General features: G+C 44.5%; 13 protein-coding genes and 1 long non-coding RNA gene across 15 annotated transcripts; 5 read left to right on the top strand and 9 right to left on the bottom strand.

Moving 5' to 3' along the window:
* Nucleotides 1-2491: 2491 nt before the first annotated feature.
* Nucleotides 2492-47173, bottom strand: tyw1 (tRNA-yW synthesizing protein 1 homolog). The gene is made up of 16 exons (XM_079272243.1): nucleotides 46957-47173; nucleotides 46593-46720; nucleotides 46303-46413; nucleotides 45748-45849; nucleotides 44473-44667; nucleotides 43961-44242; nucleotides 41038-41160; nucleotides 34847-34979; nucleotides 31389-31441; nucleotides 31177-31295; nucleotides 29291-29400; nucleotides 25304-25481; nucleotides 22713-22848; nucleotides 18635-18745; nucleotides 8587-8754; nucleotides 2492-3948 (listed from the first exon to the last, which is right to left on the bottom strand). Exons 1-16 carry the CDS (start codon nucleotides 47018-47020, stop codon nucleotides 3727-3729), a joined length of 2235 nt encoding a protein of 744 aa, XP_079128369.1. The 5' UTR covers nucleotides 47021-47173; the 3' UTR covers nucleotides 2492-3726.
* A 780-nt stretch (nucleotides 47174-47953) lies between these two features.
* On the top strand, nucleotides 47954-50275 carry sbds (SBDS ribosome maturation factor). The gene is made up of 5 exons (XM_079271799.1): nucleotides 47954-48172; nucleotides 48337-48466; nucleotides 48571-48771; nucleotides 49489-49653; nucleotides 49738-50275. The coding sequence occupies exons 1-5, from the start codon at nucleotides 48045-48047 to the stop codon at nucleotides 49861-49863; spliced, it is 750 nt and encodes a 249-aa protein (XP_079127925.1). The 5' UTR covers nucleotides 47954-48044; the 3' UTR covers nucleotides 49864-50275.
* Nucleotides 50276-50690: 415 nt separating this feature from the next.
* Nucleotides 50691-52391, bottom strand: LOC306779958 (claudin-4-like). Its single transcript, XM_079272094.1, has one exon. It carries the CDS (start codon nucleotides 52216-52218, stop codon nucleotides 51559-51561), a length of 660 nt encoding a protein of 219 aa, XP_079128220.1. The 5' UTR covers nucleotides 52219-52391; the 3' UTR covers nucleotides 50691-51558.
* A 1706-nt stretch (nucleotides 52392-54097) lies between these two features.
* Nucleotides 54098-69552, bottom strand: LOC306779802 (claudin-4-like; the record flags this gene model as incomplete). 2 transcript variants are annotated; one of them, XM_079271813.1, is made up of 2 exons in its annotated part: nucleotides 69461-69552; nucleotides 54098-54760 (listed from the first exon to the last, which is right to left on the bottom strand). In XM_079271813.1, the coding sequence occupies exon 2, from the start codon at nucleotides 54731-54733 to the stop codon at nucleotides 54098-54100; it is 636 nt and encodes a 211-aa protein (XP_079127939.1). In that variant the 5' UTR covers nucleotides 54734-54760; nucleotides 69461-69552. The 2 variants fall into 2 exon arrangements, with proteins under 2 accessions (XP_079127939.1, XP_079127938.1); XM_079271812.1 differs by lacking the exon at nucleotides 69461-69552 and adding an exon at nucleotides 57283-57426 and having other exon boundaries at nucleotides 54098-54739.
* cldne (claudin e) lies at nucleotides 59941-61117 on the bottom strand. The gene has a single exon (XM_079271815.1). It carries the CDS (start codon nucleotides 61043-61045, stop codon nucleotides 60419-60421), a length of 627 nt encoding a protein of 208 aa, XP_079127941.1. The 5' UTR covers nucleotides 61046-61117; the 3' UTR covers nucleotides 59941-60418.
* Nucleotides 62038-63208, bottom strand: cldnf (claudin f). Its single transcript, XM_079271810.1, has one exon. The coding sequence runs from the start codon at nucleotides 63159-63161 to the stop codon at nucleotides 62406-62408; it is 756 nt and encodes a 251-aa protein (XP_079127936.1). The 5' UTR covers nucleotides 63162-63208; the 3' UTR covers nucleotides 62038-62405.
* On the bottom strand, nucleotides 64869-66214 carry LOC306779803 (claudin-4-like). The gene has a single exon (XM_079271814.1). The coding sequence runs from the start codon at nucleotides 66201-66203 to the stop codon at nucleotides 65568-65570; it is 636 nt and encodes a 211-aa protein (XP_079127940.1). The 5' UTR covers nucleotides 66204-66214; the 3' UTR covers nucleotides 64869-65567.
* Nucleotides 67270-68315, bottom strand: cldna (claudin a). The gene has a single exon (XM_079271816.1). The coding sequence runs from the start codon at nucleotides 68216-68218 to the stop codon at nucleotides 67595-67597; it is 624 nt and encodes a 207-aa protein (XP_079127942.1). The 5' UTR covers nucleotides 68219-68315; the 3' UTR covers nucleotides 67270-67594.
* A 14544-nt stretch (nucleotides 69553-84096) lies between the features above and the next one.
* LOC306780285 (claudin-4) lies at nucleotides 84097-84765 on the top strand (the record flags this gene model as incomplete). The annotated part of the gene is made up of 1 exon (XM_079272598.1): nucleotides 84097-84765. The coding sequence occupies one exon, from the start codon at nucleotides 84097-84099 to the stop codon at nucleotides 84763-84765; it is 669 nt and encodes a 222-aa protein (XP_079128724.1).
* A 2765-nt stretch (nucleotides 84766-87530) lies between these two features.
* LOC306779935 (claudin-3-like) lies at nucleotides 87531-88190 on the top strand (the record flags this gene model as incomplete). The annotated part of the gene is made up of 1 exon (XM_079272048.1): nucleotides 87531-88190. One exon carries the CDS (start codon nucleotides 87531-87533, stop codon nucleotides 88188-88190), a length of 660 nt encoding a protein of 219 aa, XP_079128174.1.
* A 2121-nt stretch (nucleotides 88191-90311) lies between these two features.
* Nucleotides 90312-91746, top strand: LOC306779937 (claudin-3-like). Its single transcript, XM_079272051.1, has one exon. It carries the CDS (start codon nucleotides 90383-90385, stop codon nucleotides 91028-91030), a length of 648 nt encoding a protein of 215 aa, XP_079128177.1. The 5' UTR covers nucleotides 90312-90382; the 3' UTR covers nucleotides 91031-91746.
* A 7373-nt stretch (nucleotides 91747-99119) lies between these two features.
* Nucleotides 99120-103039, bottom strand: LOC306780072 (THAP domain-containing protein 5-like). Its single transcript, XM_079272272.1, has 5 exons — nucleotides 102883-103039; nucleotides 101489-101672; nucleotides 99878-100599; nucleotides 99606-99792; nucleotides 99120-99435 (listed from the first exon to the last, which is right to left on the bottom strand). The coding sequence occupies exons 1-5, from the start codon at nucleotides 102954-102956 to the stop codon at nucleotides 99316-99318; spliced, it is 1287 nt and encodes a 428-aa protein (XP_079128398.1). The 5' UTR covers nucleotides 102957-103039; the 3' UTR covers nucleotides 99120-99315.
* A 938-nt stretch (nucleotides 103040-103977) lies between these two features.
* ppp5c (protein phosphatase 5, catalytic subunit) lies at nucleotides 103978-111601 on the bottom strand (the record flags this gene model as incomplete). Its single annotated transcript, XM_079272623.1, has 13 exons — nucleotides 103978-105156; nucleotides 105940-106021; nucleotides 106120-106298; nucleotides 106420-106460; nucleotides 106549-106636; nucleotides 106964-107106; nucleotides 107322-107427; nucleotides 107917-108015; nucleotides 108213-108278; nucleotides 108377-108498; nucleotides 108642-108789; nucleotides 109403-109644; nucleotides 111505-111601. 13 exons carry the CDS (start codon nucleotides 111599-111601, stop codon nucleotides 105094-105096), a joined length of 1476 nt encoding a protein of 491 aa, XP_079128749.1. The 3' UTR covers nucleotides 103978-105093.
* A 4049-nt stretch (nucleotides 111602-115650) lies between these two features.
* On the top strand, nucleotides 115651-118647 carry LOC306779358. The gene is made up of 5 exons (XR_013772109.1): nucleotides 115651-115696; nucleotides 116899-117115; nucleotides 117259-117413; nucleotides 117547-117639; nucleotides 117774-118647. It is a non-coding gene; the product is annotated as an uncharacterized lncRNA (long non-coding RNA).
* Nucleotides 118648-120294: the final 1647 nt, after the last annotated feature.

Raw genomic sequence — 120294 nt, 5'->3', positions numbered from 1 at the left:
TGTAAGTAAGCGCACCAAACACCGCAAACATTAAAGAGTGCAGATGTCGGAGTCATGAGACAGTGATCAAATAATAATAATAATTTCTGTTATGTTCCGTATGCCGTCAACACTTCACCTTTCCCTGAACACATTGGAGAAACTACAGCAGACAAATGGGCTTTTTTGTTGTTACATTTCCCAAAAGGGCCGATACTTGTCTTTTAGTTGTGTTGTGCTACTCGTCACGCAGCGGCTGAAGTTAAAGGGGCCACTTTCAAAACTCAAGAGCCAATCTATGATGGAGGGATTGCCTTTACACGGCTCTCAACATGGCGACGGCTGAGCTGGCGGCTAGCAGCTAGGCTGAGCTGGCGGCTAGCAGCTAGCAGCTAACGGTGCCGACATCGCAAACAGTGCCAACAACGGCAACAGTGCTGACAAAGCTAAAAGCGTTGGGAGTGTGCGCGCGAGGACTAACCGCCGTATGAGAGCAGAGCAGGTAACCAATGTGGGGCCCTCACATTGGGCCTTGTGTACTAAAAGGCACTTGTGATGTAAACAAAGCACAGAGAAGCTCTGATTACAACACACACACACACACACACACACACACACACACACACACACACACACACACACACACACACACACACACACACACACACACACACACACACACACACACACACACACACACACACAGAGGGAGAGCGACTTCATTCTCTGCTCAGGTGGACATTACTCCACTATATCTTTACATAGAAAATACTTGTTTGATGCTATAATAATACACCTTTAAGAGTTATGAAAATGTATCTGTAGTTTTTTAATTAGAAGCCACAAGGTGCTGTGGAAAAGTTTGGAAAGATCGACACATTACTCAAAACGTTCACATGTTGAGAAAGCGGTACACACTTTGACACCAAATGTACACACACTGGAATAATCAATGTCTTTATGTCTAAATTGTGGTACCCAAAACCTGAAGTAGGCACTTCTGGAGGTTGGCTCCATAGAATCGTAGTCGTATATATACACAAACACACACATATATATATATTATATATATATATATGAGTGACTGTCCACTGACATGACAACCACTTTCGGTGACTGCTAGAAGACACTGTGGCATAGATTGCTCTGCAACCTGTTTCCCAGTGTTCCTCCAGGCACTAGAGCAATTACCCATCATCCCCCGGGGCATCTTACACCATCTCCATGCAGGTTGTCTCTCCAGAAACGTGCAACCTGCTGCTGCCATTTATCTCACCACACAAGCCGGGGCATCATGGAAACACCTGCATGTAAACTCGCAGTCAATTTGAATCTTTAACCTTTATTTATTCAAGGAGGGTTTGCATGCTTGTTGTTGTTTTTTTGACACAGCAGTGTTTTACTTATCAACTTGTCCCACCTTGTTTGCAGCTGTTCAGCTGTGCTTTGTGCGACCTCACATACTAATCAATTCAATTCCAATGAGGGCCAGTTTGTATTTGCAGTGCATCCACAATGAGGTTTTACAGTTTATTACTTCTGTTTGATCGCTGGTAACATTTTGTCTAACAGCCTTTTACACAACAGCCTTCACCAACATCACCTTCCTCAGAGTGGAACATGACGGTTCTGCTTTCCTTACAAAAACTGGATCAAAGCACATATTTAATGCCAGCAAGTTTTGCGTGCATTTAAAAACATGTGAGCTGTTCAGAATGTGTCAGTCAAATGGAGCAGCTCTGGTCCGGCTCTGACTTTGTGAAGCAAAGGTGGAACATACGAAGGTTTCCAGGGAAAGCAAGGAACTCAGCTACATTATGGACAAAGAGAAAACTGCAGAGAGAAAGAAGACTGGGGATTTGAGAACAACATTTCTTATATTTGTACTCACAGTATGAGAGTAGAAAAGAGCACTCAGTGGAGCGCAGATCTCCCTCTCACAAACCAAGAAGAGTTGAATCTCACAGCTGTCCCTGCCGGCTCTCTTACAGTCAAGATGGCTCTGTCTGTAATAATAATACGTTTATGTGCCTTACCCTGTAATCATGTTATTGATAAATAACATTCATACACGTCCTCTCTAAATTGTGTCAACTATTCTATACTGTAAAGACAAATACTGTTAACTTACTGCCGATTCTCATTTCTAAACTGCAACAGGAGCAACAAATGACATCCAAGTAAACATTGACTAAACAATGGGAGCAGCTGTACAGTTGCATCTCTTTTGAGCTTCACCTCATGTCTCCATCCTTGTTCAGCTGCAGCCGAGAAAGCTTTCGCCACAATTATTATAGTCTGTGTCAACTTCACACTTTGTTGCTGGTAAAAAAAAAAAATGGAGAAGGAAAAATAATGACACTACAAAGACTTCCTGAAATACAGCATGACGGTGTCGTCATACACCGGTGTGTGTGTGTGTGTGTGTGTGTGTGCTGCATATGAAATTCACAAATGACAAAGCAGATTGATCCACATACATTTATTACAGTGATGGATCAAAACAGACCCAAACGTTCACAGATTAAAAAGAAGTTAAATGATTTTTACATCTGGATTTACTAAAACATCAGTAAAGGCTTTATTCTGGCATGCAGCATGAAGCTACACCTCCCCCCATGGTGCTCTTCTTCCTACTCGTACCTGATCCTGTCCATCAGACGGCAGTACGTTGACTTTATGCATACTTGTGCCCAGGAGCTGGGAGATGATACGAGACTTAACATTACCTGAGAATACGGTGATCTCAATTTTGTGTTCGGAGATGAATTTTGATTCATTCTTTCTCAAACTGCAATAAAAAAACTGGAATAAATTACGATCCCTTTTAGTGGCTTTACCTACTTTCTTATATTAAATTACGTTTTTTTTTTTTTAAATGTCATCCGTCGGTAGTGTAGCTGAAATACATCCAAACCGGTAACAGTCGTATCCAAAATGTTCTCATAGTTTACGATATCAAGTTATTAAAAAAAACCATATGATGATTATTCTTTTTTTTAAAAACATTGTCCACGTATCTACAGCAAACGTGTCAGAAGGACAGAACTAGCTGTAAAAAGCTGCGATATAGTCCACCATCCCGGCTCAGAGCGCTGAAACCAAGCAGCAGCGACCCTGCTGGGAATGTGCAACAGTGCAAAACATAAACAATTAAAATAGCACAAAGAGAGCGATAAGAAGCCGGACCCTCCCAGCGGAAGCCTTGAAGCTTCTTAAATACAACCTACTGAGCAGCAGGACGGCTGTGTGAGGGAGCGGGGGAGAGCTACTCCTGATATGCCAATCGTACAGCTGCCGGACACAAACCTAGATTATTAAGAAACTATTTCAGGAATGATGATGATGATGGAAACCACTCCCAGGTTCAATAAAACAGTGTACAGTGCTGCCATACAGCTCTACGGATCAGAGCCGTTGACATTTCTAATAATAACTCCTTCAAAGAGAAAGAGGAGTATCACAGATCTATGAGCCTATAGGAAGCGAGAGAATGTGAAGGGGAATGTCTGAAACATGTTTAAAACAATTGACAGTTTTTGGCTGATCAAGCCAATAAAACGACAGATCCAAATGAAAGAAAGAATGAAAAGAAGGACAAAGAGTGTGAGTGAGAATGAGGGCAGCTAAGGGCAGTAAAGAGAAACAGGAAACTCAACGAGGATAAGCATTGAAGCCTACTTTGTAAATGTGTTGTTTTTTGCTTTCGAGATTAGTCCCCGTTCTGTTCATCCTCTCTCTCATCACTCAGCATCCTGAAATGTCTTTGGTTTTGTGGCGGCGTTGGAAGCGTGTGTCGACGGGGTCGAAGCCTTGCTCGCTGGCTCCAAACTGAGCCCAGCCGGGAGTCTTGGCCATGTAGTCCAGGGCCGAGAAGCCCCGCTGTCCCCCGCTCTCCCCTTGAACCTGGACCAGCTCCTGGAAGCGCTCGTAGTCGATCCACGTCCACCACTCGCCATCCACCTTGAACTGAAAGCGCACACAAAGAAGGGGGGGGGACAAACAAGGCGGTGGAAGATGAGCGAGCAGCGGCCATCTGGGAAGTGTTTGTGGATCTGTACCTGGAAACCTGCAACCTTTTTACAGAATTGAGAGTTTGTAATGATAACAGATCTTTCCTTTAAAAACACACAATGTGCCAGTAAGGGAACACAGAGTAACAGAATGCTGCTTCTGTTCTTCAATTAGTTCATCCGTCTTTAAATTCCACATCCTCGCTTCTCCTCAGATCTCTATCAATCACTGCTACACCTTCACCCGACTCACCCGAAACAGTTTGTTTAAATCATTTGTGACTGGGTGCAAAATGGTGCCGTGTCGTCTCTCAGGGACGACTGTTGTGCTTTTAGCTCTCAGCGTTTAGCATTTTAAGGGTTCGTGGCCCCGGACCCCCGTGTGCGCACCGCGGCTTCCTTAAAAACCTCAGACTCACGCCCAACTGTAATTCACACGACGGGAGGGGAACGGAGCGCCAGTGTTACATCACTGATGTTCTCAGAAGAGCAGCAGCTCAAAAATGACACAAAAAGCAGCCATGAAGGACTCGCATTTATTTGCAGAGCGAAAGACGGAGATGGCGGCCCGCTGAGGGAGTCGAGGCGTTGAGCGTTTTGAGCGCGAGCCATTTTGCGGCCGTTAAGAGAGCAGCGACCCACTGCATTGCTGATGAGGCCTGGGAAAGAGAGGGGGGGGGGGGGGGGGTAATGATTCCAGTAATGAGAAAGGAAGATATTTGTTTGGCCGGCATCTTGGCAAACACGTTCGGTCTCTAGGCAACAAAGCGAAGCTGTGCCGTCTGCGACGAGAACACGGCGGCCTGTTGTTTTCACTCGCGGAGCCGATCACGGCTTCTCCTCCGAGCGGCGCCCTCGTGTTCTGTATGAGCAGAGGTCAATGAGCTGTGCAGCACTCTCACACATTCACAGGGAACTAATGGAAGACCATCACGTCTCATCTCAGTCTGCTACACTGCGGAGCTTTGCTCTGTAAATTACATTTCCCATGCTGTCATTGGAGAAACAAACAAATAGGGAGAAACACTTTGATTGAAATATGTAATTTTTTTTGTGATAGCCGACCCCGTCTGTGCCGCATGTTGTCGGCATAAAAGAGATTCTTTATTTCTTTTTTTGCATACATCCTTCAGATAATTTCAGACTGAGACCCAACATTTAGTTTCAAAGCCAATGTCGTCTTCTCGTCTATAAGCAGAGACACAAACATCCACCCAGGAGCTAAATGATGCCTTCCTGCCATGTTGTACAGACCAGCGGCAAGTGTGGAACAGCCTTTCATGCCATCAGGTTGTTATTACGAGTCAGGGGAGAATTTCTCCCATGTGGTGATAAATACTACAGACCTGTCAGCAAAGTGGTGACGAACCAACTGATTCAACCAACTGAGAAAGATCTCTAGAGACACACTGTATCTGGTGTCACTTGTCAACAAACCACCTTACTGTATATAACTTGATGAGAACAGCAACTGTCGGTTTGATTTCTATTTCCCGGGCAAGTACGCAGGGAACGATGGCAATTAGCTTGACGATTAGTCGACTAATTGATTTGTCAATTTTCAGAAATGAAAACAATCACCAGCTTTTTTGACAATCGATTTGTATTCAAATTGTTCGTGCTAAATGGCAGAACATGCGGGTTTCAGCCCCTCAGGTATGGATCTCTCCTGCTTTTCATCGTCGTCAACCGAATATCTTTTGCTTTTGGAGAGTTGAAACAAGATGTTGAAAGACATTCCTTTGGACTTTGATGGACATTTTTCACTATTTTCTGTCATTTTATTGATCAAACGATAAAAAAGAATCGCTCATGAAAATATTCAGTGAGTTGCAGCTCATGTTAGAAACTTGCTGTCATGGTCTGTCAGCTAGATTTCTGATGCATATTTGAAGACATTTTTGTCCCTTACAGGAACAAGAAACACGAATAAATCGAACAGGACGCTTGACTGCAAAAAGGGAGACCATCACTTGCACTTTGAAACACAAGAGGTCGACTGATTTGAGAGTCAACAGGGTAGAGACGGAAGGAAGAGGACGGAGAATAAGGACGATGGAAGGAGAGACGAAGGAAGGGAAGATGAAAGAGAGAAAAGGCTGGAAGAGAAAGTAGAACGAGGGGCGAGAGAGGTAGAGAAATGCCCATCAACGGGAAGCTCCTAATGATGATGATGTGTCAGTGCAGGGAGGATCTATGGCTCTACACACACACACACACACACACACACACACACACACACACACACACACACACACACACACACACACACACACACACACACACACACACACACACACACACACACACACACACACACACACACACACACACACACACACACACACACACACACGAAACCAGTGTGCTTTCCTGTGATGCATTATAAACTCTGCTGTTATGTAAGTTAACTAGGAGGACTTCATATTCTGGGTTGTCTTCCTGATGAGACTTTGTTTTGCACGAAGAGACATTCAGGACGCCGAAGACACGCACCAGAAAAACATCAGACAGAAGGAAGCTAAAAACGCCTCTCGTTCCCAAACTGCTGATGACCGGCCAAAAATGAAGAGTAAGTGAGTCAACGTAAGTTGTCAAAAAAAAAGATAGATGCTGCTTCAGAGCAGCGAACACTAACACTGCGATCTGCGTGACTGAAAGCAGGAAGCGGAGCGATGTGATGAGAGCGTAGATTAAGAAACGGCGACAGTTGTAGGCGAGAAGGTGCAAATGAATTGAGCGGCTGCACAAATGGTCCCCGTTGTGTTGGTGTTGGGTGAGAGGATGATAGAGGGATGAAAGAGAGGAAAGAAGAGAGGGGTGAAAAGAGGAAGGTGGAATCAATTCTGTGAAATATCGATCGAGTGTCCTTGCTGGTGTGTGAGGAATAAAGTGAACAACTGGATGTTTAACACCTCTTTTGTCTCAGGCAAGTGTGTGTGTGTGTGTTTTCAAGAAGGTAATGAGAGTGACGATGATGATAGTGACGATGATGATAGTGACGATGATGATTGTGACGATGATGACGATGATGATGTTTGCGTTAATCTCATTTTAAGAAGGTAATTAGCAATTACAGAACCGTCCTAATTTAGGTGTTTCCCTAGTTAGGAATCCTAAATTAGGACGGCATAAACCATGTCCTAAATGCTAATTATTTTTAAAATGTCAGCAGCACTGTAGGTAGGTCTGTCAATGACTATGAAGAAAGGAAACAACATTAACGCAGAAATATAACGATTGAAAGGCTACTCAAACTGTACAGTGACGCTTCAAATTCCCCGGAACGTGTATTAATGGGTTTATATATATATATATATATATATATCCACAATGAGTAGCCTACCGGTAAGACACAGGCAGTCTCGTGTCCATTGTAAACATAGATGCAGGACAAGTGTAGAGAAGACCAATTCTTTATAACTTGGATTTTTACATTGTTTTGATCTCACAGACGTTCAACAGTTGAGTCCAGTTCGGGGAATATTGCTGTTTGACAAAACTTCAGACGGCACCAAATCCATAAAGATCTGTTATAAGACATTTAATCGTTTCTGATTGGGACTCTTCACACTATTGCGTCTCTGACCTCAAATCACACACATTTAGGCTCCTCTATGCGATCTTCTTTAGATAACTAATGGAACAACTAATGTGTTCTTTCTTTACTTCCATTCACTGAGCGTCCCCTGAAACCACTTGGAGCTGTTTTTTTCTTGTGATTTTTTGCTTCTCAGAAAAGTAACTCTTGCAGCATTTTACACGAAAACATAAAATAAGCTCCGACACCGTTTGATAGAAAACGAAACAACAAACAGTATGTGGCTTCTTTCTCTCTGCTGTTATCCCTCCAGCCACTGGAGCACCCGGAGGGAGAGGAAGAGCCCACAGAGGTAAATAAACCTGGAAGAAGTCCCACGAAAACAAAGGATTAGGAGTACACTAAACTGTGATTTCACATCAAGCACGATGTTCATGTGTGTGTGTGTGTGTGTGTGTGTGTGAGAGAGGTGCGGCTGTCAGAGAGCGCCAACATGGCAACTAATCATCATTCATTAATTATTGATCGTCCTGGCAGAACCCACCACTGACTGACTGTCGGAATAAACCGCTCCGACAGTTGCATATTTCTAAAGGAAAGCAGAGGGGAGACTGAACTAGATGAATAATAAAACACGACTTTAGAACCACTAGGAACCTGCAGTGCGTTTCTGAGCTGTCTGGAAAGCCTCTCTGAAAGAGAATGGAGACGGAGGATGTATGTGAAAAGGAGCTGCCGCAGAATATAAACCCCGATGCAAAGCGGATCACCACTTTATTCATTGTTATGTGTGAAGGGACGCTCATGCGGTATCCACAGTCTGAGTCCATGGACAACGTTGATAACTTAAAAATGTGCACAAACAGTGAGCTGCACCAAATACTGTCAGCTCTCAGAGTAAAAACAGGATAAACTCGTCTCATACGCTCTGTTTTTACCAGCCAGTCCTGCTGTGTTTAGCTCAAGCCTTCGGGCTCACTGTGTTCGATTGGTTCAGAGTGCAGATGTGGTGCGCTGGGTCATGTACGACCCTCCGACGGCGAGCTCTCTTACCTTGGTGTGCGCGATGAGCAAACAGTTGGAGTGCTCGTGTTCGCAGGCGATCTCGTACTGGGGCAGCATGTCGGCCAGCTGCTGGACGAAGGCGACCACTTCCTGGTGCCAGGGCACGTTGGCCATGGTCAGACTGCTGGCGGCGCTTTCCCCGCAGTACGTCACTCCCTGCACACACACACATGAGCACGGGGTCAGGGACAGAAAGCAGCACAGAAGAGACCAAAGGGGGCTTTGCAATTCACTCAGCCGTGGGAAAGAGAAACTCTGCAAGTAACAGGCCCGACCTGCACTGGACCGTTGGGCCTGATGAGGATATATAGAATACATCTATAACATATAGAATATCACTTCTACGTGAGGGATCATTTAAAGGTTCACTTTTAGTATCAAAGACAACGGTAACCTTAATAGTGCATTTGAAACATCAAACCTAATAACATACCGATACATTACAAACAAACTCATGAACTAATGAAGATATAATAAGATGCAACTTCTTTGTGCTTCTATTATTATATATATCTATATATATATATACATATCTATATATAGTCTTGGGTGTATGACTGACTAAAAGGCTTCGCAGCAGCAGCAGCTTGAGAGTTGACAGACATCGTCCCATTGAGCGGGTGTGAGAAACGGTGCAGGAAGCGGTAAACCATCTGGCCTCGGCCATGAAAATCAATCAGGCTGGACGCTGAGCGCTTTCTGATCAATAGCGGCTGTGCTGTGCTTACAGGCCATGAGGACGGAGAGCGGCACTGAGGAGGAGAACAGCAGCTCCCCATGGCAGAGACAAACTATTGACGAGTTGTGGGCGGAGAGCAGAAAGGTGTGGGGGGGGGGGGGGGGGGGGTCTTTGATGCCCGCTTCGTATGACCCGAAGGACTCTGCAGGAGGCTCCACACCAGTACCCTCTGATATGCAAGGATCATTTATTGTCGTTATGCAGGATGCATGACGGTATTCAGCCGTAGCCCATTTGGTAACACAACAAACTCTGGACTAACAGCAGCACATTCCTGTAGCGCCTTTTATTGTCTTTGCATCATGAGGAATGTAAACAGCAGCAACACAAACTATTATCTGGGCGGATGATGTGGCCAACATCTTCACATAAAAAATTCATACACGAGGAAAACATTGTCCATCAGCTTTAACTGTGTTTGAGCCCCAAGCATCATGATGTAAACACAGAGTCCACCAGAGTCCTGATCTCTGTCCCGCTGTCCGCCCGTCAGGTGCAGCGTGATCCTGGACCACGACGGATCCAGGTCTCTGTGAAGACGTGGGCTCAACAGTCACCGACCTCCCGCTGCTTTCAGCCATCGTATTTTTCTTCGACCGGCCATCAGCAGCATTGCTCATGACTGTTTTTCAAAATCTGGGCTATGATATCAATTTAGGTCCCTGAAAAAAAAAAATCATATTTAACCCGGCCGGACCTTTAATTGCACACCAACAATATTGGTCGCAGCCTTTATCTTTACACACAGACACACACACACACACACACACAGTGTCAGCGTGCTGTAATGGAGCCAAGGCAGCAGCTGCTACTTCACTACTGCAATTCTCTGAAGTGTTGACCAGAAAACCCCGTCTGATCCTCACCCAGTAGACTCATGGAAGAAAACAAGAGTGAGGGAGTGAGTGAGAGAGAGAGTGTGTGCGTGTTTCAGGAAAAGAATGTTTGTGAGCATGTTAGCGATGAAGCATTTAGCTTCTCCATTCTGTCTTTCTGTTACTGCATCATCTCTAAAAAGAACAACGGCAAACAAATGCCTTCATGCAGTGGATGTAGAGAAACCTACACAAGCCCATTGCTCCAGTGTGCTTTCATAACCAACCTCTGCTGCACAGCTTTACGCCCCACGTACTGGATCATATTCCAGTCTTGCTTTGAAATAATCTTTGGTGAAAACCAATGAAAGACCGGAGGTTATAAGCCCCATTAGCCAGAATTGTACAGAGATACAGTCACAACTGGATAGTTACTGTTACTGAGAGCAGTTTGTATTTTTAATGAAGTGGTGCTAAAATATGAAAAACCACACACAAAGAAACATTAAGTTCTGCTTTATTACGTCCTTGTCATTGCATATGTCATTTATTTACATGCATCTTTTTCTGAGATCGTTAAAACTGTTTTACAAGGCTGTGAAGAAAGACCCTGTGGATCTTCCCACTTCATCCTGCAGCACTATTCTGGCAAATAATCTCTATTCAGCTTCTGGGAAGTTGATTCTGTTCTGAACACTGAAAAAATGCAACGACCAGGGAAGATGAAAAACCAGATGTTTCACCAGATATCAAAACTCCAACAATCTGATTGCTGAGGCCGGTGTCCGAAATCAAATAATGGACTTTATACCCATGAAGGAAGTGGTTTGCCTGAGGAAACAAGAAAGACTCATTCCTCCTTTTGCCTCCTTACTCGCTTTCCTCTGTGGCAGATCACACACACAAAACAAAAAAAACATTCTTACAACCGTCTTCCATTGGCCCGGCTCCTTCACATCTATGTGACCCGTCCACTCGGTGGCCTGAGGGGATCTCTGCATCCAGTCGTGAACTGCAGCCGTTTGGTCAGTAAGCTTCACCACATACCTCTCTGCAGGAGCTGCTTGCGAATTCACCGCGCGGTGAAACTCAACACGAGCAGAAAGTGAACCGTATCTTTAAGGGTTTGAGACTCAAGAGAGAAAAAGGGCGCTGGACAGAAATGATGAGGGACCTTGGTGTTATCTCGCCCCGGAGGCCCCGCTGAATAAAAGATGAACTATCCGGGACTCGGTATATATCACCAGGAATGGGCCAGTCGTGGGGAGCGAGCGAGAGGAAGAGATCTCGGTGGGAATGAATGAACTGTATCGTTGAGGACGTTGTGAGAGGGCACACACAACCTACGTGTTTCTCCTTTAATGGACGTTATAAAGGCTGATCGTCAAGGCCCCCTCTCACTGTGCACAGAACAAAGACGTGTGCGTTTGACCTAATTTATCTCTGTACATTTACAACTTTACCCAACACCGTCGCCCTCTCCTCCTTTCGGTGATCCATTTCCTTGTTGGGCGAGTGAGGGGCCGTTGGCAGCGGAGTGGTATCGACGAGACACCGACACGATTAAGCACACATTGGACAACAACTGGACGGGGGACAGTAAATTGCACAGGATGAATGTGTTCCACCGTGTAAGATGACGGACTAATAATTAAAGGGTCAATAACAAAAGGTTACTGCTGCTGGTGACGGGGGACGAACACATCCCCAAGCTATACATCATATTTACAGACCAACACTTCATCTTAAAGAATACATGCACAACTCATGTCAATCTAATGTATAGATAGAGATATTGTGGTATATATAGATTTATAGATAATATATATATTGCACGCAACAGCGTGGCTAATAACTGTCCCGTACGGGGGAACGGGGGACTCGGTTGCCTGTTTGGCTCATACATTGCAGCTGGCAATAAATGATGGATTCAACCCGTTTGTTTATCGGTTATCATTGAAACCGGGCAGCTTGTGAGGCACTTCAACCCAAGCATGCACACTAACACTGCCGGTTAACAGTTGATGATCGGTTGTCGATGAGAAAAAACAACGAAATTAGCATCCCTAATATAAATAGAGAGCGATTAGTAGAGATGGATAGGTAGATAGTAGAGATTGTCTGAACACTAAACCAACATGAAACCGGGTCAGATAGGACATGAATTCCACTCGTCTGCTTGCCACAAAACCAGCTGTTCCCTGTGACTACGAGGGTTTAGCCCACATTCTCTAGAGTTAGATATAGTCTGTAGATAGATGCAACACTTGGTTTGTCCTTTTATTTGTTACCCATCTGTCTGTATAGAGTTAGGAGAAACCCACTCAACATTGTGAAAAAATGGTTCCAATAAGAGTAAACAAATAACAATTCAGGCAATTGCCGAAAATCGACAATGTCATTTGTTTCCTTTTCAGATGCTTTTATTTTCACACCAAATTATCATTTAAAATTCCTTGCTTTATGGCAGTGGGTATTAAATCTGACTTCATCTCCAGCTATATTAAAACACAGCAGATGAGCGTTCAACTACTCAAACAAAGGAGACCTCATATCCTGTATTTTAGCTTTGATGGGATTTACCAATTGTTTTTAAAAATATTTGTCCCAATAACTTAGTTTCTGTCTCTAATATTCAAACTGTGATCGCTCACAAAAATATTTTCTCCCTCGAGTCCCGAGAGTTAGACTTCAGACCAGCGATGTCAGTGAATTTGCATCTGGAATAATCTGTCTAAATTTCGACCTACCTTGAGATTCATTTTTGTAACAGTCTTTCAAAGTCATGTCAGATAACAGTTTCCATTACGTTACCCTCATTATATTGCATAGCTTACTTTATTATAGCTATCCAAGCCATACCACAGCGCTGACACTAATGCCCTGGTCTCCCATCAGTCAGGGCTAATTTGAGCGAGAGCGACTCGCTCCATCACGCTGCCACCAGTCCATCCGGGGACGCACTAATCACCGAGCTCGTGATGCTGCGGTCGATAGCTTGCCCGAAGCTCGGCAGCCGGAGCGGCTCGTCTGCTCAGTAAAGAACGATGCGCTGCTCATAGGCGGCAGGAAGGGAAGAGGAGGGGCCAGAGACATAAGAGGCATTTAGAGACGAAAGGCTAGAGAGCGATGAGAAAGAGAGGGAGTGCTCAGCCTGACAGCGACCTTTCATCTGTTGCCAGTGAGACTGATTAAGAAATTGATTGTCAGGATTAGAGGAAGATTTGACTCTGATTTTCACCGTCCTGAAGATCAGACTTTGAGGAAATTAAACTCTAAACACAATTTATGAAGACGGGGAGATTAATCTTTACCAACTGTAGACCTGGGTTTTGGACAAATGCCAGGCCAAAGGTGGGTGTTAAATATGAAATTAAACACATCGCTGCACCATCGCCAAAATGATCATTTGCGAGAGAGTAGCACTAAAACGCCATTCATCTCTTCATTTATTTTTCCACTAAAAAGGCCTATTAAATGTCAGAAAATGGTTAAAACAGGTTAATGGGCGGGTCCATTAATTCTTACATTTTATATAATTATGTAGCTTCCCAGTGCTGTTCATGTGTTAAAATCAGAACATTCAAGTTTTGGTGGACGTTCATATGTTTTAGCGTTAGGATGCTGTTGTCCCCAAAGTGCTTCTAAAAACATTTTCCCACGTGACCTGACGTAGGCTTCTGCATGACGATACAAACATACATCCACAGTCATGTAATACCCGCAGCAATTAAGATGGCGGTAGGCACGTTCACAGTTTAATGAAGTAGACAGAAGTCCTGGCACGGAAGCTAAGCAATTTACTGCTGTGGACACCTCGTTAGTTTGGATCCAAATGTCAAACAATAAACGAACCGACCGATCGATCGAGGCAGCGGCAGACCTCTGTTCTGTGAGGTAAAATGACTGTTTTGGTTCATGGAGTCTTGTGGTTGTAAAGACAGCTATACAACAGCTAAATTCTTCAAAATATAGTCCACACTCAACAGCTGTTCACCTTGCCCTCAGACGGGGAACTGAAGCGTTTATATTGCTCTCTTTAAAGCCACCAGACTCCATTGACAACTGGAATTTTACCTTGCAGCACATGGAAGTAGATCTACAACGTCCTTTGAGTTATATCCAAACTTAGCCGCTAATGTCGACTCAGCTAGTGCGAGCGTTCACATTAAAACATAACCTTATTAATTAGCTTACCGTGGCAACCTACCTCACTGCCTTTCGTTATCTGCTGAGTGGGCGTGTCCATTTACAAAGCAGGTTGACCTGCTCCAAGTTCTCAAATGACTTTTGTGTAAACTCAGAGATATCAACATCACGATGATGTAAAAACAGGGAAGCAGCAAATCTTTACATTGGAGAAGATGGAACCAGAGAATGCTCAGCACTGACAAATGACTTGCAATTAGTTGATTGTCATAATTATTGAATCTATTGACGGGAAACAGAGGTGTCTTTTGTGTCGTTCATAGAGGGGGTTTCTTTGTGCATGACTTTATGCTGATTGGTATCCATCTTCATATCCTCCAGGACATAAGAAAAATGTCAAGGATTGATTTGTGCCGCTCTTGTTCTCTTTGTGTAAAAAAAAACAAAAAACAGAAGCAGTGCATGAACAAAAGGGGAAAATGTGAGTGCAGCCGAATAATAACGTCTCAGTTCCTGTGTGCGCTCCCCGCACAGATGCATGTGATGGGTATCTCTGTCTGCCTGTCCAATCCAATGCTCCTGCTGTCTTGTTAGTGCTGCGCTCTCTCTGATGTAAAGAAATGCCATGTGGATCAATACACACTCCTACGAGAAATCTTTAATAGAAACGCCAGCGAAGCCTCAGGGGACAACTTAGATTCAGAAGTGTGCATGTGTGTTTTTGCCATCCCATGAACATCACATCATAAACCCCGTCATCAAACCAAGACTTTCTTTGAGCAAGTTGTTGATTATTGAAGTAGCATGTAAGTAGGAAAGATTAGCTTGATGTAGAGGAAAGAAGGCGATGGGGATCCTTTAATTGCCACACAGCAGGTCGAAATCATTTCTGCGCAGATAGCAAAAAAATTTGCTTTGACATTTACAACACATGGCAAACTTGAGTTCAAGAGCAGATTTAAACACAGTGAAGAGGATCAAAAGAAGCAGAGAGAAGGATAGGGGGAAGTAAATGAACCGAACATGGGTGCATCACTACACCACAGACATGTGAGGCAGACTTAAAGATGCTAGACACCAGATTCTCTGCTCATGTGGACATCAGTCCACTGTGTCTTTACCATCAGGCGGCAACCTCCGGTTTTGCAGAGTGAAGCCAATGCGGAAGTATCTTAAAACATGTATTCTCTCTACTGACCAGCAGGGGGAGACTCCTCTGGTTGCAAAAAGAAGTCAGATTGTATAGAAGTCTATGGGACTACTTCTCTCTTGATTTATTCCCTCAGTAAACATTGTAAACATGAGTTTATGGTCTCAATCTCGAGTTTCAAGTCTTCTTCAATACAGCATGATGTTCATTTAGTAAATTGTGTTAGAGTACGCCTCATGGCGGGCTTACTGTGATTGACAGGTCTCTGCCAGACGTATACGGCGTCACCACGGCACTCCTCCGCATTCCAAATATGGTCACTCCCGTTCATCGGTTGCAGGAAAAAAACCATCATGGTGCCGGCTGTAATGCAAGATGGTGATCTCGAGGATTCATAACGGCAAATCACAAAACAATGGGTGACGCCACGATGACTACTTCAACTGTTTTGTATACAGTCTGTGGTGTTTACATAGCAAATAGTTGTTTGCTGTTATAGTAATGCTCTGAATATTATATGCGGCTCATGGGGTAGAGAGGGTCGCCCGGTGTCCGCAGGGTTGGCGGTTCGATCCTTGGCTACTAAGAGTACCTGTGCCGAAGTGTCCCTGAGCAAGACACTGAAACCCCAACCAACTAAAAGTGCTTGTTTCTGCCCGACAGAAATTGTTATTATATGTGAGCTGATTTCACCTTGAGACAGACACAATAACAAACAGACCGGATCAGGCCGTCTGCAGCCTGATCACTCAATACCAGTCCAATTTCAAAAATGGTTGTCCCCATTAGTTCCTTAGACACAAAAACATGGGAAGAAATGTACATTAATAAGAAACTCTCTCAGAGAAACTCTTTGGAGGGAGTGAACTGGATGTACTTGAGGACCAGCGAGGACGTATTCCTCCATCTGCTGAATGTGTGAATCTGAAGTCTTACATACTGGACAATTAGCAAAGCTTTGTACACTTGTCTCCAGAGTGACAATGCAGAGAGCCTGGCTGCATCCTGCTGTCCCCGAGCAGTGCTGTAAATGAGTGACTACAGTTTAAGAAGCGGCTCACACAGCGCGAAGACGGAGGTTGAATTCGCGTGTCGGACAGACAACCTCAAGAACCACCAAAAAAACAATCAGGCATGCTTTTAAAGTTTTATCTAAATTGACGTTTGCAGGTGTCCCCCGGAAGCATATTTGCAGCTTGAACTGTCACACAGCGCTTCCCATTTTGTGTGTGGGTCATGAATGAAAACCTGTTTACTGCTGCAGTTTTCTGACAGTCTGATACTTTTTTGTAAATATAGCGTAAAACTCATTTGGACAAGCTATTCAGTTAAGCTTCGTCGATACTCGAGCGAGATGCCGCTGGGCGAGCCTCGGCAGACGGCGTGCGAGCTGCGAGCACACACACACACACACACAAAGGCCTTCATGCTCTACGCGCCGGTCGTTGCGTTATTATCCGAGACGCCAGAGGTCGCACAGCAAAATGTACTGCGCGTAACCGGCAAAACGCCATAAACCAACCTCCACAATGCCGAGGAGGGATTGTAATTAACTATAAACTCATATTCATGGACTACTTTATTGCCTTTATACAAACCCTGTCAGGAAATAAGTCATTACTACATGCATTATAAAGAAACAAAGGTTTACAATTTGATTTCTAAAGCGCCTAATAAACTATTTAGCCTTCGTTGTGTAATCCCTAGAGTAGACGCGTAAATATGGCTTTCAACAGTAAACTATTTGTGACATCACGTCTGAACAACCTCTGGTACGCCACGGTACAAAAATTCAGAGTCGCACAAGCGAGCGCCACGATCACTTGCCGAACCTTCACGCTTGACGCGCAGACCGTGATTACATCATCATCTGGTGCCAAGCCTCGAGCCGGATTCTCTACGGCGAACATGAACTGTGCTTTAGTCACCAGTCGGGCTCTGAAACGCTCAGAAAGCCACGATCAGCTGATCACCATCACGCTGGCTAATAAGGGGTTATAGGTCTTTCATATATAATTAGCGGTCTGCCTATTTAAAGCCTTGAAGGCCAACAAAACAATTTTTAAATCTATGCAAAAGGGAACCGGCAGTGAATGCAGGGAGGCTGGAACTGGAGTTAAATGATCTTGTTTCCTTGAACTGGTGAGAATTCTAGCGGCAGCATTTTGGACCGATTGAAGGCGATGGAGGCAAAATCTGGGTAATACCTGAATACATGATGTTACAGTAATCAAGTCCAGCATGGATGCCGTCATTACAGCAGCGTTGGTGTTTACTGGCGCAGAATAACTGTAGATGGCGTTCTGAGATCAGTGGCTTCTTATCTGCCAGTACATTTTCGCCGCTGAATATTCATGATGGACCTTTTTTAGTGGCCGTAAAAGCAACAAGTCATCAAGTTAGTTCTGTCACGAATCTAAAACTAAATCCCTCACCAACAAAGACGACCAGAAACTTACTCTCACTCACAGCATTTACTGGCAACATCAATGACTCATACAGTTAGACAAACATAAAATTTGCTCACACGCAGAAGTTTAAAAAATAAAAAGCTTCAGCTAACGAACAAAAGTCTTTCTGGCTCTTGGTGAGAGTACTCGGATGTTTGAAAGGATCCTTTGAGGCCCTTTCATTTTTGGATAAAACTAAAATTAGAAATGATGGATGACCTGAAGAAAGTTGAGTCTTCAGTTTGAACATCAGTTTCCCTCGATGTACAAATTGGTGGAGTGCCAGAGAGACGAGCGAGGAAGATGCTGACTCACTTCTATTTGAAATACTTCGGTTTGTTCATTGGCTGAACTAATTCAAAACAAAAAGTTCTCATTCAATTCTACTTGTTTCCTTCCAGTTGGGAACATATCAACACTTTATCTCCCTCACATCATCGTCATAGCTTGGTTGATTTGAGTGTATGTGCGGTGGGAGATGCTGCCGGCTCATTTGTTTTATGAAAACTCATTAATGAGGAGCGACAGTGGAAGGCTTTGCTCTTCGGAGGGTTTACTCCAGACACACATCAAAGCTCACTGAAGACACGTGAAAACAGAGAGAGCAGAGAAAAGTAAAGCCGGCCGGGATGAAGACGATGATGATGTGAAAATGACTGATAAATAAGACATCAAATGAGGGAGTGGAATAGAAAACACGATGGGATAGAAAGTCTGCGCCGCTGAACCCTACCTTGACCTCAATGAAGTCCGGCTGGCCCAAAGCAATGAGCTCCGAGTACGACTGCATCTCCTCCACATTCCAGGCCTTCACCAGCGTCAGTCTGTACACCGTCCGCTGTCTCTGGATGGTTTTAAAAGGAGTAGAAAAGTGGAGAAATAAACATGAGATTGTTGTATTAACAGTGTGTTGCATATTTAATGTATTCTAGGTTTAAAGACGGGTCTCAAACAACCACATCCAACAGATTGAGAGCCAGCAACACGTTTGTGCAGCACTTCCGAATAGAAAAGCTGAATGATTTTTAGAGCTGAACTCACAAAAGGTTTTGGACACTGTTATAAAAACCAGATGAAGTGTTAAAACAGTGAGTGCAGCCATAAGCTAGGAGTTCTGGACGAGGTGTTTAATAATCATCTTAACTGCAACAATTCAACGAACGCAGCAAAGAAATAAAACTTCATAACACGCATACTGTAGTTCAAAAGTCGTCGGCCGTTCAAATTGGGGAAAACAAGCTTGCGTTGCCATCGGTGAGCAATGATGTATCACTAGCAACATCTGTCCTCCACAGGCAACACAGCAGCTCACAGATGTCCTCTCAACCTGCTTTCTGTCTTCTGTCTGTTGCTAATGCGCTAACAACTGCTGCGCTGCACAGGTTAAGGATTTCACCTGCTGATCTAAAGTATGAAGATCGGGGCCAATCCAGGCATTTTCATTTTAAATAGTATCTACCATGTGACACCTTTTCCAGTGGCATCTCCAATGATTTGTTTAATCCACGTACAATAGCTGTCAGCAATGTCCCGACCCTCCATAGCATCGACAGCGAGCGAGCAGGGAAGGAAGAGAGTTATGTGAGCGGAACCACATCAAGTTTAAACACTTTGCAGGTGCACCACGTCGCTGACGTCTGTTTTTGAGCTTCAGGATTTTGTTCATTCTGAGGTGAAGAGAGGATTTATTCCAGCCTTGCTCCCACAAAAACATTGTTGGAACCCAGGCTAGATTTTCTTAACATTATTTAAATCAAATGTAGGGTTTCAAATTTGAAAATAGGCTTACTTTATGTTGTTGTTAAAAAAAAGAATTAACCTAAATACACGTAGAAAAATATATCAAAGGTCCCTTGTTACTGGCAAATATATAGAGATTTGAATTGATGGCAAGGCAGAGCAAACCTGATGCGGTGCTCAGTTAACTCTCTCTGGGTAAATAAAGCACTGACAAAAAATCCCTGCTCACAGCTCAATGGTGTCCACTCAGGCTGCTGTTGTTATACAGCAGGAGAAAGAGGATTATTGAGAACGTGAGGAAACACAGAGAGAGAGCTCTTTGGCTCGTTTCCTCACGCTCTCAGCAGAAGGTTATCTGTAACACTCGGTCCTTTCAGCCCAGTAAGGGGGGGGGGGGGGATAATTGGGCAGTGGAAGCAGGGAGGCGAGGTATTTCAGGCACCGAGGCACAACTCCATCAAATCCCCCGGGGAGGCCAGGTGGAGGAGAACAGAGAGGGATGAGCGCTAAGGAAAGGATGGAGACAGAGCCCACCATGAAATAGAGACTTAGGACACAGAGATACGGGGAAGTTGCACACAGGGAAATCATGTTGTCAGACTGACTCGTACAACCCTGAGGCAAATTATGATCAGATTCAAAATGCTAAATAACCACATCCGCCTGAGTTAGTGTTTTTTAAAGTGTCAATTAAAAACGTTTGTCTATAAAACTCGAATGACTCGAGGGTTTGTTCAGCACACATTTAACATTTAAAGCATTGCTCTCCGTCTATACCTGAACATGCTGAGGGTCAAACCGTGTCCTACCACCTTTAAATGAACCATGACTCTGCTGACTCATGTCCATCCAACAACCATGAAGCTCCATTAGTGACATCAATAGGAAGAGCTCACAACAAAGCATCAAAAGCCAAAACTACTCAAATCACCACTCTTTAAAGGCATCACACTAAACGAATACATGACATTATCTCATATCCTCATTATAATAATTGTCTGAATGCACCTGCATAATGCTCCCGTAGTAGATGACTGAGATCCGTGCTTATGAGTTTGTAACTTTGGCGTCATCCTCCTCGGTACATGTGGTATGCGACAGCATTTTAACGTTAAATACTTTTTATTCTACTTTTAATTCTCTCAGGATCAATTACAGAGTGATTCAGCCCTCTGGTGTGAATCTCTGGCATACATTAATATTGACCAGCCTCCATTTATTCATTTCTTGCCCCTGCATTGAGTTTTTCATTCTCCATCTCTTTCTCCATCTCTCGCCCCCGAGGCGAGTTGGGTGGATACAGAGGGGATTATACACTCTGTAAAGTGAAAGGAACAGGTTGAGACAATGAAAAGGAAGAACGCTGTGAAAGTTTGTCATAAAATCGGGTGAAATATGGGAGAATTCTGACCTCGGGGAGGAAACCGGGAGAGTAAAAAAAAAGAAGCAAAACGTTAAAGTTAACGACAAATTAGACATTTGTTTGTTTGACAGCAATTATAAAAGCAATTCTTGAGATTGACGGCTCCTTGAACTGTCAGCACTGGAAATAATGAGATTCCAGTGAGTGCAGTGAATGTGCCAGCGGGCAGAAGTGTCAGTCCCCGGTCCAGGAGGACTTTGCTGTCACTGGTCTGCCCTCGCCTGGATGAACCTCGAGGGTTCAAGTTACGCCAACGTACCCACAATCACCAACATCCTACATTAGACACGTCTGATGTTAACGGGTTGTTTGAATGGAGGCTTAAATATGGTCCGATAGGGAAGTTGAGAAACACTGTAAGATGCTTGCTCCGAATTTATTTAGCATTGAATGTAATTTACACGAGGAGGCTGTATGCAAACTGTTTAGGCTCTGATGACTGGATGCTTTACATCTTAACGTCATAACGGTAGAATTCATCACAACGCCATTGATTCCTTTAACTATAAGGTGGTTACTTGGCTCCCCCACATTGATGTTTGCTCGTTGGTCGAGTGGTGAAAACGATGATTTTGATGCAATCGAGAGTGCAGCGATCCAGCGCCAGGCGGTTCGCCTTCGAGCCGCGCCGCCTCTCTCCGACACCTCAAGCCGAGCGGTGATGAATTCGTCCATCGTGTGCTAAAGCGTGCAAGAAGAGGAAGCCGCCCATTACTGAAAGGTGTAACACGGGTTCCCGTCTGAGGAACTCCTCAGTCCACGTCTTTCTCAAGGTCAATTTGCCGGTGCACCCAAGCACTCTTTTTTTCCTCACTTTTGTAGGAAACCCACTAACAGAGAGAATGGATTTACACAGGGGGTCAGGTGGTTAGATTCAGGCTGAGATACTGGACTTTCCCTCTGCTCATGAATGATGGCAATGATCGCAAGGTTATTGGATGCATTTCTTCACACTTAAAAGAGATTTACACCTCTGGATGTTTCCATTCGTTCAGTGGTGGCAGTGTCCCCGCAGTATAAAGCCAAACTGTGAAAAGAATCCCTAAGAAGCCACTCTTCCACCGTTGTCTAAAGCGTTAAAGGTTTGATCTGCTCTGCCATTCACTGCCATCGCAGAGACATTTGGTAAATGTAGAGGACATCTCAATCTGTGCCTTCTGGGAGGACTCAATCGGCCTTTTCATCAGCTGCTCTGATTCACTCGAAACTAAAAAAAGACGAGTCCACACAGGAGGTAAGAATCTGTCACTTCCAACAGTCTGACAGCGGGTTGGAGATAAGAGGCCACTTTTGTTCAAAATTACAGCAAATGCATATTTTCATTCACAGCTTACCAAGAAATGAACTTGCGTTGTCAAGATCTTCTGTTGCGGTAAAGCTTCAGTACGTTTTCAAGTTTATTGTATTAAATCACATAAAAACATCACCAAACCTAGAGCGGTTTGGTTGGAGTTGAGTTGATCAGAACTAACTATCTCTGGTGGTGAGCAGCATCCGTCCTCTGCTTACCAACGACCAGACACAGACTCAAATAAAGCCAGTGACTCATTCATGTCAAACTCTGTGCCACTGAAAGGTCACTAACATGCTGTTTAACCCTCTCGTTCACAAGCTCATCTCTTTCTCATTAGCTCGGTGAGCAGCTCACCTTCTCTCCCAGGGCCCGGAGGCTGCCCAGGAAGCGGGGCCAGAAGTCCTTGAAGAGCGGTCGGTCGATCTTCTTCAGACTGTCTTTGGTGCTGGCGTCCACGCTGACATACAACTGGGTAACCGGAACCAGGCTCCTGGAAATGAGAGAGAACACAGAACAGAGATGAGGGTTCTCCCAGTATATATCTATCGAGAGAGAGAGAGAAGAGAACCTGAGGAGAAAGGTAGTACGAAACCTCAGGAGCATTTGAAAAACACGAGAACAAAAAGGAAAACAAAAAGGAGTATTGTTCAAAATTCACCCTCAATGTCATCAATACCTCGCCACACTCTCAAAACACACGAGTGCATTGTCAGCTCTCTGACTTCTTGTTGTTGCATGTAAATTACCGAGACAACGGCATGCTTCAAACACTCATCTAGTCAAACACGAGTCTGAAAGAGCAGGAAGGACGCACCCGAGTAGAACCCGACTCACAGGACAAAGTAGAAGAGCACTGTCCTTTCATGCGTCTTTCGACGGGAGATACAAATTTGTGCTGTGCAAGAGGCAATTATGGAAAGATACAAACAAAACCAATTAGCCAAATGAGCAGGGAGACAGAAAGTATGGGAATGCAGCTCTTCCTACTTCTGGTGAATCTCAGTTTCCCCTCGACGAAGCAGCGCTGGAATAGAGACTCAATGAACTGCAACAGCTCATCTCCAACCAGGTCAGGTGGCTCTGACAGACAGGAAAAGATGGCCGACGGCTGCCATCCTCAACCTGCTGCGAGTGTACCATAAGTCAGCCTAATTCATATTTATAGTATAAAAGGAGTTCTCGCGGCTTCTAAAGAAAATACAATTGGAAAGTGATAAATGTCAAAAGTTCCTTTTGAAGTAAACAACTGGTTCAATAAAATGAAAGCACATAAAATGTGAGTGTGTAACTACTGATGTGCTCATAATAAACATCCACCGATCAACTATCTTCTGCTTATCCGGAGCCGCTCCGAGAGGACAGCGGGCTCAGCAGGGTATTCCAGACCTCTCCTCAGGAACGTTTCTCAAGTCCTCCCAGGAAACTCTGGGGCAGTCTCAGGCCAGAGTGTCTCAGGCCATGTTCTGGGTCTAGCCTGGGTTCTCTTACCAGTTGGACATGCCCAGGAAAACCTCTATAGGCAGACACCTTACAAAGGAAGCTCATTTTGGCCACTGGTATCCACCATTTCATATTTCGGTCACCACCCAAAGCTCATGAGCATCGGCGAGGGTCAGAACGTAGATGGATCGGTGAATTGAGAGCTTTTCGTTTTACCTCTTCACCACAGCGGTCCGGTGCAACGCCGGCTTGTCTATCTCACGCTCCATTTTTTACCCTCACTCGTGAACCGAAAGATACTTGAGCTCCCTCGCTTGGGGCAGTGACTCACTCCCAACCAGGAGGGTCCAATCCATCGTTTTCCAGCGGAGAATCTTGGCCTCAGATATACAGGTACAGACTCTCATACAGACCGCCGCAAACCGCCCAAATGCGAGCTAAAGTTCATGGCCTGATGGAGAAAATAGAACCACATCATCTGCAAAGTCAGAGATGCAGTTCTGAGGTCCCCAAACAGCAGACTAAGTTCTTCTTACACTTCCCACTCTATACTGCACATGTGATGGGAAACAAAGGGACGTCAGAGGGGCATACAGCCACAGCGGTGTGCTGACACAGAGTGCTGAGTCGAAGCCGTAGTGCAGGCAAAGATCACACTCGGGTCACTTCAGTACGTTTCCTCCTCAGACACAAAACTTTTCCTGTTGATGCTCAACAGCATCTAAAAGCACAAAGTAAAGAAATGTGTGTGTGTGTGTGTGTTGCGTGAGTCATGGCCACAAAGCCATCTGAGGTGGTATTGCCTTTCATGAATTTTTCATACGGTTACAGTCGGGGCATCATGTACATGCCTCTAGGAACCGTGCCTGTGTGGTGAACTCTTGTCAAAGAAAGACCTGGACTCCGGTCGCTGGGTTCTGATTTAAAGTGCAGCATCTCAGAAGTTATACTCTGCACCGTTTAACTCACAGACGACATCGACTACAGGTTAACTGTGAACACCCTCACTTCTAGTGGAAAAGCATTTATAAAAAGCGAAAGAAGTTCAATTTACCAATCCCGTTAGTGCTGTAAGAGCAGCGAGTGAACAGTCATTAATGACGCTTTAAAGTTCACCACATTACAAAAGAACAACGTCTCACTTAGGGGCAGATGAGGTGATGCAGACAGTTTGATGTACATACGTTTTGACATGTTCTGAAACCTTTGGAAGTGGAATTTGACAATGTATTGCTATTTATCACTTGTACCCTCCTTGTTAAAAGGACAGAGCATCACAATTGTGGAGACTGAACCTTTGATCCTTGCTGCTGCGACACACTCTTACTCCATACTCTCCAAATACCACCCCCCTCCCCCGACTTCAAAGAAAAGAGCTTGCGAAGGCATAATACGCGACAGACACGTAAATGAGCCAGAACAGATTGGCTGGAATGTGTATTTCGAGAGAAGAAACAGAAACGGCGACACAAACAAGTTGTGTGTGTGTCCGCTTGTGCCCCTACCTGATTTCCTGAGGGAACTGTGCGTTGGTGACCAGGAAGCTGGAGATGCGGTGGGAGTGGAGGAGGCGGATGAAGACGTTGATTTCGGGGTACATGATGGGCTCACCCACCAGGGAGAGGGCACAGTGCTTGACGGCCAGGCCCTCCTCGTACCGCTCGGGTTTCACTCCGGGGACGCCTGGAGGCGGAGAGAGGTCAGCGGCTTAACACATTATAGTTTTAATGTCCACCTTTGACCTAATCAATGATCTCCAAACAACAAGGAGGAGCCTTTAAATGTGGAAGAATAAATCAAAAACGAGGAAATGTCGGCATGAGGTCGGGCTCTGAAGTGAGGCCAAACTAAGTCATTACAGGAGAGACGTGTGGTGCTCATGAAAAATGAGAGAGGGAGAGGAGCAACTGTGAAAGTCTGTGAGCCTTGGGAGTCGGGCTCGGAGCCCAGTCTTTTACTCCCTCTCTCCTTCTTTCCACTGGGTGGTCTTGGACCCGATGTTCAGCGTATCTATCTACCAGCACAGACCACAGGGTGCTGTGAAGATGTGCTCAGCAGAAAATCCTGTATTAGGGATGAATGTCATACATTTTATAACTATTGCTGTTGAACTTTAAGATGACTGAATGATGGTAATTAACAAAATAATGACCCCCTTCCTACCCCCCCCCTTACCTCTGGCGCCCTTGCTCGTACCACACCCAACTTCCAAACTTTCATTTTTATCTCAGCTGCACACCTGTAAAGTTTTGTGACTGCATCTTCACGCGTTGCGACGCCATCGCGTTGACACAATCTGTCCACAGACAGACAAAATGAACACCTGGCAAAGTGCTCAAAACTGCCTCCGCGGTACCACCAGGACCACATTCTGCCTCAGCGACTAACACCGGCTCACAGGATGGAAATAATGCAAAGCCACACACTGTCGCCACAAGCAAAATGAGATTAATGAACACAACCAGCTGGGACATGAAGAAGAGCCCAAGAGATGCTGCGAGTCTTTATTTGAATGTTGAGATAGAACCGGGAAAAAATACAAATAGTGAAAGTTTTGCGCGCTGTCATGGGAACTTAATGTGATATTGCTCTCGCTCCAGCAGATGCCGTTTCATTTAAGAGTGCATGCAGTGAATCTTAATGAAGTGAAACTTTGGACTGATGCCTAAAGTTGAAATGCTTTATAAGACTCTATGAATTATGGATAAGTTTGCAGCATTTTGTGCGTCTGTCAGCGTGGCCTTTCAAGGACAAATCACATCTTGCAATAGCTGCGAAGACAAAGACGAACCGTCCCCGAAGACAAATCCCCCTGAACTCTGTTCACAACTACCAGCTGAGAAGATGCTGCGTGTGAGTCAAGTGAGTGGGACCTCATGCAATGTATACATCTCATGTTCGTCATGTCAAATCCCATTCCATCTCACAGTTACCTCCCTTGTTCGAGGGCTTTGGGCCGTTGTGTCATTACGGTGACTGCTGTGAAGCCGGAGCATTGAATCAAAGGAAGAACTATTACCAAAGACCTGCCATGTCCTCCGGACTCGGCCTTCGTCGTCTTGTTGTTCGACATCACAGACGACGATTAAGACGTCATAATCCCCTTTTTTGAAGAGTTCTCATCCTTGTTTGAATTTGTTCATGGTGTGCGAGTTAAGAGACACGTCTTTTTAAAAATGATAAGTGCTGGGTTGTTGTAGCCAAGAGACTCAGAACAAACTATTTCATTCATAAGTCGACTTTGCGGCGAAAGTTAGAACATCGACAAAGCTTCTTCCTGTAAATGTGCCGGCATTAAAGGAAGCTCTTGTGGATTTCATGGCATTGTCAAGAGCACACGCTCTAGACTAGAGCATGTGCTGTATCATACCCGAACTATTGATGGATGTAAAATGCACCATCAAATAAACTACCGGTCAAAACGCTTTACAGTTTAACATACAGAGGAGCAGGAGCGCCCTGGACACTTGTTGAAGTTGAGGAAAAATAAACTCATTGAGTCATTGGTGTTGTCACCGATTGCCCAATCGGATGGATTGAAAAGGCTTTCTGTGGCGGATACCCGGAGCTAAATGACTTCATCAGCCGTATTTCGTTACCGTGCTCTGAACAGAAAACAGCAGGCCAGGAGTAAAGATAATATGCTACTTGAGACTTCCGGCGCGTTGTTTTCATTCATTTAAACTGTCCCTATCAGGCTGTCAGCACACCAACCTGTTTCACCACACTGTGGGCCTTCAGAGGCATTGTCTGGACTGTTCGTTGCGCTCGACATTTAAAAAACGCATCACTGTAAATGGAGTTGAAGGCTGCCTAATGTGATTTTCTGGAGCAACTGGAAAGATACATTCTGGGTGATAATGACTATACGGGGCTGCACTTTGCTCTCGTACACTTCTAATTAGACTTGCAAAGCGCTGCTTCGTAAAAGCATCTGAAAATGTGCTTTTCTTTATTTCCTCAGCCTGTCTCAGCTGTAATCCCTTTTGTGCCTTTGTCTATTTTTTACTTTAAGTGAACTAAAAACCAGCTTACTGTCAACATGAGCTTATGTGCACTATTGTTCCATTATAATAACATCAGGAAAGGACATTTTCCATGAAGACGTTCATTATATTACATCATGAATAACTGCTCTGAGAAGGATATCATCTATGAAGTAGCCCTTTGAAGAAGATACGCCTCAGCTTTCAGCATTGGGCATCTGTATTATTTCCCGAGTAGAATTGCTTCTCTGTGTTACGATGGGTTCGGCAGTGACGTTGAGGTTAGAGAGGCAGCCTTCTGACAGCAAGGTCGCAGGATCAAGCCGGGCCTTAAGAATACTTCTGCTGGGAGGTAGAGTCACACATGCCCAACACCTTTGATGTCAACCTACTGTCGAGTTTGTATGCCTTGTTGAATTTAAGGTTGTCCGTTACAGGTGGAATCTTTAAAGTAGGCCGCAGTGCTTCTATGTGAGTTACACCAAAAACACAAAAGAAATCAACAAAGAGCTGTGGCTCAGTGGATAGCAGGGCCGTCTTTCAATCAGAGGGTCTGCGGTTCAATCCCCGGCTCCACTAGTCGCATGTCGATGTGTCCTTGAGCAAGACACTTAACCCCAAAATTGCTACCGTAGTTGTGCCTACGGTGTAGAAATGTGATAGACTCTGAATTGTAAGTTGCTTTGGATAAAAGCGTCTGCTAAATGTAATGTAATGAACTGGAACGAGGAGAGTTCGGCACTGTGGCAGCGCTAGAGCTCACTGCGGCGCTGCTGATTTCAAGTGAAAGAAGCTCTAAATACAACACTGCTGAGCAGGTTGAATCTACTCAGGCCGTTGGTGTGTGTCTGGTCTTTTAAGATATCAGTAACCCTTTGTGCAGGTCACAATCAGACAAATAAATGCTAAATGTTAGCTCCGTCAGTCGCCACAGTTTGCTGCGAGCCGCCGGTTTGCTGTCGTCATATTAAAAGGGCAATACAATTGCTTCCAATCTTGTGTAGAGCACCTTTAATTGCTTTATTAAAAAAAACGTATCATTGGATTAATCTCTAAGAACTATAAACATTAGCTGCAGTGAAGATCTCATTGAAAAGCTTTAAACCATTCTGGGATGAAAAAATATTGTTCAATCAGTAATTGCTTGCTTTAATAAAAGTCGAATTACTGTGTTACCACCATGTTTTGACAACGTTTCCTAAAACCTCTGAAAGAAAACCTGCTCAGGGAACACTCACAGGATGATCACTAAATCTGTTTTGACTGAGCTTTGGGCGTCCAGCCGGCCGTCCTCAGCCAAAGCTGGTAGCAGCCAGAGAAAAGAAGTCACAACGGCCAACAGTGTGAGTGCACGTGAGTACTCATGGAGCCCAGGAATGTGTGTCAACAGTGCCACTGATAGACGGATAGACGGATAAACGGACGGCTAGAGAAACAGAGTTACACCGAGAGGTGGAGCGGGAGGGAGCGCTCGTGTTTGCACGTGTGACCTTCTAAAAGACGAACCTCTGAACTGTCGAATCATGCCCTGGTGCTTCTCCATGGCTTCCTGCAGGATCTTCTCGGCGGGGTCCATTTTCCAGCGCCACTCTGTGCCCACGGGGTTGGTGTGATGTCTGTTGGTGGGGCGTGCAGGTAAACGGGTAAAGCACAACAGCAGACACACTGTAAACCAATGCTACTTCACCAGTTGTTCGTTGTCTGCTGGGGCACGACGGTCGTGGTTACGCTTGTCTTTTTAACGCCACTTTTGTGACCGGATGCACCAGATTGTAACTCAGCTGAGTCCACATATGCGCGTGTTCCTCTGATTTAGAGCGATGAGCGTCTCTCCAACGAGGTGATAATTCTATTCAATTTCTAAACGTATAAAAACATGAAAAAATGCATCATACTGTAAAACAACGGCACCTCCGTTGGGTGTGAATAACACCTCCTGAAGGCATCGTGTCTGTTGCATGCACACGCATGCCGGCCTCTCACATCAAATCTAATTCCACCTGTTGCTACAAAGAGGTGGCTGGTGAGGGCAGCGGCGAGATTACATCTGTGCCCTGAAATTGCCTCACTTCCTGTCACGCCACATAGTCGTCTGAAAGGAGACTGGCGGATCTGTGGTGACAGGGAGGCAGGTCGCCGAGGCACGCTCTCGCGGCGACCTTTCGGTGCTCGATGTTTCAACAGAAAGGGAACTCAAGGGAGAGAAAGGCCTCGGTCTCTCGCCGCTGTCACGATGAATCAGTGTCCACCTTTAGGCCTCGCGGTTATGCCGGCCAGTCGTAAATCATTAACCGGTTCGGGTTTGGCTTTCCCTCAGTATTTCCAGCGCCTCGAGCTACCCAATCATTGGTCTGACGGAGCTCCGGATGCTGGCAGCACGGGGACAGGAGCACACTCTGCTCGGCTGCCATTAAACGGAGCTGATTGAAACTGTGAAATGTCACTTTAAAGTCCCCGTGAAACGGATGTTAGGGTGTCTCGAGCGTCTGTTACGGTTTCCTCATGCTTGATGGCTCATCCTGCACTCACAGGTGTTTACAAAAACAAAAAAAGGTCCAATCAAATGAGACTTTGAGGGACTAGCTAGCCACACTGGTCATACAAAACCAAACTTTGGAGATAATGTAATATGGAGAAATAGGGAGAGACGTGTGTTTGGATATCATAATAAATATATATAAAATCAATCATTTTCACTGTGAGTGAGGGAGGTGTGTGTAGCTCCTCTGTAGCTTCCTATCGCCCTTAAGCCCGCCCACCTTGCAATCAAATGTGAAGGATTTTAATTAAATCCCTCTTGAAAACTGTACACCGCCGACATATTCTGTGAAATACGTCGCGGTGCAGAAGCTAAAGACGCTTTCACTTCTGCGTCGCTGGGACACCTGGGGTCAGTTAGATACATGTATTACAGACTGGTCTGCAGTCTTATTTTACCCAGAATTCAAAGCAAATTTGTCTTACTTGATGGTCATGAACCAGACAGCTTTGTGCAACAGATGAATTGAGACTATCTGAAGTCTGACTGTTAGTTTGATCTGAGCCAGGTCTCCAATGGGGGTACGAGTCCCCCTAGGGCTACTGTGGAGTACTGCAGGGCTTATGGCAGATATTCTTTAGAAACTGAAATGTCCACTTCAGTATCAACTTACATACACCAAACTCTCCTGTTTCATTCCCGTCTATATTCTGAAGGGATAACACAGATGGGTTTGTTCATGCATCATTCTTAGCCTGATTTATACGACATTGTATTACTAAAAACATGGTGAAAAATGAAAGTGTTCTTCATGGCTGACAGTATTTTCTGATTCATGGAGTGACACAAAGACTTATCCAAAATGCCCCTCTGTAATTAAAAGAAACTGGCCCTCTGCAGTGGCTTCACATACCTCCAGCAGAACACACACTTGTTGGCACAGGCGAGGCTGGGCGTGGTCTCCATGCAGCGGTGGGACTCGATGCCATAGAACGTGTGCTTGTAGCAGCCTCCTCTCCCTCGCAACATGGACTGATCAACAGAAAACAGCACCTTTCATGTCATTCAGGCATTTGGTAAAGAAAGGAAGCAAAACGCTTTATGGAGGAGTCAACCCCCAGTTACCTTGGTCCATCGGCAAAGCTTCACCCCCGAATGACTTCCAATGAGTTTGTACCCTGTGGGAGAGAAAAAGAAAGAACACGTGAGAAGAGCAGTAAACACCTCTTTGACCCAGAGCAGAGGAAAGTTGGGGATCCCATTCATCAGCAGAGCCCTGCTAAACATTGACAAAGTCACACTCGGTCACAGTCCTCGGAGGCTGCTGAACATCTCCAGTAAAGCACGTCAGCAGAAAGAAGGAGGCGCCGGCGTTTCAAACTCTCCGTCAGCACAAAGGGAGGGTTAAAGTACTTCACAGGTCTGCCGCTCTATCCTCTGATACCACGGGCTATGAATGGCTACGCTTGGTGGTCTTTGCAGGCTTGTGGTTTTTTTCATTTTACTCATCCTCCTCTGTGATGTCTATCAAAAGGAATAGCTTCATCTGTATCCCTTAATCTGCTCAAGAAATACCGGAACATGATATTGGGACGGCTTCCAGGGGAATCAAGAAGGGCTTACTTTTTAAAAGACCCGACGCTCAAAAGACACTTTCCAGTTAAGCCGAGCAGCGACGGAACAGGATTGATGTGGAATTCAGGTGGGAGCTCTTCACTTTCAAACCTTTTTTACCGTTAAATCTTTGTAGCGGCAATATCCAATCAAACACACAGCCGGATATTTGTGTCAGTTTGATGCTAGATGAGTCGACTATAAACGTTATTCATCGAGGCGGAGCGGTGATACACCAGCTGAATGAAACTTTGATCGAAGACGTTCTTTAGAGAAGTAGAACGAGCTTACACACAGAGTGCTTCCGTTTTAGTTCGTCGTGTATTTCTTCTTTGGGGCAAAAATAAGTTGGCTGTCCAGCACCAAGTTGCCACCTGAAAAACACGACCTCCACTAACCTTGCTCCCAGCGACTGAAAGACACATTAAAAAATATACACTCCCAGGCCAACACGAGTGTGGAAACCACGGTAAGGCCCTGGACCCGCTGGCAGTTTATTTAAGCATTCATGATCAGCAACGTTTCCCTCTCCTGTGTTTGTTCGGGGAAATCGGTTTTCAATGAGTCGGGGGAGAGGCTCGGGCCAAGGGGAGGGGGAGATACAGGTCTTACTATCTCCCCCTTCACTGTCGTCTGAGAGATTGTGCCAGGCATCAATATCAATATCAAGGCATCATAACAAAAAGCAAGTGCACGGGTATTTAAGTGCATGCATGTGTGTGCGCTCAGTAGTTAATTATATCAATTAGCCACTAAAAGGTAAGTTGCTGCTGAATAGAAACGAGTTCTTACCCACCAGCTTTCGATCCGTATCGAACAAAAACACAATACAGATCCACTCCAACTGTGGACTTAAATAACTTGAAATAAAAGACATTATTGGCAATTCTGCAAACAATTTATACTTTGAGCTCCACTCTGAGCTGCCTGAGGGAAGTGAAACTAGTTTGGAGAGGTCGGCAGCTTCTTCTTTTCTCAGGATCTCACAGGAAAAAGAGATCAAAAAGAAGACATCATGTGTTTTTAATGTTTCAACGATACTTTTGTCTGTGAGAGTAGGCCTGTCGCGATTATTATGTTATTGGCTTTTACGATATATGGACGTGACCGCAATCATTTCTGCTGACCTCGACATGCCAGAATAAACAGCAGGGTTTTCCCCTAACATTTAAAGGAGCTGGACACTGCGCAGACAATGTTAACGGAGACAGTTTTATTTTGTCTTCTGGTTGTGTGGAATTGGAATATAAAGACATTTAAAATGAATAAAACCAAAGTCTGAATAGTCTTAAAATGTAAAATGTAACTTAATGTTTCGTGGCATCATTGTCTTGTTAAAACGTGCAGCAGATGTGCCAGTTTTTACATCATTAAAATAATAAACAGCGTTCACCATTGATTATAGTTGAAGAGATACATGAGCTCTAACCCGTTACCATGACTATTTCAAATGGACGCCCGTCCACTCTTCATCATCACAAATACTAATTCAAACAAACGGATTCTATGTACAGTCTCCTGAGTCTCAGCAAACGGTTTTCTTAAATGTGCGGCATCATTGTTGGAGATTACAGTCTCGATGACGTCTGCATCCATGTCATGCCAGGAAGAGGCTACACAGGGAACACAGACCCAACATCGTTGAAACAATGCCAACACTTTCATCCTTCATTCTTTCATCGCACATGAAACAAACCGTCGAACCGGGACTGACCGGTGCCAACATGAAGCAGGTCAACATTCGGTCCAATGAAGTCTTGCTCACAGAGTCCTATTTATAGAGAGTTGTGTGAGCCAACAGTGGGGGTTAACTGGCTGGCCTGTGTTGTACCGGAGAACAGACTAACTAGAGAGGAGATAGTGAAATGTTTCAGACAGAACGAAAGAGGCTTTACGGGAGGAGAACGCCGACACGGAGAACATACGGATAAACTGCATGAGGCTTCACTTACCAAAACACAAAGGCAATATCATAAATGCTGAGCCACACTTAACACTTCACATTTGAAGACAATGCATCCCAACTTTCACAGGCAACACTATTTCCACCACATTATCTCACATATACTTAATCCAATTTAAACCGAACATCTACTTTTGGAAATACTGGGTTGACAGTGATATTGCCGGTACGTTCGGGTCATCCTGTTTGGGTTTGGGAGGAGAGAGAGAGAGAGAGAGAGAGAGAGAGAGAGACTCTTGGAATGTTGTAATTTTATTACGTCGGTCTATTCTGTCCACGCATCTCTCCTCCGTTGCTCTCCCTGAGGTTTCTTCCGTTTATTTGGAATGGAAGGGATTTAAAAAGGGATTTTTTTTGTGGAGTGTTTCTTTATCCGAAGCGAGCGTCAAAGGATACGAGCGTGTCGTATAGATTGAAAAGCTCCCCGAAGGTAAGTTTGTGATATCGGGCTGTATAAATAAAATGAACTCAACTTGACAGTCATCATCAGGTGCTAGAACATTGGCCATTATTAACACTGGAACACAGGGATGCCATTTCATCAGCCAATTCATTTAAACATAATCCGAGCAGTCACTTCTGCGTGGTGTGCCGGACTAATTAGCATCTGAGACCAGTGGAGCGACTCGGTAGCAGAATGGTGCAACTGCAACATCCCTGGTTTGATTACAGCCTCGGGCCCTTTGGCCAAGTTTACACTGCAAGCCATAGAGCTCAGTTCTGATCCATTAGCCAGATGCATTTATTTTTTTTATGTGGCCAATATCAGGACACGCAGCACGCTGTCGTACAGAAGTAAGCATGGAGGGCCACTGAAATCAGCGTTTAAGGATTAAACTTAAACGCTGCATCCTAACCCGCCTCAGCAAACGGTTTTCTTAAATGTGCAGCATCATTGTTGGAGATTACAGTCTCGATGACGTCTGCATCCATGTCATGCCAGGAAGAGGCTACACAGGGAACACAGACCCAACGTAAACTGCATCCTAACCTCCACTTTCCTCACCTTGTTTGGTCAGTGCTTTTCTCAGGGCAGGGGTGATCATCTCCCTTCTTTCCCCCTCATCTTCAACCTTCTTCACTCCGTTCACCTTGGATAGCTTCACCAACTGGCCGTCTCCTCGACCCTCCTCTTTGCTCTGTGGAAGACGCACGACTCAGAGTCACGTATGCTTTACAACCGCGACGGCATCTCGGAAAAATAATCTGCCGGTTTTGCTCACGTTACAACCGGCATCTGTCACAACTATAGAATAATAAACCGTGATCTTTCAAATTGTAAATACAAAAGACCAATAGTGTTGTCTGAAGATGCATATTTAAACATGCAAATGAGGCATTATCTTCACTTCAAAGTCCTGAAATGCTGATGAAACCGCTGCAGGATCTAAGATGGGAGTTCAGAAACATCACAGCAACAGCAACAGAGAGGGTCAATGGAATAAAGAGGTTAACAGAAGTACAACGATCGTTTTTAACTCCAACAGTAGAAAACAGCGACCTTAAAAAGCCAGCTGGAATACATGGCGTCTTGCTTGCTTCATGATTTGATGCTCACCACTTTAGAGTTAAAAGCAGCTCCTTTCAAAGTGATTGATGTTGGATATGACTGAAGATCAAGGGTGGAGATTCTGCATAACCACATAACCACTGCATAACACAAGTCTTTTTGAATAAAAAGGGACATCATGGTGTCGGGACCGGGCGGGGTTATCTGGGTTTAAGGCCCTTCAGGGGTCCAGGGAAACGCAACAAAATGTCTCCGGCATAACAAGAAGACGATTGTTGGACTTTATACCACAAGCTGCTACAGCCCAACGACTTCCTTCAGGTCAGGATTGCACTATTGCTGTGTGACGCATTTGTATGTAAATAGCACTTCCTGAGGCAGCTGAAGAAGTTCAACCTGCCAAAGACAATGATGGTGCACTTCTTCACTGTTCATCCTCTGCTCCTCCATCAGCGGCTGGTACGCTGCAGCGCATCAGTCGCTCTGCTGAGAAGGGGATCGGCTGCAGGACAGTTTCTTACCGTCTGCAGTTGGATTCTGCAAATAAAACCTTTCCTGAATCAAATTCTAAAAATCTAAATTTCTAATGCGTTCCAGACACAACAGAAGATTAAGTCCTGCTTCAAAAGTCGGCCAGTGCATGTGAACGGGTATTAGTTGTCAAGAGAGGCGTGGTGCCTTTGAGGAGAACAATGCTCCATCCAATTACGGTGCTGCTGTAATCGAGCCGAGACAGTCTGATCACCACTCGGTCAGTGATCTCCTGAGAATACAGAGCTTCTGTTACTAAGAACTCATTTGAAGGCCCGTTTTGTTTCCACTTAATCAATGAAAATCCCATATTTTGTGTGTTTTTAGCTCCGTTTTGGTCTTTACTGGTCTTGCAAGGCCAGACCTTCCTCCACAGCCCCGTCAGTGCTTAAGAAAGGTCTGACCCCACTTCATCTGCTTCTGGCAACTCTCAAACTTTGAAAGAATTTATAAATAATACGGTTGTTTTTTAAATGACAAACATCTGATAAAAGAGAAGCAACGTAAGACCTCCGGTGTTCAGAGCCCATCTGTATCTGACAAAACCTGACAATGCATCTAGAACGTGAGCCCATGCAGCAGCTCCATGTGAGGCCATGTGTGGCCGCGTTTAACCGGCCTCTGCCCAAACATTCCATAACAGCAGCAGCGCTCAGCCCTTTGGCTGAACAGACACGCTGTGAATAAGTAAGCCATCAAAGTGAGAGAACCACTCGCTCAAAAGGAAGCCATAAACCGTGCTCCATCCCAGTTATCAGTGCAGGTGCTCTGGGAAAGCATCAGCCACCCGGAGGTACCATCAGCAGGAGGATTGTGGTGGAAAAAACTATTCAATAGCACCGAGTGGGTCACTGAAATAGAGAAAAACAAAAACCTTTCAGGTATTTATTCTCTGCGCAGAGAAGACTCAATCATCACAGGGGGGGAAGGTGAGTTTCTCATCTACACATTTTACAATAGTACCTTCAATGAAACATTGACTACAGATCCTAATCTGTACATCCTGTGGTTTACTACCTCGAAGCTAAACACTGTTATTACCATCTGCACTCCTTACATCAAAGATCTACAACTGATCTATTCTAAACAACACTCACGACAGTTTAGATTCATAACTAATCTAAACATGCTGGCAGCACTCTCTTCCAGATTCTTCCTTTCAAGGGAGCGGTGGCCGACATACAGTACTGCAGTAAGTAAAACATAGAATAAAGCATATAACCAAGTCACAGTACAACATTATACAGCACAATGACATGTTCTATCACAGGCTGTGGCTCAAACAGCAGATATCTAAACTCCACATCCGTGACATGCACGATTCTGACAGCAGACGCAACGTGGAGCCAACGGTGCCACAATCTGTCCCCGTGGTGTTCGCGTGCAAACCCCCCACATCCGTCTGGCCGCCGCCTCTGGTTCCCGCTGCTCGGCTTTCGCCCCGTCGCTCGAGGGCTCACAGACGTCCAGTCATGGCCCGAGCCTGTCTGGACCAACAGAACTGGGACATCTCACAGCCCCGCGTTGTGCTCTGGCACCGTGAGCCTACATGGCCGGACGGTGCAGCGATAGCACGCGGAGCAAGCAGGTGATGACGGGACAGACATGATGTGGACGTGTGAGGGAGAGTACAGAAGAGGGCGCCGGGTAGAACGAGAAGACCGAGATAAATTAGGGCTAATCTGTTGTTTTTAGTCGACGAGGATTTCTTTTGTTGTTTTTAATGGGTTTTTCATGCTGAATTTCCAAGAAACTTACACGCACATGTCTGCCAAACACAATATTTAAAATGGTGCTTTTGGGTGATTCTTTGTGGAGAAACTCAATCTTGCAGATCTGTCAATTAAATGAATGAATCAACACATTTGTTGGGGTCTAGGAAAGCCCTAAAATCAATAAAGCCTCAAACACCAAGATCCTACTTTGTTAAACATACTGGAAAAAGGAAAATGCCAAGTGTTATCTAATTCAGCCCTAACCCAGACCTGCCACCGAATCAAAGCTGCCACGTAAACATAAAAAACAGGTCGGCGAGTTACTAACTGTATTAATTATGTGATTCAATTGATTGAAATAATCTAAAAGGCAGATTTATAGATTCTGGGTTTTTCCAATAAGAGATAATAAAACGTATTTATGTGACTTAAAACATGTCTGAAGGGTGGAACTATGCATCAGGTCCCTCATTGCAGATATGTTGTCAGTATGCAACCTGACTGAAAACCTCCCTTAATTGTCACATATTTAGAATACAAAAGACGGGCTCGAAGACTCCAATCATTTTACACTCGATGAGGCAACGCAGCGGCTCTTCAGTCAGAGTAGTTCATCTCTGCTTTCTCCCTCTGGACACGGAGCTGAAAACAACCCAGCCCAGGAAATCTGTGTGGCCGCTCGGGTTAATGATCCGTTCCACACTAACGCCCATCTGGCAGCAGCCCGGCATGAAACGGACCGCTCTGGCAGAAACAGACACCTGCTGTGACAAAGTTTCGATGGCGATGCAACAAACATTTGTGCAAAATCATTGAGAGGAACGATGGAAATGAAGCTGGTTGGCACTCGGCAGAACACGAGTAGAACTGTAGCCAAAGGCTGGTATGGACTAGTTGGGCAATATGAACTGTGATAAACAAACATATGCATCATCAAGTTCAGCAGTAACCCAGTCCCCCTCATTCCTGATCAAATTGTTTTTTTATATGTAAGAAATGTTCTGACTGACATACATACATACATACACATACATACATAAAATCTGAGTTCACTACAATTACAGTCAAGCTGCAGTTTATCCACATCTGTCCAAAAACTCATCACTTCATCATTTTAGCCTATCGTTTGTGCAAAATAGTCATAAAAAGCATCAACTAGAGTTTTGGCCCAAAATGTGTTCTAATCAGTTCAACCTCGAGTCCACGTCAAATCAACACTAAATCACAAAACACAATATCGTGATACTCGCGTGGATCGATATTTACTTAGACCTAAAATCACCTCGACATAATCCTGGTCAAGTCACTTAAAAACACTCAGCAAGCCCGATGGGAAGCACTTGAACACAGACTCGGATGAAGAGTCAGCTGATAGAGCTCATGCAGGTATAGCTTTGGGAGTGAACCGTCAGTGTGGTGTTGAAGTGAGACGTGAGCTGCCTGCAACAGAGAGCCTCTGCCATCACCTAGTGGTCACACACAAACAAAGTCAGCTCCCACTGCAGCTCTAGAAGAACACTGCGACACATCATACTCAGCCTTCAATAGGTGGAAAAAAACATATTCAGCTCATTAACCGCAAAACAGATGTGCTGCCACGCTGTAAATGAGCCAACTAACATATTGGAGCCGGGGGAATTTCCTTGTTCGCACTTAATTTGCAGCTCGGCTAAATACTTGTCGTCTCTCGGCAAACGTTTAACCTACAAACTAATTACATCTCGCGCCGCCTGCTCTGTGTGACCAAATTATGCAGAAAAACCAACATCAATGTGTCACCACGGAGAGACAAATGGCAGAATCGCCGTCCTGACATCAGAGCGTGACGACACGAGCCATCGCAGCAGACGATTGTACTTAAAACGCTGCGAGGCGAGGTAGCCCATCAGAGCACACGTGCACCAGGTGACATGGAAGCGTGCGTTTGGCCATTAAGAGAATAAATGGGAGAATCCTCAGGGGGAAGGGAATGACACGCGGCTTCCTCGTAACAAAACTAAATGAAGCAAACGCCTCGTGAATGTTGAAAAATGGAGATCTGGCTCCGTCTGAGAAGTACCGAGCGTCTCGGGCCCCTGGAGCCATTAAATGACATCTCTTCCTCACACATTCATACACAGACGGGCCTGTCCAACCCTCGCAGAGCTCACACACAGGATGCTGCAATATTCATGTCACAGGAGCAAGAACAAGCCTGCTGCTGAAGTCACTCCCACTGCAGACGCAGCACCGTGAGCACGTTAACAGACTTGTGTTTTCATGAGAGCAGAAGACATGAGGAATAACCCAGAGCCTCGAAAATCATTTTATACACAGTTACGTTGGCAGACTCTCTCTCCACCTCCATACACTCACACTAAGGCACAATAAACAAAGTTAAGATGAATTTGACTGAACTTTATTTATTCTTATTACTTCCCAATTTATCAGCTTTTTTCTGGCTTTGTGCTGCAACAACCTGACCAATAAAGACGCATCTCATCTTATCTAATCATTTCCAGTTGAGACAGGAGTTCGAGCTGGACACAATGCAGGCAGATATCCTTTTAAAGTGGACAGCGGCTAAAAGTAAACGGAACATTAATCACATCTCAGATGAAGAGGGATATTTGTTCATTCTCACTGTTTTTGCTCCAACTCCTTTTTCATACAAAGGATTACTGGAAAGAGCAGGAACTCGAACGTAATGAACTATAAGAACATAAAACAGTATTTTGGCATTGTTGTTAAACAGGTGCATTAAGAAGAAAGTCTTTAATTACATTAATGTAAGTATGATGTCGTAAAAGGCTCCCTCTCTAAAAGGCCTTTATGGCAATCACGGGTGTTTCCTTGAAATCGTTGGATTGATCGTTTGATGAAACTCGTTTTCACTCTGATTTTACGAACAAGGACTCTTCCCACAACGATCTGCCGCTCAAAGAGCACATAGAACCTACATGTCTTCTCCTTCCCCTCATTCTCGTAGCCCTAGTCTTCTTTCACGTTTTTTTTTAGTGTTTTCTCTTGAGTCACTCGTTCCTCACAAGTCTGTGAGGTGGGCGTCGTCGCTCTTACGCAAGCCTGCGCTTGGCGCCTGCCGGGGGCCTGGTGTCTATCAGCCCATCTGCCACTACTCCCTCAGTGACACCACTTCCTCCTCGCTCGGATAGAGCCGAGGTGGTGGAAGCTCAGTGCCTCGTTGGTGCCCGGTCGCAGACCTCAACGCAGAAACGCTGAAAATAAACCTGCTGGATGACGACCGGAAGCTCCAGCTTCAAATGATTCAACAAGCTCCCTGTGATATCGTGAAGCCGGCAGCTAAAGTACTGCAAATCAAACTCAAATGTACAAGTAGGGTGTTCACTTCTGAGCGCTCACTTTCATCGTGTTATTTCTGTCTGAGGTGTTGCTGTAGGCTCATACATTACCAATAAATAAAGGTGGTGGACAGAGTCTGACCTTTGCTCTCTTGGCACTGCTCATGATGTTGCCCAGATCCTCCATGTCAACCACTGAGCCGGCGTTTTTCTCATCTTGCAGGCCAGAAGACTCCTCGTCACTGCTGGACTCCACCAGATCCTCCTGAAACGAGAAGGAGGAGACGAGAAAGCCCCAAATGTGTTGAATGAAAGACAGTTTTTAACACAGGTGGTTTCCATTGGATTTTGGATTATTGCAGAAGATATGCTCTGTGGCGAACACGAGTTTATGATACTTTCATGTTTTGTTCACCAAGAAAATCTTCCCAAATGAAGACCACCGTTATGACTTTTGAAACATGAATGACGAGTCTGCACGATGTCCTTTAGCTGCTTGCTAGCAACCGCCTTTTCAAAGACACTTTAAAGCTTCTAAATTCACCAGACAGGTATTTACTGACGAAGTTTACGTCGTAGAAAAAAAAACAACTGTAAAATCGATTCAGCTTGTGTTAAGCATAGAGCTTAGTTCAGTTTGTATGATCCGCAACGTTTGTATGATCCGCAACACGACTGACTACATGCAAACGCTCAGGTATTCAGGGAACACCTGAGCATGTTGACTGAGCATTTATTCATCACAATGCTGCTGCCCACATGTGTGTCAGCATGAAAGGCATGAGCGGTGCAGCGGGTAGATGCATCACGATGACGGTCCCCTCGCCACAGCTTTCGGCTACTCGCGGCTCCGGTTCAATGTCACCTCTGAGTGCAATCGGCGCTGCGGACAGAGAAAGGAAGGAGTCTCAGCTAGAGCTGGCTCCGAGGGGCCCACTGCCATGACAACCGGTCATCTGTGTGTGTGCCGTGATACATACGAAAGCTGTTGGCGGCAGGCTACCGCGCGAGGTGCTGCTACCATCGGGGAAGAAGTGTCTCGCCCGAGGACAACTTGGCCATGTGGACAGGAGGAGGTGGGGATCGAACCACCAACCTTGTGATCAGCGGACAACCGGCTCTTCTTGTGAAACGGATTTAAAAAGTGCTATTTTCATATTTTGACACGTTGAACGGCCTCGACGGCGATGACACATTTCATGTGCAGAACATTTATAACACCATGAAAATCAGCGCTGCTAAATAAGGAGCTGATGAACTGAGAGCAACACTCCGGATCAGACTTTAGATCACGCTGCAGGCGCGCAGCATGAGGCTGTTAGCCCCAGACAGCCAACTTCAGCCTCCCGTGATTGAGAGGCGCTTCGACATCTAAAGTGCCTTTGTGATGTCGGGCGGCCTCATCGTAAGCCAGAGGACATTTTTCCTAATAAGACATCTCCAACCCTTTTGGTCTCCGCCTCTTCTTATACTCACCAATTGTCTACACTTGCTTATTTGTGCGCCGTCTGTTGACATAGTTGTCTTGTGTTTAATTGCTACTTAAATTGGGTCACGCTCATCCGGTTCTTCAGGTAGCACAAGACGTACACACACACACACACACGGAGAGCAATTTTAGACTGGTTCTTTGTCCAAAAAGAACATGAACAAGATGAGTTTTACAAAGTTTCCGTCCACGTGACGTATACAAACAGAAGACTGTTTGAGGAAACTACACAAACTTTCACTGTGAGAGGAACATGGACCTTTTAGGAGAGATCCGGAGGACTTGCTCCCAGACGGCAACCTCCGCTTCTGAAGAGTGAAGCCGATGTGGAAGTGTCTTAAAACCTGAATTCTCTCCACTGGCTATCAGGGGAGACTCCTCTGGTTGCAAAAAGAAGTCTGGTTGTATAGAAGTCTATGAGAAAATGACTCTACTTCTCTCTTGATTTATTACCTCAGTAAACATTGTGAACATGAGTTTATGTCTCAATCTCTAGTTTCAAGTCTTCGTCAACACAGCATGATGTTCATTTCGTAGATTATGGTCCATTTAGAGTCAAATAGACCATAAAGCAGAGTATGCTTTAGGGCGGGGCTACCTTGTGATTGACAGGTTGTTGCCGCTACCAGAGACGTATAAGACATCACCGTCCAAATATGGTCACTCCCGTTCCCTGGTTGCAAAAAAGCCGGCGACCACCGTAATTAAAGATGGCGCGACGGACAAAAGGTTAAACTTGTGGCTTTAAAATGACAATTCCACGAGCCAAAGGGTGACGTCACGATGACTACGTCTACTTCTTAAAGCCTGTCTTTGCTTGCTCCCCAGGAAGAAAATGTGCATTTTACAGTTAAATGCATCTTTAAAGGAAAAGAGGCTAGATGTGTGATGTGTTATTAATCATTCCCCGGTTATGAAGAAATCACAATGCGCCATTAAAAACGCAGTAGAGAGGATAAGTCCCTCCCCTCCCAGTGTCCCCCACAGGACCTTATTTCAGAGAAAATATGTACGGTAGTCAAGATACAAATATTTTGATCCCGTTTGAATTGTTACACATTTAAAGTTCGTCAATTCAAAAGATAATTCTACACGTCAAGAAAGTCGCAGTTTGTTGTGTGTGAAACCTCTCAGTGGACTGAATCTCTCGTCTCGCACGATGCGAGACGCTCAGCTAACGGCCAACGATGGCCGTTAGCTGAGCTTGCTAGCTAGCTTTGTTACACACACTCATGTGCCATTGTCTTACCTGAGCGGCGACTCTTATTATTAGTGGGGGACAAGACCCATTGCTTGTGTGAGTCCATCCTGGTAGGAAAATCACAATCACCGTAGCTTCAGAGAAACACGCCACTTTAGCAACTTTTGGGTTTGTCGTCTTTCTAATTAAACATTTTCAATATGGTTGTATGACAAAATGTAACTTTCTTTGCATGCAAAATAATCTTTTAAATTTAAAATGTGTCTCTCGTCGTTAATTCATGAACATATTTATTTTGTAATAAGGTCCCATGGAGGACACCGGATGGGGCAGGGCTTTGCCGCTCTTCAGTGAAATCAACTTTTCTGCCGTTACCTCAGAGCTGTTGTCCTTCTCCTCTTCCTTCTCTTCTTCCTGTTCCTCTTCCTTCTGTTCGTTGTTCGTACAGGAGCCTCCGGTCCTACAGTTCCCGCTGCAGCTCTTCTTCTCCCCCTTGACCAGGGCCTGGAGGCGGAGCAGGAACTTGACCTTCCAGGCCAGGAAGTCTGCCTGAACGCTGCCGTTGCGGCTCTTCACCACATTACAGTCGCCCTCTGCCCTGGTCATGATTCGCACGCCGCTCAGCATCCAGAGCCACTTGTCCACGTTGGTACCCACCTGGTTAGGCATGAAGGAAAGTGGGTTAAATAGAGTTTAAAGAAATAAAGTCGGGCTGCTGCTGCTTTTGTGACATTTACTGAATGCTGACCAATGCGGTGGTGAGCTACACATTAAGTCAAGTTTGGACCTGGAACATACCGTCAACCTTGGTGCTGTGGGTATACTTTAAGTAACTGATAGTAAAGCATATTATTCTGACAATACGTACTGTGAAGAGCATTCCTTACCGTATTAAAGTGGCCGACATAAACAGAGTTGCCGAGACCGAACACCGCGTATCGGAGGCCTTTCAGGTAGGTCTTCCCGTACCTGAAGTCGGTGGACGCCTCCTCCAACCACTTGCAGAACCACTCGGCGTTCTCTGTGGGCTCTCCGTCAGTGTAGGTCGCCACGAGAAACACGCAGACGGACTTGTTGGTGCACTGAACGGAGAGGCGAACACAGCAGACACAGGGAAGAAACGGTGAAGTAAGAGCACTCCATTGCTCTTAAATCGCAAAATATGAGGAGACGAAAAATGGCAAACCATACTTTCAGTTAATAACATAATAGTTAATTTGAACATGAGGAACAAAATATGTAATTCTTCATTTCTGCCCACTATGGAGCAAAACGGGGACACAAAAAAGAAGAAAAAAAAGTGTGAATAAAAAAAACTCATCTACCGGTGGTAGTGATGGACAAACAGACAGATCTTGCAAAGCACGAGAGCACAATGAACAAGTGGCAAGATTACACACAATTCAATTCTGCCGACTCATCTCCAAGACTAACATCTCTTGTGGAGGACAGCAGGAAATCAATCTGGATTACATCTAAAGCAAACACCATCCCCTCGTGTAAATAAACTTCAGGGCTGAGTCTGTTGTCTCATGTCTTAGCTGTCGAACAGACAGCGCCTTCGCCACTGATGGTCAAGGATCAGTTGCATCTAGGGACTGGTGCCTGCGGTCATTTCTTCTATAGAGCTTTCCCGTCGCTTAAAAAACTGCATCACTGCCCTATTGAATAAAAAAAAGCTGTTTCCTCTCTTGCTGTTTGTAGCAGACCAGAAACCTCCTACTCTTCTCTCAACGCACTACACGGTGCCTAGGGCCACTAAATACATTAAAATAAAAAAGAGAACACGGATGAAAATATCCATCTTTCTTCAGCTGAGCAGGTTTTATGCATTTGTCCTCCGTGCCGGCCGTGTGAGGAATCAAATCAGTGCGGAAATAAAGGGAGGCAAAGCTGAGCGGGCAAAGCTGAGCGGGCACATTAGAGCGGTTGAGGCTTTTCTGCGCTGTTTGTTGTCAAGCTTTCAATGAAAAGTACACAGTACGATTCATTTCACGATAAATCCGTTACCAGGTCTTACACTATAGAGACTTGATTAACACACCAGAGCAACATACAGCATGCTACGACAATTAACAGATGCATTAATTAAACACTTGTCGGGTTACGTGTGGAGGGTGCAGCTCTGAAGTTCAGTGGTCTTCTCTTGGGACCGGGCTCACCTCATCGGCCAGCTGATCGTCTGGATCGTAGTCTTTGATGTCAATCACCTCTGCTGGTAGACCCATCGTCTTCACCTCCTCCGACAGCTCTTCTGCGAAGCCCTGAACAAATGAGAAGTCCCACCTGAAGCTTCTCACTCATAAATGTGTTACGCCCGCCTCTTGAGCCCAGAATTAAAAACTTATGTTCAGACTTTGTTGTTTCAAATATTGTCTACTGTAGCGCACTAATAAAAATAGTGAGTAATGGTAAAATAACTTTTACTTGGAAAGCACTTTTCTAGTCTTTCCGACCACTCAAAGCGCTTTCACACTACTTGTCATCATTCACACGCTGATGGTAGGGTCTAACTGAGACCTGCCTATCAGATTCTATCACATTCATACACCGTAGGCACAATTTGGGGAAATTTGAGAAGCAATTTAGTCTTGCTCAAGGACACATTGACATGCGACTAGCGGAGCTGGGGATCGAACCACCTGCTCTCCACTTCGCCACAGTCGCACAGTGATGGAGCCGGTGAGGATGTTCGCAGTAAACGTGTCCGACGGTACCTTTGCTGTTCCGGTTTGCGAGCCATAGAAGATTTTAACTGCAGACACGTGAGCCACAGTGTCTCCGTCAGAGCTGTCGTCGATCTTCACAGCTTTGGAGTCTTTGGATAACTTTTTCGAGAAAGCAATACAGACGGAGAAATAATAAAGACATAAGGATAATACATGACAGCAGGTCTTAGGATCTTCGTTTTCATGCAATGACAGACATCCAAACATGTTTGGAAACATGAGCAGTGTCTAACACACTGAGAACCAGCAGCCAGTGAAGAGACAGTTAGAAAAGTCACCTTGTTCAGAGCCACCTTCAGTGAGAACCAGATCCCAAAGACGAGCGCGGCAGCTGAATACAAGTACAGCCTGTTGTGCCACACCGACTTCAGATAGCTCTCACCGGGACTGAGGGCATCCTGTGAGACTGGAGGGAGAAAGGGTATTAGTTCCGTTTTCATGTTTATGAATAATAACAGTTGGCTGACCTCACTAGGTGCACAAATGCAACGCGGCACCTTTTGCTAATCCTAAAGCAGCGACCTTAGGTCACCTGTAGTAAATAAAAGGCGGGTGGCTAGCAATACATGCTAGCTAGCTATGTTACAAACAATGTGCTCAAACATAAGTTTCCTGTTTCGGTAACATTTGAAATAAGCTCACATTTAGTATCCGAGGCAGACACGCGACTTATGCAGAGCGTAATAACCACGAAGAAGCTCCGCATCGCTGCAAATGGTGTATCAAAATACACACAGTCCTGTGCAGCTGATGTTATGTGCAACCTGTCTCTGGCCGAAGAGCATGCTGGGAAGAGTAGTTCTCTGTGGAGTCGCTAGCAGTCAATAGGACTTTCCAAGTAGCGGTATGGTGGTAAAAATATATATCGATTTCTCGTCAAAACACACGTACCAAACATGAACTATAACGTGTTTCTTCCCATAATAGAGCAGTGTGGTGCAGGTATGACGTGTCTTTGTAGGCTAACCCCGGAAGTCGCACTAGTTCCCTCCGCAAAAAGGATTGGATTTCTATAAATGATTGCAGAAAATAAGATTTGTGGCAAACACAAGTTTATGATAATTCCAAGTTATATTCCTCAAAATTATCTTTACAAATGAACATCACTTGTATAATGTGTGAGGCGTGAATGTACTTGCAAGAAGCAAAAAGTTAACGTTAGGCTTTTAACGAACTACACCACGGTCGCATGACAGCGAGCATCCAACGTTACAACAAGGTTGTAAGAGCGGACTAGTCGGCGTGATGACGTCTCATATAGCAAATTTTAGCAACTGCGTTTTTAAGACACATAAAAGCTTGTTTGTACTGGCGTATTTACACTGTAGAACCAAACTTTCAAATTCCTTAAACTTGTGTTACAGAACCTTATTTTAGGCATCTAACCAAAAAGCAATTTAGAAAAAACGTTGACTTCGATACGAAGGAACCGGGAGTGCATTAGTACTAATTTCCGGGTTTTAGGACTCGTTCCTGATGCACTCGAGTAGTTATTCGTATTTCCTTTCATAAATTATTTCGATTCAGCTGTTTTTTTAAATGAACACACAAAAGTATTGAAATCAACTGATGGTACAAAACTGGTGCGGAACTGTTGTTCGACGTAGGTGTTTCACGGCGGACACTCCTTGGCGACGCACTCGTAGCGCATTGACGACGCAGTTCTCTGACTGCATTTTCTTGTCAACAGCAGCTTTTGGACAGAGCACTCTGCCTTAACAAACATAAATATGTCTATATTTACGCCAACAAACCAAATACGACTGACAAATGTGGCGGTGGTGCGGATGAAGAAGGGAGGGAAGCGGTTTGAAATCGCCTGCTACAAGAATAAAGTTGTGAATTGGAGAGCGGGAGCGTGAGTAACATTGCATGTCAACACCCACAATGTTGACCGAATAGTTACCCAAATGTCTCGTCAGTTATTTCTTAAAGTCAACGGTTATTTGTTGCCTTGATTTATAAATGGCATGCTCCATCTATGTGTCCATCTCTGAATGTCCACACATTGTTTTCTTCCAGAGAGAAAGACCTGGATGAGGTTCTTCAGACGCACTCCGTCTTCGTTAATGTGTCCAAAGGTCAGGTGGCTAAGAAGGATGACTTGACCAAATCTTTTGGGACAGATGATCTGACAGAAATCTGTCAACAGGTAAGAAGTATTTTCTTGCCCACATGTCACCCTCCAAGGCCTCTGCTGTATTCGCCTTCACTTCCACTTTCCCCCCCCCCCCCCCCCCCCCCCCCCCCGGACAGATCCTGGCCAAAGGAGAGCTCCAAGTGTCGGACAAGGAAAGGCATTCTCAGCTGGAGACGATGTTCAGGGACATCGCAACTATCGTGGCAGAGAAGTGTGTCAACCCTGAGACCAAGAGGCCGTATACAGTCAATCTCATTGAGGCGGCGATGAAGGACATCCACTACTCTGTCAAGGCCAACAAGAGCACTAAGCAGCAGGTGAGAAAACAGGAAGTGACTGAATGAATGCAATGTTTTCCACCAGGAACACTCTCTGCTTTGACCACTACAAATTCATTTTCAATCAGTTGGAGACATTGCAAAGAATGAATTCACTCTGACAGCTGACCCCTGGAGCCAATGCCCATACATTTTATTATTATTATTATTATTATTATTATTATAAAATATATGTTTCGTATTACCTGGATTGTGATCTTTCTAGACCTGCAGCGTTGAAGATATTGGCTGTGGCTTCCCCCAGCTAAGTGGATCACACTGGCATTTGTTTGTGTTGCTCAAACCACAACAGTATACCCACGTCTTTTCCCAAAAAGAATGACTTGTAATTGTTTAAATGTTTAAAACGGGGGGGGGGAAACAGATGGTATAACTGATTTCAACCTCTTCAGGAGAAAAGGACCAGTGCATTAAGAAACTTGCTGATCCGGGAATCTCCCCTCCATCCCCATAGTATCATCCTGCTAGGGTTTCTTTTCACCTAGCACCACCCTGGAGTGAACATGCTGTTGCAATTACAGTTGGCAGTGACTCATTTAACGCAACACTTTGGAGAAGGGTTTTAGTATTGTAGGGGCAGCCATCTTTAAGTTCTGTATGCGGGAGAAATCAATGCTTTTCCCTTCACTTTCATCTGGAACGACGACGCTTTTGCTCGACTTTTGACAAACTCGTCTGCCTGTGGTTCCCCTCAAGGCTCTGGAAGTGATCCGGCAGCTGAAGGAGTCCATGGAGATCCAGAGGGCCCACATGAGGCTGCGACTGGTGCTGCCAGCCAAGGAGGCCAAGAGGCTGAAGGAGAAGCTGAAACCGCTCCTGCAGGTTGTGGAGAGCGAAGACTTTGATGAGCAGCTGGAAATGGTGAGGGGGAGAATAATCTAAAATGCACACTTTTACCTTCTCTGCTTTCTATTTTTGTAACGTTCCCCTTCTCCTCATCCTCAGGTGTGTCTGGTGGATCCCGGCTGCTTCAGGGAGATCGATGAGCTGATCCGCTGTGAGACCAGAGGCCGAGGTTCTCTGGAGGTTCTCAGTCTGAAGGACGTGGAGGAGGGAGAGGAGAAATTCTAGAAACTCCGACCAGTCAGGACGCTGCACCTTATCCACACTAACTCATTTAAGAGTCTATATTTTGATGAGGTTCATGCTTATCTCACATTTCTGAGTCCCTCTATGATTAAAGGATTTTAAACGGGAAGGAAACATTTGCCAGATTTGAATGCTGGGTGGAATGTATTTTTGAAAGTTAGTTAGAGCAGGTCAGTAAATAGTTCTGGTTTGCATTCATCTATTTCTTTTCTTCAGTACCGCTACCATTAACAGAACTTGTTTGCCTTCCATCAGACTGTGTGCCATGTAGTCATGCTGAAATCCCAGTATTACGGATAATTACTTCAAACTAATAACTTATATTTTGTCATAATGAATAAGCTTGCTATGCAGCAAATAAATATATAACAAAATGTTTTTGTTTTTGTGTAAACTTTGATTTTCCCCAATGCACACAGTTAATTGGAAAACAAATTAAATCAGTTTTGCAGAACTCCAAATATGTTGCAGCTTTAACGACAGAAACGGAGCTCAATATAGAGCTAGAAAAGTGCACTGCCTTCTGTAACGGTATAAAATAGGTTAGAAAAAAACCAAATTCAGTGCAACCACGAGGGGTCTTTGAGCATACGTTCATAAATGAGCAGTGAAAATATCAGGCTGATGGGTACAGCAGCATGCAAGATTAGCTGTGGACAGACAACTGAACGCATGAGCTCCCTACAGGCTTATGCCTGGCGGAGATGATTATATACATATTCAGTGTTCAGAAAAGAATACAATACAGTGTTTGTAAATATTGCTTTAAATGAGTAACTATTACAAATGAAATGCAAAATCCACCCCCAAGAGTTTTCCCAGCACTACATCACACACCGTGAACTGGGATTAAAAAAAGATATTTAAAAGTGCACAGTAAAAGAGAGGGCCCTCTCACTTTGTCCTCTGAGTTTACAGGGGAATTCAAATATGAAAGCTTTCAAGATAACATCAGTTTTTCCACATCTTGCACTTTCCCTATTTTTTGCATTAAATGATTGCAGGCACAGTTTCTGTTTACTTTAAACTCAGAATTCCATACATTCCCGAATAACCCTGGAACCTTCTTAAAGCACGTTTCATATTACAATGTTTTTATTATGAAAAGTAACATACTGACGTCACACGACATACCCGCCAAACATGGGTGTAGATCTGCAAACAGAATTCTAATGAAGTCCTTTATTGTACACCCAACTGTGGATAGTCTGTAAATGTATCAACCCACTCTAAAAGACATTATCTGATTCTTTTCCATCACGTGTCCTTCTTTAAAGACAAACACCCCAAATTGATTACTACAGTATGTTTCAAAATGACCATCACATCAAGTGCTCTGTGGCATAATGAGTTAAAAACCAGTCCATTCAAATAACTCCCATAAACAAACACCTTTAAGTCATTTGCAATGCAAATTATTCCACGGTTTTTTTTGTGCAGAATAATTCACCTCAAAGGAAATTTCCTTGATTTTGTTTTAAGACTAATGTAAACTAAATGAAGTAAAAGCATCAGAATAACCAGAATTAGTATCAATAATTGCACAACAATAAAGCAAACAGACAGGAGTGTCTGTATTTACGGTCACATTGAAAGAGGTTAAATGTGCTTCTAATGCTTCTAATGCACAGGTCAGTGCATCGTTACTCCCCACGTGCAGCCAAAATGATCCCCCCTTCAGAGGGGCTCGGACCTGCACTCATACTGGCTGTGTGTGAATGTAGTCCTGTTGATCCGGCTCAGCGGGTGACTGTCGTCTCCCGGCCGCTCTGCCGGCCTCTCACCGGTGGGGCACCTGGTGGCGAGAAACGCCCCTCCGGCCACCATCAGGGCGAAGGAGATCCAGCCGAGGTACAGCGCAGGTCCCCAGTCCCTCCTCAGCAGCACGGCGCCCTCCAGCGGCTGGCCGGTGTGGTGGCACGTCCAGGCTGTGGGAACCAGCAGCAGGATCCCAGACAAAATAAAGAGGGCGCCAGAAAACACTTTGACCTGGCCGCGCGTGGGGAACCACACGGCCCCCGCCGCCCCGATAGCCGCGGCGAAGCCCCCGGCCCCGATAGCGGCCATGACGAGGGCCCTCCACGTCCGAAAGCTCCCAGAGAGAGACATGAGGGACCGGTAGAAGGAGCAGTGCAGGCTGCCGTCGTGCGCCAAATCCCAGTGATCCCATTCCAGCCACACCCCGTCCCAGTAGGCCGGCAGGGTGGCCGTGGTGTTGTCCACGGTGCCGCTCACCGTCCACAGGGCCAGGCAGCGCGTGAGGATGGCACACAGCCAGCCGGTGAGGGCCAGACCGAGGGCAGCGAGCTCCTGCTGCCACTGCATGACTCCCGGCATGCCTCGGTCCTCTCCGCTGCGGGCCTCACCAGAACCAGCTGGCGGTGGGGTTGTGGGTTCGGGTGTTGCGTTTTATAAACGTGTGTGTGCTGGTGCGAGGAGGCAGAGACCTTCTGTCTCGGTGTTTGCGTATTCGCTCTGTCTGTTTTGCATGTGTGTTCGGAGAGGAACCAGTTCTTTGGTGTTCGTGGAAAGAAAGAGGCAAGGCCTTGGGTGGAGGAGGGAAATCTCTGTTTATTCTGCCTTGGTTTCAAAACAATCCCTTTTCTCCCAGTTTTTGCGGAGAGGAGAGAGAGGGGGGAGGAAACAGAGCCTCCACTGTGCTCTGGTTGTTCAGCCATATTGTGTCGTGTTTCTGACGGGGAACTGGATTTAAAGAGCTCTGACAGATATTGAGATAATGGGTGGGTGGAGAAACAATGACACATAATAGAACCCGACTTACGACTTCAACTGGCACGTGTTCACTCCAGGCAGCAACCTCAGGTTCTGTGAAGCAGATGCGGAAGTGTCTTAAAACTTGTATTCTCTCTACTGACCAGCAGGGGGCGACTCCTCTGGTTGCAAAAAGAAGTCTGATTGTTTGGAAGTCTATGAGAAAATGACTCGACTTCTCTCTTGATTTATTCCCTCAGTAAACATTGTAATCACGAGTTTATGTCTCAATCTCTAGTTTCAAGTCTTCTTCAATACACATGATGTTCATTTAGTAAATTATGATCTATTTAGAGTCAAATAGATCATAAAGAGGAGAATATTTTAAGGCCAGTTTACTGTGATTGACACGGCGCTGCCGCTAGAGACGTATACATCGTATCTACGTCACACACTACGTATTCCGAATATGGGAACTTCTGTTCATCGTTTGCAAAAAAGAAACGACAACATGGCGATGGCCGTAATCAAAGATGGCGACGACAAAATCGCTGAACTCGAGGCTTCAAAACGGCAGATCACGAACCAATGGGTGACAATGACTACGTCCACTTCTTATGTACAGTCTGTGGTTGCAAATCACAAGCACGCAAGTTTTGAACATTGCAAAAATGTTCTCCGTTTATAGTTTCACCAAACATGATTGACGCCATTAGCGGCAGGTGCAGGGGTACAAATACACTCTCTGCCTTAAGTTGTGAAGGGAACTTGTAAGTCCGTCTTCATACGGACTTAATAAAGTATTTCTGGCTCTGACACGACCACGGAAATCCACATTATGATTCATTTTTTACAGATAATTGTGTTTCACTACAATAATTAGCAAAACACAGCGTGTGATGGAACTCTTTGCGAGCAGATTAGCTGGAGACTGAAGAAGCAGCGGGAGACTCTCGATGTCTTTAGCTGAAGGTTTATTGAAGCTTGAATTTGAGGAGAAGCCAGACAATACAAGTAAACAAAATATACAAGAGGGTGGTCAAGATGTATCGCCATCCTCAAGTCTAAAGGTGTTGTTGCTCTTCAAGGGGTGTCTAACCTGTGCTGGATGTACAGAAATAGGAAACACCAAATATGGTCCTTTTCCTGCCATGCTACACACGTGCCTCCGGGTGTGTGTGTGTGTGTGTGTGTGTGTGTGTGTTGGACTCCGTCTCCCTTCATGTCCCTTGATGCAGGATTCTATGAAGAGACAGCAGAGCTACGATCACTGGTCTGGGCCTTAAGGAAGGTCAAGACCTGGTCTTGATGACGATCAAATCTACACGTCTCACCCCGAAGAAAAAGGACAACATATTAGAATGAACTCCAAAGCATACCTTTAGAGTCCTTTCATGTCTTGAAACACGCTTTGTTTTTCACTATCTACATCTGGCCGATTGCATTACATCACACGGTTCAATACATTTATCCTTCAGCGGTGACGTGTTGGTGCTCTCAGCCCTCACACGTAGTTCTTGATGGCGTAGCTGCTGCGCGTGGGAGTCCTGGCCGGTGTGTACCCGCCGGAGGGGAACCCGGCCCTCTGTGGGGGGCAGCTCGTGCACAGGATGGCCCCCCCGCAGAACAGCAACCCGGACGCCACGAAGCCGATGTATATGGCCGCCCCGAGCTCCCTCTTCAGCACCTCTGGGACGCGCGGGTTGTGGAAGTCCCTGATGACGGAGTTGGCCGTCCAGGATACGGCGACCACGGTGGCGAGGGCCGCCAGGCAGAAGACGGCCCCGGAGCCCAGCACCAGCCGCGCCTTGAGCCTCGGGTGGCCCAGGCAGTTGGTGCAGCGCCCCCCCAGGAGGAAGACGAGGAAGCCCAGGCACCCCAGCACCAGGCCGATGCAGATGAGGCCGCGGGCCGCCTGCAGATCCGGCGACAGGTCCAGCAGGGCGTCGTAGAGCTTGCACTGCATCTGACCGGTGTACTCGCTGACGCAGGTCATCCACAGGCCCTCCCAGAACACCTGCATGACCACCAGGTGGGTGCCGATGAACGCCGTCACCTTCCACATGGGCAGGGCGCAGATTAGGATGGTCCCGGCGACGCCGATCATGGACAGGCTGATGCCCAGCTCCTGCACGGCCATGGGACAGCGTGGGGACCCTCTCACACCCTGGCGGGACACAGAGGGAGGAACAGAATCATGTTCATGTATGGCTTTTCATTTCAACCCACAACGAGGAATCATGTAAACAAAGGAAATATGAGGTATGATGGTACAAAGTGTCTTTGTGCAGGTAAACTGGGTTCATTATTATCAGATGTGATGGGAACAGCCATAGAGATACTTCTCTGTAAATCTCAGGTTGTGTTCTGTAACGGATGTCATTGGATGGAAATGTAGGAATTGTTTTCGAGCCATGGAGGCAAATGGCCACAAGGTTGCAGTATGTCACAATGACAAGGAGTCAGGTTGTGCATTGACTGGAGGCAACACATTCAAGGGAAGAATCTGGGTTTTTAATTTGAGAAGATATCTCAAAAATCAAGGTTTGCGATTTACAAAAAGAAGAAAGAAATGTATATCAAGTTTCTTTTTCTCTTACAGAATAGTTGCCCACGTGAAATTACAATATGCCATCAAAGCGATTTTGAATATTCAGTGTTAAATCAACGATCTTTATTGAATCACAATGTTTATGTGGTGTTGCAGAATTACCTAATATTTGCAGGAGAATTACAACACTTAGATTTTTTACAGATCTTTTAGATTTAAGAATATATTTTAGACAAAAAAAAAATCAACGTCAAAATGTTTCATGACCAAAAGCGAAAGGGACAGTAACGTCTGACAACAAGTAAAACGGCCTTTATCCGTTACATTTGTGCATTTATTGTAGGTCTCAATGTGCTTTTGAATAATTAATCTCATAAATGTCTTATTCGGGTCAAAACTTTGCATTGTGTATTTTATGTGATCGCAGTGAGTTGTTCAAGGAGGAAAAAGGAAAAGAAGTAAGTATTTCACTAACACCATGAAAGGGTTGGGATTAATGTCTGACATCCAAATCTAAGCCACACTGAACCAAACTACTGTGATGTAACATCAACGCCTGAGAGGTCGTGAACGATATATGTAATGGATGGTCTTCACAAGAAACAATCGCTTTTAACTTGTTCAGTGACCTCTAGTGAGTCCGGGGTAATCGATGTAGACCTCGTTGATACTCATCAACAACTATTTGTATTCCTTCGTTACGCTCAGAGCAGAAAGTCTCTGAGGAAGCAGGAACGCTCTTCTTCCTGAGACTTTGGACTCATTTGACCCTCCCCAACGTCTCTCTGATCTGCAGCCTGATCGCACGTGAGCTAACAACACCTCAAATCAAAGCCATCTTTCAGAAACTTTCAAACCCAAATATTTAAGATTCTCAAGAAAAATGTACAAGAACATGGAACATGAATTGTTTTACCTTTTGTGTTTTTAGATAACACCCTTTTAATTGTTTTAATCAATATCATTTATGTTATTTAGTTTAGGTTTACCAGTGTTTCTGTTGCAAACGTTGACTTTTGAAAGCAGGTCATGCTTTACTGAAGATCGGCCAACAGGATAGCAAGTCGCTGAGTCACCACCTTTCTCTGGTAAACCTGTCCAACAGGTTCTCTGCTGTTAAAGAACCACGGGTGCTGTTTATTGTTTTTTTTCCAAAGTTGCATAATCAAAAACCGTGAGAGAAGCAAAACTTACAATGGAGAGTCATTTATTGTGAAAAAATAGAATTGCAATGTTAAAAAGGACAAAAAGGTACAAAGTGCCAAGTGAACAATCCATTTTTCAAAGATATAAAACACAGTTTCTACAATTTAAACTACCACCGTATGAATGTTCATTACCAACAATATTCAAAGCCATGTCAGACAGAGAGCTTCTTCAAACATCCAAAGAGTGATACTCTTAATATCTTAATAAGTACAAAGTGCGTATTTCCTTCATTGTGGGTTGTCTGTGCGTGTGTCCCTTTTCTTTATGTTTCACAGCAACTGATTCAACTCCAGCGCTGATTTTACTTCTTGAAGACGACATCGTGAACCAGACTTCTCTTCGTCCCTTTAGAAATGTCAGATGTACGTCTTGTCCGGTATAAAAGATTGGATTGAATCCTCTTTGCCGTTTCCTCCAGGCTTCTTCAGGAGGTACTTCACAGAGGGGGTGTCATCCTCCTTGGGGGGACAGCTGGCACACAGAAGCGCTCCTCCCAAGACCAGCAGCCCCCCGGCCCCCCAGCCGATGTACAGAGAGGCCCCGAGCTCCCTTTTCTGGGCGTCCACCAGCAAGGGGTTGTAGAAGTCCCTTATGATACTGCTGGCTGTCCACGAAACGGGGACAAGGCAGAGGATTCCGCTGATGATCAGCACCACGCCTGCTGCCACCGAGGCCCTCGCCTTGGCCCTCTCCTCTGGAATGAAGTTGGTGCACTTCCCGCCGGCGAACGCCACCAAGATCCCCACGATGCCCGTGACGATGGAAACCACCGTCAGGGCCCGGGCCCCCTGCAGGTCGGTGCTCAGAGCCAGCATGGAGTCGTAGATCTTACACTGCATCTGGCCCGTGCTCTGGACCACGCAGGTCATCCAGAGGCCCTCCCACATGACCTGGGATGTCACTATGTTGCTGCCGATAAAGGCCGTGACCCGCCACATGGGCGCGCCGCAGATGATGATCACCCCGATCCAGCCCAGCAGGGCCATGGCGCACCCCGCCATCTGCATCCCCATGGAAGCCATCGTCTTCCCTCTCCAAGCCTGTCTCTGAGAGAGTATCTGGAGCCGACCGGGTGCTTACGTTCATCTGAGGCAGAATTAGAATGAAGAAAGGGAGGCGTGAAAGCCAAGCTATGAAGGACACGGCGGAAAGAATACCAGCCGTGCAGGATTCTTTGTGCGGCGGGACAATAAAAAGGTTGGGGCTTCACTTATTCTCCTGGACGGAGATGAGGATCGTGTTGCAAAAAGGCTTTGTTGGTACTCTCAACAAGGAAAAAGACATGTGTGGCACAGAATTCACTCACTTGTAGGCGGATTGAACGTGTGAAACAGAGCAAAGGGAGTGTTTGAGTCGTGTTGACATGAGGCTTTACTGAAAGGAAGTCTGGCAAGGGTTTAAGGTCAACAGGGACCATTCTCCACATACACACTGACAAGATGAAGTCAAAATAAATCACCTCTGGTTGTGAGTGAAACGTATCAAACTGAAATATCATTGGTCACAGAAGCAAGATGTTCGACTGTAAACTTCTGCTCTGCATTAGCAGCCACAGTATTTATGTGCATCTGTCTGTTGAAATAATAACACCTTTACGTGGTAAGTTGCTTTTAATTTAGCTCAGAGTCACTAATACACAGCTTGGATCATCAGGTGCAACATACTTAAAAAGGCATTTTACACTGAAGAAGAAATACTATTTTTAGCTTTCAGTTTTATTTTTTTTAAATGACAGAAACTCATTTTTGAATCACTGCTTATTTACAGTGATGCTTTTGTTCCATTGTCTAGTGGCATCACTGAGTTTTGCACACAGTCATTGCTCCAGAACAGGTTCAGTGAGATTCTCCCTCTGATGGCAGAGGGTAAGTCAGGAATGTGAAACCAGGTTTTTTTAAAAACAGGGTGTGTTCCAGTGAAACACAGAGTTAACTTCTACTCTCGGATGTGGTTCAGACACGATGATGGTAATTATGATTTAACGAAACCAACGAAGAATGAGAAATGAACGGCGGTGACCCGTGTTAAAGTCACCTGACGTCCTCATACACACCAGAGGGCTTCGTCACTTGAACATAAACACATTCACGTCATTGTTTTACAGGAAAGTCTCTATTGGACAATTATACATTTTCCGCTTAACTCATCAAAGCATTGTATTTGAAGTGACACAATGACTATGAGGTTGACATACTGATCGTACTTTGTGTAAGGGACCCATGCCTCTTTTAATACAGTAAAATGTTGAGTTTTTGTAGTTAAGGTCAATTTGTAAAGGTTTGTTTTTATTGTTCAGTATCAAACATTTTTTTACCGCATCCACTGTGATAAAAAACAGTGTAGATATTTGTAAAGAGTACAAATATTGTACAACACGGTAGAAAGTGACCCCTATCATTGCTACTCGTCACCAAATTTGGGTGTAAAAACGCTGAAATGAACAGGTGGGGCTCCTTTGAGACCGCTCTGTTGTTCTATGATGTCATTATTGTGACAATGTATTCATGCTATTTAAAAACATGGGATGTGTGCCCAAAGCTGATAAACCTTGAAGCCAGCTGGTTAGTTTTGTTGATTATCCTTTTTGGAAATTCCTTTTGTGTTTCCATCATTTCTTTACTACGATGAACATGCGCGCTGCAGATTTACTTCGAGTCAATCCCACATGCATGCTTTAAACACACAAAAGCACCAGATGGATAAATATTCACAAGCACAATTTATTCATGTTTGAGGAATATTTGCTAAAAACGACAGAGCCCAGCTTGTCAATTATTTCACTTTATTGTCAATTAAAAGTACACTGTACATTTGTGAAACATGTTCTAAGATTTACGTCATTAGAAGCCAGTGTGCTTGGGCCTGCAGTGCCATGAGGAGGGACGTAAGAGAGTATTAGGACATGTTTCCTTCAGGCCTTTTCTTAGGATTAGCAACAGCAAAAATGTGGAAACAACGGCAGCCTTATCCTCCTCAAACACCATTGTTGACTTTTAGTCCCAATGTGCTCATCAATCATGCATTTAGTCTTTTCTTGATGCAAATCGAAGCAAATGCGTATTAATTCAGATTGTTTGAATGCTGGTGCAGTATGGGTATGGCTCTTTATCCGCATTTAAACTGACACACTGCAGCCAACGATGTGACAAAGTTGTGACTGGCACTCAACACTGTACAACTGGTTGAACTAGTTAACCGTGTACGTGAAGATTTCGACTCCACCTTGGAATGTTTTTGAACACACTTTGTGGTCACACTCTCTCTCCTGCTTCATTCAACTCTTCATTTGTGACGTCTTTGAATTCTAAACCATGACTATTTTATTCCCCAGTAAACACTGCGTTTCTAAGAATACATGTGATCAGTCAGAAACATGCAGCTTCCTTTCTGTCAGCTGGCCAACATTTGTGAATGTTATGCTTACAATAACTCACTGCTTACTGACCCGAGTCAAGTCTCACAGCTCTATTTTTTTGCATTCATTTTAAGTTGCTCTAGACCGTCAACTTTAGAACCATAATTGTGAACGTAAACAGCAAAAAGAACTGGACAAAAGCTCAACAAATAGGCAGAGAAAAGAATGTCTGAAGCAAATGTTTTATAAAATAAAAACAGTCATTGCATTTGAACAAAGATATGTGTAAAATATTCTATACAGTAAATTCACAAAGCATCAAGGGTACTGTACAAGCTTCCTTCTATCATAGCTCTCGTTGACCATTAACATCGTTCTATCACAGCTTCAATTTGCATTTACAGACAAGAGATAGGTTTGATACAAGCTTTATATATAACGACTCTCATTCAGTCCAATCAGCATGCTGCTGGGAGATTCTCTTCTTCACACCACATTATTTGTGCTGGTTCTTGTTCAGCAAGAAACACGTTCTCTTGCCTCAGTGAAATCAGAATTTCTCCCAAAATCTGTTCTCAGTCTCTCAGTCACTTCAAGAAAAGAAAAGAAGTGAGACACAAGTTGTGGTGCTTTCAGAAAATCACAACGAAGGAGGATTACTCATCAAAACTAAGATAATTGGAAGTCTTTTTTTCAGGAGAACAGACCTCTCAGACATATTCTCGGCTGGTGGCTGCGGACTTGGCGTACTTGACCGGATACTCTGGGCTTTCTTTGCGTGGGCAGGAGCTGCAGAGGAGGGCACCACCCAGGATGAGAAGCCCAGCTGTGCCCCAGCCGATGTAGAGCGCGGCCCCCAGCTCCCTCCTCTGGGCGTTGGTCAGGAGGGGGTTGTAGAAATCCCTGATGATGGTGTTGGCGGACCAGCAGACGGGGACGAGCATAAGAACGCCGGCGCAAATGAAGACGATCCCAGCGGCAATGGCCACCTTGGCTTTGGAGTGTTCGTTGTCCACGAAGTTGGTGCACTTGCCTCCGATGACACCCAAGATGACCCCAAAAGCAGAGACGATGATGGCGATGACCACAAGGGCCCTGGCCGCCTGGAGGTCCGCGGGTAGAGCCAGCAGGGAGTCGTAGATCTTGCACTGCATCTGTCCTGTGCTCTGCGTCACGCAGTTCATCCATAAGCCCTCCCAGATGACCTGCGCCGTCACAATGTTGGCTCCGATGAAGGCTGTGACCTTCCACATGGGCAGGGCGCACACAATGATGGTCCCCAGGAAGCCAATGATGCCCAGGGCGAAGCCCAGCATCTGTCGTCCCATTGACACCATGATGAGGTCTAGTTTGAGTCACTCGAATGGCGGCAGAAGAGTTGAAGTTTTTCAGGAGCAGGTCAGCTCAGCTCGGGTTGTGAGGTTGAATAAAGACGGTTGAGCGTTTCCTTCGCTTATAAAGATGTCTTTGCAGCAGGCGGAGTCACAATGCTCTTTCCCCCTGACATGAAACCAGTCCGCTGAATGACTTACCTGCCCAACCAGATTCTTGACATGACCTGTAAGCTGACAGGCAGTAGTTTCGATGAGATGGGCAACCGCTTGAAACGACGATGTAAATGAAGCTCGTAAAGATGCACCGCATTGCTAATCGAAACAATGTTCAGCCAGTGGCCAGCCTTTGATTGGACACGTTACCAAAAGATCAGGTCCAGTCACTTGTACCAGGTTTAAAAAGAAGGCCCAACGTGGGAGGGAGTATCACCGGGAAGTCAGATGTCAACGGAAGGAGCCTCCATTTATGGGTTTACTCATTACCTCACCATATGCGACATACTATTCCAGTGATTGGTTTATTTGGGGGTTTTCCACATCAGAAGGACAGAACTCACGCTGATCAATAAAACAGTTGATTGGATCAAGACAATAATGTCTTTTTTGTATTTTGTCTTTATTTTCACAAGGTTTATTTATTTTGTTTCTTTGTGTATTTGAGGTTTGAATAAGCTCTTTACGGGTTACAGTGAAATTACAGTGATTAAACTTAAATATATATTTTTTTCTTTTGGAAAATTCTTTGTTATAATATTTTTAGATTTATAGAGGGACATTTAGATTGGCTTCTTTTAAATATAATTTCTCGCCTTCCACTCCCACAGACACACGAGGGTCATAACACACAGTGACAATATGTTGTGATAATGACTCCACAAACAGATATGTGAAAATACAACAAATATTTTAATGAAAATCTTTGAAAATAAAGATGCATTTACAGAAAACAAACATCACAAATCATCATTTTTACAAAATCCGCTCTGCGTGACACGAAAATAAATATATGGACAGTGACTTCCTGGAAACAGTGAAAAGCAATGCAACTTTCAGCGCACACAGCCATGTTGACATAATATTCATCTGACATCAAGACTTCATAAAGTGAGAAGATTTCTACTTTAGAGCACAGAATCAATCCAAAAGAGAAAACATTTCATGACAGATTGACAATATCCAAAAAGGTCACAGGGCTTGTTTGAGTGGCTTCATTATACATCCAAACAATGCATTGGAATACATACCATGCTCTAGAAATACAATGAGTATTTTGATGCAATTTTACTTAATAATGGCATAAGAATTTACTGAAGTCATCCTGGCAGAAATCTCAGTCTTTATCCTCCTCCTGTCCGGTCAGATTTTAGCGGTATTGTCTACCAGAGTATGCGGTTGGTGCTGCATAAGGTTTGCTAGGTAAATATGACCCACTTCCTGTGTACGGTTGGCTGGATACGGGCGCATACACAGGGCCGTACGCTGCCGGGTTTACCCCTGGGCCTGCGTAAGGGTACATCGGTGCTGGTGGGTACCCTGGGTATCCATACGTGGCCTTTTGAGGAGGGCAGGACGTGGTTAGGGTGATCCCACCGATCAGAAGAAGCGCAGCAGCGGCCCAGCCGATGTAGATTGAGGCTCCAATTTCCCTCCTCTGTGACCCAACGGTCAAGGGGTTCTGGAAGTCTGTGATGGTGATGGCTGCGGACCAGCAGACGGGGATCAGGACTAGGACGGCGGAAACAATGACGAGACAGCCGCCTATGATCACCACCTTGGCCTTTGAAGAATCCTTGTCCAGGCAGCCGGTGCACTTGGCCCCGACGAAGGTGAGCAGGATGCCGATGAAGCCGAAGATGAGGGAGATGATGACCAGGGCTCGGGCGGCTTGCAGGTCCCTGGTCAGACTCATAAGAGACTCGTTCAGCTTGCACTGCATCTGCCCGGTGCTCTGCATCACGCAGTTCATCCACAGGCCGTCCCAAATGACCTGGCCCGTCACGATGTTGGCTCCAATGAAGGAGGTCACTCTCCACATGGGGATCCCAGTGGTCACCGCCACCCCAATGAAGCCTATGAAGCTTATGATCTGACCTGCCACCTCCTTGCCAATCCTCCCCATGGTGAATAGGCTTTGTCTGCGGCAGGAGAGAAGAGAGTTTCAGCGCACGGGTCTGGTCCTCTTTCAGAGTGATGCAGCTGTCTCACTTGTTTGTTGGAGAAACGCACAGGAGGAGGGCTGTCGCGTCGTCAGGTGAGTTATTCTGGCCAAACCAGATTCCGTTTGCTCGAGCTAGAGGAGTGCCACCCATTTCTGTTCAACACTGCCGTGCTTTTGGTCTTTGAAAGTGCACTCTCGTATGCAGATTTGCCTGCAGTGAGGATGTGGTTATTGGATAGAGTTGCAGCCACTTAGGGACTTCAAAAGGTCCTGAAACCCGCTCAGGCTGTGAAAGATGGCAAACGATCAAATTACGTAGCTTCCCGGTGATTGTTCACAAACAGCCTCTTTCATGTGCTAATTTATAATCAGAGTCGCATCCTAAGGCAACTGCAACTGAGAAGAGTGAAAGATAAGATGATCTCTTTTCACTATGAAGGTCATGTTGTAATTTTAAGAGTTGGTTTCTATTGTTCAGAAAAGAAAATGTCAAATTGACACTGTTGTTTTTAAAAGGAAAGCCTCTTTATTCCCTCCGCAAAGTGGGATCATTGTGTCACTAAATGGTGTGGTTCCACTTCTTTAAAGATAAAATGTGTTGAGCCATTCTGTTGAATCACTGAACTTCAGCTGTCAACCACAGTAATGTAACATAATACAACCAGAGCAGACGCACTTGGTTTGTTAAGATCACTCAAATAAAAAGAAGGCTAAAATCATGATGCACAAAGCAAACAGCGATCGGACACAAGACACACAGAATGACCTGGTCTTTGTTGCAAGGACAGCAAGCAGACCTTAACATGGCCCCTGCAAAGATCAACATGAGACGCATTCCAGACTCAGCCCCGAGCAGAGGACATCGGTTTCAGTATTAACAACAATCACCGTGCTGCAGTGATGAGACACAGGACGCCAGTCAAGTCTCAGCAAACTAGATCCTGAAACAAATACCTGTGTCAGGTCAACAAACTGTTGACACCACCTTTCACACACCTTATCCAGTAATGTGATACTGCACAGGCAATCATTTCCAAACTACGATCCAGTGTTTCGTGAACTTATTACTTTGCCATAAACCAAACATTTAAAAGCGCTACAGGTTATACAACTCAAACGGTTCACTTTAGATTAAACTCCTCTCTGAATAAGGAAGTTATTCACCTGCTTTTGTAGAACGCCCTCAGCTTTTTTTTGAATGAATGCCAGTTTCCTTCTAGGCTTTAAAGAACAGGTGGCTGAAAACATGTTTTCCTAAGAGGAGACGGATCACAAGCCATAAACATGTCATGTCTCTGCTGAGCATCATCCGGATGCTCGCACGAGACAAAGCGACCCACAGACGCGATGGCAGTCTTGAACCTGTACCCCAAACTACTTAAAACTGTATTGTTTAAGGAGGTGATTTATCGTCCATCACTTTCTCCAGGGAGAACCACATCACAGCAGTAACTCCTGACACATTCGTGTTAATTCATGTCCGCTGCATTGGTGCATAGTCATCTCCTCAGCTTACCGCGTCATGTTGATTATTCTACCGCTTCCCTCTTTATTAATCTCTGTTACATGCTTCTCAGAGGTAAGTAAACAGTGATCATCCAGTTAGTATGGAGTTTATTTACAGTAACACAATATTAAAAGATCCAGAGACACAAGCTGTGTGAAAATGACAACAGATAGAAATATAGAAATATAGTAAAATATAGATATAACAGATTCTCCTTCACCTAAAATGTTGACATATTACTGACACCCCAGATGCTTGCATGAAGTATTTCTGCCTTTTTTTGTTTGTTGAGATGTTACCATCAGAACGACAACAAAGATAATTACACTGAGAAATCCTTACAACAATCTGACTAAATATTTACACAGATTCATTATGATCATGATTCAAATCTTAGTTACTCATCAACCAGGGGTACACAACGTGGATTCACATTTCCTTTAAAAAGGCTCTTCTATTTTGAAATGTCAGACTGAGGCATGAACAAAAGCTAACTTCCTGTTTTGGGTGTTGGACGGACTGTTTTCACAGCAAACATTTTCTCTCATTGCAGCAGGAGAAGATAGAGTTGACGATCCCGTCCATCGAGGTGCGACAGTAAACCCAGAGCTCGGCTGAACGGGATGCAGTCATTGTTTACGCTGTCAGCTACACTCGCTTGACTAAGACAAGATGTCCGCTGTGAGAAAGGTCACTTTGACACAACCCGCTAACAGCAACCAAAGCTCAGGTTTCAGCCTGTGGCAAGCGTGGGATTTCAAGCTACATTTACATTGCTGGTGAATATACGATTTTATTTTGAAGTCATTTCTGTCGGTTGCAATTCCCGCGGAAAGTCCATGTAGGAAGCGCTGCCCATCTTACACGTATTCTCTTGATGTGGAGACCGACTTCACGGGGATGAACTTGGGCGAGTAGCGGGGGTGCTCGTGTTTGGGCGGGCAGTTCCAACACATCAGCCCGCCTCCAATGAGCAGCAGTGCGCCGGCCGCCCAGCCGATGTACAGCGCCGCCCCCAGCTCGTACCGCTGGCTATCGATCAGCATCGGGTTGTAGAAGTTGCTGACGATGCTGTTGGCGGACCAGGAGACCGGAATGAGACAGAGCAGACCGGAGACGATGAACAAGACGCCAGCCAGGATGCAGGTCTTCGCCTTGGACCGCTCGTCCTCGATGCAGTTGGTGCATTTCCCGCCGGCGATGGACAAGATCACCCCGACGACCCCCGTCAGGATGGAGATGATGACCATGGCGCGGGCGGCCTGCAGGTCCCGGGGCAGCGCCAGCATGGAGTCGTACACCTTGCACTGCATCTGGCCCGTGCTCTGCACCACGCAGTTCATCCACATGCCCTGCCAGATGGTCTGCGCCGTGATGATGTTGGCCCCAATGTAAGCGCTGACCCTCCACATGGGCAGGGCGCACACCACCATGACCATGAACCAGCCGACCAAGGCCATCGATATGCCGATGATCTGAATCCCCTGAGAAACCATTATGCCTGGCTTTGTTCCTCGCTCTTTAAAAAGTCCAAGAAGGGAGACGGGTGGGACGAGGCGAGCTCGTATTTATAGGTTGTTGTCTGAGAAGAAGAGGACACAGGCATGAGGGTATGTGATACCACAGTCCTCAGCTCCTATTGGCTAAGAGGAGTTTACACACAAACAGAGACCCGTGACCTTTAGTAGCGCTGACCTGCCTGAATACAAAGCTTCAAGGGCAGACAAAAGAAAGATGTCCTCATCCACAAACCCTTTATTCTCGAATTGAGGAAGATTTCAAAGTACAAAGTTTAGCCATGATCACATACAGTTCAGGAATACTGAGAAATGAGGCTTCTTCTAATTTCACACATTCACAACAGTTTAATTACAGTAACACAACACGTGAGTAACCAAACCACTTGTTCCAAGAAATGGAGTCTGTGCTGTAAATATTGTATACACCCAACATGTTCAAGAGGAAAACTGGATCCAACCTCTGTGTTATGGAGTCACGTTTGTTCTATGTTTAAGAAATGTGCAGGTGCAAGTATTGTTACCCGTGTGTTTACACATGATCATGTGCGTGAAACTGCTCGAAGTGTTATTTACTTATTTTTACAGCAAGGGGCAGTGTTGGACTGGTAATGACTCAGACATTAGACACAAGTTTCCTGTAAAAAAAAAAAAATGAAAAAGTCAACCTGCATCTCATAATTCATGAGGACCGTACAGGAAGTCTGATCTGATTGATGTTGATGATGTCTAATACAGGGTTGTCCTAAATTAGAGTGTTTTGTTGATTTGTACATGAGGATGTTGTATTATAAAGTTGTCTCAATCAGGTTTAGTTGTTTTTTTACACGTCTTTGTCTACTTACACTACAGAAAGGGTAGTGTATCAGGTTTTTTTATTTTACTCTGTACTTAAGATGTATTTTAGGGACAACGTGATAATATGTAGAATTTTTGTATTACCTTTTTGAATTTCACAGTTTTTAGTCACTATACCGGAGTGCTGCGTCCTTTTGATTGAGCCGATTTAATGACATGTTGAAGAACAGAACAAAGCACGATCAAATTTTTGTTGGTAAAAAAAACAATCTTTATTTACAGTTTCAGACAGTCACATATAATACAGATTTTGAAATAAAATGGCAATCCAATAGATGCATACATGTTTTTCACTCCCACTGATTAAGCGTGCATCACTCAGTCCACATGGTTTGGGCGGGGTGCACATATCCTCTTGGCACTGATGAGACAAACCTTGAAGTGCTGTAAGTCAACATGAACGCAGCAAACTAAACTGAGCACAATAACATCCCTGTGAGATTGAAATGCAACATGAATCCATGGACTCAAGTCTTTTTTTTCTCTCCCCAGTCTCTTTGGCTCTTACTCCCTCAGACAAAGTCCTTGGGCGCGTTTGGACGGGCGGCAGAGTACTTGGCGCCGTAGTTATCCTTGGGAGGGCAGTTGGCACAGAGGAGCGCACCACCCAGGATGAGGATGGCTGAGGCCCCCCAGCCGATGAAGAGCGCAGCTCCGAGCTCCATCTTCTGAGCGCTCCCCAGCATCGGGTTGTAGAAGTCCCTAACGACGGTGTTTGCCGTCCAGCACACAGGGATGAGGCACATAATGCCGGTGAGGATGAAGAGCACACCGGACGCTATGCCGATCTTGGCTTTGGACGCCTCATCTTCCACACAGTTGGTGCACTTGCCCCCCGCGAGGGAGAGGAGCATGGCTACGACGCCGAGCATGATGGCGATGATGATGAGGGCGCGGGCGGCCTGGAGGTCCGAGGAGAGGTTCAGCATTGAATCGTAGACCTTGCACTGCATCTGGCCTGTGCTCTGGACCACGCAGGTCATCCAGATGCCCTCCCAGATGGTCTGCGCCGTCACAATGTTATTGCCGATGAACGCCGTCACCTTCCACATGGGGAGGACGCAGACGATGATCGCCCCGATCCAGCCGATAATGCACAGGGCGGTGCCCAGGATCTGAAAGCTGGCAGACACCATGTCTCCTCAGGAAGCTTCTTGCTAAGTCGTCCCAAACAAAAGAAGGGAAAAATGGTCCAAAAGTGTCTCTGGAAGTCAGTGAAGTCTTGCTCGAGAGATCCTCAAGAGTAAATGTCTGGGTGAGGCTGAGTGGGTCTTTTATACGTTTAAGTCGGGAGGGGCTTCAAACACACACATCATCGCATGGAGCTGTGACGTGACAACTACACCCCCCCCCCCCCCCCCCATGGGCATGTGTCATCATGTCAGTTTTCGTCTCATTCGGATAATCATTGCAGGTGGAACACAACACTGTGACTCACACCTATTGAAATCGGTTTAGTCCGAAAATACCAACAGCCGCACCCACAAAGACAGCATCAGGTTGCTTTTTCTTTCAAGTTCTCTGTTATGTACTGTGGTAACAGTGACTGTAAATACTACTTTCCCCGTTCAAGACTTTGCACTTTTGAGTTCCAATAGTCCCCAAATGTTTCCTAAAAATGTTACTTTTCGAGAGCAGGTGTTTGAGAACTTGAGACACAGCAAAGATGTTCTCAGACCTTCTGGCTTTTCATCAAACATTTGACCCTCTGATGTCAGTACTCTTGTTTAAGTGAAGTCGTACCCGGCCTTTGTGTATTCCACCTTTTGTCTCAAACTGATTGGAATACACAAACGACCTCAGTCGCCCAATCGCGCACACTGAAAATTGCACAAGTGAAAATGTATGTCAGAATAAGTATGCAACAGCATAACCCGTTATTTATTATTTCTTAGTCTTATGATTAAATATTTGGCATACAGCATTTAATAAAGTCCGCTGTTGTGAATATGACTAGATTAGTCTCTACTGCAGCTATTTTATTACCGCTGAACGTCACAGAAACGCAGCATATTGTACATTTTTGTCCATCATAAATAAGTGACTTTGATTTACTATGAACCACAAAATGCAGCTGGTCGGCGAAATGCTCCGATCATCCTCTTATTAATCAGTCCTAATTCCCCAAAAAACACATTCATTGTAGAAATGTATAAGAATCAAGTGCATGTTGGATCCTACACTGATTTAAACAGGCTCACTCGCACAGATGAGTAACAGAAGAGCATCGTTGGCCCATGACAATACTCTGGTAATGAGTAGAAAACAAAGACATGAGCATAATAATAATCCATTAAAAATGGAAAACAAAACAATTGTCCACGGTACGTGATATGAGCATGTGCAGTGGGTGAAAAAACCAAGACAATAAAGCCGACCTTGCAGTGATGTCAGTCCTTAAAGGCTGAAGGGTCGCAAGCCTCCTCCCGTCGGTGCGCTCTGCAGTCCCGGGGTCCCACTTGACTTATCGACAGCTTTGCCACAGCAGTGAGAGGATATCAGGAGGCAGATGTTTGGGGGGAAACGGCAGACACTACGCCAAGTGATTCCTGTTGACACACTGTTGCAAACGGAGGGACCGGTGAGAGGGGGCAAAGAGAGGTAGAGGGTGGGGAGAGAATCTGATTGTTTCAGAAATGAATGGAGGCAGTGTTTAAGGGCCAAAACTGCCGTTAGGACCATAATGCCTCTACTTTATCCGAGGTAGGGTCATTAAAGCTACTCGGGCCTGGCTATGGAGATTGGGTTCCACACACAAGGAGGCAGGGAGGAATTTCCACAATTAGGAATCTGAGGAGAGATGGTTTCGGGGTGAGATTATAGTCTCATGTCTTTGAAACGTTCGCACATCGTCAACATGCAGCAACTTCAGCACACCTACAAAGCAAGCTGCATCCGCTGAGGAATTAAAAGTCTTTTCAAATCAGACTGACAGTAAAATAAACTCATTCCACATGCAGCTGCTTATGCAAAATGAAGGGCGTGGATACGTGTTTGGTGCCAGAAAACGAATGAAAAAAGCGCTTGAGTTCCTCCATCGAGAGCAACTTTGCGCGGTGCAAAGTCTGCGGCAGCGGGTGAAAAGACTCCAGCAGCCGTGGGAAAATGCCAGAGGGAGCCAAAGTGACAAATGCCAGCAGGTCGTTCGGGGCAAGCCCAGACATAGCGGGTAACGGCTGGCTCAGCTGTCCAACCCTTCAGTCAAAACTGGCTGAGTCAGTCTGAAACATCAGCCTGCAGTTCAAACAAGTGTTCAGGTGTCTTCATTCATATTCATATTCATATTCATATTTAGCTTTTCTACACTTCAGCCATGTTTGTTTGGATGGAATGCTCTCTGTCATTTCTGCCACAGATCCCATCTGATGTTTGTCTGAATGAGAGTGTCAGATAAATGTGTGCGAGTCAGATCTGGGCTAATATCAGCCACACACACACAAGCCAAAACGGATGCCGTGCAAGTCAGACAGACTGTGGGTTTGTGTTCTGACCGTAGGAGACTCAGTTCCTCATTTGGCCGCTTCCGTTATTTCAACTATCCTGGTACAGTCTATAAAGGGCAGAGCTACGGCACAATGGAGGGGGAAAAAGTCAGATGAACAGACGCTTTAAAACAGAGCTTTGTTTTTGGTGAATCTTGTCGTGTGTTCTTAAGTCATTGGCAGATTGGCTGGACATTTAAAAGTGGACCTTCCCTTGCATTTGTTGTTTGGAGTTAACTGGATACTCTGTTATCTATGAGTTGAACTCGTCATCTTTGATATTTTGGGTCGGATAACAGAGACATTAGTTTAGTGTGGTGGATTCTTTGTGTAAAAGGGATAAATTGGCAATACTGCTGACAGAGTCAAATCTAAACAGACTCTGGACGGGACAGGACTTTTATATGTTAAACCAATACCAAAAAAATCATAAACTTATTAAAGTGAAGATGATGTCGGTGGTGTAAATACAACAGCGCTATAACCCAAGTGAATATATGTGCATATTTAGAGTTGATAGTGCATGCTAAGATGTGGTATTGTAAGCAGTACAGTATTTGAAGCTCATTGTAGTTACTACACCGTACCAAACATCAAACACGAGGAGGGGATTTAGTTGTATTTTGTGATGTAATGAAAGTTGTCCCTGGTTTCATTGTTTGGGTAAAAAAAAAAGGACATCGTTTCATGTGTCAGAGCAGGAAGAACGTGTGTGTGTGTGTGGGGGGGGGGGGGGGGGGTGGACCGTGTCCGTATTTGGCGTGTGATGTCATCACAGTGAGCCCCGAGGCCATTGTTGTCCAGGTACCAGTCACAGTTTCACTGGGTCTCTGAAGCACGGTGAGTGTGGATGTGGTATCCTCAGTGACTCATGCGGGTCTGGGCATGACACGTGATCACGTGACCGAAACACGAGCCTGAAGTCTTCAAGAGACGGCTGAAGAGACCAGAGATGTTGACGGAAATAAAATATCCATTCCACACTGTGAAAATACTCTATGATCAAAAGTCCTGCATTCAAAACCTGATTCAAAGTGTCGAAAGTAAAAGTATTCATTGATCTGTAAAATGTTCCCCGTCAGTGTTTTACTGTTATATGTGATGTTTGGGGATTAATATTACTGCTGGATTCATGTGTATGTTGGGCTCTGGCATATGGCTTAAACATGTGCTGTGGACAAAGACAATCGGGCCTTCGCTTTTTCAAGCAAAGGTCTCATCCTGACTTGTAGTTTGAGGAGAGCAAAGGGATTTCACACTCAGGTGTGAATCCCCCCCCCCCCAAAAAACCATGGTAACCACTGCAATCTCATTGGCCGAAGGCCAAGAGACCCCAGGACCCCTGTGGTTCAGCCGATGTTCTATAAAACTGTTTTTAGTTCACACTTCTAGGCTTTTTCCAACTCTCCCTCCGGGGTAACAGGAGGCACACAAGGCTCTTCGCTCGGACACCCCCGTCCAGGCCACAGAAGAACCAACTTTCCCCGCCAGCGCACCGCTGGCCACGAGGAAACAACGGCCCTCAAACCCTCAAACCCTGTCAGGTCACGAGCCGTTTTGCTGGACGAAACGACAGTGTTCCACTTTGAGTACGGCTCCACCAGCCCGCGAGACGAACCCGCATCAGCGATCCGTTCTCCGCTTTTCTTTTTATTTTGTGCACAAACCGGCACAGAGGAGCCCGACGAAGCCTCGCTCCTCTCCTGACCGATGATTACCGGGAGACCTACGGACCACGTCGTCTCAGCCGAAGTTAAACTGTCCTCCCTGCAGCGAGGATAGTTCACGTCTGCGTTTGCTCCAGAGCCATTCCACGACGGACCGAAACAGCGCCAGCTCAACGCCGCGCGACACACAGCGCCCGCTGCAAAGCCGCGCCGACCCGCAAGCTCCCCCCCCTGTCCCCCTTCCCGACGAGGAAAACGGACAGCTTTGCCACAAACACTTCCACGTTGCAACGAAGCATCTACAAGTAAGGTTCTTGGCATTTGGGCATAGCTTAGCTTAAATTAACTTAAGTTTAATTCAGGCCATTCATTTATATGTTGATATTCCCGTGTTTTTGGTGTGTTTAAATTACTGTCGCGTGATATTGAGGTATTACGCAATCATTACGGAGCAGAGAAGCTCCGCTGTATTTGTGTATCAACTATGACTGTTTCTTTGGGATTACTTTCATTCATTGTCTTCCACTCCGGGTGGAAGTTCTCTTTTCATTAACTCGACTCGGTGAGTGAGCTGAGGTGCGTGGCTTATCACGGCATAAGTTACCGGCAGTTCCAAGACGACAGCGGTATATTTATGCATGATAGAGCCAGCAATCAGGCTCCCTACCACATCGCACGCCGAAGCGTGATTCACTTCGAGTTCTCGCTCCTTTTTTCTCGTTCCTCCTTTCACGAAACACGCACATACACATAGCTCCTAGTTCTACTCCTGGGGAACCTCGTTCAAACGAGCGCCTCACATCACGTGCTGCCCAGGCACACGTGAGTACATACAGCAGCCTAACTGCCATTTTGTCCGGGTCCCTCGACTCCGCCATCTTTGTAGTTTTTAGCTGTAGTTCTTAAGGCCCCTCCCCTTTGGCCAGCGTCACTCGACGCCGCCATCTTTGTAGTCTTTAGCGTAGCTGTAAGACTCCCTCCTTTTCACCCACAGACCCACACACACACACACACACACAGACATACACCCTCATCCACTTTATTCATTCTTTAGTTTAGGCATATAAAATTGTATGATAACGTTTGTTGGTTGCAATATTAATTGATTTGATCATTTATTATTTTGATTCAATAAACTCTGTTATACTTTCAGGAGCAGTCGTCTGTGATTACTTGTGCATATGTATTTGATAAGACTGTATGTAGTAGCCGGTGCTCGAACTTAAAAACCTTCACTGTCACTGAATGTGTAGTCATACGCAGACTATTGACATTATGAGTGACTACTAATTATGAGACTTAGTTTATCGTTTGGTTATTGGTCCCTGTTCGCAGGGTGGTGCCCCGTTTATATTAATAATCATTAATAATTGTTACATACATCAATAATTCTATTGATGTCAAGAATTCAGTTTCTTAAATGCTGATAACCCAAACACGCTCCTTTAGATCCCAACATAATGGTGCCCCGTGTGAGGCTACGTTATTCCAGTTTTGTTACAGTATATATGCACATTAATCCATAATTATTTTTGAATAATTAATTTTCCAAAAAATATTTTTTTTCGAAAAATTATTTTTTCTTCTTCTTTTGAATGATCCAAATTCCTGAAACTTATTTCCCAAAATAGGTAGGCTTTGATCTTCAAAATCTTGTCTTATTGTAATTAAATTTTTGATTTTAAATCCAGATTTTTAATCTTAATCTTTAATTCCCTTCTCGAAATTTTATTTCGTTTCCAGGTTTAATTATTCGTTTCATTTCTTAAAACTAACAGCCAGCTGTGTAGTAGATTTGATTGTTTATTTGTAATACCTTGCTTGCTTTCTTAAATCCCTCCAAAGAAGTTACACACAGCTGTCACAGGCCCAAAGTGCTAAACCACATTAGCATTTTCGCACCTCTGGCTGCAAAGCAGTAGTGATACCTCAGAGCAGCAACAGTAGAAACGTAAGTCACAGAGCTAGACATTTCACTGTGCGCCTGCATGAACCGTAACACTAACAGTAATTAACATCTAACAGTAGAAATCCTAAGTTACAGAACTAGACATTTCACTGAGAACCGTAAACACTAACAGTTTCCGTTCTAACACTAGGGAATTAACAACTACTGGGAGTCGTGCTCATTAGAGAGAATGAGTAACGAGAAACCCCCCATTCCTGGAGCTGTAGCTCCAGAAGACACCGCATTACGAGATGCGGTGGCTGATGTCCTCGGACTCACAGCAAAGGAAAGAGAGTACTTTGCAAAATACACTGCTGTCCTATGCGACGAGCAATTAGAGCAGCTGGTGGCTTATGTAAATAACCCAGCAGGTAACAGAGAGCGCCTGATTCAGAACGTAATCGGCGAAACACTGCTCATCTACCATCAGAAAATGCAGCTGCAAGCTGCCCGAACCCGGGCACAGAGCGACGAGCAGCAACGCGAGATCTGGACACTCCGAACAGAGGTTCAGGAGTTGTCACGTGACTGTAGAGCCCTACAGTCAGAAATTAGTAGCCTGCGCAGTGACCTCAGAGAGGTCAACCTAGAACTCTCTAAAGCATCAGAGAGTGATGACAAACTGAAAGCGCTTCAAGGTGTTCCAGCAACCCCGGTAGGTACTGCTACCCCCTACCGAGCCTTTCAGCCCAGTCATTTCTTGGTCTCGGCTCCCTCATTCCCCGAGACCCGAACCACCTTGCATTTCTTGAAAGCGACATCCCCAACCAGGAGGAGAGAGGACCAACACCAGGTTCTAGTCGGCCCAGGTGGCTTCAAAACCACCTCAGGTGAACGCAATCCTCCACGCAGTTCACGCGCGCGACAAGAACTGACCCCATCCCCCTCAGGGAGGGAGGATGATAGTCGTTACCACCATCGTGAGTATGGAGACTCAGACGACTCGGACGGCCCAGGCCCCATCAACCTTGGAGGCCTGCGTACTCGGCAGATTGAGTCTCTGGTAAAAGACGTAGAGCGCTTCAATCCCGATAATCACGACTCGAGCATCGATGACTACCTAAGGGAGATCGATCGCTGCCTCCTCGACCTATCACGCCCCTCATCGCGCGAAAAGCTAAAGCTAGTGTGGAAAACCACTGCGCGAAGCGTCCACGCTTTCGTGGAAACGCTCCAGCCGAGCATCCGCGACCGCTATTCATCCCTTTGTCACGCCCTTAGGGAGGAGTACTCCCTGTACTCCAACCCAGCTTCTGCCACCCTCGGCACCTTTGCCATTTCCCAGGAAAGACTAGAGTCTCCGAGAGACTACTTCAGGCGCTTGAGATCTGCGTACTTCCAAGGACGTAACGCCCCAGGTCTAGAAGAAGACCATGCCTTCAAGTCGCTATTCTTGCACAATCTCCACGACAACGTGAGATACGATGTTACTATGCACTGCAGAACGAGTAACCTCACCATGCCAGAGATTAGGAAATACACGCAACTTGCATGGGAGACACGCGGACGGCCGACAAATCGGTACGAAGACACCGCCATAGTCTTAGGCATCCAACAGTCGAGCGACTCCGACCTAGCGTCGGAAGACGACGAGAGGACTTGGCCTAGCGAGCCCTGGTCACCCCCGAGGAACAGACGACCCTGGCGGTCGAAAGACCAACGGAACCAGGGGGGTGAAAGACGCCCTCAAGGGCAACACATCAGGTAACGCTGACTCGCAGCCCACCTGACTAAGCCGAGTGACCTTTCCCCCTGCTGCCAAGTCGACGTGGTAAGGGGGGGGGAAGAGAACTCAGCACACTTCCGGAAACGACCACTCCCATTTCGCACCTCGTTCTTCAACCTTCTTGGGCGACCTTGTTCGCAAAGGCAATGCCCGTTATGTATAAATCTATACATATTCTTCAGTCCTACTGGGGGGTCATAACACTCTTGCTCTACCCGACTCCGGGTCAGAAACGAGCCTCATGTGTTCCCCCACCTTTTCGCATACACCTCTAGGGTGCCACAACCTTAGAGGCCCTTTCGAGCACCCTAGCTCGTAAGATCTTTCGTCAACTAAGCCTTCTTCTCCTGCTCTGTCAGCATGAGCCACCTCCAGCTTGTTCAACGAAGCCACCGCCTTCTTTCAGCCGAGTCATCGGCCGGGCCTGTCAAGTCGCCAGTGCCGTAGGTAACTGAACTTGACCTGTGCGCCGGACCTGTCTCCATCTCTAATTAGGAGGGTGGGGGGAGGGAGATATCACCAGCCCGCCATGACACACTCCAGAGTGAAACTGTTCGCGACGTTTCCCTGAGTGCTGGCGGTAACGTGGGGATATCTGCCCTCGCCACTTGAACAGCGCGAGGGGGGTGGATCTCTGACAACAGAAACTTAGAGAGATGTACTTCACAGGAAGTGCACTCTAATCTTGCCAGTGCCGAAACCAACCGGCAGAATGGCAGCTTACTATTGACTACTGACGTTTAACTGCATGCTCCAACTCACCCTGTAGACATGCACTAACCGCTAACACATCCAACTTCAACCAGAACAGTTGCATGACCTGACAAACCATTGTGACTGTAAACTGATGCTCCACTCTCATAGAGAACCCTTTGCATGCTTTATAGACTCTACCAGAAGTAACCAAAGAAGACATAACCTCTGCCGTAGCAGTCAGATTTAACCCAGGACCTCATCCGAGAAGGCTCAGCTGTCAACAGCTGAAGCAGCGAGAGACCAGCCTAGCTAGTCACACTAGCTGTGCTAATGAAATCTGTAAATCTGCTACCACTACTGTTATGCAACCCTCACAGGTACCTCTGGCCTATAGTCTTGGCAACGCAACTCCAATATCGATAGATTCTAAAACTTAGACACAGGACTCGCTCTAAATCTACCGATTAGAGAGAGGTAGACGCACATATCATGTACTAATAGATCCAGAAGCGACAGACTAACTGGATTCCCTCCTATTCATAACACCACGTAGCCAACCTACGACTGCTCCGCCGACGGACTCCAGTCCTGTCTAGGAGTTGAACCAGTAACCACTGTTTGCCCCTCACCTGCTTCTTGTCTTTCTATTCTTACCTTCTCTCTCTTTTGTGTTTTGTTTTTGTTTTATTTGGGTTGTTACTTTCTTTGACACTATGCCGCAATGCTAGATTATCACAACATCATAATAGCGATTGAATTATTTGGGAATAATGTTTTGCTCACCTATGATTTGAATTGTGTATGATAGTAGATGTAGGTAGAAGTAGTTAAAGTCATCTGCCCAGATGCCACCTTAGTCATCTGCCCAGATGCCAATGAACTCTGAACTTGACCACTATGGCCAATGAACTCTGAACTTGAACACCATGAACTTGACCATTATGAACCTTGAACTCTATGAACAATGAACACTGCCTGTTTTAACCACTGCTTTTGGTCTCAGGAACACTTGGACTGTCTCACCTCTTCAGGTTTCCCCACCACATGGATGCACATGCCAGCCCTTGGTTTGCTCTAAAGACCGAAGCCAACATCTCGCTCTTCAGAACAAAGGGGGGATGTTGGGCTCTGGCATATGGCTTAAACATGTGCTGTGGACAAAGACAATCGGGCCTTCGCTTTTTCAAGCAAAGGTCTCATCCTGACTTGTAGTTTGAGGAGAGCAAAGGGATTTCACACTCAGGTGTGAATCCCCCCCCCCCAAAAAAACCATGGTAACCACTGCAATCTCATTGGCCGAAGGCCAAGAGACCCCAGGACCCCTGTGGTTCAGCCGATGTTCTATAAAACTGTTTTTAGTTCACACTTCTAGGCTTTTTCCAACTCTCCCTCCGGGGTAACAGGAGGCACACAAGGCTCTTCGCTCGGACACCCCCGTCCAGGCCACAGAAGAACCAACTTTCCCCGCCAGCGCACCGCTGGCCACGAGGAAACAACGGCCCTCAAACCCTCAAACCCTGTCAGGTCACGAGCCGTTTTGCTGGACGAAACGACAGTGTTCCACTTTGAGTACGGCTCCACCAGCCCGCGAGACGAACCCGCATCAGCGATCCGTTCTCCGCTTTTCTTTTTATTTTGTGCACAAACCGGCACAGAGGAGCCCGACGAAGCCTCGCTCCTCTCCTGACCGATGATTACCGGGAGACCTACGGACCACGTCGTCTCAGCCGAAGTTAAACTGTCCTCCCTGCAGCGAGGATAGTTCACGTCTGCGTTTGCTCCAGAGCCATTCCACGACGGACCGAAACAGCGCCAGCTCAACGCCGCGCGACACACAGCGCCCGCTGCAAAGCCGCGCCGACCCGCAAGCTCCCCCCCCTGTCCCCCTTCCCGACGAGGAAAACGGACAGCTTTGCCACAAACACTTCCACGTTGCAACGAAGCATCTACAAGTAAGGTTCTTGGCATTTGGGCATAGCTTAGCTTAAATTAACTTAAGTTTAATTCAGGCCATTCATTTATATGTTGATATTCCCGTGTTTTTGGTGTGTTTAAATTACTGTCGCGTGATATTGAGGTATTACGCAATCATTACGGAGCAGAGAAGCTCCGCTGTATTTGTGTATCAACTATGACTGTTTCTTTGGGATTACTTTCATTCATTGTCTTCCACTCCGGGTGGAAGTTCTCTTTTCATTAACTCGACTCGGTGAGTGAGCTGAGGTGCGTGGCTTATCACGGCATAAGTTACCGGCAGTTCCAAGACGACAGCGGTATATTTATGCATGATAGAGCCAGCAATCAGGCTCCCTACCACATCGCACGCCGAAGCGTGATTCACTTCGAGTTCTCGCTCCTTTTTTCTCGTTCCTCCTTTCACGAAACACGCACATACACATAGCTCCTAGTTCTACTCCTGGGGAACCTCGTTCAAACGAGCGCCTCACATCACGTGCTGCCCAGGCACACGTGAGTACATACAGCAGCCTAACTGCCATTTTGTCCGGGTCCCTCGACTCCGCCATCTTTGTAGTTTTTAGCTGTAGTTCTTAAGGCCCCTCCCCTTTGGCCAGCGTCACTCGACGCCGCCATCTTTGTAGTCTTTAGCGTAGCTGTAAGACTCCCTCCTTTTCACCCACAGACCCACACACACACACACACACACAGACATACACCCTCATCCACTTTATTCATTCTTTAGTTTAGGCATATAAAATTGTATGATAACGTTTGTTGGTTGCAATATTAATTGATTTGATCATTTATTATTTTGATTCAATAAACTCTGTTATACTTTCAGGAGCAGTCGTCTGTGATTACTTGTGCATATGTATTTGATAAGACTGTATGTAGTAGCCGGTGCTCGAACTTAAAAACCTTCACTGTCACTGAATGTGTAGTCATACGCAGACTATTGACATTATGAGTGACTACTAATTATGACACTTAGTTTATCGTTTGGTTATTGGTCCCTGTTCGCAGGGTGGTGCCCCGTTTATATTAATAATCATTAATAATTGTTACATACATCAATAATTCTATTGATGTCAAGAATTCAGTTTCTTAAATGCTGATAACCCAAACACGCTCCTTTAGATCCCAACATGTATTTGTCCTTCAGTCCATCACAAACATTCCACATCAACACATCTGGAGATACGTGGTTTTCACTGGACAGGAAGATGATGAAAAACTGTAATGTGTGAAGCAACGGAAGCTGCCAAGACAAGTTTAAAAATAGCATGAAATGGAAGTACAAGTCCATCAGATTTGTCCTGAATTACAGTACCGGAGTAAACGTACACTCTGGTCCATTTTATGTTGGTGATGTAGGACTCGTGCTGCAGATCGCATCTGATGTTTGTCTGAACGAGAGTGTGAAAGTCAGGTGGTGTAAATGTAATGTTAATAAAAGCCACAGGTGACAGCTGCCATGCAGGTCTACTATATATTCTAGGGAGTGACTGAAGGTTTGTATTTTGGTCTGCGGAACCGTTCAGTTCCTCCTTTGTCTTCACCGTCAGATTATTAGCTTTCTAACGAAACACAGGAACAACTTTTGCTTCCTTACTTTTGTATTAATTCACTTCCGAATACATGTTCTTTCAAGTCTGGGCTTCAATCGTGTGTACTGTGACGATGTAAAGATGCAATAAATGCAATAACCGACTGTGAATGTAGACAGAGTTTGTCTCAAAGAAGAATCTGATGGTAGTTGGTGTAAAGGAAAGCTCCCTGTGAAGCAACAACAACCTACAGTAGACAGCGGTGCCTCGTAGAAACCGGTCGGACTCGCTCCCGTTCCCATGACAGGTGAATGCTCAGCAGGTTGCTCTGTGCGAGTGACGACATGTATATTTCAAAGTAGCTGCACCTGCAGAGGAAAGAAAACATGTTGAACTGAACTGAATAATGGCCGTGTTTGGTGCAGCTAAAGCATGGTTAATCAGAGGTCATGTCTATGTAGACCTACTGCACGGATGTGTTGCATCCAGCAAACAACACACAGCTTCATACGCAAATCAAGAAACCTGAAACCTCAGAATAGGATTCAACAGTCTGATCGTAGTGAAATGGGGGATTGCAAAAGTCAGGACAAGACCAAACTAAAATGTGAATCAGTCTCTGTGCGTCACATTGAGTGGGGTATTGTTTGGCCAGCGTGCTTTTTAAAACTAGTCATTGATTGTCCGGAGCAACACATGCACTTCTGGCCTCAGACTGAATCTGAGTTGCTAAAGTTTCAAGTCATTTCTTGCATGTTACAGAGTAACTACACACCACTTGCTCGACATGTGAAGTATTTGTACATGTTGCATAATGGTGACTTGCGGTTTAGTGTCAGTTCTGTTTTATCGCTGATTTATTTCGATACAATGTGGGAAACTTGTAACCAGGGTGTTGAGCAGGTGTGAGAATGCGTGCTCACTAAACTAAACTGATGCTGCACGAAGATTAAAAAAACACAGCACTGTCTCGCCCTCCACCGAGTGGCTTCCTGGATGCATCAGCCAATCACGTCTGCTGTTGAGAATCGAGCTGAAACTGGTTTCGTCCGTCGTTATCTGGGGATCTACACGGTTGCACGCTGTGCCAAACGTTGGCCGTGAGGGAGTTTCAAGAATGAAAGGTTTGTGTTTCTTGGAAGCTCTGGCGTTGAACACTCCCTGCACAGAGATGGAGGCAAATTAGAACCAGATGATACAACAAACTTAGTTCAGGGAAAAACGATACAATTTGATCAGGCATCAGAAAGCTGTCCTTAAAATACAACAACAATCACACCCTTTAACCAGAAACTATTTATGAAGCACTTTTCAAAAGTTATAAAGTGCTCAACGCAAGGCAACGAATGAAAGTCTACAAATGATAAAATCATGAGGTAAAAACGGATTAAAAACAATTCCAGTCACGCTAATTCAAATGAAAAAGAAATAGAAACAGAAATAAGAGAATTCAAAATCAGGCTCCCAGATAAAGTATGATGAAGATTTAAAAAGAGACAACCTACATTTTGTAAACACAAAAAAACTTTTTTGTAAAGATCTGCAAATCAGAAATAGATCCACTATCACAGCAACTAAACAGCTTAGATCCTATTGAACGGTGTTTTCTGCAAAACCAGACAAAGTAACACAACACAGAGAATGCAACAGTGGCTCCTCTGCCTGTTGCAACATAAACTTACTGTATAATGCACATGTGCAGTCACAGTCTCCAAAGTCTGTCCCCGGATCATATGTGTCCTTTCTGACCCTCCTCTTTCATCTGAGCAAACGTTTTAACCTCCCTCTTTTACTTTTTCAGCATTTCTCTAAACTAGTTGTCGGTCTTGCTTTATTTTTCTCTTGGTTATGCCTGACATGGAATAGTTATTAAAGGGTGTTAATGGGCATGCACGTACGTGCTTTACTGAACATATGTGAACATCAAGTGTGACTTATAATCTATAGGGGACGTTAAGTCTTTAAAGTCCCACTGAAACAAAACTTTCTCATAGACTTCTATACAATCAGACTTCTTTTTACAACCAGAGGAGTCGCCCCCTGCTGGTCAGTAGAGAGAATGCAGGCTTTAAGACACTTCCACATCGGCTTCACTCGGCAGAACCGGAGGTTGCCGCCTGATTACAGGAGGGATTCAAATCGCATTTGATTGGGCCACTAAATAGTGGGCGGGCTTAGAAGGTAGTGCCATACAGAGCTACAGACTGTGGCTCCACACACACACGCTGCCTTGATTGAGTTTTCTTTGCATATATTGTTAATTAACTGCACAATTTTGACCAGGGACGTGATATAAAAAGGTAAAAGAAAAAGGCCTTTTTGAATTTCCTCTCAACTTTAAAACTGGATTACCAGTTAGAAAAATTAAGTTTTGAAAAGTTTTTTTTTCTCTGAACCAATCGAAAATATTCAAAGCTGATGAATGAAATCCGGACACGTGTTCCAGAAAAAGCTTATTCTTCCTACTGTTGCACCACAATGCAAAATCCCTTTGCCAGTAACAATGGTGCGGATGCAAAGATTCCTGTCAGTGGGAGTGTGTGGGAGGGTGTGTGTGTGTGTGTGTGTGTGCATGAGTGTCTGTGGAGGGGGTTAACCACAAGATAAGAGAGATAATCATGACCGTTGACCCCCGGTGACCTCTGTTAATTAGGGGAAAGCCTGTAATGACACAGAGCTCGACTGTCAGCCGACCTCAGCGACCCCGCTGTCTGTTGAACAACAAGAGACTCTGATGTCCCACCTGTTCAGGTATTCTTTCATTCATTTGGTGTTCAGCAAATGGGACAAAAAGGATGATGCTGACTCATAAAACTACATCACAGCGTTTGTTCAGGCCAAAAATACATATTTATTTATTTTCAAAGGAGCTGGATATTTCTGGGCCTTTTTAACCTCACTTTGATTTTTTTTTGCTTTAGATTTTCAGGTGAGCATTTCCAGCTCAGGATACAACAGTAATTAAACTTAAACAAGATGCAAAATCACAGTAGATTACTTCTTTTGTTATATTGACTTGCATAGAAAGTTGTGTTTTGGCTTAAAGCTAAATATACTCTCTATTCTCTGAGGTTCCTAAAGAAAATGACCATATAAGGGAGGATTAGCGACACAGACCCACCATTGAGCTGCGGGTATGTATGGTTTGACATTCGCAATCTTATGTCCCATGGAGATTCAAAAGACCATCATCTGCTTCATGTTCGGTAATAAGACTTTCGGGCTGATATTCTCAGTGTATTTTTTATATTTGACCATGTATCCTCCCATTTTAAAACGCCTCAATCATGCCCACTGACAGTGAGGCCTGTTAACTTAAACCCAGTGTGTGTGTTTTTTTCTCCCAGGAGGGATTATGTATCTAACCAGCCAAAAACAGGGCCCGTCATTGTTGCATTTCTTTTTTTTTTAACAGGGATCTCATTCAGATAGTGATTCAGCAATGTTCCTCAAGGTTGTCGCATGTCACATACACAGATACTCACATTTAAAAGACTTCAGTGAATGCTGCTACCAGCATCTTTATAACGTATAGTGTAATCAGAACTGACTCAATGGTTGCCGTTAGCAATTCTTCTGTAAATGTGGTTAAAAACAACATTATCCTCTGGAATCCATAAGGTGCTTTACTGGCGTCAAGTCTCTACAAGCACTTATTAAATATATTTTCGGAAAGAATACTGATGGTTTTCCCACGTGACAACAATTCCAGTTGAAAAATGTGAAACTGTTCCCATTTGCAAGTGTAGTTTGAAGGTAAACACGATGCCACCTTAAACTGACTCCACCTTCAGTCGTCTAAGCTGTATAAAGAAGGTAGAATCTGTTTCTCCCTCTCACTAAAAAGTCTTGTAGGACGTTGAGCCAAGAGATCCGATATCGCCTTCATCTCTGGAGGTTTGAGCCTGCGGACACAGAGGGGCCTTCTATCCCACAGGGCCCTGGAAAAAGAGTCTTGTTCAGCTCCTTCTTCATCCCCAGCTCCGACGATGTACTCCGCAGGCTTGGAGATCCTCGGGATGATCCTGGCCGTGGCCGGCTGGCTGGGGGTGATGGTGGCCTGCGGCCTGCCCATGTGGCGGGTGGCCGTCTACTTCGGTCAGAACATCGTCATCTCCCAGGTGATCTGGGAAGGCTTGTGGATGAACTGCTCAGTGCAGAGCACGGGCCAGATGCACTGCAGGGTGCACGACTCCATGCTGGGGCTGCCGGTGGACCTGCAAGCAGCTCGCGCTCTGGTCATCGTCTCCATGGTGCTGTGCATCGTGGGCATCGGACTGTCGGTGGCCGGCGCCAAGTGCACCAACTGCAGCTGCGACGTGAGCAGCAAGCCACGGCTCGTGGTGACCGCCGGAGTGACCTTCGTGGTGGCCGGACTGCTGCTGCTGGTGGCCGTGTCCTGGACGGCGCACGCCATCGTCCTGGGCTTCTACGACCCGCTGCTGCAGGAGACGGGGAAGAGGGAGTTTGGGAACGCTCTGTACTTTGGCTGGGCTTCCTCCTGCCTCCTCATACTCGGGGGAGCCCTGCTCTGTTGCTCCTGCCCACCCACGCCGGCCACGGCACCGAGCCGTGGCGGCTCCGGGCCCACCCGGGAGGACTACTCGGCGGTCAAGATCATGTCAGTGAACGGATACCCCAGAAGAGACTATGTATGAACATGTGACATGTGGGCGTGGATGAAGATGCGGTGACCGGCGTTGCAGCAAATGTGTGCATAGCAGGCGGATGTTTGACGGCATAGATGTTAATGCAGCATCGTGGGCTTGGACATCAAGTATGACATCAAGTTTGAATCACTGATGCATGTTTCATGGTGTGTTTCTGTAGTGGTGGGCATCTTATATTGCTTTTAATACATTATTTTACCTTTTTTTTTACTTTCTTTCCAAAAAACATTAAGATGGTGTCCTATCTGAAACAAATGCAATGTCTATGCAATTTACTTCTGATTAAAGAAAGTTGTATACAAGGTTACAAACAAAAGAACAAAGCTTTTTGAAGAATGTGATCATTTTCAAGTCTTTGTGGTGAAAACAAACTTTGTAACTCTGCACTTTCATGCCTCAGAGTAAGAAATTGACTGTTAAATTAACATTAGTAACATGACAGCTCTGCCTGCATGAGTTCTTTCGTATGCACAAACAGGGCCAGATGCCAGCTGTAGAGTTCAGCAGAGACTGACCGATAAGAGGTTGCACGCCAAAATTAGGTATTTTCTTTCAATGCAAATGGAGGAAAAGCAACAATGGTTGGCTTGTTTCAGAGGAGCACCTTATGCTTCCCTTCCATTGTGGCCCGTCCGCCATTTGCGAGAGCGAAACCGAGTCGGAGATAAAAGTCTCCTTCTGCAAGGGTAGTAACCTGCACTGTCACTGAGCCACAAAGACCCTATTGATTAGATGCCTTCCAACTGTTTACTTCAGTCCCTAAGTGGGATTCACTGTATTAAAAGTGCCTCGAAACTCTCAAAGAGTCAACAGAAATCTTGAAGAACATAGAAATAAATGACAAAACAAAAGAAGTTACTGATCGAAAAAGTCACTTTGGGATTTGTTGAAGACAAACACATTTAGGGTCACCTCAAATACCTACTTTTGAGACTTCTCAAAGTCTTGTTCAGCTCCTTTCAACTGTTTTAGAACATACTACCATTTAAAGCAGATATACAAAGCAATAAAAGAACGAGAAAGAAAAGATAAATGTTGAAATGTCTTGCTTTCTTAACTTGCTTTGTCTTGAGCTATGAGGTTAATGATCTAAGAAGATAGGCTTCTAAATACCCTTAAAACTCCCTGTGAGTGACCACAGACCCTGCTGGCAGGATTGTGCTACCGAGCCCAGTCATGTGTTACAGGAAAGTACAGAAGTTTAGACAAGCTGGAATATCTCCCACCAGCTCCCACTTCCTAGGAGTTCCACTGAAAAACAACTACAAACATGATCTTGTTGGCGAGAAGCTGACGACAGCTGTACAAGTAAGGCGTGCACAGATATGAGTACATCACATAATGACAAAGACGGAGGCCGTAAGGAATGTTTGATCCCTGCCGGCCCATGTTTCCTTCTTGACCTCAAGTAACCATCAGACACTTCTGAAATAATGTAGGGATTTTGGCATAATCATCAAATGCATGCTGCGTTCTTAAATGGAACTGAGGGTCTGAGTGTGCATGGAGGAGGGTCGTTTTCGGTGGAAGGTGCAAAAGTTAAATGGAGGTTGAATCTCATGATGCACAGCGACCTTCAGAGCAAGGACAGTGATAAGACCCCCCCCCCACACACACACACACACACACACACACCCTTGTGCAAACGCACACAGACAATTGTCTGGCCCACTCTCTAGAAAAAACAAATGTCTATGAAATAAATACATCTGCTGTCCATAAATGATTTCCCTGTGTGCCTCCCACATGCAGATGTCTGTTTCGAGGGCTTTTGTCTTGTTTGCATTGCAGTTCCTGCACTTGGTCTCCGTTATTAACTTCCCACGATAACCTCAGGCAGCTGAGGAAAGTTGTTTTTCGCATCTCGTAGCAGCACTCACTCCCAACGGCGTTACGCAACATTTTATCATCTTGTGGTTTTCAGATGAAATTATTTTAAGATCTGTTTTAGGCAGAGAGGAATTACATCATCTGGAGTCCTATGAAATCAGTTCGTTTTCTTATTTCTCCCGAATAGTTGGGAAAACAATAATTCAGTTTTTATCTTAAGCTGCTGAATGATGATGGTTACAGCAAATGGAAACACGCAGAGCTTCCACACCACTGGGGATGATGGTTTTATCAAATTCATTGGAAGCATACAGAGGCTCCCACTGGACAGTTACACTCTTCAGATAACCAGAGTACTCCCACTGGTTTCCAAAGAACGAACCTGATCCATTTAAACCCTTTCTACCCACGTCCAGCATGTCTCTCTATGGTCCACAACCCCTTTGTACAACATGCGCTGTGAAGACACAAACCATAAAATGATGCACTATTTTTTGACAGGAATCAATTTAGAATTCTTAACGGATTCATTTGTCAGAGAGGAGAATGAGAAAAGCAACCGGAGTTGATGATGTTGACTTCCACTTTCAATCATTCATCCTACGTTCTTTACCGTGTCTGTTATCCTTTAACTACTCCACATGAGATACAGGCCCTCTGTTTACTCTCCCCTCACCTGTGGGGGAGAGCTACCGGGGCGAGGAAGGTGAATGATTAAGCTGACGGTGTTCACATACCAAGGCTGGGTTTTTTTGTACATTCAAACAAGGTGAGACAGAAGACGATTTGAACTGGCCTATAACCAAGTGACTCCACCCTCTGCGCTAAAGAAGTCTGCTGCTTATATGAGCAAGCTCCTGAGAATACTCATTCAATCTACTCCTGATGACCTCTGAGCACATTGACTCACACAGAGTTCAGACATGCCGTCAGTGGGACTGGAGATACTTGGAGTGCTTCTGGCTGTCCTGGGATGGATCTCGGCCATTGCGTCCTGCGCCTTGCCCATGTGGAGAGTGTCGGCCTTCATTGGGGTGAACATCGTCACGGCGCAGACCACCTGGGAAGGCATCTGGATGAACTGCGTGGTCCAGAGCACGGGTCAGATGCAGTGTAAAATCCACGACTCCATGTTGGCTCTAACCGCAGATCTCCAGGCCGCCCGCGCCCTCACCATCATCTCCATCTTGGTGGGCATCGTGGGAGTAATGGTGGCCATGATGGGGGCGAAATGCACCAACTGTGTGTACGACGAGTCGGCCAAGGCTCGCGTGATGATAGCCGCCGGGGTGTCATTCATCCTGGCTTCCGTGACCCAGATGATTCCCGTGTCGTGGTCCGCCCATACCATCATCACGGAGTTCTACAGTCCGATCATACCCGAGGCACAGAAGAGGGAGATCGGTGCGGCTCTGTACCTGGGCTGGGCTGCAGCCGCATTTCTGCTCATTGGAGGGGGCATTCTCTGCTCCAGTTGCCCCCAGCAACCCGAGAAAAGGTACGGGCCCCCATCAAAGATGATGTACTCCCAACAAACTAGGTCGCTCGCCCCAAGTGGCTACGATAGGAGAGACTATGTCTGAGCTCGCACTGGCTCTTTTCTCACACCGTAGCCATCGTGGAAGAGACTGCTCAGAGGGAGCTGGAGAGGACGGTCGCTTTTCTTACAGCATATGTTTCTTCACGTTGAGATGGAGAAAACTCCGATATTCATGCCACCATCGAATGTTTGCTCTTTAGAACGGAGCCCACACCAGGTTTTCCTGTATTAAATATTTTGTTTGACTTTAAGGCTGCTGGAAGCACTGAACTCTATGTTAGTGATGTGGCGTGCCCTGTGTTTTATACATGATGACAATGATTGTTGAATTTGTAAATCGATTCATCTGAAATGTTTTGTCTGAAATGTTACATTTTTTCATTAAAAAGGCCTTGTTTTTCTTAACTTAAGTTGTCTTGATCATTTAAACTTCCAGCAATTATTTTTGCTGAGAGGGTGAAACATTTGGGAATTTCACAGTTTGGGAAAAATTATAAAATATGAATCACCTTTCAGCGAAAATATCAGCAAAACTATGTTTTTATGCCGTGAATTCCAGTGCGACCTGGTAGGTGAGTTGAGCACTTGAGAACCACTACCACACAGTATACATTGAGTTCTTTATACATTTCAATGTGTCTTCAGGTCTTTGTAGGTCGTATATTTGGCGATACTTTTCATAACATAACGGACACCCATAGAGAAATTGAAACAGTCCATTCAAAAACTGTTTCAGTAGGTTAGATAAGAGAAGTTAGATCTTCACATAAACAGGTTCATATAAAAATGTCTGATTCCATGATGCACCCTGCATACCTGACTGGGAGTCTCTATAACAGCACCCACCTGGCTGACTCCCACATGTTGGCTTTATGACAACAAGAACCTCTACTTTGTCAGCTTCCCCACACTCAACTATCTGAGCTGCCTTCCCAAACAATGGATCCGTTTCATGTCAGAGGAAGAGAGACTGTCAACACGGGGGGGGGGGGGGGGGGGGTTTCTAGGGAGACAGTCCCAGCCCCGAAGAATTTCAAGGGCATTCTACAGAGTCATTAAGGCCCATCAAACATAACACTGTTGGCAGGTGAAAGCCTCGTAACTCCAACTTAAAGGTGAGCCTTGAACTGAAGGATCCCTGAAGGGTTTAGTGTCCCTACAGCACTATTTTGTTTTGAGCGCCAGTGTCTTTTTTTCAATCGTTCCCAGGCCGGAGAGAGCGTATGCGGCCTCCAAGAGAACAGCGTTGTTTTTCAGAGTGCTCAGAATTGTTTGTGCAGATAGTGACACAACAGATAGTAACCAACGTTAATGTTTAATGACTCAAAATGTTTGTTTTTTTTGGCCCCCGGCGCTTCGCTAGTAACGGAGACAGTTCAGAACAGAGCCGGCTCACTGACCCTCGGTTTCCTGTATCTAAATATAAATATTGTGGTCCAGCCCTATTGGTCACATGACAGCTTTTTAAGCTTTTTAATACCTCTTTGTTTGCTTTCTAAAATAAACTGCAAGCTGAAAGCAAGATGTTTCTTTTCACATCCTGAAATGCTGGCGTTTTGGAGATGCAAGGTCCTCACCACATTGATGATGAAAAGGTTAGGAGGGTGTTACTGGTGAACGCAGGTCAGGCATTCTTCATTGATTAGCCTTTTGTTTTCAAAGCATCATCAGACCTGCAGAGACAATCTGGACTAATTTTGAGGAAGTGATCTACGAGTTACTCAAGACGTCTTTGAATGCATTGCCTTGTCAGCATGATGCCAAAGAAAAGTGTTTTGCAACAAAGATGAATCAGTCTTTTTTTTATTCTTGCATCTCTCCATGAAATCAAATAGAATACTTTTATTTCGAGTCATACATTAAGCCTTAATCCCACTTGGACCTGTTTCTTTAGTTATAGTAACACATGTAGCAGTTGCATGCCCTTTCAGCTGTGAAAGGCCTCTTTGTGGCCAGGCCCATTGTGAAGCTGGCCATGTAAGCCGATAGCAGAGTGTGTCCAGGTCCTTCCTCCCCCTTTGGTGATGTCAACTCCTTCAAGGACTCCTCCCCTCCACCTGATCTGCCTTATAAAGGATACTGGTGAAGCTGAGGCAACAGAACATCACACACTCACAGATGAGAGGCCTGAAATTAACTTAATTACTAGCTGGGTCTCTGGTTGATTTTCCTTTTTCTGTGATCTCCTCTCAGGTGTGACACACATTCAGCAGCAGAAGAGGAAGACGTTTCAGTATGTCTGTAGGGCTGGAGTTGATAGGCATCGCCCTGTGCATTTTGGGATGGATTATTGCCATTTTGGCGTGCGCCCTCCCCATGTGGAGGGTGACGGCCTTCATCGGCAGCAACATCGTGACCGCTCAGATCATCTGGGAGGGCCTGTGGATGACCTGCGTGGTCCAGAGCACGGGTCAGATGCAGTGTAAGGTCTACGACTCCATGCTCGCCCTCTCCCAGGACCTCCAGGCTGCCCGCGCCCTCACCGTCATCTCCATCCTGTTAGCCATCCTGGCAATGCTTATCGCCATCGCCGGGGCCAAGTGCACCAACTGCATTGACGACGAGGCGTTCAAGTCCAAGGTGATGATCATCTCCGGGGTCTTCTTCATCGTTGCCGGGGTCATGCAGCTCATTCCCGTCTCCTGGTCGGCCAACACTATAATCAGGGACTTCTACAACCCTTTGCTTACCGACGCTCAGCGGAGGGAGCTGGGGGCCGCGCTGTACATCGGCTGGGCAGCAGCTGCCCTCCTGATTCTTGGCGGCGCACTGCTCTGCTGCTCCTGCCCGCCGCGTGAGACCAGGTACAACCCTTCGCGAATGGCTTACTCTGCCTCACGGTCCGCAGGTGGCCCAGGGTTGGAAAGGAAAGACTATGTATGAATGACGATCACAGAGGGAAATGACTTGAGTCTCAAACCGGAGCGCCAAACCAAACTGAGGGTGTACTGAGGAAAAGAGCTCAAGGGGACAAGGAGACAAGGAGACGCCGTAGTGAAGGATGTGTTTGATTTTGCCTTTACTGTGAGGTATCTCTGACTTCGGCTTTTCAGAGACTGGAAATCCACACAAAGGACTTTGGAGAGGAAATGTCCTTTCATCATGTTTCAAAAGAAAATGATGTTCTTAGTGTCTTTTTTTTAAGGTCAACACGATAAATGTTAATGTCACGATCAATAATGTCTTAATGTTTACGGCTGAATTTTCTTCTTTTTTTTTTACATATATATAGAAACTGCCATGACTGCTTCATGTGTCACCTTCATAAAAAGGAACTGCTGTGTAGAAGATGGAGGAGTTGGATGTGTTAGATGGTGCGACCGAGTCATCAGCGGGATTGGGTGTTGTGTGTAAATACTGCAGTAAGCGTATCATTCACCTGTAACTGTCAAGGCAGATGATGACTATTGAATGCAGCCTTTAGTGCAGAGTGGTGATGTTGGGGATGGGGAAGTGGCAGAGGACTTTGAGTGCTTTACAGTGTGGACAGAGGGAGCACAAAAGCACCTGGGTTCATCCAGAACAGTAATGTTCTTTGTGTGTTGTATACAGCTGCAGTACATATATCCGACAAGTGTTTTTGTTTTTTTAATAAACATGACCGCTTTTTTAAGATACTGCATATCTTGTTTCATTTCAAACATAAAGCTCCTTTTTAATTTGCATCTTCTGAAGATCACGCTCCTTTCAAGATCTTGTAACGGCTCATTCACTCAGCACGAGGCACTAAACCGGCGACAGAAAATGACGGAGTGCGTTCTCACCAGGTGAATTCGTAAGAGCACCGACATTCAATCCTCAGGGCTACGTTACCAGCAACTGGCAACTAAACCACGCACGCTCTAAACAATTAGCCACAGGATCAGTTAACGGGCAGAGGTGAGAAGTGTGAGCACAGAGGAGTGGAGCCATTCCAGACAGGCACGAGCTATTCGTTTTATTACCCTCACAGGCTTGAGTTATCGGCTGAGCTTGCATAGTTCTTTCCAACACACTTCTAAATATGATTATGAATTTGTGGAAGTTGCCCTGCATCACCACAGACTTCTACTTTTGACCACTGAACAAGATCTACTTGTTAATTAGAAGTGCCTTGTGAAAGCAGTTGGGATTTTTTGCTTGACGTCCATTGAAGCCTATGGGGGGGGGGGGGGGGGGGTTCCCAGAGACATCAAGCTTCCCTTCAATCCTCCACTGTCCTTTTTTTCCTGCCACCTTTGTGAACTTTACGTCATGATGAGATGCACCAAAAGCAGAGCACGGTTATCTAGACTCTAGCACATTTAATCAGCCAGAGTTTCCGTGATAGACATGAGTCAAGCCTTACAGCAGTCTCGTTTCAAAAACACATGCAGCCACACCAGACAAAAGAAGCTGCGTGAAAAATGGATGACCATCGTATAGTAAATATAGGAGCGTTCCCATGGTGCCATATCACATTACTTTCCAACTGTTGCCTCTTACTCCCATATCAATGTCGCCTCGAACAAAAGGACAAGAAACGGCTTGACATCTGGTCATGATGACAGTAACTACAGATCAGAGCTCATTTGAAATTGTAATGATTATTCGAGAAGATTACATTTGAGTTTTAAAAAAACATTTTTATAGATACTCTGGAGAGAAAAATGGTGCATTATGGTCAGGCAGGAGCAAATCAGTAGGTAACATAGAGTCTAGTCATTTACATTCCTCAATACAAAAAGGTTTCCTACTTCCAAGACTCAGGAGGATGTGTTTGAAACAATGTGGCAACTGAGAAAATATCTTTTGTACATTTGGGTAAAATAGTTTTTTGATTTGTTGTTTTGGTAAATCAGATTATCTATTGCTCCAATGTAGGTCCTGACAAAGGTATATAATGCAAACTATGGCCTGTTGTGAAGATTCTAGTAAAATTGCAGAATTCTTTGAATTTCTGTACTCATTTAGGATACAATTATTTACTTTTGAAAATAAATGATATATATATATATATACACACACACACACACACACACACACACACACACACACACACACACACACACACACATCAATATTAAACACATTTTAAAATCTCTACATCTGTTTAATATCGTGTCTGATTATTTTTTACAAATTGGCCTTTGACTGATGAAAACCCCAATTTCTTGGTTTAAATCTCCTTCTATCCTGTCTAAATGACAAATGATTGGCTACAGTAAACAGGCCTGTGTGGGATATCACATAACACCAACCAGAACAACAACATATGGAGCAAATAAACTCTTTCAACATCATCATGATGGCAGAGTGTGTGTGCTGTTCCAGTGACTTGTCTAAAGCCTGAGGCATGTTTGGTCATTGTTAAGCTGATCATTGATTCTTACACAAAGCCACCCTTTCAACAAATGGTAAGTAAAATTTAACTTTTTTTTTTAGAGATGCGAGTGAGATTTTCAGATTTTGAAAAAAAACAACCACCAACAAAGCAAAGGTTCCTAAAGGCTAGAAGAACTGAATCTAAACAAATACCTCAACCTGGCTGACTGTCAAAAGTCTGCATTCTGAGAGTCTCTCTGGTTATGCTCTGCTGGCTCTGGCCAAACTCTGGTCACATGACCGATACTGGGGAATGTGAAGGGCCGAAAGGTTGCCTGGCACCTGAAGTCAGAAAGAGAAAGCAACCCCCCTCCCTCCCTGAAAATAACACAGGCTCACTCTGTCCACTCAGTGGGAACAGCAATTCACTCCTGAGGTTTCTTACCTGCAACAGCAAGTTATCGAAATCAAAATCTGAACCACAAAGCAATCGATTCAACAAGAATGCTTCTCTGGGAATTAAACTTACAGAACCATAATAGGTTTTCTGTTTGAAACTTTCTCAGCAGGAGTCGTGTCCGACCAAAGTCTTCGACATTTTCTCTCCTGAAAGGAGTATTTCGAGGCAGAGTACTCGATATAATGCTGCCATCTATTTTAACCGTGAAGTCGGACAGTTTAACTTTACTGAACCTCCGGTTCTGACAAGTGATGCCAATGTGGAAGTACCTTCGACCTGCAGTTTCTAATGGCCATCAGGAGGCGACTCCTCTGGTTTCAAAAGGAAGTCTGATAGTAGAGCAGTCTATATGAAAATTACCCCAATTCTCACTTGATTTATCATCTCAGTAAACATTGTAAACATGAGTTTATGGTCTCAATCGCTAGTTTAAAGTTTTCTTACATGCAGCACGATGTTCATTTAGTAAATTATGGTCCATTTAGAGTGAAATAGACCATAAATGAGGGCATGCTTTAGTGCGTGGCTACGTTGTGATAAACCGGTCGCTACCGCGGCGTTGTCCGGTTTGGGTGTCGTCTGTGTTTTTGTCTTGCAACGGTAACTCTTTCACAGTGTGGTTTTAGTTCATGAAAATTATTTCTGACATTTTGGTCGCCGAAATACATCTTGTTCAGTATTCGGCTGTACTTAGCTCCACGTTCTCATGTCACTTCAGGTTGCAAAAAACCAAGATGGCGACGGCCAAAATACCAAACTCTAGGCTTCAAAACTATAGTCCAGGGAACTACGTCCACTTCTTATTTACAGTCTATGACTTGAACGTCACCTGAAGTCAGATTTTTGACTCCAAAAGTATACTAACCTCACCAACCACGAACTCTAAATCCAAGATGGCTGCTCTTTGCATCGGCAGTAAAAAAAGCTGTAGTAATATACTGTTTATTACACTTGTGTCTTCTTTGTGTCTCATTACATAGTACTCTTACACAGTATTGTCCAACTGTGGACATGTTACTGTGGTGTTTGAAAGGCAAATATAATGCAGCACTAAACCCTATCAGGAAGTTTTTTTTTTTATCTACTGTTATCCATACACACCCAAATTACTCCCATTTTCCAAATCAGGATCCCCCCTTAACTTTCATCAACACACATACTTTAATTACTCACATCTGCCTACTTCCTCCTAAAAAAAATGCCCAATTCTTGTGAAGGTGAAGTTTGTTCTGCTTTATTTTTTGGAAGTCATTCTCTGTCACGGTCAACTAGATATGCAAAAGATAAAACTGATTGTTGATGATATATAACAGCCAAAAGGTCAAAGGGCTGATTCATCTCTAAATCTGATCTGCTACTTCGTTGCATCTCAAAGATTTGCTCGTGCACAAAATAAGCACAATTACAGGACAATACAACACAAGAGTCCTGCAATAAAGCTTGCTGGGACACACAGTGGCGTCGACTTTCCGCCGTTGCAATTTTTGAAGATATAATATTGATCTATTGATATCGATTTGAACAATATAATAATATATAATATAGCTTACTATCGCGACATTTTTTTAAACAATAGTGTATCGATATGTTTGCGACTACCATCGATACATAAAAATAAAAAAATCCTGTTTCAAACTGATTTAAAATGTCCTTTAAATTGCCTCAAATCCCTGTGTGTGGACCTCCACCTCCGCTCCTGTAACGCTACCTCGCGAGCACCAACCCGCATTTCAACGTTGATTTCTGGTTTTATGATATTGATGGTTTGTTCAGTTGCAGGGTGAATGGGACACGATATTGGTTACTTTGAACGTATTTCTCCAAAGTCATATTACGCTGGTCGGTGAAATGTGGTTTACACGAAGACGTGATTTCAACAGATTTAATGTTTGATATAAAATATCATCATAATGGAACTATAGACTGTGTGCTGTCAACAAGAAGCTCCCAGGACAACGTAATGAGAGCAGTGTACATTCTGTCTGTACATTCATGTAAAATACGTGTCTGTGTTTACTGCTGGAACACGCACTGTTTCTGGAAACACGGCAGGGAACTTGCGGAGTGAAGTAAACGAGCTGACGGACTAAATGTTCGGCTTCACGCTAACGGCATACTCTGTAAGTACTTGAACTACTGGATTCCAATATTGCAAGCAGAAAATAGCACCATTCGTATCATTTTATGCTGCTCACAATGCGGGGGAGGCTGGTAGCTTGTATTGTTAGCTTGTTAGCTGGTAGCTACAGCAGCATGGGCCAACTTAGGTAAAGTTCGAAAGATAGTCAAAGATTCGGACTTCCCGGTTCAATAAATCGTGAGCGAAACGTTAAAATACAAACGACACCTCTATGTAACCGTAGTGAGGTGGGAAACAAGCTACAACCTCAATTGAATCAAAACAGGCCGTCCTCCGAGCTGGATGAAGAGCATTGGTCTCAATGTGCGGCCGGCTGTGAGACGGGCAGTGTTGCCAACTCCTCAGCAAGGAAACCCAGGAAGCATTTTTCCGTTTAAAAGACGTCTATGCCCACCGGTGAAAAGACGTTCAGAATTGGTTCAAAAGTGAACGTTTTTTCGCCGACTATTTGGAGACGTTGATTTCAACCAGATTCCAACGGGAATTGCAATACTAAAATGTTTCGTCCTCTACATTGTGCTAATAATAGTATATCATCATTTTAGAGGCTTACTAAGAAACCACATCCACATTTATCAGTTGAAAGCCAGTATTGGACATCCCGTTGATATCTGGTCGAAAAGTGGAAGTTGAATCGTTCATAAAATCAAAAAAACAAAATCGCGTGACCAAACAATGTGGAACACTTCTGACTGCAAACAAGAAAATACTTTTAAAAAGTTTGATATATTTATCTTGTGACAAACCACCACAATGTCCTAATACTCACGTGAAGGAGTGGGTGAGTTGTGTGGCTGTTTGTGTGTGTTCTTTTTCTTTTGGGAGTCCTGAAAAGGATCACGACTGTGTGCTGTATCTGAAACCACAGCTTCAGTTTGTTGTAGGCAAGAGTGCTCCTACATCAGTATTTCAAAAAATCCAAATCAACTTATAACAAAGGGATGTACATTTTTCTCAATGTCCCCTATTACTCACGTGGTGGAGTGGGTGATGGAGTGTTTGCATTTTATTTGTTTTAAATCTATAAAAATACAATCTTTTATTTCCTTATTTGAATTGTCTGATTTTATGAAGAAAACAACACTAAAATACTATAACAAAGTAAAAGGATAACATTTAGAATTCCTGAGGCTTCAGAGCGGTTGAAATGAATTTTGGGATGGTGACAAAAAAATATATATATATATATATTCTGGAGCCTTGTAGACCAGCTGCTGTAATCAATCAACAAAGTATCGGGCAATACGGATCATCAGTGTTTAGTATCGGCTGGGAAAGAAAATGTGATCAGGATTCTCTCAAATGTATATTTCCTCCCTTTTTTCTTCTGTGCCAAAATGAAATGAGGAAGTTAAGGAAGGATGGTGAGTAGAAGGTACACAAGAATGTGAGCCAAATGATCTCTTGGGTCAGGCTGTACTGGACAAATCACTTTATGTATTTCAGTGGAAGATCTATATTAGCTTATTGTTTGGGCCAACATACCCTCAAGTGTACCTGCTGATAAAGTTCCAGGTCAGATGAGAAGAGCAGCTCCCTCCCTCACATTCCAGCACAGCGCCTCACCGCTGAGCAGAGATAAGAAACACTCACTCTCATCACGTTCCAGTTTTGCAGCAGCAATTAAATCAGGTTAATTCAACTTTGAGGTGACAGCAGCAGCACATTTGAAAAGAAGTGGGTGGGAGTGTGGAACATTCTCCGCTCACTGAACAGCTTCCGGCCGAGAGGAGTTGAGCAAGGCACTTGGCAAAAGGAAATGGATGCTGGTACCATCAAACCAAACATCGTGCAAAGATCAGACACTGTCAGGTGGAGGCCATTATTAAAAAAACATCTCTGTCAGATTTGAGGGTGTTCATTTAAAAAGAAGTCTGATTAAACATGTTTCATGCGAGCATAATGTTTTTCATAATTTCTTGATGTGTTGGAACAGAGAAGTGGAATAAAAAGAATGAGCATGGCACTGTACCTGTGTTTTGTCCAAAGGAAAGAGCAAAGAAAAATATTCTGCTGCCCTCAAGTGGTCATACTGAAGACCTACAAGAGGATTCTTCAGTCACAGCAGTGTGATGAAGAAAACCCTACACTGGCTGTTATTGGTGCTCCGTTATATGCTGCACAATGAATCCTGTGCAATAATACAAGATATGACTAAACTGCCTTCTTTTAAATAAATCTATATTTCATGTGCTTGTGTGTAATGCTTATATGATAATGAGAGTAGTGAATGGGATAAACTGCAGGTAATTATGTCATTTTATAAACAGAAACCGGTCAAATTTGCTCGAGATTGAAAGGGTTTTGGTTCTGTTCTTAAATGTTTTGTATTTCCATTCCATGCACAACTACAGTCCCGAATCATTGCTCAACACTGTGCCCATGTGGAACGTGTGAAACCTGAAATCATTCTGCAACATATTCCATGATGAGGGTGCAGAGCACACAAAAGCCCTTTTTCCCATTTCCGTTCTGGCATTTGGGACAGTGAGCATAAAGAAGTCCTGAGAACGAAAGGAGTATTGTCCGACACTTCTCTGCATGATGAAGACACACAGGTAGCTCTCTCGCCCCCTAGTGGTTGATTGGAATGAACATTTTAGGGTATGCATCTGGATCATTTGGCTGAGTAAAGAAGAGAACTAGTTCATGTCTGTTACATTGATAGAAGTAGAACCCTCGGATCCAGGTTTACTCTGCAGAGTTAAACAGTAAACCTGTGAGATTTAACAGTCACGTTGCTTTCTGTCAAACAGTTTCCCTTTGATCGCCTTTGGGTTACTTAGATCTCCTGAATAAAAATATACGATGTAGAATAAATGATCAGTCTTAACAACCACTACTGTAACATTTACATGGTTCTGTTTGAATCAGCTCCTCTCGATCACTGTTCAATCAAAGCTACATGCTACATGCTACATGAGAAAAGGTGCTTAAACTTCCACGAGTTGGTTGTGTAATCTTTTTTGAAAGCTAAAATGTACATAAACTGTAGAAGTGAAGCACAAGTTATTTTTTTAATTGGATATGTTTATCATCACAAACAAAAAATGCATTACAAGTCAAACAAAAAGTGGTTGGAGGAAGGAGGGGAGGGGTAGAGAACACATTCAACACCGTCCCACATTACTCATCCATATTTGTGCAAAGCTCACAGCAGATCTGACAACACGTTTCATACAATTTGTGAAGAGACAAAAAAAAAAAAAAAACCCAGGTAGTGTTTTGTTTTCAACGACATGGGCCCCGTCCCTGACTGGCCCCGAGGGCGGCAGACGGTCAGCCTCACAGCTTCTCGTCGGCGGTGATCAGCGGAGTGTACAAGTACGCAGCATCGTCCTCTTCGTAGATGATGGTCACGGTCCCCCCGCCGTCCGACACCGCTGCACTGGTCTGTATGTAAGCCTGAGAATGAGGGGACAACAAAGAGTGAATGCAAAGAGCACGTTTAACGGAGCGTCCCGATGAAATGTTAGAAAACAGCGACAGCTAAAAGAAACCCGAGAGCAGCGACGACTTTTTAATTTTGGAGTGAATCTGGACTCATTGGGTGTGAACACTGGTTCGCTCCTCACCCGCTCCAGCAGCTGCAGGCGCTCCTCGTTCAGCAGGTTGCTTTGCCTCAGCTGGCTCACCGTGTTCTCCAGGCCCAGCAGCTTCTCCAGGTGGCGGCGGTGGCGCTGCTGCAGCACTTTCACCTTCTTCTGCAGCTCGGCCATGATCGCCTCCAGCTGCTCCTTGCTCAGACTGCTCTTGTGGTAGCTGCGAGAGAGGGAGAGAAGCGTTGCAGAAGCGTTGATAATGAGACTGGCCAACTTCACACCGAAACGTGAGGGTCGGTGCTCACCAGTGCTCCTCCAGCTGGCGATCCAGGAGCTCTGTGCCGTCGCCCTCCTCCCACGTGCCGTCGTCCCCCTCTCCCGTGTCCAGCCTTTCCACGGTGAGGACCAGGGACGTCGGGGAGGGCGGCGTGTGCTTGGACACTATGGGCAGAGTGGACGTGATGGGCTTGGAGCTCAGAGCGGACGACAGCACCGTGTCCGGACACACGCTGAGCTGGGCGGCGGCCTCACCGGGGAAAACTTTCGGGATGGTCTCGAAGTAGGCGATGACTTGTGTTTGGCGGGGGTCCGAAGGCTCCTCCGCGGCACTGCTCACGTCTTCACTCACCAGCCCGTGGCCCTGAGTGAAGATGGCAGCGGTGATTCCGTTCAGAAGCTCATCCTGGCCCTCGCCGGCTGGGCGCTCGGACATCACGACCACCTCCCCGCTGTTACTCAGAGCATTAACCGTCTGGAGTAAAGTAAACGGGAAACTCTGCCCCGTTTTGAACTCGTTCACTGACGCCAGGTCAGATTCCCCGGCATCACTCGCCTCCAGCCGGCCGGTTTCTCCCTGCTGCGCTGGGTCCACGGTGATCTCGTACAGGTGCACGGTGTGCGTCGCTTCGCTTTCCGTCTCCACGGCGTCGACAGCCAGCGTCCCGTCACCTGACTCCGTTACGCTTTGGTCGCCGGTGGCGCGAAGCCGCTTCGGCGTCCTCTCACCGGGATGCGCTGCTTTCCGTTTCTAGAAAGAAGGAGTGTGTTTAGCAACAGGACAGTGGTTATAGTTTAGTTTAGCTGTAGTGTTGCTAAGATAAGACTTTGACTGACACCAGATATCTGAGCAGTATTGGCCAAAAGCCCCGTAAGTCTTTGAATACCCCAGATAATCAATTCAGTCAATACATATGCAGATCTGCTTGTTTAAGTGCCAAGTAAATGTTTTAAAAAATATATACTTTCATTGATTTCTATCTTCTCACAATCAGGGCTGGGCGATAATTGAATATGATTTATTGTCTTTTAATGGAATCGCATTGTGAAGAAATCATATATCGAAACATTGTGATACAAAATAACGTCGGCTAAATTGAAGTTTTAATTTATAAGAATTCTGCTAATGGGAAAATAAATCAAATTATTGCTTTAATCAGATTATCAAGCATTAGTGGAAACACTTATTAATTTCTCTGTAATTTCACTTAAAACTTAAGTTTATTTTGCACTAAAGTTCTTAATTAAATGAGAACATACTCTGTACTTTAAGTATTGAATTCTCATAGGGGTAAAGAAAAATAGGCCACGTGGTTATTTCATGTAGACTATTGAACTACCAGAAAACATGCTATATTACCGTATACCGAGATATCAAACGAAATGAATGATTTTTGCAAAATGATTGAATCATTTTGTAATATGAGAATTACAGAAAGCTGTCAAGGAGCACCTCTGTGTCATCATCAAATATTTTTAAATAAACTTCATGTTTCACTCTATCACCTTTGCTGCCTGCTCTGGTTAATTTCCAGCCCATAAATAAATCAAAACACTTTTAAATGGTTTAAATGTTAAGGAACAAATACCAGCTTCCTGAACATGAAATCATATTCAGCCCGATCATGACCGTGTTTTACCTCGGCCTCCTGGAACACTGTGGGCACAGCGTCGCTCTCGAGGTAACGGATCCCCCATCGCACCTTGAAGCACGACGGCGCAAAATGCTCGTGGCAAATATACTGGTGCCGAGAGGGAGTCCAGCTGCCGCGCTGCATGTTGCTCAGCCACTGCTGCAGCCGGACCGGGTCCTGGAGAGGGAACCTGGAGCACAATGAAGACGTACGGATGTGAGACACTGGACAACACCTGGGCTCCTTCAAGGGACTTGTTCCAAAGTCTCCAAACTGCCTCCCTAAGCTGACAATCAGACGCTGTGGACTCGGCACGTTTTGGTTTGTGCCACTCTGTATAATGTGTAATGCAACCCAACACCTGCAGTATAGGAGGCCATACTTAGTGGTGGCGCTGTATGCAATTACATTCATATTGAAGGTAATATTATGCGTGTGAGGTAGACAGAATAATAGACAACTTTTGAAATGACACTGTCAAATATGTCAAAGCGTGTTGCTTTGTAATGTTGATGTTATCCTGGTCACTGTTTTCAAGTATTGTCTTTGAGTACAATTTTGACATGTACTGTACATGAGTATTTCCATTTTATGCAACTTTATACTGATACTCTACTTTTATTTGACCGTTTTTACATACAAAACACATGTATGTGCTTAGATGATATCATGTAGTACTTTCCTACTAATCTACCCATGAGTACACAACTAATTTAAAATTGGCTCCACATTGAGGAACATCAACAGACATGTATTCTAAATGATGAGTACTTTCACTTTTTATATTAGCAGGACATTTTACTGATAATACTTCTGCACTTCTACTTAAGTAACTTTCACATCTCATGGAGTATTTACAGACTTGGACGTTTCTACTTCTACTAAAGTTAAGGATCAGAGTGCTTCTTCTACCACTGCATACTGTCTGTGAATCATCAGCTCCAGGATTAACGTGAGGCACACGTTAAGGGTTAGTGGAAAGAAAACATCCAAAATACACATTTAGGTGTGTATTTTACTAGTTTGTGTATTTGCATCCGTAGGTGAAAACAAGATGCATTCTAATTACTAAATGTAACCAAAGAGCACATGTCAAGAATTTACACGTAAACCATATTTGAAGGGGAATTAACCAGTCAATAAAACGTAGTCACCACCAGATTAAAAACACGATTCAATCAGGACTCAAAAGGTCAAAACAAAAGACGTTAACTTAAGAGCTTATTAAACTTTAAAAAAAAAATGTTGATACTTAATAACTACAGTGATTCATTTAAATAGGTAGTAAGAATGTACGTGGTGAAAGGTAGGAACACGTCCCTTAAAGTCAGAGACGACGCCTCCACCAGCACTACAGCTGACATGGACTGACTGCTAGAAGACACGTTTAAGCCGCTTACTTGTAGAAGCTCTTCCTGTCGCTGCCGTTTCCGGAGTCATGCTTACAGTTTGGGGCAGAACAATATTTTGGCATCTCAGGTCGCTGGTGTTGTTCGAGGCTGACTGTCTTCGTGTCCAACCACGTTCACAACAAGGTGAAACTCGTGCTGTGTGTGTTGTCAACTCGTGGCGCATAGTTGACGACTGGCGATCAGCTGTTGGAGTCGTGACGTCAAATAAATGAGACGTCAAATAAATTAAAAAGAGGGTTCGTAAAGATATAAACAACCATTCTTCAGGCCGGGTAGCCTCTCTTCAGACTACGGGAACAAAAACTTGAGCTGCCGTGGAAGAGTCGCTGTTACCCGGCTTATCTAGCGTAAGTTCGAAGCACAGGTTAGCATCATAGCTAGGCTAACGTTAAGCAGCAAGTAGCCAATCAGAGGCAGAGTAGGGGGCGGGTCTTTCTGCAGGCTTTCTGGGTAGGCGTTCCCGCATATGCGCAGAACGGATCGAGCAGTCGGAAGGGATCGAGCACTGACTTCACGGTTTATGAACGCTACAGTAAAATACGGTGTTGGTACTCCGAATTTTTACTTTAGTAAAACCAGCAAAGAAAAAAAAAATACATCCACATTTATCTATTAGTTTCATGTGTTGTTAACCTAAATCTGCCAGGTAACTTTGGTTATCAAATAAATGGAGTCGAGTCATAAGCACAATATATTTCCCTCTGAGCAGTAAAATAGTTAATACTCAAGTATAAGCACATCAAAATTGTACAGTGCTTGAGTTAATGTACTATATTACTTTTTTATTACAAACATCTTCATAGCTTTGAATCCCAGATTTTCTTGCGAACACCCGCCCTAGTACCATTCACGCACTAGCATTGGCCTACAGTCCATGCTGGCTGACGTACCACTACCAGTAATGTGATTTGTTCAGGTCCTACGTCCTGACCCCGTCTACTCGAGGTCCATGCCTAACCTTCATCATTTGTCTCAACCTACGCATGGACAGGTCTTCCTAAACAGCTGCAGTGGGATTCTATTCACTCAGAAGAGAAAAACAGACGATAAATAACAGACATAAATAAAGATACCAGCTTGTTTCTAAAATCACCGGACTAGGTTTTTTTTTTATTCAATATTTTTTCCCCAAACATTACACGGAATCTTTAAATGATACAGTATATATATATACATACACGTCAGTGTATTTCATTATCTAAAAAGTTGAGGGCCATTGGACAATGCAGCTGTGCGCTTTGAGACAGAATTGCAGTTTGGACGTTTGTGTTCGGAAGGAGTCCACGTAATTGAACATGTGTGTGTGTATGTGTGTGTGTGTGTGTGTGTCAGGGAGACTCGAGTGCCATCGGTATTTGCCTAACGCCAAAGCTAGTTCGGAGAGTAGACTGTGCGGGAGCTGCAGGTTGACGGTCGAGGATGAAAAACATGGAGAGCAGCGGTATCTTCCTCAACAGGAAGCAGTGCAAATTAAATGTTACCAGCTACATGACTGAACCAACTACATACACCACTAATGGCAAACAGCACCTTTAAGAGTGCCCCCCCACCCCAGACACAATCTATAGATTTTTTTTCGGGACTGGGATCATAGGTTTTTTTGTATTCCTGTAAAACAAAACAAAATAAATGGACATACTGTAGGTGAGTTTGAGAAACACTGATAGACATGCTGCCCGTCACCCAGTTTACAACACTCCAAGCTGTGTACACAGGCCAACAGTACAATACTAGCTTTCAGAGTCACAAGACGCTCCTTGCAAAAACTGAACAATCATTTTCATTACGGGTCTTTGGTACACACCAGCTATTTGATCCCGTCTGCTGAGTACATCAAATATTCTAAAAACCAAGCAGCTCCAAGGAGACTCATCTGAACGGTTGGTGTCTTTACCCGGTGATGGACCACATGAACGGGCAAATGGACAACGGGAATGGAGGGTTTTTTAAAGTTATTTTTTTCCAGTTTTAACCGATAACATGAAAGAACGTACCCAGTTCTGGGCTGGGTGGAAGTGATCTCTTCCCATCTGAACTACACCACGTGTTTCCTGTACACAACTAGTGGAAGTTTGGTCGGGGAGAGGGATCCCGTAGGCTAAGCATGAGCATGTCCGAGCACTGTAGGGAGTGAGGTGGCTGGGATGGTTCAGGTCAGACGGGAGGGTCGTCGGTGTCACAGATGGCTTGGCGCGGCCTCTACATCATCCCCATCTGCATTAGCGTGTTGGCATACGCCATGGGCTTGACATTCGGATGAGGCTGTGAAGGAGACAAAGGTTACACCAGAACCAAATTAAGTCTTTAAATATGCTTTTGCAAACTACACGTCAAACGTGTGTTTTTGGCAGATATTTTGGTAGTTTTTGTTTTTAACCCGGTAAAGTTATCATGTGTTCAAATGTAATCTTGAAAAATGTAGTTTTTGGTGAGAAACTTGAATCAATAGTTGTTTGTAGGAGAAGTTTTCACAGCTATATAAATAGACATCAGATATGGAATTGTGATCCGTTTAGCTTCCTAACAAGCTTATGAAGTTTATAATACATAAATAAAACTTATTGCCAAGAATTGTTTCTAATTGAAGAAAATGTAAAAAAGAAAAGATAATTTATTTCCTTATCATTTGAACTGCGTGTTTTTCTACAAGTGACCGCTTTATATAACAACAAACCAAAAGCATAACTTTGGTGCGGTTAAAATTATTTTTCAGGACAACAAAAACAATCTGCATCGTCCGATATGGCTCATCCCCAATCGGTATCAGCGAACGTGATCAGTGGATCTCTAAAAGTTACATCTGCTCCCTTTTTACTGTTGATTTGTTGCGAGACTCAAAAATGCGATACGAAAAATGAAAGCGGGTCATGAACTGTTAGCCATCGGCACAGTCCCGCTCTGAGCTGGTGTCTGCATCAGCACAACTCATGCTTCTCCGGATGTTTTTAGGTTTGCTGGTATCGTTTCTGTATCGAGATGACGACGCAGGGCATCGCACCAAAGTCATCATTGTGGTATTGTGATACATAAGTACAGGATACTGACCACGGCAGTGAACTGGTGAAATTCTGGCTTAAGGTCTGATCCCCTGAGGTGGATATAAGCTCCTTTGTTTCCCATCTGATCACTGGAGGAAGACAAGAACACAACACGCAGCATTTAACGTAAACAGCGTATGTAACAGCTGACTCAACACTCTTAAAGTTAGCCGGCATCATTTCGTACCAGTAGTTGGGTGCTGAGAACACGGTGATGCACTTCCCTGAGTGAGTGACCTCGTAGCCCTCAGCTTTGACCTCGTGACTACGCACAACGAAGTCCAGCTTGTTCTGCTCCAGGAAGCGCTCCGTCACATCTGGCCCGAACTGACAACTCACTCCTCGCTTGCTGACTGACCGTCCGTTCTGCATGACAGAGAGAGACGGAGAGAGAAATTAATTCTTAATCCAGTTGGAAGCGGACTGAATGTTGCTCAAACACAAACCACTGGATCCATAATGAGCTATTAGGTGGGTGGGAACTGACCTGAGGCTGTGGATCCGACCAGAGGAGGTCACACATGGGACCTGTGGGAGAGCGGAGGAAAGTGTTCTGGTCATTTTCTCTAGAGATGCTTCCTTGGAGACAGAGGGTGCATTTGGAGTCGCAGCCTACCTGAGTCTGGAGGCTGTCTGTTCCTCTCAATCTTCCTGAGGTCGTCCAATGTGACACCGTCTTCACTGAACAGTCCACCGTGCATAACCTGAGGTGGAGAATCTTATTAAGCCCAGAACATACAGTCTACTGAGCAGAGCGTAAGTGTTGCCTATGCTCTCGCTTTTCATTTCGGTGCATTCTGGGTAAACTATGGCTGTTTTTCTATACAAGCAATCAAACACACCGACTGTAAATTACTATGTGAATATGACGCATCTCTCCGGGATAAACAGGCGCGCTGAGAAAAGAAAGGTTTCAGCCAGCCAGTGTTTTGCAAGTTTGGCGGCTCGTAATGTTAGCAAGTGTGGGGTTGAGAGAGAGGGAGCAGGCTTGTGACTGATGACAGAAACTGGAGCTGGTGAACACTGCTTACCAGTACTTTGCTGTTCATACACTGTGCAAGAGGCAGCCACTGGAAGACCTCGCTGAACAGCTGGAACATCTGGGCTGTGTACTTGGCTTTCACCTCCCCTTCAAATCCATACATCTGGTTCATGTTGTCTGTCTCATGGTTACCTGCATGTAACAATTATGATTAAACAATTGTATACTTGAATATAAAAGTTTGTAATGTAACAGTAGAATCTAAATGAATTGTGATAACAAAAAAGGCTAATAAATGAATTTCAGTGTTGTGCTTTGAACTTTATGATAGCAGACATAATATGACATGTTATACAGCACACAGGCATCCACAGACTCATGCACAGGCACAGTGTGGGCGCTCTCACCTCTGAGCAAGAAGAAGTTGTCGGGGTAGAGCAGCTTGAAGCCAAAGAGGGTAAGAATGACCTCAAGAGAGAAAGAGCCGCGATCGACGAAGTCGCCATTGAACAGCTGAATTCTGGGGTTAAGCATCGTGAAGCACAAGTTTTGAGGCTTTTAGCCGTTGTTTGAAGGCCTTTACACACCAGGAACTCAACAAATAAGAGAAACCAAAAGCTAAATGCACAGAAGGAGTGAACCTGGTCTGTGCTGCCTTTGTCAAGGTTGACAGGAGTAATAGTTTGAGCCTTCGATTTGTTGTTTCATAAACAGAAGAGCAACTCAACCCATTCTGCACATGATTGGTTGATGTCTTTCTTTGTGGTGTGAAAGCTCAGAAAAATCCACCGTGTTCCCAAAAAAAGCTTTCTTGCCATGTTATAATCAGATTATGTGTTCAAATATTTGTGACGAAAACAATAGTTAAAAAAAATCTATTTAACTGCAAATGAATCGCATGAAAAAATGAAAAAACCCGCCCCCGGTGTGTAAAGGCCTTCAGACACAGAATGGTACAGACGAGGAGGAAGACTGCGTGAACGGTGTTAAAGTAAAGGATACATAGGGGTTGGTCTCTGATGGTAAGCCGTTCAACTGGAAGATGTTGAGGAGATCGTAGTACTGTCCATGTGTGTCGCCACAAATTGTTAATTTTTCTGTCTGTGGCAAATAGAAACAAAACACATTCAATTGAATCCCCAAAAGAGAACTGTACAAAACAACCACGAACAAACACATTGTGTCGTATTTAGCCCTGCAGTCCTATTGTGAGCTGATCAAGAAGATAAACCTACTGCTGCACTCTCATTGGTCATAAACTAACAGCAACTTCACCAGTGAATACCTGCAGTCCTCACCTCTTTTAATGTGATCTCAATAAGACTCGGTAGTTTCGATAGAAGGTCTTTAACTTGCACCAAAATCTGAAAGAGTTAAAAAAGAAAAGAAGAAAAGTTCAATGCCTGTTGGTACATTTACGTTTCCTTCAGTCGGTGTGGTTCATAGAAACAAACATGGTGACCTGATAAGCACACTTTCTGTGCAGCTTCTTCTGGTCTTTGAACCAATCCATCATCTCCCTCATGAACTGCAGCGTCACCTTCCCGTCCTCCAGCTGGGGGCCGTCGTAGTCATCCTCAATCGCTGCAACACAAGACACACTTCTGATATATATTACAAGTATATTAACAGGTGCATTTTGTCATTAGCAGCCTCCGTCTTACAGCACATTACGATTACAGTTCTATATATATTTACACTTTTGTTCAATAACACGGGAGACTCACTCATGCTTTCGATGTCCAGAGAGTCCACAACAGATTTCTTGATCTCGTCGCTGGCGATGGCTCTCTCGAACGCCTTCCGTTTCACAATCTTGTTACATTCCTGATACTTCATCCTCGCATCCTTGTCATTTGGTCGAACCCTCACTACCTATCGTCAGAACAAATAAATTCAACGCTGGTTACTCATCAACCGGCATCAAGGAAGCTGTCGGGTAATTGACTAAAAAGAACTTGGAGGATGTAAACGGGTATTAAAAGTGTGTGACGTTTCAATTCTGCAGTTCATACTGGATAAGAAGTATTTAAACTATTCAGACTGAGACAATGTTCTGCCCGATACATCTATTAATACACGTAAATGTAGATCCAACCTCTCGTAGCTTCATCAGGATTAACTCTCATTTTATGTTGCCATGGTGCGTGGTCCAGTTTGTGCAACAAGCTGTCGGAGGTCTTTGCTGCCAAAGCCACAGTATGTTTATATTGCTTACAGCACCAACAACAATAGACACCACATTAGTTGTGGTGTGAGTGCCTTCAAACTGGATCTAATTGGCTTCACGTCTAGATTAAAGGATAATCCAGATTCCAGGCCGTTAAAGCAACATGAGCAGCCTCACTCGACTCGACGGGTCAACAGATGGAGCTGCAGAGCTCTTCTTTGAGAAAATCACATTTCAACATTTCATTTCTCGTACATTCTAGGTTCAGAGTGGGAAAGTGGGCAGCTACTAACAGTCGAAGACGCCATGTTTTCTCACCGTCTCATAATCCTTAAGCGCTGCCTTGAACTTGCCCAGGGCCATGTTGGAGGTGGCGCGGCGGTAGTACCCCTTGATGTAGTTCTTGTCTATCTCCAAGGCCCTCGTGGCATCAGCCAGGGCGTAGCCGTAGCACTCTGTGCGCAGGTACGCCAGGCTTCGGTTGCTGTAGTAGACGGCATTGGTAGGGTTGGCCTCCAAGGCCTCCGAGTAGTACTTGATTGCATTATCATAGTCTTTATCTGAAAAGAACAATGTCACATCGTCACTGGAAAACACTGGGGTTGTGGTTCTACCAAGTTCCACGGCAGGCGGTTCATGTTTAGTGTTGCTTTTTTCCCCACTAGAACTGATGGCAGACTTTGAAAATGATGGCGAGATAAAAATGAGCTCATTATTGTAACCCGAGTAAGTTTGAGTTTTTGATGAGCTGATTCAACACATCACTTTGGCTTCCTATGTTTGTAGCTATAAAATACGTATTACTACTACTTAATATTACTAATCCAAAGTAAATACACTGAAATGAGGACAATTCTCACTGCACTAAATAAAATACCAACAACATGCTTCAATCAATACCTCAAGATAAATAGTGTGACAATATTTGGAAATTATTGTACATTTATTTAGAATATTGTGGAATTTATTGAATTGGTTTGATCAATTCAACATTTAATAAACCGTATGGGCGGTTGATAACACGTCTGAGAAGAGTTATAAGTAAAGCAATTTGGGTGGACTTGATCATAAAATCTATAATTAAAATATGTAAATAAGTAAAAATCAATAGCCTGTCCTGTTTATTTTATGCAGCAGGCATAAAGTCAACCCTGCACATCGTACATCAGACAACCTTTTCATTACATCTGCTCAAACTCATCATGATCTCTCAGCCCTTTAGAAATCGAATAGAAAAGGAAGAGAACTTTACTTTCGTTATCGGTGCTTTTCTTTGCCAAACTGAAAGCGGTGAAAAGTACCGGTGTGTTTCTACTGAAGTACTGTACTCGGGTATGATTTATGCACTAATCACTAGTTGCTTTGCAGATTCAGATTAATAATACAAAATATAAATTAACTAATAAATTATGATTTATTATTATAGGCCGGAATAAGATTAGCCTTTATTCATCCATAGAGGTGAAATCCGGGACAGAAATAAGTACAGATACAGAGAAAAGTAAAAACTTAAATACTGTATTATTAGTAAATAAAATAATTGTATAAATAAATACAATAAAAGAGCTATTACACTCAAGAAAGGCTGGTATATAAAGTAATTAAAATGAGCAGAACCTAAAGTGAATAATTATAATGCAGTCATATGAATCTGAAATGGGCCGTTCTTCATAACGAGCAATTTTACTTTTAGTCTTTGGAGTGAAATGCTAATCTGATGCTAATACTTTTGAACTAATACTGAAAGAAATGGACACATCTACATTTAACAGTTACTGTATTGTTGTGAAACAGAGGCTCTGCTGCTGCTCACGCGCGCGCCCGCTGGCTAATAGAATATTCTGGGAGTTATTTCTGAATCTCACTTTAAACTAACGATAACCTGACGACACGGCTGAACACAAACAGCGAGTGTACACAACATGCGTTTGAAAGCCCGTATAAAGTATAACAATAAAGATATAAACAAGTTCGGTGTGCACTAGACGACACGCGTGGCGGCATGTGTTAACATCGATGCTGTAGCTGCTGGTGTTGTAGCTAGCTAGCGTTAGCTAAACCAGCTAATTTCGGCATGTGTTAACATCGATGCTGTAGCTGCTGGTGTTGTAGCTAGCTAGCGTTAGCTAAACCAGCTAATTTCGGCATGTGTTAACATCGATGCTGTAGCTGCTGGTGTTGTAGCTAGCTAGCGTTAGCTAAACCAGCTAATTTCAATTCAGTGCATCGTAATCCAATGAATGGGAGTTTACGGTTAGCATGCTTTGAGAGCAATGTTAGCCTAGCTTACCATTAGCGACCGGCTACGGTTTGGAGCGTGATGCTACAGAATGATGTCGCCACTACAGCTAACAGTCACATCGTTGTCAGTTATAAACTGCTGATTAAAAGACATTGGCTTGACAGGTCTGTCACATTACCTTTAAAATACTTATTCGCCTTCTCCTTCAGCAGCTCTGCATCATTACTTCCCTCCGCCATCTTTTCCTCACTGCCGTTTTCCGATTCGTGCGCCATTTACTGCACTGTCGCAAAGTATTTTCTTTTGCTCGCAGTACTCGAAGAAATTGAAACCTAAATTGAAACCTTACTGCTGCATAGATATTCTTTCTAAATATACAGTAAACCGTTAAAAAAAATCCGTCTGAATTCAATCGTATTCAAACTAAATTATTAATGTTAGTAAATTATTAAAACGTGTATTACTCACTTGAAAATCAGATTCAATTGTATTATATCCAATTAGTACAGGTACTAAGACAAAGAAATGCAGTTTAGCATTCAACCAGATGTGCAAAAAACAGTACAGTGCAGGGTAATTCAAATAATAATAAAATATAGAACAAATAGAATGTAGAATAAACATGAAGGGGTTTCATGCATGAGCTGTATGAACAGTATTAACAGTGCAGGAATACGCCAAGATACATTATGGTTTGACAGGCAGTGCATGTATTATTATTATTTACATATCTGTTTTTGCCTGAGAAGGCATACATATATTTTAATAATTTCCTTCAATGCTAGTTTAAATAAAAAGTGCGTGTATGGGTGGTTAGGTATGAGACTGAGAGATATTGACAATGACGTTCCAAAGCTAAATGTATCAAGTACTATTGAAGTTAATTTTGTTTATTAACCAGCAGGGGTCAGTATAGACCTTCACCAAAATGCGCATGGAATTAAAAAGCATAACCGGTTGAGTTTGTTGGCAACTGTCGAACTGCTGTTGTGAAGTTAACCAGAAAAATATTGAGATGGTGAGTAATGTGTTACAACCGAATCATTAGATAAAGATTATGTTGATTGACTCACACATGATGATTCATGTGGGAGTCAATTTCCCCCGGCTTGTCTGGAATTACTTTAATTTCAAGAGATGCGCTGTCCTCAAGTCTCTGCCCCTCTCTGACTGAACTGCAATACTATTCCAATTAATTAAAATCTACAGTCCTGTGTAACACACACAAACACGCAAACACACACACGTACAGCTTCTGTCACCAATCCTTTTGGTCGTAATCCAGATGCCTCGAGGCTTGCGGATGTTGGAGGAAGTTCCCTATAGCTGCCATCTGAACGCAGCAATGTCGCCCCTCCGGGCAACCACCAGATGTATGAAGGGACAAATGGGGCATACGTGCACGTTTCCACAACTTTACTCACTGGCACATGGCATCTGACGCACCCTGGCCTCAGAGAACTGGTTTGGAAAAACATCACGCAACCTTGAGCAGAAACACATCCAAGCTGAAACACCTTTCCTTTACTAGAAATACCCAAACACTGGCTCGGGACCCACAGGTGGGTCACAGGAGATTTTATTTAGGGTCACAAAATAAATATGCAGAATTTCTTCCATAGTCCACAATTGCAGCCAATTTATAACATTGAAAATAATATGAAAGGCTAGCGTGCATTCTGTTTGTTTTACTGATGAGAGGAAATGAAAAGAGTGACATAGCAACTCCATCTGAATGCATTTATTTGGTCTCAAGTGTTTAAAGTGTGTGTATGTTTTCAATGACACATGCATAAAAAGCTGTGAGTTATCGAACGTGTATCTCTTTGAAATGGCTGGTTTACCGATTCATAATAACATAAGGTGATGTGGAAATGGCAGTAGAAATTTGCTCTACTCAGGATTTATAGTTAATTAAGGATTATTGTAAATAGGGTGCTGCAGCAATGAGTCCGAAAACCCCGGAAGTAAGTTAGTATTTTTGCACTTTCTGTTCCTTCGTCTCAAACTCAACGGGTTAGATGTCAGAAATAACTTCTGTTGTTAACACAACTTAATCGATTTTAATGTCTTGTTCTAGGATATGAAATACGCCAGTAGATACCCCTCTCGTTCATTTTGAAGCTTTTAAGTGTCTTAAAAAAGGCGGTCGCTAACAAGTGGCCAAATGAGACAACAAATCGCCATGCGGACTAGTCCGCCTTCACAGACTTGTTGTATACTAAATGCGTTGTATTCATTTATAGCCTAACATCAGCTTTTCACTTCTCCCTAATGCATTCAAAAAAATCATAAACAGTGGTGTTCCTTTGTGAAGATTATCTTCCTGAACAAAAAGTGTTGTATCATAATAAACTTGTTTGCCACATTTTCTGGATTGATATGGAAGAATCCCAATGGGCTCTTTGTCGATGGAACTAGTGCGATGCTAACATCCGGGGGCCGGCCCTCCAAACATAACCTCATCCCTGCACCGCTCTGTCGGGTCACATTGGGGGGAAAGGGTTCGGGAAACACTGCCCTGCACTGTCTGTGGTGACAAAAACGATCCGGGCCAGCGGAGTCGGGAGACAGGGACATCTGTCTTGGGCACCAGAAAGGAAAAGTCAACCCTTTGACTTATAGGTATGTGGTTTTGGTGTGTTTGGGGTTTTTCTTTTTTTCCTTGATGGTTATAGGGTTAAAAGTTCAACAGCGTGAGAGACGTTCAGGAGAGGCATGTGACACAGAGGATACTGCCCAGTCCAGTCTGCTCTGCCATGACTCACCAGCGGAGTCCGGCAGTGAAGAGTAAGAGGCCAAGCAGTCGGGTGACTCACCGTGACCCCCGCCGAAAAAACCCCTACGGAGTGAGTTCACTTTCTCTCAGCGAGAGCACCTATGAGTTGCCCTGTTTTCTCTCTGAGCCATAACACGTCTAGCTCTGCGATGGTTTTACTAGTAGCGCTTGAGGGACAGGGGTGGGACACACACACACACACACATATACACTTACACACACACACACACACACAAGATTGACTGAGAATGAGCTGACGCTACAGCCTCAGCCCCACATGAGAGCAAACGCAGACAGTGAGTGGGAGAGACGGAGTGGGAGGCGAAGAGAGAGGTCGAGTAGAAATCTGGCTGCGGCCGGGAGGGGGAGGGGGAAAATCGCTGTCCTCTTGGGCGTACGATGCATATGAGCGTGGGCTTTTGGAAAGACGGGCGGGGGGTTGGGGGGGGGGGGGGTTCTGGGAAAGTTAAAACAAACACGAAGCGGAGGAGCGCGGAGATGGATACGAGCGATGGGAGAAAGAGACACACATACGTGAAGGGTCGAGGTGGGGGGGGGATGTGAGTGACACTCCGGGGTCACAAGCCAATGAGTGATGAGGCCTCCCGAGTGGAGTGGAGTATATGTTACATAGGCCCGATCCAGACCCTCGTGATATTTATTATCCTGCAGCATGTAAGATCCCTGCGTGGAGCGTGTTTTGTCCACTCCACCCCCCCCCCCCCCCCCCCCCCCCCCGTCTGTTTACATGTGTTTCTTGGACTTGTAACCAGGGTGGTTAGTGGTGAGGACTGGAGGAGGGTATTGAACACAATCCTGTTTATATTTTGTTGAGAGTCTGTTTACATTTCTCCCAGGCCTGCTTTAAGTATACTTTCAGGTTGTTGCCTTCAGTGCCAGCAATTAAGTCGGCCGCAGCGAAAGTCCTGGTGGGCAGATATGGTTTATAAGAACCTGATAATATCTGAATCCAGATGAACTAAATGTGTGGTTTTCGCTTTGTTTGTCTCTTAGAATTCTTCTCTAACTTTTGCATTTAACACATTTTAGACACCATTAAGTTATTCAATGGGCTTTATGAAGGAAGTGACCGGGACTCTTTGATGAGGTTAGAAAGAAGAAAGAAGGAAACATTCCTTTATTAGTCCCACAGTGGGGAAATTATTCTCTGCATTTGACCCATCCCTGTATAGGGAGCAGTGGGCTGCCAATGACAGGCGCCCGGGGAGCAGTTAGGGGTACAGCGTCTTGCTCAGGGACACTTCAACACATGACACGGTAGTTATTTAAGTTTAACACACTCAAAAAAACGATTCAAGCCCTTCTTAAAGGTGACACATTTAAATCGTGTTTGATTAATTTAAATATATCAAGTTAAAAAATGAACACATTTATATTTAATGGGTCTAACATAAAATGCATGAATACTTTCATTTATTAGATTTATTTGGGTTAGATGGTGTGTATCAACTCAAAATAAATGTGTTTGGTTGGGGGACTACCCCTTGCGCATGTACCAGATCACGTGCTCTCAGTCGTCTTTCCCCCCTTTCCGACTGCAGCAAGATTCAAACCGACCGTCCATTCTTTGGTAAGTAACTTTATATATTTTGTTGTAGTAGTTTAGAATGTACCTCGTTGTCAATCAAGGCTTCCATTCTGTAATAATGACCACAATGTGTGGAACAGACGTGATAACTTAGCCACACGACTGTTCCGTTTTTAATAAGATCGAAGGCACACAGGCTAGCTGGCAGGCTAGCTAGCAAGCTAGGTAGCCAACGTGGTTTGCATTATAGAGCAGACCAGAGATCAGGGTACTGTCATTAATACGGCTTGGACGCAGCGCCGAAGGCTTCCTTATGAACTGTATGCACTAAAAAACAGTAGGAGAGCAGTTAAACGAGCAGACTACGGTCTCCCCCTCTCCAGCGCCATAATGTCGGCAGGCAGAGCAGGCCGCAGAAGGCCACTCTCTAGTGGGCGTTCAGTTGTAGTGGGTTTAGCCACGTTTTCTTCACTGAAAAATGTTTAATATGAATAAATCATGAGCTCATAAAACCGCTGAATTCCTCTCACTCGCGCGGGCACCTGATGCATGAACACACGGAAGTCAGCGGTGTTTTATCGCAGCAGCCATAGAAATAGAACGAGCGTAGAACGGACATTCCCATTCAAACCGATGTAACGGGATCAGAGCAGCGGCAGTTTGTACGTGTACCGTCGTCATTGTGAAGAACTGATCGATGTAGCGGGCTAACTTTTCTGTTATACTACGGTCAATGCGCAGTGTTGAGCACTATTTTCTTTTGAACTAGTAAAACGACCAAGACAAACATCGATGTCCGTTCTACTCATTGTATTTCTATGACCTTACACTGTGTGAACGCAGGCAGGAGTGCGAATGAGTTTTCAAGGCAAACTGTTTGATATTTTATTAAAATGACGGTCTTAATCTTATTTAACACGCTTGCATGATTTGATTTCTGTTGTATGTAGCTTTAGTGTTGCTGTAAAAGGTGAATTGCTAGTCTATTCTAAATGGTAACATTATATCTGCGAGTGCTCCAAAGCACTTTTGACTTGACTTTGTTTTATGTGAACTTTGGATTATTCCAGCCTTTCCCTCCACTAATATATTTATCTCATCTTTTGCAGTTTGATCAGCATTACCAAGCTTCTTGAGGCAACCTCCTAATGATAGCACGTAATAGGTTATATGCTCGATGCGAGCTGATCTCTCATTGTTATTTGTTCAGTTTGATATGTACTAATTATCTTTATTCTCTTTAGGACTCTGCATGTGGCAGTGTAAAGAATGCAGTTTGGAACTAGCTAGCAGGTATTTCTTGTTGCATGGGCATTGTAGGGGCAGTTATCGCTATACATGTCCATACATTGCCCATGTACATTCAATACATGGAGTAAGCTTCTAAATCACACATGCTGAACTGCACATTCAACCAGAGATTGTGGAGCAGAGGCCCCTTCCCTGTTCCAGCAAAGTTAAGTAAGTAAATGTGTGTTTCTATGTGTTTACCATTTTGATGATTAATGGCTTCACAATCGCAATTTGAATCTAATAATCCCACATAATGTGATAGTAATTATAATAAACAAGTAACAAACAGCTGTATTTTGTTTGTTATTCAGGTCAATGCAGAGTTCCTGCTGATCACCACCAAACTATTTCAATCAAAGTTCATGTCACAGCTGGACCTCTTCTCAGACTCCCTGATACAGGGCTTAAAGAGCAAAGGAGGTGTGAAGGAGAAAAGGTCAAGGATGTCCTGACCATCAATGATTTGGTTAGTACATATGTATACAATATTAGTTTCACTGTATTGGGGTGGTTATTGTAATATTTTCTTGTCCATATCTGCTTTTTTAAAAACATGTGATGAATAGTAAATGGCCTGCTTTTATTCTGCTTTCATCCAGAACTTTTAGTGTGATGACATCAACACCAAAAGGGAGTGCATCTGAGAAGCCTGTCATCTACCTCAATGAAGATCCAGACTCTTTATCAATCTGGTAAGTTTATCGCAATATGTTTCCCATGTAGCGTCAAAGTGTTACCCACATATATATATATATATATATATATATATATATACATGTTTGTGGATTAATTTAACACAAGTTTTCTGTGTTTGTGTTGTTATCAGGCTTCCGCCGCTGAGGATGCAGTGAGGGACATCGCATTCACTGTCATAAGGATTTACATGATCCAAAGAGATTGGGAGCCAGAGGACGTGGGACTTGATCAACTGCATTAAAGTCCTGAACAACGTAGACGGTGTCATCATGGCGTTCATCATGCTTTGGGCTAATTTGTGCCCTTAATCTAAGCTTTCCAGACAACTTCAAGTACATCTTTGAGCTTCTCCAGAAGGTCATAATGAATTTGGATGGGCACAAGCTGAATTCTAAGATACAGGAGCTGAAAATCAAGATGTTTGCACAAGAGGTGAACACCAAGTGACAAAGCCAAAGAACCTTGTCAGATCTTTTGGATGTTTTCTACTTTCATCTTCCGCCCAGTCAACGACAATCCATGACCTCATGGATGTTTTCCTGGTTCTGACATTTTGAAAAAATTGACTAAGCTGCACAGAGGCAAGCCAGAGACTGTAAATTACGGAACTTTTACATGTCACTGCAAGCTGGTTAAGTGTTTACCCGCAGAAAGTTTTGCCCAATTCACCTCCACATCCTAACTCGAGTGTTATTACTCTCTAACGTCAACTTGCACGTCCATTTTCCTCGTTGTCTGATTGAATGACTCTCTACTCGAGTTGAAATGGACCCTAACACGGTTCAATACGCTGTAACTTCCATTGACTATGAGTATCCTTGTTATTTATAATCTATAAGTTTTAGTTTGTGGATGTTTTGTGATTTTACTGTTGTAGCCCAAAAGTGGTCCGAGTTGCCTGTTTCTGCACATGATAACACATCATCGGCTATTCTTCAGTGTAAAGGAGTCCTTTTGTACTACCATCTGTACTGGTAGGAAAGAAAACAGCTGTATTGCTCTTGACAAACCGAAGTAGTGGGAATTTAGCACGTGCAATAGTGGTTGTACATATCGATTGCAGGAAGTTTTGTGCTTTTTGGAAATGATAGTTTCTGGTGAATGACTACACTGCAGTGCAATGATAGTCCCTGTTTGGAGAGCAGTGCATAGCCTCCACCCTCATGGCGTCTTTGTTTGTGGCGCCAAGGGATTTGGGATAGCTTGGTATTTATTTGTCACCAGTTGTGGAGCTGTTACAAGACTACTGTTTTAATATTTAAAAACGATGAAAGATGCACTGTATAGATCCTTTTGGAATTTTTTTGCTATCCTTTTCTGATCAGTGTTTTTGTAAAAAAAAGCAAATTATATTTAAAAAATGAAATGCAGGCTCTAGAATCATGGATGTTCAGATTTGTACCATATTTAATGTATTTAAGCATTTTCAATAAAAAACACTTGAACTAGGTTTTGTCTCGTGTCTTAATTGGGGGTCAAATTAAAAAAAAGTTTTTTACCTGATTAATTCATTTCCAATGAATTGTACTATATTGAGTTGGACTAACACAAATCAATTTCATTTCATGAATGGTATTTTTTTATTTAGGTTGTATTTGATAAAATTGAGTCGGACTAACTCAATTTAATTATAGTGCATGGATGTTTTTAGTTCAAGTTAGGTTTAACTATATTTCCTCGGTGGAAAACCTGCCCACAATTTAATTGAGTTCATCCAATGAATTATTTTTTTGAGTGCAGGCCTAAATAACAGTTATTTCTATGCCTGATTATAATTAATTACAATAACAAATTACATATATTTATATATGTATTATATATATTATGTATTTTTTATCCTTTTCTTTGCCCCATGCATAAAAACCTTTATATTTAAAAAAAATTCAACAAATATTTAAATGATCTGTCTGTGTCTCCCCCATCCTTCATCATCAACACCCTTTTTTTTCATTTCAGCACTTCCATAGCAAAATCCCATCATACAGAACCAACTGTGCACGTACTGGCATGTGGCTGTCTCTTTAGAAAATGTTTCCAGTCCGGCAGGCAGTTTTGACTCGGGAGCTATAACACAATAAGGAGTCGCATTAGCCACCGAAACCACGGCTCCATACCTGAGCGTAAGCCCACACACACAGCCTGAATGGAATCAATTCTTGACGATGGAAATGTGAAGCAGACTATAGGAGGTTGTGTGTGTGTGTGTGTGTTTTTTTATGGCTCATACCCAGCAGTCGCCCCCGGATCGACTGGCACCACAGCCTTGTTAAAGGAAATTTAGAAAATGACTGATGAAACAGATAATTACAATAAATAAAAACGAATTACTGTGGGAAGTGAAAGCAGCAGATTCTTTAAAACAAACTAGATTTGGATGAAAAACGATTTTTGCAGTACGAGCTCGCCGTCTGGCATGAGTCAGGCCTTACTTGGCATTTCTATTCATCATGATAATGAAACATCTCTCCTTTTTCTCATTTTCCTTTGGTTTTCACTGCTTCTGTGTCATCATTCAGGATTTTCCCTTCCACTGTCCTCACCCAACCCTCCACACACACACACACACACACACACACATACACACACACACACACACACACACACACACACACACACACACACACACACACACCCCTCTCCCACTTTGCCAT

Source organism: Melanostigma gelatinosum (genome assembly GCF_949748355.1).
Source record: "Melanostigma gelatinosum genome assembly, chromosome: 7".
Taxonomy (NCBI): domain Eukaryota; kingdom Metazoa; phylum Chordata; class Actinopteri; order Perciformes; family Zoarcidae; genus Melanostigma; species Melanostigma gelatinosum.
The sequence above is the reverse complement of the archived record's forward strand: the minus strand, read 5'-3'. Positions and strand labels throughout refer to the sequence as shown.

What these genes read in the sequence shown, in the direction of transcription:
- sbds (XM_079271799.1), top strand. Translation starts at nt 48,045, where the DNA reads ATGTCTATATTTACGCCAACAAACCAAATACGACTGACAAATGTGGCG. An exon ending in GTGAATTGGAGAGCGGGAGC is followed by an intron (nt 48,173 to 48,336) that starts GTGAGTAACATT and finishes GTTTTCTTCCAG; the next exon opens with AGAGAAAGACCTGGATGAGG. An exon ending in ACAAGAGCACTAAGCAGCAG is followed by an intron (nt 48,772 to 49,488) that starts GTGAGAAAACAG and finishes GTTCCCCTCAAG; the next exon opens with GCTCTGGAAGTGATCCGGCA.
- LOC306780072 (XM_079272272.1), bottom strand. Translation starts at nt 102,956, where the DNA reads ATGCCAAAATATTGTTCTGCCCCAAACTGTAAGCATGACTCCGGAAAC. An exon ending in CAGTGTTCCAGGAGGCCGAG is followed by an intron (nt 100,600 to 101,488) that starts GTAAAACACGGT and finishes CCTTCTTTCTAG; the next exon opens with AAACGGAAAGCAGCGCATCC. An exon ending in GCCTGCAGCTGCTGGAGCGG is followed by an intron (nt 99,436 to 99,605) that starts GTGAGGAGCGAA and finishes CCTCATTCTCAG; the next exon opens with GCTTACATACAGACCAGTGC.
- LOC306779803 (XM_079271814.1), bottom strand. Translation starts at nt 66,203, where the DNA reads ATGGTTTCTCAGGGGATTCAGATCATCGGCATATCGATGGCCTTGGTC.
- cldne (XM_079271815.1), bottom strand. Translation starts at nt 61,045, where the DNA reads ATGGTGTCAATGGGACGACAGATGCTGGGCTTCGCCCTGGGCATCATT.
- tyw1 (XM_079272243.1), bottom strand. Translation starts at nt 47,020, where the DNA reads ATGCGGAGCTTCTTCGTGGTTATTACGCTCTGCATAAGTCGCGTGTCT. An exon ending in AAAAGCACTGACCAAACAAG is followed by an intron (nt 31,442 to 34,846) that starts GTGAGGAAAGTG and finishes TCTCTCCCACAG; the next exon opens with GGTACAAACTCATTGGAAGT. An exon ending in TGCTCATCGCGCACACCAAG is followed by an intron (nt 3,949 to 8,586) that starts GTAAGAGAGCTC and finishes GTGCGCTTTCAG; the next exon opens with TTCAAGGTGGATGGCGAGTG.
- cldna (XM_079271816.1), bottom strand. Translation starts at nt 68,218, where the DNA reads ATGGTGTCTGCCAGCTTTCAGATCCTGGGCACCGCCCTGTGCATTATC.
- LOC306779937 (XM_079272051.1), top strand. Translation starts at nt 90,383, where the DNA reads ATGTCTGTAGGGCTGGAGTTGATAGGCATCGCCCTGTGCATTTTGGGA.
- cldnf (XM_079271810.1), bottom strand. Translation starts at nt 63,161, where the DNA reads ATGGGGAGGATTGGCAAGGAGGTGGCAGGTCAGATCATAAGCTTCATA.
- LOC306779958 (XM_079272094.1), bottom strand. Translation starts at nt 52,218, where the DNA reads ATGCCGGGAGTCATGCAGTGGCAGCAGGAGCTCGCTGCCCTCGGTCTG.